The sequence below is a fragment of the Heloderma suspectum genome, chromosome 14 (genome assembly GCF_057233095.1).
Source record: "Heloderma suspectum isolate Gila_16-S chromosome 14, 16-S_ref, whole genome shotgun sequence".
NCBI lineage: Eukaryota > Metazoa > Chordata > Lepidosauria > Squamata > Helodermatidae > Heloderma > Heloderma suspectum.
In genome coordinates, this window is record NC_139471.1 from 24935707 (window position 1) to 25048593 (window position 112887).

The 112887-nt window shown below is 50.6% G+C and overlaps 6 protein-coding genes across 24 annotated transcripts; 2 read left to right on the forward strand and 4 right to left on the reverse strand.

Moving 5' to 3' along the window:
• Positions 1–1850: 1850 nt before the first annotated feature.
• Positions 1851–22329, reverse strand: LOC146335843 (uncharacterized). Of its 3 annotated transcripts, XM_084820572.1 has the most exons (13): positions 22089–22329; positions 12492–12661; positions 11528–11582; positions 10919–11066; positions 9889–9948; positions 8857–8931; positions 7654–7707; positions 6527–6574; positions 5158–5205; positions 4715–4768; positions 3538–3591; positions 2781–2819; positions 1851–2007 (listed from the first exon to the last, which is right to left on the reverse strand). In XM_084820572.1, exons 1-13 carry the CDS (start codon positions 22258–22260, stop codon positions 1974–1976), a joined length of 1011 nt encoding a protein of 336 aa, XP_084676698.1. In that variant the 5' UTR covers positions 22261–22329; the 3' UTR covers positions 1851–1973. The 3 variants fall into 3 exon arrangements, with proteins under 3 accessions (XP_084676698.1, XP_084676699.1, XP_084676700.1); XM_084820573.1 differs by lacking the exon at positions 3538–3591; XM_084820574.1 differs by lacking the exon at positions 22089–22329 and having other exon boundaries at positions 11528–11784; positions 12492–12584.
• Positions 22116–36632, reverse strand: ANAPC2 (anaphase promoting complex subunit 2). 3 transcript variants are annotated; one of them, XM_084820554.1, is made up of 15 exons: positions 36522–36632; positions 34171–34799; positions 32563–32695; positions 31258–31432; positions 30652–30771; positions 29712–29829; positions 29312–29493; positions 28070–28211; positions 27539–27614; positions 27113–27316; positions 26433–26562; positions 25473–25708; positions 23999–24148; positions 23661–23739; positions 22116–22199 (listed from the first exon to the last, which is right to left on the reverse strand). In XM_084820554.1, the coding sequence occupies exons 1-14, from the start codon at positions 36585–36587 to the stop codon at positions 23710–23712; spliced, it is 2391 nt and encodes a 796-aa protein (XP_084676680.1). In that variant the 5' UTR covers positions 36588–36632; the 3' UTR covers positions 22116–22199; positions 23661–23709. The 3 variants fall into 3 exon arrangements, with proteins under 3 accessions (XP_084676680.1, XP_084676679.1, XP_084676681.1); XM_084820553.1 differs by lacking the exon at positions 22116–22199 and having other exon boundaries at positions 23735–24148; XM_084820555.1 differs by lacking the exons at positions 22116–22199; positions 23661–23739; positions 25473–25708; positions 26433–26562 and having other exon boundaries at positions 23741–24148.
• Positions 36633–36660: 28 nt separating this feature from the next.
• On the forward strand, positions 36661–44053 carry SSNA1 (SS nuclear autoantigen 1). The gene is made up of 3 exons (XM_084820577.1): positions 36661–36798; positions 37473–37672; positions 43821–44053. The coding sequence occupies exons 1-3, from the start codon at positions 36747–36749 to the stop codon at positions 43920–43922; spliced, it is 354 nt and encodes a 117-aa protein (XP_084676703.1). The 5' UTR covers positions 36661–36746; the 3' UTR covers positions 43923–44053.
• A 1990-nt stretch (positions 44054–46043) lies between these two features.
• TPRN (taperin) lies at positions 46044–67002 on the reverse strand. Of its 3 annotated transcripts, none has more exons than XM_084820556.1 (4): positions 64832–67002; positions 57654–57837; positions 54421–54551; positions 46044–47758 (listed from the first exon to the last, which is right to left on the reverse strand). In XM_084820556.1, the coding sequence occupies exons 1-4, from the start codon at positions 66722–66724 to the stop codon at positions 47696–47698; spliced, it is 2271 nt and encodes a 756-aa protein (XP_084676682.1). In that variant the 5' UTR covers positions 66725–67002; the 3' UTR covers positions 46044–47695. The 3 variants fall into 3 exon arrangements, with proteins under 3 accessions (XP_084676682.1, XP_084676684.1, XP_084676685.1); XM_084820558.1 differs by having other exon boundaries at positions 54421–54548; positions 64832–66836; XM_084820559.1 differs by lacking the exons at positions 46044–47758; positions 54421–54551 and adding an exon at positions 56858–57037 and having other exon boundaries at positions 64832–66818.
• A 9793-nt stretch (positions 67003–76795) lies between these two features.
• On the reverse strand, positions 76796–77827 carry TMEM203 (transmembrane protein 203). The gene has a single exon (XM_084820575.1). It carries the CDS (start codon positions 77776–77778, stop codon positions 77341–77343), a length of 438 nt encoding a protein of 145 aa, XP_084676701.1. The 5' UTR covers positions 77779–77827; the 3' UTR covers positions 76796–77340.
• Positions 77828–77839: 12 nt separating this feature from the next.
• On the forward strand, positions 77840–112198 carry NDOR1 (NADPH dependent diflavin oxidoreductase 1). Of its 13 annotated transcripts, none has more exons than XR_014785845.1 (16): positions 77840–78671; positions 85498–85632; positions 85847–85924; positions 86658–86755; positions 87727–87825; positions 88891–88992; positions 91047–91247; positions 91676–91797; positions 95094–95314; positions 95785–95892; positions 97188–97302; positions 98305–98451; positions 104517–104635; positions 108168–108356; positions 109000–109091; positions 111947–112198. XR_014785845.1 is itself a non-coding variant. In XM_084820565.1 (15 exons), the coding sequence occupies exons 2-15, from the start codon at positions 85498–85500 to the stop codon at positions 112089–112091; spliced, it is 1782 nt and encodes a 593-aa protein (XP_084676691.1). In that variant the 5' UTR covers positions 77840–78671; the 3' UTR covers positions 112092–112198. The 13 variants fall into 13 exon arrangements, 10 of the variants coding, with proteins under 10 accessions (XP_084676691.1, XP_084676689.1, XP_084676690.1 ...); XR_014785846.1 differs by having other exon boundaries at positions 77840–78312; XR_014785844.1 differs by having other exon boundaries at positions 77840–77890.
• Positions 112199–112887: the final 689 nt, after the last annotated feature.

Consider the following 112887-nt stretch of genomic DNA (forward strand, 5'->3'; position numbering starts at 1 on the left):
TCACCATGTCTCAGTGCAAAGAACTGCTCCAAGCATCCGGGTTTAGGCCTGGGCCTGTCAGAACATGGACTTTGCCCTGCAACTCCAATAGCAACAGTGTGAAGTAGATGGCCAGTTAGCTGGAGCCGAAAAACACAAAGTGAGAATGCCTGCAAAGAACACAGGTTTCAGCAGCTGCCAGTGTGTGCGCGCATGTGTGTGGAAGTAACAGGACACAAAGCGATCTCGTACTCTTGTATATCATTAATTGCAACCACGGAATGCTCCTACTCCTGGACTTCAGATATTGGCTGTGCTGGGTTTTCAAAAAATGTTTTAGATGCATTTCACTTCGTGGATTTGATCGAATAGGTAAGCGACTCTCAAACATTATAAACAAATACATTTTAAGAAACGGTGCATTTCAAGAACACATTACAATTCTTTTACACCTTAACAATAATAATGTTAACACAGAACAGTCATCACCACACTGTTTTTCTTTGGGTGGTGAGGTTTAAAAATAACGTAGGCTTTTGGTATACAACTGTACACAAGCCCACCTAATAGACCATCAAGAAGGGTCACTGGATGTGGAGTACTACCAAGCTGGCTAGAGACAGAAGCACATCTGCCACATCACGACTTGGGGGCAGCCGTGGTTCAGACCTGAAGCCTTGGGATACAGGTCTGCTATTTGGATGAGGATGGGAGATGTTAGCCAAGGAAGGATCCCCTGCCCCCCCTGAAACCTCTACAAATGCAATCACAGGACCCACAATTTAGCATAAAAGGAGTTTCCTCATTCAGAATCACCAATAAAGAGAATTTTGCCTCTTAACATCAACCTACCTGTCAGGATGGGCAAAGAGAGCATATTTCACTCTTACTGTAGGAGTGGAATTCTAGTCCTTGGAAGTGATTGTGAATACAATAGCAGAGTACACATCCTGTCAAAGTCAGAGTTTGGTTTAAAGAAACCCCAAATTCCTACCTGGTTCCCTTCAGACACATTTAACCAGCAGTGTGAAGGGGTCCCTCCTGCCACAGACCCAAGACCAAAAGGATCAAAAATTAAGCATGTGAAGCTTACCCTATCACTTTATCTCCATGCCTGGAAAAGCTTCACCTGGTAAACACCTGCTTGCAGTGCAGGAGCAGGGCAAAACAAAAAGATGTTGGCAGCCCTACCAAATGCCCTGATACAAGGCGAGACAGTGGATTGGTCTTCACACACACCCCTGTCCTCTCCCCAGGCCTAGGTCCAGGCAGGAACCTGTCCCTAGAAGAGAGTTTCGATTTTGTTTCTTCTTTCAGGCTGCCCCACAAATTACTTACTCAATGATGCAACAGCAGGTGAATTAATAACAATATTTACGAGTAAGAAACTTTGGTGGGCTTGTTGGTAAAATGCTGTGATCAGCACCGTAGCCATTTGGCCCAACTGTGCTGGGATTCACATCAGAAGCCCAGATGGCACAGATTCTGCTGGTGAGCAAAAACAACACCCCACATACTCCGGTACTGGAAGAGAAAACTGGGACATTCACTCACACACATGCGCCATGCATAGCCCCAAAGCCCACACTATGGGCAGCCCTGTCCCACCTGCCACGCCCAGGGAGGACCGGGTGGACAAGAGCAGCCGTTTCCAGCATCTCGAGGCAATGTGGGATTCCTTGGAAATGTACGAGGTGAGCGTTATCAGGAAAGTCAATAATGGTGGACAAGCCAAGCTAGCACCCAGCATGAAGAGTGCATACCCTAGCACATCCCCCATAATTCTTTGCAGCGTGCAGGGGCAAACATGGGGGATGCTTGGAAAATGTGGAGATCCCTAAAAGGCAGAAAGTTTGAAAAATCACAGGACTACAGGGAGAACACGTGCTTTAATACGAAGAAGGTACAGACGTTTCCCAGGCAGTACCCAGTTCACTGGGACTGTTCCATCACAGCAGAAGGTCTCAGGATTGTCCATCTTGGCAGCACTTCTCTTATTCCACTTCTTCATAAATATGGGGCTCGTGTCTATTAAGGGGGTTGGGTGGAAACAGAAGCCATTTAGATTTGATGCCTGCTGATTTTCGGGAAACCCCAAAGAAAGAAATTGAACACCACTTGAAACTAAGGAGAGTTGCATCTGTTTGGACTGTATTCTGGAAAACATGCTAAAAGCACATTTGGATCAAGTTGCAGCACTATACAGTAATCTAGTCAGAGCATCCTTTGCTTTGCTTTCTGGCAACAGACCTGAGCTCTTGCAAGATCCAGCAAAGCCAGCTGTTGCCAACTAAAGCGGCACATGCCACGATTAACTAGCATGTCTTTTGCAGAACGGTCTTTTCTTTTTGTTGCTCCAGGATCCAGCTTAACAACCTAGGCTCAGCAATGCTTATCTTACTTCACTTGCAAAGGAACTGCAGTTTGGGGAGGAACTTGGCTTGGAGAAGGTCAGGTACTACAAGGCTGTACATCTTACAGAGGAGAATGCTTGGCGGTGGTCTAGCAAAGTGAGCTGTTGCTTAAAGGGGGCAGGAGGGCAGGGAAAGCTCCCCTCACATTGATTTCTGATACTGCCCACTTATTTTCAAAGGTTTTAATGCCACCATGAGGGCTAGAAGCTTGGGGAGGGGGGAAATTAAAGCTAGAATTCCCTGAATCACAGCCCAGATTCTGGGCTGCATTATACAGAAAAGCTGTTGGGACACAATCCTGCCTGCCTGTCAGCCAGACATGGCCCTACATGGCCAGGTTCACCCAAGATGCCCCATTTCCTACAGTCCCAGTATGTGGTAACTCACCCTTTTGGTGACATCCCAATGTCTGGAGAGCCTTCAGTTCTGTGGGGTGAACAGTAGAGGAGTATATGGTTGGAGCTGGGCTGCTGTGCTGGCCCTATCCAAGGTTTACAGGGACCTGTGTGTTCCCAGGGCTGCGTGTGCTGGGACTTATTTGCTGGTGGGCAGCAGGAATGGCTCCACAGAGGGACCACATAGAAGCGGTGGCTCTTTCAGGAAGAATGACCTTGGGGAGATGCTGGAGCTGCTGGCATGCGTTTGGGTGGGGAAGCTTGCATTTTTCTGGTCACTGAGCAAATGGGGAGGCAAGAGGCCTCCAGCTCCTGTGCTCTGGCTGGCGCTGGCAAAGCGAGGCCATTTTTCTGAAGCCCCATGAAGTGACAGGGCTCCCGTGGGGTAGCAGGTTTGCCACACCACATGGCGCTATGCATTCAGTGACTGGCCAAAAAGTTCTTGAAACAGCTATGAGCAAGGAGACAGAGAGAGTGCGTGCGCGCGCACACCGTGCCCAGCATGCCAGGCTGGCCTAGATCCCAGGAGCCCCCTCCCCACCTTGCCTGGTCCTCGATCGGCTTTAAAAACAGGATCGCTAGAGAGGGCTGCCAGTCCCGCTGATGTGTTCAGGAAGCTGGAAGGCACTTCCATGGGCACGCAGACCCCTATCACACTCCCACCCATCTCTTTTGTCAACTATTTCTGACCCAACAGGGCACGGAAGGGGGGTCCCTTGGGAGAGGGGACGCTTCTTTTCCACACTTACACAGGCTCAGGCTGCGGCTCATCAACATTTGAGTACTTGTTTGCCAAAGGGGGCCTGAAACGCAGATAGTGCATGAGGGGAGCCTTGCTGGCTCGGACCAAAGGTTCCATCTTGCCCACGGCCCTGTTTCCACGCTGTCCAGATGCCCCGGGAGGCCGCCAGCAGGGCATGAGGACAGCGGCCACAAGCCTCCCGCCCCCTCCCCCAGCAGCGGGACTTCAGTGCTGTGCTGCAGCTGAGTGTGGTGGCTCTGTCCTGCTTCAGCTTATCAGGAGCTGGGACCCGCCAGGAACCCCTAGCCTGCAACACGGGGCTGACACCTGGGAGCCCATGCCCAGGGAACGAGCCCGTGCAGCCAGGGGGGGCCGAGGAGCAAAGTGGGAGCCCATGGAGGCGCTCGGGGAAGGCGCCTCCTCTTCCGTGTGCAAACAAACCCCGAGCCCCCGGGCAGGACGCTGGCTCGGCCAGCAGAGACCCTCCTCCACAGGCCAGACTCCAGGGTGCCGCTGGCACCACGCGTGTGTGACGTGGCCAACTGGGTGCGGCGGCAGTTTGCACGGCCCAACACACTCAGGTGCAACGTATCGCGAAGGAGTTAGGCAGGAGGCAGCCTGGAAACAATTTGCCCATTTCACAGATGGGTGATCACAGAACCACAGAACAGTAGGGCAGGAAGGGGTCCACCTTTCCTGCTCAAGGCAGGAATCCAGGTCAGACCACCCCTGGCAGGTGGCTGCCCAGCCTCGTCCTGAACGCCCCCGGTGTGGGAGCGCCCCCCGCCTCCCAGGGGATGGGCTCCGTTGCCGTATGGCTGTAACAGTCAGGAGGTTTTTCCTGGTGTTCAGCCGGAATCTGGCTCCCTGTCACTAGAGCCCATGATTCCGTAACCCTAAGGCCAAGCGTTTCTACAGGTGCAAAGGACAAATCAAAGAAATCAAAGCTCACCCAAAGCACAACTCTGTAAAACCAAATGGCTTCCCCTACCCCAATCCCACTAACTTTTTCAGTGCTCATGGTAAAGCCCTGGAAAGGCTACGGGGTGAATCTGCTCCTGCCGAAATGGTGCACTCTCTGCCCCAGCCCTGGTTACAGCCTCAGGCCAGAAACTTTGGGAGGCTTATCTGCAGCGTTTCAGTTAACCAAGGTGAAGGCCCATCATCTTATTCTTCTCACTCACGTGGAAAAAGACTGCCCCATTTCTGGAGGGATGTACTCATTCTCTGGAGTGGACCTGGAAAGACAAGAAAGAGATCACAGTGCCGCAGCAGTAGCCAGGGAGGGAGGGAGGGCAGTCAGCCAGGGATGGGCAGGGAGAGGAAGCAGCCTTGCAGGCATATGCATGGCGGGCATAAGGTCGGGACTCCCAGGCTGGCCGCATATCCTAAGGAGGGAGTTCCTTATGCATGGAGTGAAAAAGTGCTTCCTTTTTTCTCTCCTGCCAATCAATTCCATTGCGTAACCCTACATGCTAGTATTATATGAGAGAAAGGAGGGAAGCTGCTCTACCCACTTTCTCCACCCCATGTGTGATTTTGTACGCCTCCACCATGTCTCTCCTCGCTCGACTTTCTTCTAAGCTGGGCATCTGGAGGCGCGCCCCCCTTCCATGTTCCCACTGACCTGGGTGCCGGCTCGGTAGCGTTCTGGTAACTTCGCTCCTGGTAGTTTCTGAAAGCACAGAAAACGGCAGTGGGCTACGGGAGCCGTCATCAGCAGGAACCCCAACGTGGCTTTGCGTTCTACCCCGAGGCCGGCGCCTGCCGTTCAAGTGAAGCCCGATGGAGAGGGAGCCTTTCTGAGCAGGGGCATTGAACCCACAGCTGCATCATGCCTGGATGCAGGAATCTGCTCTCCTGCTGAGCTGCGGACCCTCCTGATCTTCAAAATGGAACTCGCCCCCCCTTCTCCCCACCAAAATTGTTATGCAGCACATGCACCAGCCGCCTTCCTTTGGCAGAGAGGCGCGGCAATGCTGCGCCTGACCAGGGGATTCTCTCTGTGCCTCAGTGTTCTTGCCGGCTGCAGAGCAGCAGTGCCGAACCTCTCCCAGCCCGACGGCCGGGTTCTCTTTCACCGAGTTCCATTTCAGAGGAGCCCTGGGGGGTGGCGTGCCAGTGGGGGGTGGGGGCGCAAAGGAACAGCACAGGGCTGCATAAAGCTCTGACTGTCAGTCCCCAAGCCTCAGGAGAGGCAGTTCAAAACGCTGAGAGTAGGGAAAACACTGTGAAAGGCTGGAAAACCACCACCTAATTGGTGGTGGTGGAATGGGGAAGGGGTCTTCTGGGGAAGTGGGTTTGTCCTGAGGCTTGAGACCCCTACTGTTTACCAGGGACAATCTCAATCTTTTGCTCCCTGGCAAAAGCTGCACCCCATTTCCCCCCTCCTGTGGACACCATTTCAGAGCGTGGCTACTGCGACTTGCTTGCCTCGTTCTTCACGGGTGAGCTCCCACCCCCAAGGCCTTAAGCAGTGAGGTGTCAGTCGGGGAGCCCCACCTTGGGAAGGGACCCTCGTTGCAGGGGGTACAGAAGGGCCAGGCTCAGCCCCAGCAGCATCTCCCTTGGAAAGGACCAGGCAGCCAGTGATGGGAAGGGGGGACAAGCACAGGTGAGGGGACAGACAGGCCAGGCCTCCCCTGCTTCCTCTCAGCCCTGCCACACACACACGTCAGCACGCAGCAGGGGCAGCGTGGGCACTGCGGGGCCAGACCCTTCGCTCGGAGGTCTGTTTTGAACACATGGCAACAGGCAGCAGTGCACCTTTAACCGAGGGGCACCGTCACCCTCTTGGCTTGCGAGAGAGACAGCAGAGCAAATAAACATGGCATGGAGGTGGTAGCTGCCAGCCTTAAGAGGGAGGACAAGCGTGTCCCTGCGTCCATCCAGACCGTGCTGGGCAGCGTGTTCCCTCGACACCCACCCTCCCTGGCCTCATCTGCAGGCTGCACTGGGCACCTGGAGGCGCGCCCCCCTTCCGTGTTCCCACTGACCTGGGCGCCGGCTCACTTGCATTCTGGTAACTTCGCTCCTGGTAGTTTCTGAAAGCACAGAAGATGGCAACAGGCTACGGCAGCCGTACTGAGCAGGAACCCCAACGTGGCTTCGTGGCCGGCACCTGCCGTTCAAACTACGCCCAGTAGAGAGGGAGCCTTTCTGAGCAGGGGCTATGAACCCGCACCTGCATCACAACTGGATGCAGGAATTTGGTACTAAAGGTAGAATTGTGTGTGTGGGGCGGGGGTCCCAGGGTCGCCTGACTGGCTCTGTGCAGAGCCAGATGCTGGACTAGATGGACCTTTGGTCTGATCCAGCAAAGTTCTTCTTATGTTCTTAATTCAGTATCCTGAGAAACTCAGCTTCAATTGATTGTGAATGAGGCAAGTTTCTAGTCCTTATGGTTGTGAAAATAAGCGCTGAAGTGTGCAGGCCATGCCAAGTGCAATTTTGGAAGGTGCCGGCCGTGTTTCCCTTGGCTGGGGCACTTGGTCAGGGGCTTCAGTGCCTCGATCACACCATTTCTGGCCCCTCGCCATGACCAACACAGCCAGAACAAATTGCATTATTTGGCATATTTTTAAACAATTGCAGAATGTAATGCTGGTCACAGAATTTAGCTTCTCATGGTGTAGAAGAACATGTAAATAAAGCCAAACGGGGGGCCAGGACAGCCCAGCAGCAACATCGGCCTGAAAGGAAGAGGCCTGAGGCTGGCCTGGGCCACACCTGCATCACACCCGGCGCCCTGCCTCCCGCAGTGGCCCACCAGGCGCCTCCGGGAAGCCCCCAGCGGAGCTCGAGGCAATAGCCCCCTCCCTCCCTCGACCCCCCACAACTGGTGTCATGTGGCAGATGGCCTGGGACCCTGAGTTACAGACTCGTTCTCATCCATGGCTTTGCCTAATCCTTTTTATTACTATGATCAGAACTGTACTGGCTGCCTTTCTACAACTGTGCCCAAGGCAGCATATAATATTTAGAGAAACAGAAAAGCAGCCCTAAGGTCTGGACGAGTCCTGGAGTGTACAAGTCCTTGTTCAGGGATGCAGGCCCTAAAGGAATGGCTGGCCTCACCCCCGGCCTCCCTCCCTCCCTCCCCATCTCACCCCCGCAGACCCACCTGGGACCAGGGTTCAGCTCACTGGCACTCAGGTATGCACCCTCTTTGGCACGTCTAAACGGACGGGGAGAGAGAGAGCCACATTTCAGTGAAACAAATGACACGGCGTCTGGGCGCAGGGAAGGAGCTGTGCACCGTCTCCTTAAGCAAGCCCAGGCTCGACGGACATGTGGCTGAAGGACAGCCCAGCCGCTGGCTGTACTGGGGCGCCACAGCAAGCAAGCACTCTGGAGAACCCGGTTTGCTGTGTGCAGGTGCATATGGCCTGGTCGCTCCCGCTTGGCTCCTTGCACCAGCGGGAGCAGCTGAAGCTAACCAGGAATTGAGCGCGGAGTGTTGTTATGTCCAGAAGGGGGTGCCTGGCTCGTTGCTCCAAAACACGGGAGCAGAACCGCGTTCAGAGCCAAATTCCATCCTGGAGAAGCTCTTGGGGGCTGCATTCCAGTGGTGGGCGGGGCCAAAGGCAAAAGGGGGCGGGGCAGAACACAGAAGGCGCCGGCGGGTGCTAGCTTGAAGCTCTGATGACTGGGAAGAAGCAGTTCAGCCCTTTAGAATTCGGGGGGGGGGGGGCTGCACAAAAGCCAGGAAACCCCCAGGCGATTGTTGGTTGGGGGGAAGGGGTGGGGCCAGGGGAAGGGGGCGTGACGATGTGGGGATCTGCTCCCTGGGCCTGAGCTTCTGTACCTGTGCTCCAAAACAAGCTAGGAATGGTCCACCGCAGCTTGTGATTCTGGTTTGTGCGGGGAGTAAGAAGCCAGGAGCCCCGGGTCAGACTGAAGGCGAAGCTTTCCATTCCTAGCTCGTTTAGCCACTCCCGCTGGTGGGAGGAGCCAAGCAGGAGCGGCTGGGGCTCACGCATGAGCCTGTGCTTCGGAGGGATAAGCCAGGATGCTCTGGAATTGTGGCTCATCCTTGCACGCGAGCACAGACTCTCTTTTCTCTCGGCTTAGGAGAAACTCTGCTGCAGGCCTGTGTTGAGAGCCCAGCCAAGTTGCCAACCCCCATGCAGAGCCTATCAATAATCAAGGTTCAACAGGCAACACAATCATTAGAACTTCAGCCATCACAAGTTATTCCTTGATATTCCAGAATTCAGCTGTGCAATTTTGGCAATTTTGTTTTGGGTGCAGAACCCAGGAGGTCTGCTTAGAAAGTGGCTTCTCTGGAGCAAAAGCAGAGAGAGTAGGAAGATCTGCTACTCACGGGGAGACTGGATGGAGCCGTTCATATCCAGAACAAGCCTTCACGGTCATGTACGTGTGCTCCGGGCGGGGAGGCCTGCAGTCACAGAGAGAGAGTCTCACTGCCGCAGGCAGTACTGGAAGCGAGCACGTACGCTCTGTTACACATACCCACGTCCCCTCCCTCTGCTGGAGGCCTCCAGGTGAGAGGGCGCCGCAGGCCTCCCTGCTCCTGTTTTGCACCAGGCATTTGAAGGTAAGCAGACCATGCTCTGAGAGACGGTTGGGGCACTCGACCAGTCAAAAAACATCTGGTCAGGAATGGTCAATTATTTTTAAAGCATTCCCTGTATTAGAACAAAAAACATGTAATTTAAATAATCAACAGGCTTCGTTCTTCTGCTAATTACAAACACAGCTTCATTAAAGAAAGGCACTTCTTAAAAACCTAAACTATTTTTTATAGCTCAAAAGCTACAGCAATTTATAACTACGAAACTACAGCAATTATTCACACAGTCTGTTTTTAAAGGCAGTTGTGCAAAGTTGGCAGCTGGCCTTGCTTCAAACGACATCCAGAATTGTCTTTATTTATTTCTGGTATTTCACATCCCAACTCAATTGGCAATTCCTCCATGGAATATCTGACAACATTTGACTGTGGTCCAATTACCAGCATGCCAGTTCAGCTCCAGAGAACCTAAGAATGCTTTCCCTTGGCACTGTGGCCTCCCGGGACGAAGGGAGCTGGGTTCCAGGAAAGGGCAATATAGCCCAACCCTATTATTGGTTTTGAGTCTTCCCCAAGCCCCCACCAGGGTAGGAGGACAGACGGACAGGTTACGAAGGTGGGTGGACCCTAGCCCGCCCCCCACGGCGGGAGCTTTCAGGGGTGCAAAGGTTCAGATCTGGTCCACTCAGTCCACACTGACTTTGTCATTGCCCCCAAACCTAGCTTGAGCCATCAGAAAAGCGTTGGGGTGCATTGCAAAACTGGGGAGACGGACATCTCCCTGGGTGCTTGGGAAGCCCCTCTGGCACCCCTGCCACTTACGGGATGGGAGGGAGGCGCCTCTTGGTCGGAGGGGGAGCACTCACTTCCTTCCCCTTTTTCCTGGAGAGCGAGAGAGACAGAGAGATGAGCACACAAAGACCATTCACGCGGAACCGGGAGCAGCGGGACACAGAATCAGCCACGGATCCTGCTGCTTGAGGAGCCACGTGCCTCTGCACCAACCGGAACCCCCACCGTACATGAGCAGAACAAGTGGGCATCAGCCAACGTCACCTGCCCACAAGGTTTCCAGTGGTCCACCCCCCCCAGAACTGCCACCCCAGGAAAAAGGGCAGGAAGGAGGAAGGCTCAGCCTCTCATCCTGCACGCCCCAGCCCAGCCCTGGGCACCCAGGCATGACATGGTGAGAAGAGAGGGCGGCTGCAGGCACCATGAGCCACAGAGAATCCTGCAGGGCCTGCAGCTCAGTGGCAGAGCAGAGGCGATGCCCGCAGAAGTTCCCAGGTGGACTCCAGTTCCAGGGTCGCAGGGAGCAGATGCTGGCAAAAAGCCCTTTTCCTGGTGGCTGTGGCAACCAGCTGCCAGCCCAAGGAGACAGTCCTGGGCCCCACGCTCTGAAGTCCTGGCTCAGTCTCAGGCCAGATGTGCACAGATGACAGGGAGGAGCCGTGCCTGCTTGACATGCAGACGGTGCCGGGCTCGCTCCCCGACAGCATCTCCAGCTAAAGGGGTGGGAGGTCAGGGGGTTGGGAAAGACCCCTGGGGAGCTGCCGCCAAGCAGAGCAGCTAACGCTGCACTACCTGGGCTAAGGGCCGGACTCTCTCTCCAGCAGCTTCAGAGGTTCACAGAGCAGCGAGGGAGGGAGGGAGGGAGGGAAGGCGGCAGGTAGAGTCTAAACAGGTAGAGAGTCTCACCTCACCCATTTCCCATGGAAGAAAAGGCCACTCTGAAAGGCCCCAGAGAAGTGGTAGACTCTGAAAGGCCCCTGACACAGGTGAGCCCAGGGAAGAAACAGGAGCGGGGCGCTCACTCACTCGCTCTTCCGCATTCCTGGCCTGAGAGACTCACCTCTGCCTCTCCACCACCCGCAAGATGCAAATGGCCACCAGCAGCAGCACCGAAGTGGAGAAGAAGCCCAAGAAAGCCAAGGTGGCCACAATAGCAACCAGAGTCCCTTTGGGCAGCACCTCAGGGCAGCTGCACTCTGTTTCTGAGACTGCGACAAAAAGCGGGCGGGGGGGGGGGATCCGTGAGTACAAGAAATTGGGAAGCTACTGAGAACAAGAGCAGGGAAACTGAAGCCCTCGTCCCAGTTGCCCTGAAACACCAGTGTTCACTGACAATGCTGAAGCCTTGGAGGCCGTGGCTCAGTGGAAGAGCCCCCCTTTGTAGGCAGAAGGTCCCAGTTCCATCTCCAACATCTGCAGTTGAAAAGAACCAGGAAGCCCATGATGGAAAGACCCTGGAGGGACGATGCCAGGCTCAACCAAGACCCTGGCTTGGTTTTGGCACCTTCCCGCTTTCCCCCTGCCCATTCACAACCTCCTGTTATAACTCCCCGCCAAGGCTGAGCCCCCCCCCCTTAGCAACTGGTTCTCTCCTGTATCAGGAAAATGGAAACTCCCCTGGCCTTCCCCAGCCACAATACAGCAGCGGGGCACGGGGGACAAGCCTTACTTGGTATCGAGACTTGCCGGTGGCCGACTTCCAGGCGCTCAGACTCTTCTGGATACTGTTGACAAGAATCAGATGGTGAAATTGTGGCCCTTTTCTGGGCAACGGAGCCAGGCGAGGCTGGCGCTCTGGCTCGGAAAGGGCAGCTCCGCGTCTTCTCTTTCGCGGAGAAGCTCCTTGGATCAACACGGAGCCTGACCCTTAAAGTGGTGAACCAGCGGTGGCGCATCCCCAGCCTGTCTGAATGGGCTCTGGCCAGACTGGAAGAGGAGAAACAGCGGCATTGCTTGGGGCTTGCAGAGGATGTCCTTTTCTTTCCCACCCACACCTTGGAAGGGCTTTGCGTCCAGCTCAGCAGCCAGCCCCGACCCTGAGCTCTTCCTTGCTCCCCAGCTAGGGGCGGGGGTGAGGAGTGTGTGTGTGGGGTGGGGGGGGACAACTTTGACAATCTACTAGTTCATCCACACACACTCACACCAACCCTAATGCTCTTCTCCACATACTATAGCCATGTATTTATTTGTTCCATTTCTATCCTGCCTTTTTTCCTCTTACAAGTACATGGCCCTCCTCCTCTCCATTTTATCCTCACAACACCCCTGTGAGGTAGGCTAGGCTGAGTTAGTAATTGGCCCAGAGTCACCCAATGAGATTCATGGCTGAGTGGGTACTTGAACCCAGATCTCCCAAGTCCCAGTCCAACATTCTAACCACTGCACCACACTAGCTCTCTCCATATCCTGATAGGGGCTCAAGGGGGCCAAACGCCCTCCCCCCCTCCATTTTCGTCCCCCTGCCCCTTGCGCATTCTGCATTCCAGAGCTTAGTTGCCCACACTTGCTCAAAGACCCCTACGCAGGCTCAACTCCCCATGCCTGACACTGCGTCAGCTATTGTCCTCTTGAAACCCACCTCACAAGCAAACCGATGTTAGGGTGAATGCCTAAAGATGCTGTTTCATACTCACCCTCCTCACTGCTCGACGGACCATATTACCACTGTCATCCCCCTCGTCCCCTTCCTCGTAAACGGAGTCTTCTGGAGAAGCATCTATTTTGTCATCTTCCTCCTCCAAGTACACAGGGGGGTCAAAATCAGGGGGCTGAGCTCTAGATATCTCTGCCCCACTCATTTTCACTGGAAATCAAAGAGAGTAGAAGAGTTAACTTTGATTTAGAACTCACACAATGTCAGAGACTTCCCCTGATAAGCCATCCCACGGTAATCTTTCCCCCACATGAGTCTGACATATCACAAAATCCTCCTTTCCACATGGCAAAACAATAAGCTACCAAGCTGAGCACACCCTGGGGCAGTTGAATCACCCTACAGACTTGTCAACAGGAAATAGCTTCCCACTGCAGCCTTCCCCAGAGTGGGGCTCTTGAGCATGTTGGACTACAACTCCTAGCATGCACCATAGCGGGGAAGGCTGTCCTAATGTAACTTTACCACATATTGCTTCTGTTTGCTACGCACGCACAGCCTGTTCATCTTCTGTTATTTCCACTGTGTTGAGCTTTAGATTTTAAGCCCCGCAGGGCAGGGACCTATCCCCTTATACCAGGGGTAAGGAACCTGTAGTCCTCCAGATATTGGACTACAACTCCCACCAACTTTGACCAATGTTCATACTGGCTGGAGCTGATTGGAGTTGGAGCCCAACAACAATCACAGAAAAACACATTTTCTGTAATTGTTATGTTTTATTGCATTTTAATGTGTTATTTTAATCAGTTTTAATTGGTTCTGTAAGCTGCCTTGAGTGGCATTTTTTGGTAGAAATGCAGGGTACAAAGAAATCAAGAAACATCTGGAAGGCCACAATTTCCCCTGTCAACCACCATTCACTCAGATGGTGTTATATAAATAAGAAATGGAGTAGCACTCATAGTCAACAAAAGGGTGGGAAAAGCAGTACTGGGGTACAATCTCAAAAACGATAGAATGATCACAGTACGAATCCAAGGCAAACCATTCAACACCACAGTAATTCAAGTCTATGCCCCAACCACTGAGGCCGAAGAAGCTGAGGTTGACCTGTTCTATGAAGACCTGCAACACCTTCTAGAACAAACACCAAAAAAAGATGGCCTCTTCATCATGGGGGATTGGAATGCTAAAGTAGGAAGTCAAGAAATCACCGGGATAACAGGCAAGCATGGCCTTGGTGTACAAAATGAAGCAGGGCAAAGGCTAATAGAGTTTTGCCAAGAGAACACGCTGATCATAGCAAACACTCTTTTCCAACAGCACAAGAGGCGACTCTACACATGGACAGCACCAGAGGGTCAATATCGAAATCAGATTGATTATGTCCTTTGCAGCCAAAGAAGGAGAAGTTCTATACAGTCAGTAAAAACAAGACCTGGAGCTGACTGTGGCTCAGATCATGAGCTTCTTGTTGCAAAATTTCGGCTTAAATTGAAGAACGTAGGGAAAACCACTAAACCATTCAGGTATGACCTAAATCGTATCCCTTATGAATATACAGTGGAGGCGAGGAATAGATTGAAGGGATTAGACCTGATAATAGTGCCTGAGGAACTATGGATGGAGGTCCGTAACATTGTTCAGGAGGCAGCAACTCAATCCATCCCAAAGAAAAAGAAGTGCAAGAAAGCCAAGTGGCTGTCTGATGAGGCTTTACAAGTAGCTGAGGAAAGAAGGGAAGCAAAAAGCAAGGGAGAAAGGGGAAGCTATATCCAACTGAATGCAGAGTTCCAGAGAATAGCAAGGAGAGACAAGAAGGCCTTCTTCAATGAACAATGCAAAGAAATCGAGGAAAACAATAGAATGGGAGACTCCTTGCTGCATGGGATCGAGACCCAAGTATGTCGCGAAGACCTGTGGACTCGGCAGGTATGTTGACTCCTGGGAGGACGGATTAGAGACGTGACTGAAAGGTTGCCTGCACTCATAAAGCCCACTGACAGGTATCCCTTTCTTCTCATCAATGTGGGAACAAATGACACCGCCAAGCGGAGCTACGAAGAAATCACGTCAGACTTTGAAGCTTTGGGAAGGAAACTCCAGAACTTTGGGGCCCAGATAGTTTTCTTATCCATCCTTCCAGTAGTTAGAAGAGGGATAGAAAGGGAACGAAAAATACTCCGGTGAATGACTGGCTACGAAGGTGGTGCCGATGCGAGAGATTTGGATTCTGGGACCACGGGCTATACTTCCTGGAAGATGGGCTGTTGGCAAGGGACGGGTTGCACCTCACAATGGCTGGGAAGAATGTGTTTGGCCACAGCATGAAGAACTTCATCAGGAGGGCTTTAAACTGAATCCTACGGGGGAGGGAGATGTAAAGTTGGGGGTAACAATGGACGAAGGCTCATGCACTGCAACAGAGAGAGCAGCTCTGATAGCGCCCAATAATAGTATTCAGTCACATGTAGGAAGAAAGCCAGACTATGAAGCACATGGTCTTCGATGTCGACATACTAATGCCCAGAGTATGGGAAACAAACAGAACGAACTTGAACTCTTAATACAGGAGGGAAATTATGACTTGATAGGTATAACTGAGACTTGGTGGGTGACTCTCATGACTGGAATACAGCAATTGAAGGATATAACTTGTTCAAAAAGAACAGGAGAAACAGAAAGGGAGGTGGGGTTGCACTGTATGTGAAAAATACATATCTCTGCACAGAAATACAGGAGGAGGAGCTTGGTAGCCCCATCGAGAGCATCTGGATCAAAATAAATGGAGCAAAGAATAAAAGGAACCTGGTGGTCGGAGTCTACTACCGGCCACCCAACCAAGGAGAAGACGAGGATGAAACTTTTGAAAAGCAAATAGCCAATGTTTTAAGGAAGCATGATGTCGTACTAATGGGGGACTTCAATTTCCCCGATATTTGTTGGGAGACAAATGCTGCAAAACATGGCCCCTCCAGGAAATTCTTGACTTGTGTGGCGGATAACTTCCTCCTACAGAAAGTAGAGGAAGGAACTAGAGGATCAGCTATCCTTGACTTGATCCTGACCAACAGAGATGATTTAGTGGATAAAGTAGCAGTTACAGGAACTCTGGGGGAAAGCGACCATGTTATACTTGAGTTCTTGGTTCTAAGGGAAGCAAAAGCCGAGTGTAGTCAAATGCGTACCCTGGTTTTTAGGCAAGTTGATTTTCATAAACTCAGAACAATGATCAGTAAGGTCCCATGGCAAGCAACGCTAACGAGAAAAGGAGTCCAAGATGGGTGGGAGCTTTTAAAAAAGGAAATTCTCTAGTCGCAATTACAAACCATTCCAACAAGAAGGTGGAAGACAACAGAAGAAGCCAATATGGCTTCACAAAAAGCACAAATGAGCTGAAAACAAAAAAGGACACATATAGGAAATGGAAAGAAGGCCAAGTAACAAAGGAAGAGTACAGGCAGGTAGCACAGAATCACAGGGATGGCGACAGGAAGGCTAAAGCTGAGAACGAGCTGAGGTTAGCAAGGGATGCTAAAAACAACAAAAAGGCTTTCTTCAGTTACATGCATAGTAAAAGGCAGAGGAAAGAAATGGTTGTTCAGCTATTAAATAAGGATGGCAAAACGATAACAGATGACAAAGAAAAGGCAGAGGTGCTCAATTCCTACTTTGGCTCAGTCTTCTCCCAAAAGAGGGTCTATGACCTCCCTGGCAAAAGCAAAGTACAGGCTGAAGAGGCAGGATTGCAGCTTGAGATCGATAGGCATATGGTCAAGGAACACCTCATTACTTTGAATGAGTTCAAATCTCCAGGGCCATATGAACTGCATCCTAGAGTAATAAAGGAACAGGCAGAAGAACTCTCAGGACCGCTGTCTATTCTCTTTGAGAAATAATGGAGGACGGGAGAAGTGCCAGATGACTGGAGGAGGGCTAACGTTGTCCCTATCTTCAAAAAGGGTAAAAAGGAGGAACCTGGGAACTACAGGCCAGTCAGTCTGACATCAATCCCTGGGAAAAATTCTGGTTGTTGTTGTTCAGTCGTTCAGTCATGTCCGACTCTTCGTGACCCCATGGACCATAGCACGCCAGGCCTTCCTGTCCTGTGTTGTCTCCCGGAGTGTGCTCAAGTCCATATTCATTGCATCAGTGATGCTATCTAGCCATCTCATCCTCTGCCATCCCCTTCTCCTTTTGCCTTCAGTCTTTCCCAGCATCAGGGTCTTTTCCAGAGAGATTTCTCTTCGCATTAAGTGGCCAAAATATTTGAGCTTCAGCTTCAGTATCTATCCTTCCAATGAGCACTCAGGGTTGATTTCCTTTAGTATGGACTGGTTTGACCTCCTTGCAGTCCAGGGGACTCGTAAGAGTCTTCTCCAGCACCACAGTTCGAAAGCATCGATTCTTCGGCGCTCAGCCTTCCTTATAGTCCAGCTCTCACAGCCATACGTTACTACTGGGAAAACCATAGCTTTGATTAGACGGACCTTTGTCAGCAAGGTGATGTCTCTGCTTCTTACTATGCTGTCTAGGTTTGCCATAGCTTTCCTCCCAAGGAGCATGCGTCTTTTAATTTCATGGCTGCGGTCACCGTCTGTGGAGATCTTGGAGCCCAAGAAAATAAAATCTGTCACTGCTTCCATTTCTTCCCCTTCCATATGCCAGGAAGTGATGGGGCCAGATGCCATGATCTTCGTTTTTTTAATGTTGAGTTTCAGACCAGCTTTTGCACTCTCCTCTTTCACCCTCAACAAGAGGCTCTTTAGATCCTCTTCGCTTTCTGCCATGAGGGTGGTATCGTCTGCGTATCTGAGGTTGTTGATAATCCTCCCGGCAATCTTAATTCCGACCTGTGATTCATCCAACCCGGCGTTTCTCATGATGTACTCTGCATATAAGTTAAATAAGTAGGGCGACAATATGCAGCCTTGTCGTACTCCTTTCCCAATTTTGAACCAATCAGTTTTTCCATGTCTGGTTCTTACTGTTGCTTCTTGACCCTCGTACAGGTTTCTCAGGAAACAGGTAAGGTGGTCTGGTACCCCCATCTCTTTAAGAATTTGCCAGAGTTTGTTGTGATCCACACAATCAAAGGCTTTAGCGTAGTCAATGAAGCAGAAACAGACGTTTTCCTGGAATTCTCTTGCTTTCTCTATGATCCAGCGAAAGTTGGCGATTTGATCTCTAGTTCCTCTGCCTCTTCGAAACCCAGCTTGTACTTCCGGTAGTTCTCGGTTCGCATACTGCTGAAGCCTAGCTTGTAGGATTTTGAGCATAACCTTGAACACTCTTTGGCATTGCCCTTCTTTGGAATTGGAATGTAAACTGCCCTTTCCAGTCTTGTGGCCACTGTTGAGTGAAAAATTCTGGAGCAGATGATAAAGCAATCCATCTGGAAGCACCTTGAAAACAATGCAGTGATTACTCTAAGCCAACATGGATTTGTCAAGAGCAAGTCCTGCCAGACAAATCTGATCTCATTTTTTGATGAAGTCACCTCCCTTGTAGACCGTGGGAATGCTGTCGACATCATATCCCTCGACTTCAGCAAAGTTTTCGACAAAGTGCCCCATGATCTCCTGATGAGCAAACTAGCTCAAAGTGGGCTAGATGAAACAATGATCCGGTGGATCCACAGTTGGCTACAGAATTGGACTCAAAGAGTGCTTATCAATGGGACCTTCTCAAACTGGGGAGAGGTAACGAGTGGGGTACCGCAGGGCTCAGTCCTGGGCCCAGTGCTCTTCCACATTTTTATTAATGACTTGGAGGAGGAGGTGCAGGGAATGCTGATCAGATTTGCAGATGACACCAAATTGGGCAGGATAGCTAAGACTTTGGAAGACAGAAACAAAATTCAAAGTGATCTGGATAGACTGGAGCACTGGGCAGAAAACAACAGAATGACATTTAATAGGAAAAAATGCCAAGTTCTGCCCCTAGGAAAAAGAAACCAAATGCACAGTTACAAGATGGGGGATACGTGGCTCAACAACACAACAAGCGAGAAAGATCTTGGAATTGTTGTCGATCACAAGCTGAGTATGAGCCAACAATGTGATGTGGCTGCAAAAAAGGCAAATGCTCTTTTGGGCTGCATTCATAGAAGCATCGCTTCCAAAAGTAGATAGCATCACGGATGCAATGAATATGAACATGAGCACGCTCCGGGAGACAGCGCAGGACAGGAAGGCCTGGCGTGCTATGGTCCATGGGGTCACGAAGAGTCGGACACGACTGAACGACTGAACAACAACAACAACAACTAGTCCCCCTCTACTCAGCACTGGTTAGGCCTCACCTGGAGTACTGTGTCCAGTTCTGGGCACCACACTTTAAGAAGGATGCAGACAAACTGGAGAGGGTTCAGAGGAGGGCAACAGAGATGATCAGGGGACTGGACACAAAGCCCTATGAAGAGAGACTGAAAGAGCTGGGCATGTTTAGCCTTGAGAAGAGAAGACTGAGGGCAGATAGGATAGCGCTCTTCAAGTACTTGAAAGGTTGTCACAGAGAGGAAGGCCAGGATCTCTTCTCCATCATCCCAGAGTGCAGGACACAGAATCATGGGCTCAAGTTACAGGAAGCCAGATTCCGGCTGAACATCAGGAAAAACTTCCTGACTGTCAGAGCAATACAACAATGGAACCAGTTACCTAGGGAGGTGGTGGGCTCTCCCACACGGGAGGTGTTCAGGACGAGGCTGGACAGCCATCTGTCAGGGATGCTCTGACATGGATTCCTGCATTGAGCAGGGGGTTGGACTCGATGGCCTTGTAGGCCCCTTCCAACCCTACTATCCTATGATTCATTGGGAAAGACTAGAGATCTTTTCAAGAAAATCGGAGATCTCAAGGGAACGTTTTGTGCAAAGATAGGCATGATAAAGGATAAAGAAGGCAGGGACCTAACAGAAGCAGATGAGATTAAGAAGAGGTGGAAAGAATACACAGAAGAACTATACAGGAAAGAGCTGAATGTCCCTGATAGCCATGATAGTGCGGTCACTGAACCTGAGCCGGACATCCTAGAGAGTGAAGTCAAGTGGGCCTTAGGAAGCATTACTAACAACAAAGCTAGCGGAGAGGGCAGTATTCCAGCTGAGCTATTTAAAATCCTAAAAGATGATGCTGTTAAAGTGCTGCACTCAATATGCCAACAAATGTGGAACACTCAACAGTGGCCACAAGACTGGAAAAGTTCAGTTTACGTTCCAATTCCAAAGAAGGGCAATGCCAAAGAGTGTTCAAACTACCGTACAATTGCGCTCATTTCACATGCCAGCAAGGTTATGCTCAAAATCCTACAAGCTAGGCTTCAGCAGTATGCGAACCGAGAACTACCGGAAGTACAAGCTGGGTTTCGAAGAGGCTAGAGATCAAATCGCCAACATTGGCTGGATCATGGAGAAAGCAAGAGAATTCCAGAAAAACATCTATTTCTGCTTCATTGACTACGCTAAAGCCTTTGATTGTGTGGATCACAACAAACTCTGGCAAATTCTTAAAGAGATGGGGGTACCAGACCACCTTACCTGTCTCCTGAGAAACCTGTACCAGGGCCAAGAAGCAACAGTAAGAACCAGACATGGAACAACCGATTGGTTCAAAATTGGAGAGGAGTACGACAAGGCTGCATATTGTCGCCCTGCTTATTTAACTTATATGCAGAGTACATCATGAGAAACGCCGGGTTGGATGAATCACAGGTCGGAATTAAGATTGCCGGGAGAATTATCAACAACCTCAGATACGCAGATGATACCACCCTAATGGCAGAAAGCGAAGAGGATCTAAAGAGCCTCTTGTTGAGGGTGAAAGAGGAGAGTGCAAAAGCTGGTCTGAAACTCAACATTAAAAAAACGAAGATCATGGCATCTGGCCCCATCACTTCCTGGCATATGGAAGGGGAAGAAATGGAAGCAGTGACAGATTTTATTTTCTTGGGCTCCAAGATCACCACAGATGGTGACCGCAGCCATGAAATTAAAAGACGCTTGCTCCTTGGGAGGAAAGCTATGGCAAACCTAGACAGCATAGTAAGAAGCAGAGACATCACCTTGCCGACAAAGGTCCGTCTAATCAAAGCTATGGTTTTCCCAGTAGCAACGTATGGCTGTGAGAGCTGGACTATAAGGAAGGCTGAGCGCCGAAGAATTTATACTTTCGAACTGTGGTGCTGGAGAAGACTCTTCCAAGTCCCCTGGACTGCAAGGAGGTCAAATCAGTCAATCGTAAAGGAAATAAACCCTGACTGATCATTGGAAGGACAGATACTGAAGCTCAAATATTTTGGCCACTTAAAGCAAAAAGAAAACTCACTGGAAAAGACCCTGACGCTGGGAAAGATTGAAGGCAAAAGGAGAAGGGGACAGCAGAAGATGAGATGGCTAGATAGCATCACCGATGCAATGAATATGAACATGAGCACGCTCCGGGAGAGAGCGGAGGACAGGAAGGCCTGGCGTGCTATGGTCCATGGGGTCACGAAGAGTCGGACACGACTTATCGTCTGAACAACAACAACAATATAGAAGTCTGCAGCAACTGGATACCTCATCCCTACCGGACAAAAAGAGGGCGAGCCACACTACGGCTCCACTTTCTCCCGTACATTCCTCCTCCTTCCTTGAGATCAGCTCAAGAGGCCTTGCCAGTTAGCAGCAGAGCTTTCTCTGTTGCAGCACCCACCCTCTGGAACTCGCAGACCACAGAGATCCATCTGGTCACCTCCCTGTTTACTTATCTGCAACAGCTTGAGACCTTCCTTGGTCTGGAAGGCCTTCTCTCACAGTGGCGACAGGCGGCTGCGAGGGCAGATGGGCAAAAAGAAAATGCTTCTTTACGCAATGCAGAATTACGCAATGCGGAATGGAATTTGCTGCCAGATATGGAGGTGGCTACTAATGTGGTGGTGCCGTGGCTCAGTGGTGGAGCCCCTGCTTTGCATGCAGAAGGTTGTGGGCTGAACCCCTGGTGGCATTTCCACATAGCGGGGCTGGGAAAGGCCCTTCTCTGCCAGTGACCCAGGAGAGCCATTGCTGCCACACAGCATGGACAGGACTGAGCCAGGTGGAGTGAGAGCAGGGTGGGTTCCTACGTTCCATTTGCTGGGGGCAGGCATGGGAGAAGCATCCTTTCCAGCCACAGCCAGACAGGAGTCCCATGAGAAAGTCCAAGGCTCACCTGAAGAGGAGGCAATGAGGCTTATGGAGAATAGGCAAGCCAGTAGCATAATGGGGTCCTCAGCCCACTCCCTGACACCCTCCAAGGAGCTCTGGCTAAGGAAAGCTTGCCAGGCCGCCACGAGGCAGGGACCTGCAGAGGGTTCTGGGATGGACTGTGACGTCACAATGCCCCAGGAGGTTTCCCAGCCAATGGGCAGAACTCCTAGCCCCTTTCCCCAAGTCTCAGCAACATGATGGTATTGTGATCTGCACAGGGGCACAAGCAGCGCTGGGACCCCCCTGCATGCTTTAAAAAAATGGCTGCAGCTGCAGATGTACTGCTCACGTGCTTTGTAAAAATGTTAACTAGCCGAGGTAGAATCATAGGGTGGAAAGGAAATTGATGGGAGGAATTCCTCCCAAACCATGTTTGTTTGGACTTGGGGGGGGGGACATCCCACTCACCCTCCAGTGAGAGACCACGGCTGTAATGGCCTTTCAAAGCCACCTCGTCCTGATCTGCATCATCCTGAGCCGTGGGCAGCCGAAGTAATCTGGGGGCTGGGGGCACTTTTCCTATAACAAAAGGAATTTGGGGATTTTTAGTATGGAAAAAAAGTGATGTGGGGGACCACATACTAGAAGCCTCTGAAACTGAGCATGGTGTGGAGTAAGTGGGTTATTAGTTTCTCTCTCCCACAGTAGAATCCAGGGTGCGGGGAAGTGAATCCAACGAAATGGACTGGAAGTAGATTCAATTCAGACAAAATAGAAGACTTTTTTTACTCATGATGTCCTCTAAACATCTGCATCCCACCCAGCCTTGATTCCCTCTCCCACCCCTGCTCTAGGCAGATTCACTATCAGCCATCGCAAGTGTGCGCAGGTCGATTCCTTCTCTTCCCCAGCAAGCCATTCTCCTCTTCTGGTTTCTTCTGCTTCTGCGTCTTCAACAGACACACGGACATTCCATGTCAAACTGTTCTCAACAGAAACTTCACTGATAGGCTGTGTGAGTCTCTCTCCCGTCTGGTTTCTTTAGGCTTTCTCTCCAGACACGCACGCACGCCACCCTCAACTGCGCTCAGCCTTCTGCATGGTCTGCTGCTGACAGGAAGCTTTGGGAATTTTCAGTTGACCAACCGCTTCTCCAGATGCTGCCACTGAACAGCAGCTGCTGGAGGGAAGGACCAGCAATGGCCTCCAAACTCTGCTGGGGCCCCCCGGAGGCATCTTGCTGCCCACTGTGGGAGGCAGGACCAGGTGGCCCCACAGGGGACTGATCTAGCTGGCTCTGCTCGTGGATTCACCCTCTCAAATAGGACTAAGCTCTGCTGGGACTCAAGCCTGTGACCAAGAGAAGTCCACCGGCACACAGAAGGCCACGGAACAGGTCCCAAATTGGCCAGGTTGTACACACAGTACATCCATTTACCCGGAAGGGAACGGGACCAGGCCCTGGGGAGTGGTGGAGGCCCTGCTTTGCTGCGGAAGGTCCCTGGTGCAATCCCCAGGTAAGGCAGGACCCCCGCCCGAGACCCTGGAGAGCCGCTCCTGCCAGTTGGTGTCAGCAATACGGGCTAGATGCACCTGGGCCAGAGCAGGAGGGGGGCCTCCGGATGAGGCAGCTTCCTGTGTTCTTAATGGAAAGGGAACAGAACAGCCCCACGCGCTTCCCTCTTCCCTCCCCATTTCCCCTTTTGTATCCCGTCTGCTAGATTCTGAGCCTGTGGGCAGGGACCTCTCTTTTGATATCCGTACAATGCTTGGAAAACCACAGGTGCTGTAAAAAATGAAGAATAGCAGCAGCAGCCACAGGAAGCCTGGCCAATGTCTGCGAGGGGGCCGCCTCCACACTTCTGCCTCCTCTCTCCCCTTGGCCCTAACTACCGCGGGCTCATGCCCTCCTCTGCTGTTTGCCATGCTGACGGGTGGACCAGTCCTAGCTGCCAGATTTCCTCAGGTCTCCTGCACATGCATTGCAAGGAAATGCAGCAACAGCAACTGGAGTGGTGGCGGCCACCAGGAGCAACACACCTGGGTGTGGGGCAGCAAGCCGGGTGCTGGGCTGGCCCTCCAGCCGAGATCATGGAATGAAACTACGCTGCAGCCCGCGCTACAAGAAGAAAGCCGTTTTATTATCAACAAAGGTGACAGGCACACGCACACCCCGCCTGCTGAGCCCCACCGTCTCAGGTGCCTGGGCGGAGCCCTGCACCGGCCCAGATCTGTGTCCAGGAGCCTGGCTTCACGGCCACACAGGCACCAAGCAGGCCAGCACTGGAGGGGGAGCCACTGCCACGGAGCGCTGCTCAGCTGCAGCTCTTGGGCAGGCGGTAGACGCCACCGGAGAAGATGAGCCGCTGGTCCCGCACCTTCTTCTGGAGGAAGCCCTGCAGCTCCAGGAGGTCAATCTCCGCCACCATGGGGCCAGTCATCACGAAGATCTTGAGCATGCTGTGGATGCGCTCCAGGGCCAGGCACTCCAGGTTGGTCAGCATCGCCTGGATGTACGACCAGAAGAGCTGTGCAGAGGACAGATCAAAGCCGCGGTCAGAAACGGGGGCTTGTGTGCGCGCAACAGGGTCTGGCACAGAGAGCACAGCATGCCGGGGTGCAGCCCTCCCTGAGCCGCAAGGCTGGCCCCCGGCAGGCTGCTCATGCTCAACCAGCAGCGAGCCCTGGTTCATGCCAGGCAGCTCCTGCGGGTTGGCCTCTCTGCCCTCAGTCAGGCCCCAGTCGACTTGCAGCTTCTTCTGCTGCCTCCCCTCTGGAAGGAAGAGCCTGGAACCCAGGCTGCATCACCAGCTGCCGGACAAGACCATCCCCACCTCCACCAGACCCCAGTTATACTGTGCCTGTGTGTGGATTTTAACTGCAAGCCACTCTTTCCTGGAATGTGGGATATAACATAGAATCATATAATAGTAGGGCTGGAAGGGGCCAACAAGGCCATCGAGTCCAACCGCCTGCTCAGTGCAGGAATCCAGGTCAGAGCATCCCTGTCCAGCCTCGTCTTGAACGCCTCCAGTGTGGGAGAGCCCACCGCCTCCCTAGGTCATTGGTTCCATTGTCATATTGCTCTGACAGTCAGGAAGTTTCTCCTGATGTTCAGCCGGAATCTGGCTTCCTGTCACTTGAGCCCATTATTCCGTGTCCTGCACTCTGGGATGATCGAGATCCTGACCTTCCTCTCTATGACAGCCTTTCAAATACTTCAAGAGCGCTATCATATCTTCCCTCAGTCTTCTCTTCTCTTCTTATAACGTACAACTATATTGCATAAAATAATAAAAATTAAGTCCTAGCTTGAGGGAGAAGCAGGGGAAGCCCAGTTCTTTCACATAACCAGGCTTTGGACAGGGACCTCAGCATCAGTGCTGTAAAGGTCTGCAGTCGGAAGTCCGAAATGTTTACACGTAGAATAGATGACTCAGAATAAGCCATGCCAAACAGACACACCAGCGCAGGTCTAGCACTCTGTCTTTGGAGGGAGCAGGGCCAGGAGCTCAATGGCAATGTGGCCTCGCTTCTCGGGCAGAAGGTCCCAGGTTCAGCCCGCGGCATCTCCTCGGAAGAGGCCGGGAAAAGGGCTTGCCTCTGCCCAAGGCCCTGCAGGGCCACCCACAGTCACCGCTGCAGAGGCAACACTAGGTGAGGAGGACAAGCAGCCTGGCCCAGCAGAAGGCAGCTTCCGCAGTTTCCACCGCACTTGTGGAACGGGATTGTTTTAGGGTGGGACACCCAGCTTGGTGGCAACCAGGCCCAATCACCCGCCTGCCCCCAGTTCACCCCGAGGGGGAAATCCTCTCCCACCCCCAGCACAGGTGGGAGGCCCGAGGGCAGCACCTGCAGCTCCTCCTCCTTCTGGTCGGCCTGCGAGGCCATGGCTGAGTCCCCTTCCTCGTCACTGTCGATCAGCACCACTTTCTCCGCCCGGTCCTTCTGCTCCTCTTCAACCACCGTGAACGTGCCCAGGGGCTCCTCCCGCAGCACCCCCTGCTGCAGCCACAGGGCCATCTTGCGCCGGAGGGGGGCCACCGGCACCTTCAGCACCTCGCTCAGCTCCTCCAGAGTCCATGTGCCTGCAGAGCGGGAGGCGTCATAAGCCAGCACGGGGAGCCGCCTCGGGCACCAAGTGCATGGAGGGAACTCGCCGCGCTTGTGGGGGGCGGCTGGGCCAGGAGCTCCGGGGCTGCGGAGGGCTCCAGGTGGCACGGGCTGCTCGGAGCACCTCACGCAGCAGGGCGGGAAAAGACCCTCCAGCTGAGATTCTGCCACTCGGGGCGGCCGTGGTGGGCCAAGCGGACTCCCCTAGACTCTGCCTGCATCAGCTCCTCACCTCACAGAAGCTGGGCTCCCCCCCACCCTCCCCACTACGATTTACAAACAGAGCAAACGGCTGCTCAGAGAAAGCTGTTGCAGGTTCCTGCACCTCTGGACTTCAGGCCAAGGGTGCTGCGTGCCCTCCCGTCCTCAGCCCAACACCCTGCCTTGCTCTGCACTGCCTATGCGCCCAGTGCAGCTGGTGAAATGCCGCATTGCACAGATGATGCTGTGTGGACTTCTGGAAGAGTCTTTGCAAGACTTCTGCACAGGCAGCTGTCATTCACAGAGGAGAGAAGGCAGCCAGCTGATCCAGACACCCGGGGGGGGGGGCTTCTTGCTGGGCCTTCTTGGGTGACCCTGAGCCCTCGCCTGTGTCCTGCTGCCAGTCGATGCATTCCTCTGTGAGAGCGGCTGCAACCCTTCCCCTGGCAGAGGCATGCGGCGCACTGCTGCAGGCTCCCAAGGGGACCGGAGACTCACCCTGGCTCTGGAAGTGCAGGATGATGGCTGCGTGCACTGGTGACACAGAGAGCGAGAGGGTGCGATCTGCCAGCTCCACGTCCAGGTTCACCAGGCCCAAGTGGTGCTTCCAGTTCAAGGTCCTCATGGCCTACGAGGGACCGGGCAGACAGGGATGCTCAGCTGCCAAAGGCAGCAAAGGCCTTCGCAGTTACCTGACTCAGCAAAGGGGTGAGCGAAACAGCTCTCCCTGGAGGCCGCCTCTGTCCAGGGTGCTTATTATGGGAGGTGGCGCCGTGGGCCTTGTCATCACAGGCCTGCGTGATCTCGTGCTTCTCGCATGCGGGGACTCCTCATAAGAAAATGGGCTGTCTGGGAGCAGATGCCTGGAAGCGACCACACGTCGCTGAAGGGAGGTGCAGCCGGTGGGAAGCGAAGCAACGGCAGCCGGCTGGGAGGGCCAGTGGCAGAACTCAGGCGGCCACGCTAGGGCCTGAGAGCGGTCTGCTGAAGAACAGGGGCCTGAAGAAAAGCTGGGCCGGCGGGGTCTCCCGCAGGTCCTCAGCCAAGCTGAGAAGGGGTTTCCATGACTAAAGAACCCGTTCTGACCTTCCCGTGACACTTTCTGGAGGCCAACATCTGCCGCCCAACGGCTGCTCTCCCCGCCTGAGGCCGCTGCCCCTCTGGACAGGCACGCTTACCTTCAGCTTCTCATATTTCTTGGCGTAGGCCTCCATGGCCTCCTTGATTGGCTCAGGGAGCTCCAGCTTCTCCTCCTTCAGTGGCGGCCAGAACTCGCTGGAGAGGATGACAGCGACGAGACTGAATGGGGGCCGCTCCTCTTCGGGGAGCTTCTGCTCCTCATCGCGAATGTTGGTGTTAATGCGGCGAGAGTCTGCCATGTCCTGACGAGGGAGAACAGGGGCACATGGGAAGCAGCATCAACTGAATTGCCAAGTGAGAGAGAGCAAGGAACAGGGCTCATTCTCCTGGGCATTTCCAGTCATCTGGCTGTGCTCTGCCACCGAGCTACAGCTCCTCTGCTTTCTGTGAAGGTGGCTACGAGAGAGACGGGAAGGGGGCACCTTTCACTGCAAGCCAACATGGGCCCAAAACCAACAACCTACTTTTAACATGACCTCACAGTAATGCATCTGGGCTTCCCCGAATCGCAGCTTCAGCAGTTCCACATTTCGGATTTCCCTACAGCAGAGAGAAGCAAGGGATCTCACATAAGCCCCAAGGGAAACAGAGGCCAAGACCAGACTGTGTTTGGGGGAGAGAGGAGGAGGAGAGGTAGCAACACAAGGTAACAGCAGCACCTGGGATTAGAACCGCCACTGCCATCTTTGCAAGAAGGTGACCTGCCACCTGGTGCCAGCAAATTTGAACTAGGTTCTGGATGGCTCTTGGATGGCTGCAGTCTGTGGCCAAGGGTAGGCTCTATGATTCCCCCTCCCTCCCCAGGCCCAGGAGTGTTCTAGGGCACGCGTGAGCCAGGTGGCTGTCGCTTGTTGCCTTGGTCCTAAAAGATGCAGTTCTCACCACATCTCCTTGGGCTAAAGAGCGGGCTGGAGAGAAGACCAAGGAACCCAACACAGCAGGCCAAGGGAAAGGGCTTTCAGCCTGGCATCCGTAGGCCGCCAGCTGGTCCTCACCTCTCTGCGCTGTAGTTGAACTGGTGCAGCAGTCGGTCAGCCAGGAGCGTGCGGTACTCGTTGATGAACAGGTCTTTGCTGCCATAGATGCTCACCAGCAGGCTGATGATGTCTGAGGAGCGGCGCTTGGAGCTTGACTTTCCTGGTGGGAAAGGGAAGCAATGAAGAGTGGAGAAAGGGGCTCGCTTGCATCGAGAAAGGAGGAAGCCCAGGCTGCCACCAAGAGACTGAAACCATTAAATCCCTGGAAGAGCCATGTGTCATTAAGGCTTAACCCAGGACTGCACACACTTTTGGCCAACTCACACACAAAAAACCTATTCTGCTCTGATTAACTCAACTTCTGTGCCAAGGCAAAATGAAACTCTAAAACCCAAATCAATTATGGAAGTGTTCTTCCACTGCTTAATTTATCCTGCTTCTGGCAGTCACTGGGGAGGCATGAAGACCTCTACCACACACTAAAGCCCCACCACTAGAGCAGTGGGGCGGCCCCTGAGAGCTCATGAGCTTCCAAAGATCATTTGGAGTGAGGTCAGCATTTCAAAGAAATATTTTGACGTAGCCAAATCTCAGGTTTTCTCTATTTTTGAAGCAAGCTTCTAGCTCTTATGGATATGAAGGTTTATTCTATAAATAAAAAGACCTCTGTAGCCATAACAGCTAGGAGCTTTTTCAAACAAGGAAAACCTAGATTTTCCGATATGGTGACTCCTGCACTGGATATAAAAAGGAAACTTGCTGGAGCACAAAACACACACGTTCAAGGTTGCAACTGCTATCTTTGTCATTGTAAACCAGAAAATGGTCAACACATTTCAAAATAAAAGAAACCAAAAGCACATCTTCTGTCAGGTAAATGCATATTTCACTGACCTATTCACTGTCTTCAAATATATTCACAGTCTGGCGAATAAGGAAGTATCCTTTACCTAGATCTTTGCAAAGCAGCTCAACAGGGTCAGTCATTAGACTAGCCAAATTTTTGTAATGGCTCAAATCCCACCTTCTCCCATGGTGTAAAAAGGAAGAGAAACCAAAACAAAAGTACCAGGAGCGTACTGCTCCTGCATCATCTCCCGGGCCTGGCTGCCATGCCTCCCCAGGGTCTCAGGCAGAGGAAGAGGTCTTCCTGAAGGGCTGCCAGGGAGTGAACCCGGGGCCTTCTGCAGGCCAAGCAGGGGCTCTGCCCCGAGCTACAGTCCCTTCCCCAAGGATGCTCCTTCTGTGGCTCTGACTAACCTGGATCAGCATCGACCGGATCAGGTGCCCAGTCCTCTGGTTCAGAGACATCGTCATCGCTCTCCTGGCCGTTCTCCAGGGTCACCGGATCCGCTTTGGAGAGTTCATTGGCCAAGTCGCCAGATCCTTCAGCATCGCCCGTAAGACCGGCCACAATCTGCCGCACTGTATCCTCCCTGGTTCTGTTGGGAGGAGGCACCTGCTTGTCCGCATTATGCACCTAAGCTGGTGTTCCTAACAGCCTTGAGCTCACACACAGACCCACATGCTGCTCCCTTCCAAGGAACGGCAAAGGTTTATAGTTCTGGGAAGGACCTGTGCTGAATGCCCAGCGCTCCTTGAGGGCAAAGCCCAGCAGCTGCAAGGGCTTAAAAGGCCAGCCCGCCCACCCCTGTCTCACCTCAAGTACTTCCTGATGGGTTCGCAGGCCACCTCCAGGATCACCATGGAAGGGTCCAGTTCCCGCAGGGCCTTGATGGCAGAGATGTAGAGGGTGATGATGTCCGAGGTGTTCACTCCTAGGGCAAGGATGGATGGAGAGGGGTATGGGGAGACACAGAAACTTTAACCCTCCCTGCTGGAAGCACAGATGCCCAGGAGACCCCAAGGGACAGAAATGAGAGCTGAGATGATGGGAGGGAGAGCCCAGCATCTGTCCTGAGTTTCTGAGGTTGGTGTACCTCAGTGGAGGCCCACATCTACTTCTGAAAGGGGCAAAGGTAGATGCTGGCACTGGCTGCCGTGGCTGAGGGCATGGCCAGCACTAAGAGCCTCACAGGGCGCTCAGTCTAATCCGTTATACACACCAAGCCATCCGAATTCCGGGTTCAAAGTGGTATTCTTTTGCTGGGGCTCCCCAAGGAATCTGTGAGCTCTTCAACTACACTTCTAATGGGCTTTCTAAACTTTCAAGAGTACCCTGAGAGGTGGGACACTGTTGCTTCCTTTTTACACACAGGGAGCGGTGGCTAGAAGAGGGAGAGGCACACGGCCCAACCCATGGCAGGAGGGTGGCTGGGATCTGAGCCAGGTCTCCTCACACCAAGTCCAGCACTCAGTCCATATCCGTTGCTGCCTCATTGGCCAGTATCGCTCACAGCCAGCAGCAGAGCTCCCCTTCGTTCCTCCCAAAGCCACCACCTACGCTAGAGGCCCCCCCTCCACCTGGAGTTCCACAAGTGAACTCTGCGGTGGTGCCAAGAAGTTCCTGCCCTTTTCAGTCCGGAGCCTCCTGACAAGAAGTTTCACTGAATGATCCTGGCTTTGCCATTGTGAGAGGGAGAAAAACCCACTTCCTCCACACCTTTCAGGCCGGAGACAAGAAGGGTTCAAACGCTCACCAGGATGGAGAAGCCGCAGCTCCAGGGCACTTTTCAAGGAGCTCAAAAGCTGTTGCCGTTGATTAGTTCTTTCCAGACAGTACTTCAGGTCGTCCACCGCCGGCTTCGACTCTGGGAAGTCTGCAGGCCAAAATGCAGAGGAAGGCATGAGCAGGCCAGCCCCGCAACACTCTCGCCGCGGAGCATTTGGGAAGGAGAAGCACTGCCTGCTCGCGCCAAGCAGCACGTGTCTGTGGCACCAGGGGGCTGCAGGGAAACACACAGCATGGAGTGTTCGGGGGTGGGACCGATCGCCCCAAGCAGCGGCATCGAGGCTGTGCATTCTGCGTGCTGCCTGTGCGCTATTCTCTGTAATCCCAACAGCAGCCCTGTGAGTGCTGTGAATGTAAAATGTTTTTATCCTGACTTTTGATGTCAAGGTATCATAGGGGGCTTAACTACTCAAAACATTAAAAATAGTAATTAATAGAAATGTACCAAAAATGCACAATCAGTGCAGGGTCAGCAAAAGTAGTGCAAAATCAATCCAATGTGTCTGTGCTGGTGGTGGGGAACGCGGGGGAATGAGAGACAAAGGCGAGGCAAAAGCAACTCCCGCTGCCACACCTCTGATGATGCTGAAGAGCTCCTCAATGCGCATGGTGGCATACAGGCGGTAGAAGAACCTCTGGACATGGCACCGCCAACGCTTCAGGGTGCCGCTGGCCTCAGGGCCGGGATGGGCACGGGCATTGTCCTGCAGAAACACCCGGCTGAGCCAGCCAATCACTTTCTCGATCCACTGCCGGATGAGGACAAGGGAAGAGATGATCACTGATGCCGCCAGACACTGCTGCGCATCCAACACGCCAAGCGATTCACAGAGCTGCCTCTCCGCCATCCTCGCCCGTGTGAGGAAGCTGGATTTTATGCCCTTCGTACGACGGGGAATTTAAGTTGAGGCTGACTGGCCACCAGGGAGCCTGGTGGCTGAGCACCAAGGGGATCCGAAGGGAGACGGTCTCCATCGGCAGCCATTTCATGCGGCTGCACGCGAGGAGGCGGCGTGAGAGCGAGAGCGAGCCTCCCTCCCGCCACCTCCGCTGGGCTGTCTGCCACGCTCCCCGCCCCCAGCCGGTTGCAGCTGTTATCTGGGCATTGCTACCTGCGTCTGCTCACTGTCCTCTTCCCTCCCCATCCCTTTTTTACTTTTGTACCTCGTCTACTGAACTGCATGCCATTACTTTAAACTGTAAGTTGCTCTGAGTGCATTGGCAGAAAGGCAGCATATAGATGTAACAAACAAACTCAGCCCCCCATAACGAAACATCAGTAGCCTCCTTTTGCTCTCCCTTGGAACAGTCCTGGTTGCCACGGCTTTCTGCAAAGCCAGCCACCCGAGGAGAATGGCTGCCTCAGAAAGAAGCCTGGGCTTGTGCCTTCTGCCTTCTAGCACGCGCCGTAGGAAGCCAGCCAGTTGGGGATTCTAATCCCACACCAAAAGTACAGCTAAAGCTGGGTTTGAGGACACAGAAGTTCAAAGACTAGACGGGACGTGATTTGTCCACCTGCCAACACACATTTGAGACAAAGAGATAACCTGAAAGGAAGCCAAGGATCAATTCCTCTCCGGTTCAAAAATGTTTCTCAGAGAAGACCCCTGTTCCACCACTAGATTTCCCCCTGCAATGTCCTGGAGAAGGTTCCAATCCGCCCCAGATCCTGTGTGAACCAGTCGTCAGCCCTAGAGGCCTCAGCAATGGACAAGGCTCCACAGCAGACAGGCTGAAGTAGAATGAGGGTCACCCGGAGGACACCATGAACATCACAGCTTGAGAGTTCTGTTTCAGGAGCACCCCATCGCCCTGGAGCAGCCTCAGCACATGCCACAGGGAAGAAGGTGCCCTCCTTGGCCAAGGCCGCCCTGCTCACCTCTTGAAACTCAGTCAGGAAGGAGCGCTCGTATTCTCCCCGGCACCTCCACTCCATCCGCTCTTCAATCATCCTGTGCAGGATGCTGGTGACGGCGTCAGCACTCACCCGTTCCAGCAGGTTCAGCCTGTGACTGAAGGGACAAAGGAAGGGTCTTTGCTCTGAAGTCACAATGGGGAGGGCGAGGCGAGAGGAGGAGAATACACCCAGAAATCCCCTCCAGATATATTAAATAACCTAAACACCTTAGCTGGCTGAGAGGGTGCTGCCCTAACCATTTTCCTTTTCTAAAAATGTGAACAAACCTGCTCTCACTTTTACTGCTGTGTCCTATTAGCTCTTATCCCTTCCCTCCTGCTCAACTTGGAATATCACGTTTATGAGTTACAGATGTGCATGTGTGCAAATGGCACAATGGTCTTCTAGTGTAATTTCTATTGTTTTGCTTTGATAACAGCTACAGCTCAACCTGTAACTTGTTTGCTTCCTTGTTACACCTTGACATGTAAAGGGGAAAACATTCCCAGCACAAAGCCTTCATCCTTATCTTCAAAGTCTGTGGCTTTGCTCTCTCTTAACTCCTTTATATTCCAGTATATCTCTGCCTATGACCTTTGCCCCTCCAGCTCTGCCACCCCAGGTGCCTTTTCTCCCTTGCTGGCTCTTGCACCTGGAACTCCCTCCTGGAATAGCAGTGTGCTGCCTCCTCCTTGTCTCTCCCAGTAAATTGCTTATGTCACTGTAAAGCACCACGCACACTGATGGCCCTATCTACGGAATGGTACCAACAAGGTGGCCTTTGGCACAACACTCTTATCCTCAGCACCATTCTGCAATCCAGGGATAATGCTACTGGCTTCCCTTTCCAGGGTCACTGTAAGAACTACCTATTTTACATTGCTTTATTATTTTATTATTTATTATTGCATTTATATCCCGCCTTTTTTCCTCTTGCAAGGAACCCAAGGCGGCTTACATTATCCTCCTCCTCTCCGTTGTATCCTCACAACAACAACCCTGTGAGGTAGGTTGGGCTGAGAGTCTGTGACTGGCCCAAAGTCACCCAGTGAGCTTCCATGGCCAAGTGGGGACTAGAACCCGGATCTCCCGGCTCCCAGTCTGTCACTCTCACCACTACACTACACTGGCTTTTAGAAATCCTATGTCGTTGTTCAATATAAACATTCTTAAGGTGGCTTACACAACAAAAGATGAAACAAATATCCTAAGTATCAGCAAGAGAAGATTATAAAGCAGCAGACAAAACTGACTAGCAGCTGTCCTAAGGCCCACTAGGTCAGCCTTCCCCAACCAGGTACCCTCCAGATGTGTTGGACTACAACTCCCAGCATTCCCTAGCCAGCAGCTGGGGGATGCTGGGAGTTGTATTCCAGCACATCTGGAGGGCACCCGGTTAGGGAAGCTGCTGTCTTGAGATCACAGTGCAAGCAGCATTTGAACTCAGGCCTTCCCAGCCCACAGAACACCCACAGACCACTCCAAAGCACAACATATCCTTTCATGCCATGCTGGCTATTCAGTTAAGCAGGAGCAAGACTCTCCTGGTTTGTGTTTTATGCCATTCGATGGGCCACGAAAGCTACCCACAGGATCTCATTGAGCTGCTGGAACTGCTCCATGGCTGTGGGGCACCAACACCGGTCCTTCTTACAGCCACAGCCCACGCACTGCCGGCCCCCTCCTCCTGGCTCCCCCTCTTCCGCCTCGCTCTCCTGCTCATTTTCACTCATGCTGCTCTCTCCCTCGCTTGCTCGCTCCTCGCTTCTCTTCCACTGCCGCATGTAGATCTTGAAGCTGCGGCTGTAGAATTGTTGGATCATCTCCTGGAAGGTCTTTGTGGTGGAGAAGAAGAGGATGGCTCGGAACATGGTGTAGACTTTCTCCCGCAGTCCCTGGGAGCCCACCCCAAGGAGCAAGCCTCCTCTGGTCCATTTCTCCAGAAGGCCCAGGCTGTGCAGATAAGGGTCCAGGCGGCACTTCAACAGACAAAAGGCATCCAGGAGCAGGAGGGAGCACTGTGGCTCTTCGGCAGTGTTTTCATACTGCGCAATGCAGTTCCAGAACTCAGGAGCAATATTCCCCTGAAGGTCGGTCTGTAAAACTTCCAAGAACCATTCCTCCAGGACCGAGTGCAAGTCATGTCGCTGCAGAACTTCCACGGCCGCCTGCAGATCACTGTCCCTCAGTGGCCCTGCCAAGCCAGACCTGGGCGCCGCCTGGAGAGCAAGACAACTCATTTAGTATCAAAGCTCAGCCTCAAAGATCAAGATTTGATCTTCGAAGAAAACTGGCCACTATGTGGGAGACGGGCTGCATGCCACTCCCAGGATCCTGGGCACAAAACTTCCCCAGAGCTGCTACCCAATACTTGAGACGAACCAACACAAACGACCTGTGGCCAGGATATAGCTTGTCCCTTCCCATAATCCTCCTCAGCCCCATTAAGGCTGTGACCAAACAGTCCATATCCAGAACTGATCCTATTACAAAGCAGGCAGCCCATTTCAGGCAAGACAGCAAGTTATTATTTGAAGACAGCAAATTGTTTAGTCAATTGTTATATTCTATAACTGAGGGAGGGAGAGAGGTGCCATTAGGATTTTCTGCCTCCAGAACCAAATCTTTATGTCTCCGTCACCTGCCTCGCTACTCAGCATTAGCACATGCCTATTTCCTTAAGGAATATACCTTTTCAAACTACCACAGCTTTTCTTACATTTTAAATTTCACAGAGAGTAAGAATCCCCCCATTTGCTCAGCCCCTTCTCTCCTGTGCATGACAGGGCTCCCTCTCTGAGCACAATTTGTGCCAGATTGGGATCCCCCTCCCCACCTCATCCCTGCCACAAGGGCTTACCTTTGCTCTGCCAAATCAACCTGGTTGCACATTTGCACATGGGCCCACCCATCCCATCCCATCTGACAGGACAGCTCATATACTTTGCTTTCAAACGCCCCCCTGCCCCCCACCATGCCATGTCCTGCTTTTCTTGTCCTGGGCTCCTGGATCCCCCTCTCACTTGTGCTCGAGGGTTCTCACACACACTTCCCCCCATGTACTCTGTGCCTGCTGTGCCACCAGGCACCCCACTTTTACCCTGTTCCGAGGACAGTCCTCCATATAATTTTTACTTGGGTGTGTGTGTTTGTATCCTGTGTGCCAACTATACCTCTCACACAACTTGCACCAGGAGAAAACTTGTACCCTTTTGCCGCTGCACCCAATTTGTGATCAGAGATATCCCCCTCCCGTTTACTCCACTCCTCCAGCAATTTGTATCGAATGATCCACCAATTTCCTTGCCCTCCTCCTCCACCAATGGATCTCAACCTTGCACCCAGAACTGGGACCTGAGGAAAAAGTTAATATAGCCCCCAAATCCCTTCTAAATTCCACTGTGCCACCCTTTACGCTGTGGATAAGGACGTGTCCATTTTACTGCACCCCATATCTTCTGTGTAACTTCACTGTCACGTGCATTGTCCCAACGTGCCCCCTCCTTTGCCACACACCCTCCAGCCCGCATCCCCAGGCCATGGGGCATGTCCCAGTTTGCGCCCAGGGGGCCTGCTTTTATCCACACTCCAGAAATCCTATATGCCAATGCAATAAACAAAAATAAATAAACTGAAGCCCTCCCGTCCCAAACACAAATTGCGCCTAGGAACGCTCTGAATCTCCCCACCCGCACCACGGATTTGGCCCCTGGACGCCATTTCTGCCTCCTCGGACTGACCCCTCCCGATTCGCACTTTAGGTGGCCGCCTTTTACACCCCCGGACCTCCATGCCACTTGCTCCCCCCCCCCCACAGCTATGCCCAAGAACACCCCTTCCGCTCCCGATGCCCCCTCCCAGCCCGCCAAAATCCCCGCATGCCAATCGCGCCACAAAGAGATGGGGGCATAACGTGGGCCAGGACCCCCCTTCCCCCGTACCAGGCCGAGGGCGGCGGGCGGCACCAGACCGGTGCTGAGCGTGTGCCAGGCAGCCGAGAGCTCCATGGCCGGGCCGGGCCGGGCGCGCGGAGACGAGGCGGCCGTTGGAGCAGGAGGCGGAGCCGGGGCGGAGGGAGGAGCGGCCGGGAGAGAAAGGCCGAGGGCGCGGGAGGAAGCAGGCCGCGGCCGTTGTCGGTGTTGCCGCGGCCGCCGCCAGGCCCGGCGATGACCCAGCAAGGGGCCACCCTGCAAAGCTACAACAACGAGCTGGTCAAATGTGAGCGGGCGGCTGCGGGAAGAGTAGGCCGCGCGTTGCCATGGCGACAGGGCCTACCTGGGCAGGCGGAGCGGGGCAGGAGGGCGCTGTGGGGGGGAGGGGCGGAGGGTTGAGTTTAGGAAGCGGGCTGTTGAGCCCTCCCGCTCTCCACACCGGCGGGGGCGGCCCGTTGCCCTCCAGATGGCCTGGAATGCAATTCCCATAATCCCCACCACTGGCCGCGTTGGCCAGGGCTGAAGGAGTTGTAGCCCAAAACACCTGTGGGTTTTCTAGATCTAAAGGGCAAGTTTGTGGAGGGCCACAGGCAGCGTGCATAGGCCAGAAGTTGAGGGATACAGGTTGAAAGGGCACACGGTTAGACACGCACAGGATATGCGCCTTGGGGGTAGGAGGTGGTGATCCAAGAGCAGGTGTGCGTGCGCCTACACACACTCCCCACAGCAGTGAGGAAACATGGCGGCTGCAATGCCAACAACCACTTGTTGCAAAAAATGTCCCCGTGGACAGACCTGTCCCCCATTCCCTTGAGTCGTAATTGCTACCCTAGAGTGTCACATGGGATGAAACAGCCCATGGTGCAGACCATGTCTGGAGATGTGACCAGGGAGAGGGATCGAGGTGCAGCTGTCCAAAGCCCCCTGAGCAACACTGACTCTGCTCTCCTGCTTCCTTAGGTATTGAAGACCTCTGTGTCAAGAGGGATGAGCTGAACAAGCAGATCCGGCTGGAGGAAGAAGAGAAGACCAAACTGCAGAACGACATCCGTATCCTGACAGAGAGGTTGGCCCGCATTAATGAGAACCTGGCCCGCAAGATGGCCTCCAGGAACGAGTTTGATAAAACCATTGCTGAGACAGAGGCTGCTTACATGAAGGTATTGGCTGCGGGAGCTACCGTGTCTTGGCTTGCATTTTGTCTTGGCTTGCATTTCTCTAAGGTAGCTGGGGCAGTGCAACAAGCAAGCTACTTGCCCCTTGCCAAGGTGGCCTCATGCTAGGCTCGGGTTTCAAAAATGTGTATTCAAATCAACGCAACCAAAATCTATCACGGCCTTCTCAAAATTAAAGAACTTTAAAAAATAAAGGGCAGTAGCTTTAAGGCAAGGTTCTTGGAGGGGGGCAGGGGAATGGTGCCTCAAAGGATGCCACAGAAGTCCTCTTCAGGTAAACAGCCACTGTCATTTGAACTAACAGGTGATGGAAACAAAGTGCCTGATAAGAACTTCCCAGTGCCCATATTATTCTCACTCATTCTATGTGGACGAAATTGCATGCTCCTGGGAGCAATTTCTTCTAACCCACATCATTTGCTCCCATACACTTTATTTCTTTATGCATAGAGGGACTGTGTCTTGCCTGAGGTGCTAGGAGAAACACACTTTCCTTCCTGGTCCTCTTCATCCTTTGCTCATAATCTTTCTTAGCCAATCCAAGCACTCCTTCCGTTCTTAGAGCTTCCAGAGATCCTTATTCTCCTCTCTGGAGCCCATAAATGTTTCTCCTGTGCAGGAATTCCTAGGGTTCCTTTCCTAAGACACTATTTTGCACATTTTTCCATGGGGGCAAAAAGTCAAGTTTTTTCAACTAAGCTTCCCCTTGTCCGATCTGCCCCAAATTTTGCACGTAGATAGCTACATAATTTTCTGGCAGATTAGCTAGGTTTGGTGCATAACTAAGCTTATTATGGGACGTTATCAGGAAAAAGGATTCGCCCGTCGTGTAGAGCCTCATGGACGGAAGTTAGCATTGCCCTTTGAGATATAGGTCCGTGGGGCTCTCTTCTAGTGCATAGGCTATGGTAGAAAAACATTTTGACTGTGAAAATTTGAGAAAAAAAGTGAAAAGGTATGACTAACTGCCTGTCTCATTAAATATTAATGGAAAGCTGTCAAATTTGCTGGGCTGGGAAAGAATGGGTTAACTAGCAGTGAGGTCAAAATCCAGCAAGACTGGTCATGATTGGAGGACAGGGATTTAAAGGGGCCCTCTGGAGCCCAGGACAGAGCAGCTTGATCCAGGTCAATCAATCAAGGCAGGGAGAGGGGATTACAGGGGTTGTGCCCTGCCTCTGCAGGATGGTTAATTCGCATTTTTTGTGTCCACAGAATTATGACTGAATAAAAAGGGGCAAGGGAAATGCATTTAAATCTGTGCTGCCACATTGTGTAACAATGTATTTGGGCTCGGTGTGTGTGTGTGGCGGGGAGGGATTCGCAAACTGATAAATTCTTACGTGTGCAGGTGTGTATGTTAAAATTGACACATGAAAGCTGGTTAATCATTTTTCCAACCATAATGCCAGCCCCCTTTCAAACCATGATGCGCCTTGGGCAAAGGGGCCAGCACATGTGTGGCAAGCGACGAAGGGCAGGAGACCACTGGGATGCAGACGTGACTGTTGAACCACGGGGCTCTGGGACCTATCAGTCAACAGTCAGAGTGCTTGGGCCTGTGAGATATTATGCATGCCAAGTCAGTTGCCCCCTCATGCCTGAGTGAAATCAGCTGAGGGAAAGCCAGCAGTACAGGGGTTAACAGGTTGGCACCCATAGGCTCCACTTAATATCCCACTTCCCATTTGTTCCACCACCCCCTACCCAGTGCCACTGTCGGCAGTGAAGGGGATAACAGCTTGAGCACTGGTTGGCAGAGAGGAAAGCCAGTGCCCACAACAAAAAGTTAAGTTTGCCCCTCATTGGGCCGCAGCAGCATGGCAAGACAAAACAGTCGTGTGTCCCATCCCCGCCCCGCCCCCAATAGCCTCCACTCCATTTCTACATGCCTATAGGAGTGTAGGACCGAATTTTAGGCAGCTCCAGTCACTAGCTACAAATGGTATCACATTGTTGATGTTAATAGGGTATCAGTGGCTGAGGATACATTTGTAGTGGCTTGTATTTAACTGGGGATGCATTTTCAGCTACAATGTAGCAACTGATCATTGAAGCCTCTAAAGCCAGCAGTCTCCAAACTTTGTTGATCACACATCCCAATCAGTAAAAGATTTTTGAGCACGCACCCCCACTATATGTATTTATAAATGATATACATGTACTACTACGAATATGTTATGTATATTATAAAACATACACAAAAAATAGAAATTAAAAAGGATGAGATAAAGATGAAAAACAATATTTTTAAAATAATTTGTTTTATTTTTTAATGGTACAAAAACTTTCTGCTCTCACTAAAATAATTATTAATAACATTTCTTAGAGCAATGTGACTGAATATGCTTCATTATTTTTGAAAATCTTGGTTTAACACTTCGTGATATAGCGATTCGAAGGTCTGGTTCTAAGTGCAGTTTATTTTGATACTTGGTTTTAATGGCTGTCATAGCTGAAGAAGACACCTCACAAAGATACGTAGATCCAAATGGAAGAAGTGCGTCTTTGGCTGCGCTTACTACATCATGATACTCATTTTTCAGTCCCATCCACCAATTATGCAAACGTTTTTGTTGAAAGTCAGCTAGTAAACTTCCATCTTCCCAGATGTCAATCAGTTGTTCTTGCAAACTAATTGGAAGTTGTTGCATTTTAATATTTTTAACCAATGGGTTCAAAACCCACTGAAACTCTTCATCTGGAAGATTTTTAAACAGGTTAGACAATTCCATTTCCACATTTTTTAAGTGTGCAGATGTGAGCATTTGTATAGGCCACACACATCGTTTTCGGCAACAAAATCACGTACTGGTGGAAACATTTCCAAACATCCATTTTCAAAGTGCTCTCTCCATAGCACGAGTTTCTTTCGAAAAGCAGTTACTTTCTCACTCATTGTTAAAACGTCACCGTTACCTTGAAGGGACAGATTAAGTGTGCTTATTTTTTCAAAAATATCTGCTGGGTAGCATTCTACCGACAGCCGCTGGTCATCCCAGGAAAGGTCAGCAAATGTGTTCCAAATTTGCTCTCCTTTGGCAGGGTGGCAGCTGCTCCAGTGCCATGGCCGAGAAGCAACTGCGCCTTCCTCCGCCGTGCCTGGTGAATACCGGCACGGTTGCTTTCTGTGGCTGTGGCAGAGGCAGGATAGGGCTGGAACCGAGAGAGAAATGCCACAGAGCTTCCCTCTCAGCTCCTGTCCCATCCTGCCACAGCCATCATTGCACACCGGGGCAGTAGGAGGTTGTTCAGTTATCAGGCAACTGGCGCACCCCAAAGGATCATCTTTGGAGACCACTGCTCTAAGCCACTACAATGGGTATTGCCCCTGCAATACTATATGGTGCTAGCAGCTTCCGCTGATGGCACAAGATTGGGAGAGCTAGGAAAAACAGGGTGGTATAGGCTATAGGGGCCGTTACCCCTGTAGTGGTGATGCAGCCCATTGGGGGGGGACTGTTAACCCTTGTACTGCTGGTTGCTGGCTTCCTCTCTGTATCCCAACATCCTCTCTGCTAGCCAGCACTCAGGCTGATAACCCCTTCACTGCTATAGGACTATAAGCAGCCTGATCGTCAGGCAATTATTTATTTATTTCATTTCTATACCACCCAATAGCCGAAGCTCTCTGGGTGGTTCACAAAAATTAAAACCCCAGAGTGCAGCATAAAACAATATGAAAGCTTAAAACCACAATATAACAGTACAACCAGAATAAAACCTAGCAGCAGTGAAGTTTTAAAACACCAGAGCTAGAAGGTTAGGAAGCTAAAATGCTAAAATACTGGGAGAATAAAAAGGTCTTCACCTGGCACTGGAAGGAGAACAATGTAGGCTCCAGGCGAACCTCTCTAGGGAGCTCATTCCACAGCCTGGGGGGCCACAGCGGAAAAGGCCCTCTTCCTGGTAGCCATGCACCTCACTTCCTTTGGTGGGGGCTCCCTTAGAAGGACCCCTGAGGATGATCTTCGAGTCTGGGCAGACAAATATGGGAGGCAGCGATCCTTCAGATAACCTCACCCCAAGCCATTTAGGGCTTTGAATGTTAATACCAGCACTTTGAATCTGGCCCGGAAATGGACTGGCAGCTGGAAAAGTACTGGTGTAACATGATGCTCATTGTCCAGTCCCTGTTAACAATCTTGCTGCCCTATTTTGGAATAGCTGAAGTTTCCAGATGGTTTTCAAAGGCAGCCCCGTATATAACACATTGCAGTAATCCAGACGAGAGGTTATCAGAACATGGATAACTGTAACTAGGCTATCTATGTCCAGATAAGGGCGTAGTTGGTACATCAGCCTACGCTGATAAAAAGTGCTCTGTGCCACTCAGTCCAACTGTGCCCCAAGTGACAATTCTGGATCCAAAAGCACCCCCAAGCTACAAACCTAATCCTTTAGGGAGAGTGCAACCCCCTCCAGAACAAGTTGAACATTACCTAGCCGGGCAGATGAACCACCCACTAACAGTACCTGTCTTGTCTGGACTGAGTTTCAGTTTATTGGCCCTCATTCAGTCCATTACTGTGCTCAGGCACTGATTCAAAGCAGCCACTGCCTCACCTGAGTTTGATGAAAAGGAGAGGTAGAGCTGGGTGTCATCTGCATATTGATAGCTCCTCAGCCACACCTCTGGATAACATCCCCCAGTGGTTTCATGTAGGTGTGAAACAGCATAGGAGATAAAACAGAGCCCTATGGAACCCCATGGCATAATTGCCAAGGCACAGAGCAATAATCCCCCAGCACCACCTTCTGGAATCGGCCATCCAAGTAGGAGCGGAACTGCTGCAGCGTAGTGCCTCCAACTCCCAATCCAGAAGGTCGATGGTATCGAAAGCCACTGATAGGTCCAGGAGAATCAACAGGGTCGCACTCCTCCTGTCCCTCTCCCGGCAAAGGTCATCCACAGGGCGACCAAGGCAGTTTACATTCCAAAGCCAGGCCTGAAGCCCGACTGAAATGGATCTAGATAATCCATTTCATTCAAGAGTGCCTGGAGTTGTCTCGCAACCACCCGTCAAGCATCTTGCCCAGAAAGGGGGTGTTGGCCACCAGCCTATAGTTCTTAACGTCCTCTGGTTAGGCTTCTTCAGGAGTGGCCTGATTATCACCTCTTTTAAAGAGGCTGGTGCCACTCCCTCTCTCAAGGAGGAATTTACAACCTCCAGGTACAGAGAAGGCTACAGAAGCAGACACCCAGAAATGCTTAATCAATATGAAATGAGGGGGCAACTCTGACTTGGTATGCATAATATCTCACAGGTCCGAGCACTCAGGCTGTTGACTGCTAGGTTCCAGAGCCCTGTGGTTATACAAAAAAAAGTTATACAAAAATTATTTTCCCAACTTTTGTGGGTTCAGTTCAACGATAATTCACAAACCATCATAGGCTTTGTCACTGATATCATAGGTCTTGTTAGGAAGGGTGTGGAGACTCTGGTGTTTATCAACACTGCAGTTGTAAAAGATTTCCCCACATATAGAGCATGGGGATACACCAGCCCACCCCCACACAATCTTTCTCCTATGCAGGAGTTCCTAGGATTCCAGTCCTAAGACATGGCTTCTCTTATACAATACTGGGGTAGACAGATAATATACAATACTGGGCTAGATAGACAAATAAGTCTAATCTGGTACAAGGTAGATTCCTGTGTTCCTTTTGAAGTGCCAATCTTTAATATACTTTGGAGATTATTCTTGTTTTGGAAAGACTGGCTGGTGGTTGTTTAGCTAATGCAGCTGAGGTAGGGCATATCTGTGAGCTGCCTAGAGGACTTCTATTATGGGATAGCTATATAAATACAGGAAGGAAGGAAGGAAGGAAGGAAGGAAGGAAGGTAGGTTGGTTGGTTGGTTGGTTACTAATGAAACCTGGGGCATAACTAAATTACACAAGCATGTGTATAAAAATCTGTTTGGCTGCTTTTTTCTCTTAAAAAGCACATGCACCACTTTAGGAAGAAGCAACATGGAGCTGAGACGTGTGTGGAACTCAGTCAGCTCCCTACACAGGCATGCTTTACAATATACACACAAGAAACAAAGAACAAAAACTCAAGACCAAGCTGATATTCCAAAGTGATGTGTATGCAGATATCCACATATATTTTTTCCTACTTCCCAGATCTTGGAAAGCTCCCACACACTGCTCAATGTCCTGAGGAAGGAAGCAGGAAATCTCGCCAAAGCCACAGAGTCAAAAAACCCCACAACTAAAGATAGCTGAATCCTTTGGTTTGAGTTACCCCGCCATTGGTCTTTGAGGGGTTAACTCAACACTCGCCTGGGAGCTGCGCAGGCACTGCTCGATTTATAGGTAGAACAATGTGTAATAAAAGTGTTTCATTTTCTTAAGGCTTCGTTTTGTCGAACAGAATGTTTTTTGCTAGATTCCATTGAACGGATAAGCTTACGGGGCAATTATTCAGCAAGCGCTTCCCATCGTATGCTAGAAAAGGTTTCTGCTCTTAGGGCACAAAGAGCACATCCTTGGATGAGAAGACTCAAGCGGTGTGTGTGATGCAAGCTAGAAAGGAAAAGAAGATTAGCCTAACAGAGACAGAACTGCAGTCAGACCTCCTGTGCTTTTAACTAGTGCTGTGTCGAGAATTTTCCCAACATTTTTTTCGAACATTCTCATTCAATTTGCTAGAAAAGAAATTGCTTTCGAAAAGAAATTCAAAGGAGGAGAAACTTTGGGGAAATTCTCATGGGTTGGCTTTGGGGTTCTTGTCCTTCCTTTTCTTATGAGGTGGCTGAGGAGTGCGCATGAGTGTCCTATCTGTCATTGTATGATAATCTCTTTGGCAGCCTGTCGCCTCCTCGGCGTTCCACACTTCAGTTAAAGCCATCATGAGGCAATTCCTCCCACAGGGCTTTTTCAGATCAGAAAGTGCAGGTGGCCTGGGAGGCTGCAGAGCAATGGAAAGATGTGTAATAGAGAGAGAAAACACACCTCAACACAGTTGATGCTGTTGCCACCTACAGAAGCAGTGAGGTAAACCAAAAACCCTTAGGGAAAAAGCTGTGCTACAACCCCTGCCAGTAGTGAACCCTATCTGTGAGAAACTGTTGGGAGAATTTCTCCTCCCCTAGGAGAAATTCAGTGAAATTGTCCCCCCAGTGTCTCTGCCCACAAATAGGCTGGAGAATTTCAAAGGGCCTTCTGTGAACAGCTCTACTTTTAATACCTGTAAAGCAGGCAGGAGCTGAAGAGACCTGGCTTCCCATATTCTGTTACTGTCATCCTTCCCCATTTACTAGGGAATGGAATTCCTGGCAGTGACGGTGTTGACTGAATAGCCTCTAGCACATTACGTACATAGCCAAACCTAGGATACTACAGACAGAAGGGAAGATGTTGTTCTAGTACCAGGAGGGGAGAGATGGCTAAGGTGGTGCTTCTGTTGCACGGCATGGTCAAGAACCTGGTTGCTTGTTTAAGGTACAGGTGTTATAAACTGAAGGAGGTGGCGATGTTAGGAGACATCCTCACCTGCAGCAGGCAGACAGATTTGTAGACAGGATGGTAAATAGATTTCTCTGGGAGAAAGCTGGAGTTATCCAAAGAGCTTCTAATGGGAGGAGAGTAGGGTCAGAAGGATTGTGAACTGGTGGATGCACCAGAGCGAGTGTATTTGATTGGGCAGCAATGGGAACCCCAGTGTGAAGTCCAAACTTTGCCATAAAGTCAGTCAGGGTGTTTCATTTCCATATCTGTCAACAAGGAGTACAGTTACTCGTGCTATAGGCATAGAAAAGAAAGGGGTAACTGACTTCATGTATGCCATGCAACCCTGCAATTGCGTTTGCATTTGTTTCATTTGACAACAGTAACAAATGAGTAGTATGACAACCCTCCCCCACTCCCTTTTCTAGAGAAGCGTCTGCCAATTACATACATGTGTCCAAACCTATTGGGAAACATAGGATTCCAGTGGAAATACCAACAGCAAGGTAGCAGTGGGGGTGGATGAGCTGCCTGACTGCTTCCCTCTGGGAGCTCCTAGGTGTTGCTCTCACCTTCAATCCCCAGTTATATTGTAAGTCAGTGAACTTTTCCCAGTTCAGAGCAAGCGTAGGATTTGAGCGTTTGAAATAGCACAGCCTCATAAAGGGGTGATAAATAGCTCAACTTGTCACCAGCAGTATCCAAGCCAGCTATTACAAAGGGACTTAACAGTAGGGGCCAAGCTTCCCCCCCCCCCCCCCGTTTTTCACTCCTGCGTTCTTGCAGAGTACTTGCAGAAAGGGTTTCAAGCCAGTCAGCATCCTGAATCCTGTTGACCTGCGAAGGTGGTGCTTCTGTTGCATGGCATGGTCAAGAAAAACTACCGGAAGACAATAGTGAAGAAATCACTTGTGTAGTTTAATGAGCTTTGGAAGCACAAAGTGATACCATTCAAGAGGGATGGGGGAATAACAAGTACAGTAGTTTGGCCCCTCCAGCCAGACCCAGCAACAGTGGTCAGCTGAGCATGTGATCTAGAATCCCCACTCCCTCTATTAATAAATGGTTGCCAAGTGCAAAGTACAGAACATTTTATAATCCACCATAGTAAATTAGCTCACTTTGATTTGACATACAAAAACAAAATACATGAGTAGGCTTCAGAGCAGAAGTCTTGGTCCTTTAGGAATAGGCTGAACATGAAGATGAGTCACTTACATACACAACATGAATGTCAACCCTATTTCTGCCCCCAAACCAATATTCTGTTCTTGCAGGGAGTGCCATGTGGATGCTAAGGCTACGGTACTTAACCTTGCTTCCATAACCTGAATGTAAGAAATTACTTAGCTGGGCCAGTAGAACAGTTATTGCAACAGCAAACCAGGAGTAGCATAATCCTCTTTCGGGGACCAGATCAGCTATTGTTAGAGAATATGGTAGCAAGAGGTCATTACTGGAACTTGGAGTGGAAGGACCTGAGAGCCATGCGGTTCCCTGCACCCTACCAGGAGCTGGGCTGACTCGACAGCTGTTCTACATGCTAGGAAATCTTGGTTCTAGGAGCTGTGACTTAGGAAAATTGTTGCAGCCCTTTTGCTTTCCAGCCACGGACGTTGTACTTAGTACTTACTCAGGAGCCACAGTGTGGCAAGTTTATGTGGAATGCTGGCCAGCTGGAGCTCCAGCCATATACAGTGAAGAACCTTACAAATCTGGCAAAGGATGTGTGTGCAGCAATGCTCAGCTCAACACATAACTGAAGGTCACCAACATCTGGATCTCCCCATGTTCAAGTTGCCACAAGGCACATGCAAATAACTGCTGCATGGCCAAGCATCCTTTAAAGCTACCCTGAGTCACAGTGATGCCAGAATCTGCATAAGAGCACCCATCCATGGTCAGTCCTGGGCGTGCTGGGAACTCTTCCTAGTTTTGATTTCTTTGAAGTAAGCTAGAACAATTTCTTCCATTCTCTTTCCACCGTTTTCATCAGCTCACCAGAACAGGCAACATCATTCATCATTATTTGCACAGTGAAAGAATCCAAATACAAGTCTCATAAGGACTTTCGGAGCATTAGTTCCCCAAGGTGAATTCTAAGACCATGTTTTTAATTAGGTCACCGCTGTCAAATTGCAGCTTATTTGCAGGGACTCAGCACCAAGCTAATTGCTGAGCCAGTTCAAACATGCCTGGCTGATGAGAGCACCACAGCCCAGCGAAAAGAGCAGCAGCAGCAGCAGTCAGGCTTTTGGCAGCCCTTTCAGAATCTAGTCTCCTCATGAGTCACTCTCTAGACAAGGGGATTTGCATTCAAAGCCAGGTCTTGAGAAAGAACCATTAAGGCCACAGGTAGAAAAAAGCAAGCTGCCTCAAAACAAGGAATGCCCCAGAATCCAGTGTAAATTCAAGGCCCCTCCATGGTGTCCCAGTACCTGATAAGGGAAGACGGGCTTGGCTTCAAGGGGAGCTCAGTCTCCCACAAAGTGCTTCTGCAGACCAGGAACGTTGTGGTGGTCTCTGTTCAGCACCAACTCAGGACAAGATCAGAAGTACAGAGCAGGTTCACTACTGAAGTCAGAGAGGCTGCTCTTGTCTGCTGGGGTGAGCTGTGAGGAAACAGACAAAAGGGATAGAAGCTACACTGCTCTCCTTCTGGGGAAGAGGGACACAGGGAAGGACCAGAGTGGGGGTGGAGAGTATAAGCATGGGATCACGTCTCACTTTCCAGTGAAGCATGGTCATTCAGAAGATGATAAAGCTAACAGAAACTGTTCTCCAAAGGAATTTAGACAGGTTGCTTACCTGTAACTGTAGTTCTTCGAGTGGTCATCTGTGTGTTCACACATATGGGCTCTGCGCCTGCGTGGAGACTTGTTCGGGAAACTTCCAAGCTGAACAAGTTTTTGGTGGGAACCCTTCCCCCACTGTCCATGGTATATATAGCCTTCCCCTCAGTTCCTTTAAGACTTGAGCCAGAGAAGAAAAAACACCTCGGTACCAATAAGCAATAACATTGACACAGAAGTGGGGATGGTGGGAGGTTGTGTGAATGCCCAGATGACCACTCAAAGAACTACAGTTACAGGTAAGCAACCTGTCTTTCTTCTTCATGGTCTCTGTGCATCACACACATGGGCGAATAACACACTGACTTACCGGAGATGGGTCAGTGTCTCACCGCAGTACCGATGAGAGCACAGCCCTACCAAAGGCACAGGCTGCTCAGGCCCAAACATCTAGTCTATAGTGCCTTATAAAAGTAGAAGACTTAGACCAGGTAGCCGCCTTACACAAGTCCACCAGAGGCACACCTCTTGTAAAGGCCGTGGAAGTCGATACTCCCCTTGTAGAATGTGCTTGGATTCGAGGTGGTAACTCCTTCCTCAAGAGGTCGTATGTTAACGTGATAGTCTGTACTATCCAGGAAGCTAGTCTCTGTGAAGAAACTGGTAAGCCTTTATTATGTCCTCCGTAGCACAGGAATAATCGTTGTGACTTTTGGAAAGACTCAGTCTGTGATTTATAGAAGGCCAGGGCTCTTTGGACATCTACAGTGTACAATCTCTTCTCGAAATTGGAGAGAGAAAGAAAGCAGGGAGGTCAACTGGCTGATTTACATGGAAGTCCGTCAGCACTTTAGGGAGGAAAGCGAGGTCCGGCCTGAGTACCACCTTTTCCCTATGAAAAATGGTATAAGGCGAGTCTATTTGTAAAGCAGAGAGCTCAGTCACCCTTCTCGAGGTTGTAATCACTACCAAGAAGGCGACCTTCCAAGAAAGCAGCCTCAAGTCCACGGTAGCAAGAGGTTCAAATGGCGTGGACATCAGGCTGTTGAGTACTAGCAACAAGTCCCATTGAGGGATGAGGTCTCTCATGGGGGGAGCCAAGTTTCTAAGTCCTCATAAGAATTGTTTGCATAAGGGGTGGCTGAAGATGGAGCACCCATCTACGGTGCCCCTCATCGTGGTTATCACTGAGGTATATACTCTTATAGAAGAATATTTCAGTCCTCTACTATATAAATGTTAGAGAAAACATAAAATATCCGTAAGCGAACAGTCATTAGGATTATAATTGCTGTCAGTCGCAAACTTTACAAATGAAGCCTATTTAGCTGAGTAAGAGCAGCGCGTCAATGGCTTTCTTGCCGCATCTAGTATTGCCTGTACAGTTGCCAGGATCAGTGGTGAGCGGTCTCCAGGCACTGGATCCTCCACGCTGTGAGCTTCAAGGTATGGAGATTGGGGTGGAGAATTCAACCTCGATCTCGAGAAATGAAGTCGTTTATTCACAGGAACGGTAGGCAATGTCCCTGTGCCAGATCTCTCAGTATTTTGAACCAAGGTTGTCTCAGCCACCATGGGGTGATTAAGATGCAATTTGTGGTGTCCTGTCTGATTTTCGAGATCACCCTCATGAGGAGTGGAAACAGAGGAAAGAGGTAGAACAGTTGTTCCTTCCATTCCAGGAATAAGGCATCATCTAGTGATCCCTCACCAACTCCCGCTCTGAAGCAAAATTTTCTGCAGGCTGTGTTCACTGGAGTTGCGAAGAGATCTATCTTGGGTCAACCCCATTTTCTGAAAATCATCTGTAGGGTTGGCTTGGCCAGCTGCCATTCATGGAAGCACCGGTGAAGGCAACTGAGAGAGTCCGCTAAGACAGTGTCTTACCCCGCGATATGGAGAGCCATCAGACAAATGTCCCTTGTAACAACCCAGTTGTAAATGTCCAGAATGAGAGAAAGGAGACATGAGGAGTGTGTTCCCCCTTGTTTGTTAAGGTACCATAGAACTGTGGTGTTGTCTGTGAGAATCTGGATGTGCCGGTGCCGAAGGTATGGTTCGAAGGCTAGGAGGGCTTTCCAGACTGCCATCAGCTCCAGGAAATTTATGTGGTAGATTGTTTCTATGGATGACCAAAAACCCTGTGTTTGTAGAAGTCTGCAATGGGCTCCCCAACCTAGTAAGAAAGCGTCTGTGGTCAGGACCCTGGACGGAGGAGCAGGAAGAAATGCCATCCCTTGGGTCAGATGTTTGGAATTCTTCCACCACATCAAGCTGAAAGCAACCTCCTCTGGTACTGTAAAGCTGACGAGGAAGGGGTTGCTGGTTAAGTCGAAAGTTTGAATGAACCAATTTTGCAGGGGCCTCATCCGCAGTTGGGCCCATTCTATAACTGATACTGTTGCTGCCATATGACCGAGTAGGCATTGAATGTGGTGCGCTTTGGTATGGCGATTGAAAAATATCTAAGTGGCATGTTTGACCAGATCTTTGACACCATTTCTGGGAAGATATGCCCCCCAAGTCCTGGAATCAAGGATAGCCCCTATGAATTGTACTGTTTGTGTGGGGGTCAAGTGGGATTTCTCCCTGTTGATCCTTAGTCCCAGTGCCTGAAAGAGATTCAGAACGACTATAAGAGCGCACGATAGTGGATACCTCCTGGAAAGCCCTAACAGCCAATCATCAAGATTCGGGTAGATCTCTACACCCTCGAGGCAGAGGTAAGCGCAAACCACAGCCATACACTTCGTGAATACACGTAGGGCTGTTGAGAGACCGAATGACAGAACGTTGAACTGGAAGAGTTCTGCGCTGATTGCAAAGCGGAGAAATTTTCTGTTTGAGTGTTCTATTGCTATGTGGAAATACGCATCCTTGAGATGGACCGTGGCGAACCATGAACCCTTTTGGAGGAGTGGGAGAATCGTGGCTAAGGTTGTCATTCTGAATCTCTTGGGAGTGACAAATTTGTTCAGTTCCCGAAGATCTAAAATGGGTCGATGGCGTCCGTCCCGTTTTGATACGGTGAAGTACCTGGAGAAAAAACTCTCCGTACTAAGGTTTGGATGAATGCTCTGGATAGCTCCTTTCCTTAGGAGAGATTGTGTTTCCTCCTGGAGGACCTTCGAGAATGGGGGTCCGTACCGAACCCAGCGGTGAAAGTGTGTTGAATTCTATTTTGTATCCTCAATGGGCAATAGTTAGCACCCAGTTGTCTGATGTCACTCTCGTCCAAGTCGAATAAAATTTGCTCAGGAGATTTCCAAAATGTAGTTTGTAATGGTTGGTACGGAAGGGAAAAAGACTGGAGTCAAAGACAACGCTTAGAGAATCCATCACCCTTCGCCTTTTGTTGAAACTTGGGAAAGGGATAACTTTTCCTTTGTTGCTGACATTGGTATCTAGGTGCTTGATCCCCAGGTTGTCGAGGGGCGTAGGACTGGTGTTGTTGGTACCAGTGGCACTGACGATAAGGGATGTGGTGGTGTTGTTGTTGGACTTGGCCGATACCCATTTTACGAGCAGTTGTTCTGGCTTTCTGCACAGAGTCCATTTGCTTGTCTATTTTCACATTAAATAAACCCTCACCGTCAAAGCATAAATCCTCTATTCTAGATCGAGCTTCAGGAGATAGACCCGCAGAACAGAGCCAAGCATGTCTCCTTAAGGCAACAGAACCCATCATCACCTTAGCATTGCAGTCCATATGATGACGGGCGGTATTGATCTGCTAATCGGATAGGTTGGACGCTTCCACGTGAAACATTCTTGCTAAGTCACGTTGATCCTCAGGAAGGTAAGCGATAAGGGAATCCATTTTTTCCAAAAGGAACAATTGCTATCTGGCCATCATTGCCTGGTAATTTGAAATCGGAAGTCCCAATGCTGCTGAAGAGTAGAAGCGGCGTCCCACGAGATCAAGCTTATGGCCCTCCTTATCCACAGGTGAGGCATGAGGTTTTTGAGAGCGGCCCTGAGCAGACTCTACAATTATTGAGTTCGGTTTGGGATGTGCAAAGAGGAAAGAAGCGTCTGTCTCTTGAAGCCGGTACATAGATTCTAGCCTCTTGGACATCGGGGTCAAGGATGAAGGCGCTTTCCATGTCTGTTTCACAGTACTCAGCAGAGCTGGGAGAAAGGGGATGGCCACCAGGGATAGCCACCGGGGGTGGACATGGCTGTCGTGACAGCATCAAACACCGGATCATGGAGTTGTTGTGGAGGTTATTGCACCTCAATGCCCAATGCTTGTGCCATTCTAAGCACTTGTTCAGAAAAGTGTCCCATCATCTCGGAAGGCAAGGCTCTATCTCGTGTCCCAACGACATCATCTGGAGATGAGATCAAAGGGAGCACTGAGGTATAGGAGGAAGAGTCCAAGTGATAGTCCTCACTGGATTCCGGTGAAGGTGTAGGTTGTTGTGCCACTTCTCTCGTACGTGAGGTAGAATTGGAGGAGGCAGAGCTTGATGGTCCCAACAGGGTTGCTGTAGCATCATAGATGTAGTACGTCTCGGTACCGTAGGAGGAGGACAGAAAATGTCCTGTATTTCGGACCGTGGCTGTTGTTCAGGTTGAAACAGAGTACATGACGGGGAGGATGCTCCTAAATAACGAGAGCGATCCAGGAAAAGGTCCCAATCCCTCCTAAGTCTCCAGTCCACATCTCGCTGCAGTCCATGGGGAGGAGACGACCAAGTAGAAAAACGATCCCAATCACGGGATGGAGAGTGAGAGCAATCACGGTCTTATTGTCCACGCCAGTGATCCATACAGTATCGATCCGGAGATCGGAATCAAGGAAACTGCCAAAGAGAGGGTGCTGGTCGATACCGAGGTGACTGTATATCATAATGGCGTGGTGTTGGAGACCTAGATTTCCGGCCCCGAGCTGTCTGAGTCGGGCAGGATGGTGGGGTTGGCATGTCCCTCAACTCACCCTCTGAGACCATGGAGGCCGGATCCAAAGCCACAGCTTGTGCGGAAGGGGCCACAACACGAATGGGAGAATCAAGCAGAGGAAGGGGAGGCGGAATGTCCCATTCTTTCTCCTGCTGTTTAGAGACTTTTTTTCTCTTCTTTTTCTCCAGTGCGTCCACAGCCGGTTTAGGGCATTTTGCCTTTTTTTAAAGTTTCTTGGCCGCCGAAATAGTTAGGTTCCTTCCCAGCATAAGTGGGTCTACTCGAACCGGCTCTGTGGTTAACAGAGGGGAAGACTGAGCCGTGGAAGCTGCTCCTTTTGCACTTGTTGAAGGAGCAACAGTGGGCTGTTCTTGAGGTGTTTGGGCCTTAGGCATAACAACCGCCTGAAGGGCCTGTTGCCAAAGGATCGCCTTTCGTCAGTCTGCGAGCCTGCTTCACGAACGATTGGCAGTGGTGGCAAGATTTGACTTTATGGGATTCTCCCAAACAAATTAGGCATAAAGAGTGACCGTCCGAAGAAGGCGTCTTACTGCCACAAGCCATGCACTTTCTGAATGGAGCCTTTTGGACCATAAACCGTAAGACACGTTGCTGCTGAGGTGAACAACACTCTCCTAAATATGATCAGGGGACTGGAAACAAAGCCCTATGAAGACAGACTGAAGAATTGGGCATGTTTAGCCTTGAGAAGAGAAGACTGAGGGGAGATACGATAGCACTCTTCAAGTACTTGAAAGGTTGTCACAGAGAAGAAGGCCAGGATCTCTTCTGGATCATCCCAGAGTGCAGGACACGGAATCATGGGCTCAAGTGACAGGAAGCCAGATTCCGGCTGAACATCAGGAAAAACTTCCTGACTGTAAGAGCAATACGACAATGGAACCAATTACCTGGGGAGGTGGTGGGCTCTCCCACACTGGAGGCCTTCAAGACGAGGCTGGACAGCCATTTGTCAGGGATGCTCTGACTTGGATTCCTGCACTGAGCAGGGGGTTGGACTCGATGGCCTTGTAGGCCCCTTCCAACCCTACTATTCTATGATTCTATGATCCTCCACTGCTCTCCTTTTCGCTTGTTTTAGATAAAGAAAAAAGATAATGGAAGGAAAAAAAGGAAGTAAGACAAGATAAAGATAGAATAACAGCTTGACAAAAATGTCAAGAAAGTTCCCCATGAGTTAATGCTAAGACAGTCGAAAAGGAACTGAGGTGAAGGCGGGAACCCACACTATTTATACCATGAACGGTGGGGGAGGGGTTCCCGCCAAAAACTTGTTCAGCTTGGAAGTTTCCTGAACAAGTCTCCGCGCAGGCGCAGAGCCCATATGTGTGATGCACAGAGACCATGAAGAACTGTAGGATCCCCATCTTCCTCCTTACCATTGGCAAGCTCAGAAACTTAAGTGTTGCCTCTGATCTCTGCTCCTTTAAAGAGGCAATGTGAGGATCATCTCTTTGCACGTTTAGAATTTGCAAGTGTGCTTATGCCCCCCTCTCAGGGAAAGACAAAAGTGAGAGAAAAGAAGCAATGCACTCTCACACACACACAAGTCTTACCATGACCTGGTTGCCTGGCAAGTCGGCATCCTGTGGAAAGGCTCCTGTGCTTGAAGGCATCTCCTCATATTGCTGCTCCTGCCACTTGCTGAATTCTACAGAGTGCTTTGGAGTGTAACTTGATAAACCTACTAAGAGAGCATGAAAATCTCAAATTTGAACAGGAATCACTAGAAGCTGTAAACAGAAGTGAGAGGTGGTGCTGGGACCATCAGAGGGGCTGATCCTCTTGTCTTAATCTGGGGTCCTGATCTTGTCAAGATCCTTATCAAAATAGATTTGGGGTAAGCCAATGTGAGATAAAGTCAAAAAAGATCAGTTTAACAGTTTATTGACTACACACGTGATAGTAAATGGATGCAGAAATAAAGCAAGGCAAAGAACTCACATGTCCCTCGGGCTGACCAGAGCTGCCGACTCCCCTGTACAGCCACATGTGTATCGGGTCCCAATCAAGATACACTAGACATCTCTCCATGGACTGATAATCAGTTCTCTAAGTTGGTATGTGCACAGATGTCCCTTGGAGCAAGACCAACTTGGTATGATTTAAACAATGCTTATATACAGTCAGGGCCAGAAATATTGGAACAAGGATAACTGTTTTGGCAGTTGGCCTCTGTACACCACTACACTGAAGTTGAAAGGAAACACACCCAGATGGGAGTGAAGTCAGGACTTTCAGCTGTAATGCAAGGGGTTTGACAAAAGCGGGGCACTAACCATTCAGGAAGGACAGCCAATGGCATACACACACACCCATCGTTGCTGGCTCATAAGTAATGGAACGAATGGCTGACAAGCAGCTGCATGGCCAGGTGTGGCCTGTTTCCTGGGTACCCCATGACCCATCAAGCAGATAAAAGGCCTGGAGGTGGTTCTGAGTGTTATATTTGCAATTGGTAGCTGTTCACTGGAACTCCCAACATGAGGTCCAAAGAAGTGTCCATGCGAGTGAAGGAGGCCATCATTAGGCTGAGGAAACAACATAAACACATCAGAGAGATAGCAAAAACATTGGGAGTGGCCAACACAACAGTTTGGAACATCCTGAAAAAGAAGGAATTGACTGGCACGCTCAGCAACAGCAAAAGGCCTGGAAGACCACGGAAGACAACTAAAGTGGATGACTGCAAATGCTGCTCATGGTGAAGAGGAACCCTTTCACAACATCTAGCCAGGTCAAGAACGCTCTTGCGGAGGTAGGCATGTCATTGTCAACATCTACAGTCAAGAGACGGCTTCATGAATGTAAATACAGAGGCTTCACAACAAGGTGCAAACCACTGGTAACACTCAAGAACAGACAGGCCAGATTAGCCTTTGCCAGCAAACACCTAAAAAAGCCTGCCCAGTTCTGGAATAAGATTCTTTGGACTGATGAAACCAAGATTAACTTGTACCAGAATGATGGGAAAAGAAAAGTATGGAGAAGGAAAGGAACAGCTCATGATCCAAAACATACCACATCATCTGTCAAACATGGTGGAGGCAGTGTTATGGCATGGGCATGTATGGCTGCCAATGGAACCGGGTCACTGGTGTTTATTGATGACCTGACTGCTGATAAAAGCAGCAGGATGAATTCTGAAGTGTATAGGGCTACACTTTCTGCTCAGATTCAGCCGAATGCTGCCAAACTGATAGGACACTGCTTCATATTGCAGATGGATAATGACCCAAAATATACAGCAAAAGGTACCCAAGAGTTTCTCCAGGCAAAGAAGTGGGATGTTCTTCAATGGCCAAGTCAGTCACCTGATCTCCACCCAATAGAGCATGCTTTTCACTTACTGAAGACAAGACTGAAGGCAGAAAGACCCCCAAACAAGCAGCAGCTGAAGGCAGCTGCAGTAAAGACCTGGCAAAGCATCTCGAGGGAGGAAACTCAGCATTGGGTCATGTCCATGGGTTCCAGACTTCAGGCAGTCATTGACTGCAAAGGATTTTCATCCAGGTATTAAAGGCGATTCTTAAGTTTGAAATGATGTTGGTTTGTTCCAGTACTTATAAGCCACCAACGATTTGGGGGGGGGGGTGTATGCCACTGACTGTCCTTCCTGAATGGTTAGTGCCCCGCTTTTGTCAAACCCCTTGCATTACAGCTGAAAGTCCTGACTTCACTCCCATCTGGGTGTGTTTCCTTTCAACTTAATGTGGTGGTGTTCAGAGGCCAACTGCCAAAACAGTTATCCTTGTTCCAATATTTCTGGCCCTCACTGTACCTTTCCTTCCATGCCCTAGTGGGTGCATAAGGCATCACAGTCAAGGCAATAAATTTTCCTTCCTAAACAGAATGAGGAAGGAAAATTCCAGTCTAAGACTTTCAGCTCATCAGGGAGACATAACACTGCGCTCTTATCTGAAGGTCTAGAGCGACCTGGCAAGAATCAAACAGCTTCATGTTTGTTGACATATAGAACTGGCCTTGTCTGGCATCAGCACTGTCATGTAAGACAGCCTACTTAATCACCCAGAAGCCACCTTCTATACTATGTTAATACAGGTCTCTATACATTTAACAAACTGTGTAGAATGTGACTGTGGAAACTCACTATACTCCTCGCCATCTTCTGCTGTAACTCTCTACATTCTCCTATACCTTGCTCTCTGAAGACTGGAACAAAGAGATACAGCTTGATGAATCAAATCACTTAACATGGCAAGCACTTCACCTCACCATCCAACTGACAACCCAGAATGGAGAGCACCCCAAACTGGAGTACCTAGACTCCCCATATTACACCCAAACATTGCTGTATGGTCAATATCATGAACAGACACTCAGGGCCTGGGATAGGGGCCATTTTGCAACTACTGAAAAAAACTGCCAGTGTATTCGCAGAACCACAAACAGTCAGAATTAAAGCTGGAACTAGCTACTATCTTCTGGTTGCATCCTCATAATCACAACCCTGTTCTAACAAGCATTGGAAGGGGTCAACTCCCACGTTTCTCCTACTCCTTGAGTGCATGACTGGAAAGCAGTTGATAGCAAAAGAAAAGAGGGAGCACTATTAAGGACAAGAGGAAGAGCAAATCTCTGTCCTATCCTATTTTTAGGCCTTGCCCTGGCTACCGAAAACACGTAAAGCCCATTCGCTGAACTGAAACCAGCAACTGGTGGTGTGCCAATAGCTTCACCAACCACAGAGCAGGAGAATGAGTCGTGACCAAGGATGGAATACCAGATGATCTCCCTTGGTGTAACCTGATTACACTACATGGCTTACTTGAGTTGGTTCCGTTTGAGTGCATGGTGCTGCTTGGGCGAGGAATGAACAGGGCAGGTGTCTCATCCACTTCTGTGGCATACTCTTCCTCCTCCTCCTCCTCCTGTTCCTCCTCCTCCAAGGAGCTCTCTGATGGGTATTCAAACATTGTCTGCAGGCTGGTCTCATTGAAAGAAATCTTCATCTGGAACAAGATAGAAGAGCAATGGGAAGTTGCCTTGGGACTGTACCTGAACTTTGATCGAGCTGAACTTCTACTAGCTCACTTCACCTGAAGGTCACCCGTTAAAAGAAAAATAATTCAATTGCAAATTTTAATAAGACCAGTGCTACAGCCCCACCTTTTCCCTTGGTAGCACAAAGAGAGACTTTACCACATTTTGGAATGGCTTTGGAGATAGCCTGATAGGGAACAAGGACCACAAATGCCCTTGAAGCACCTCTGCTGCAGACTTTATATAGGGATGGTGAACCACACAAAATGGGCGACTGGCAATTGGAATAACCTCTGTCATGAACCTTTTGCCAATGCAATAAAGATCTACAGAATTTAAAAACTGGCATAATACTGCAGCTCAAGTAAGAGATGTTTATTGACTTACTAAATATTTTTGAATCACCTTTCTGCTCAAAGGAGCCCACAAAGAGACATGAGAACTATCTCATATCAAAATAATCAAATTAAAAATGGAGTAATCCGTTTTTAAAACACCCAGAGTATGAAATAAAACAATTAAAAGCCAGCCTAAACAACAGTAAAGCTAGGTAAAGATAGGGCCAGTCTGACTACCTTAGGGAGGGACTTCCATAATCTGGGTGCTGCCACAGAAGAGGCCCTGTACCACGTTTCCCCTCCAAGCCTAACCATACATGCTTGGTTTAAGACAGCCCTCCAGGTTTCTGCACAGAGATGCCAGAAGTAAAAGTAAAACCTATTATGGTATTTTCATCCTAGCCTTCCTCAAGTTATTCATGGCAATATATGTGATTATTCTCTCTCTGCCACCACCAATTTATCCTCAGAGCCCCACAAAGTGGGTCAAGCTAAGAGATGGCAACTGGACCTGAGATCACCCAATGAACTTCATAGTTCAATGGGGGAGTTGAACCCAGGCCTCCTCAGTCGTAGTCAGACATTCTAGCTCCTACACCACAACTGCTCCTACACCCTGCACTGGGTTGCCTCCAAAGTGTAGTTGCAGAGGTGCTCAAATCAAGCCACCAAACTAAGATTGCTTCCCACTCACTCTGACTCCATCAGGGTGTGGGACAAGAACTCTCAACCTCAAGAGCTATCTTGCCAGCAAACACTGGGCAGCCCAGAATGGGAGCATGGGCTCCTCCCTATTTAGCTTCTTTTTCACACACATTTCTTCCCTTTCTGCTTCATCTAGATCACCTCGTTTCCAGATCAAAACAACTATCAAGTTGAGGATGATTCTGGACATATTGGGTCAGGGAATAAAGAAAAGGGCTGCTGAGCCAAAGTCTTTAGTCTTCTAATTAGCAAGTGCAGTTTCCCCAAATCAAGTGCCAACAAGTCTCGCTCCAGCTAGACTAAAGCTACATTCCTCACATTTGTTCACGCTTTAAATCTTTAAACAGTTTCAGGCCGTGACAAGACAGAACTGCCACCTAAGACTTAAGCAGAGCCCAGCACTCTTCTTCTCACAGGCGCTACCCTAGGGGTTCAGCAGTGCTTGCAGCCTGCCACAGCAACGGCAATTAGTGTGGACTGTGAATTTTTAAATCCTCCTGAATATACGTTACCACCATTGTAGCAGCCTCTGACATCCAGGCCACACAACCACCAAGCTGGAATAGACATCCAATTATTAGGATTGCTGCTCCGCACCGTTAGCTTGTTGCAAACAGCAGCAAAGATGTATCACTTATTCTCTACACTGCTCATTAAACCCAGAGGTTTCTACCAGTGATGCTCCAAGGGTGCTGTCGTCTGCCTCAATTCAGGGCTTTGCTGAATTTGCCCTTGGAGTTTGCCCATCTCCTTCATGCACTCCAAGAATCCCTCATCTCCTTCACAATGCTGTGAATACTGGCCTTCATTCTTCCTACAACCCCCTCTAACCTCATATCGTGATTTAAGAGCCCTGCATGCTTCCCTCCCCTGGGGTGCTTTGAAAATGCCACAGAGCTGCCTAAGCGGCTGACCTAGTCAGAGATGGCTTCTCTCACTCAAGAGACATTCAATAGTAGCAGTCAGGATGTGAGGGGGTCACCTGCTCTGAAGCTGGAGCGGCTGACTGAAATTCCACTCTCAAGGCATGCACTGATTTCTGCTTCGTGTTTAATTCAGCCAATTGCTTTACTCTGGATTATCTCAGAAATTGCTTGGCAAGCCAAGCAGCATGCCTGGGCATTAGCAGGCCCTGCTGAACAGTGAAAAGCACATTACCAAGTTGCACTCCACCTCAGGCTTCATGACAGGTTTTGTAGCTACAGCTCTGTAAATGCTATGTGGGGCAACACAGCACTAAGACCCCAGCTAAGAGGGGCCAACCAGCTACAGGCTCAGCTTATAGGTGGTAAAACCAACACATGGGCAAGGTACACCTGGATTATTCATGAAAAGTTATTTCATAATAAAAAGCGCAGAAGCCAGAGTTCCCTGGATTCTTGTCACTGCCTCCAGGACACCACTTATTTATCATTCTGATTCTTGATTTTGCAACCAGGATGTGCAAATTAAGTATGCTTATCAAAATCATGACTTGCAAAAAAAATTCTCATGCAATTCCCTCCCCTCCATGTAACATATGCCCAGATCTACAGATTTTCTCAGACAGCACTGAACAGGTGAGCATGCGATATGTAGGTATCACAGCAGAACAACTGTGGAAACCCCAGCTTTAAAGGTGCAACACCAGTGTTTTTCCAGTCCAGGTTTTGGAATGTTAGTCATGTAGCTCTCTGCCAGTGGGGAAGGATACCTGAAGCATTACCCCATACTCTCAAGCCCTGTTCCAAAGAGCCACAATCTCCCCTTACAGAAGAGAAAGCTCATACTGCGACCAGCTCTCTGTAATCAATACGCTGAAGCACAAGCCATATACCAGGCTCAAAGTACGACATGTCATTTACCAGACCAGAGGAGTTTCAAATTGCTCAGGAAAGGTGTGGAGGGAGTAGGCTTTGGATGCTGCCTCTGATCATAACTGGCTGAATGCAAAGGGAAGCAACCTCTGTTTCCTTATGAATCAGCTTGGTGAGATATGGAGCCACCTGGCAGCATACTTTAAAAAAATAATAAGCAATAAATACTACATACAGTTCACACAACCTGTCAGATGCATGTCAGCAGAACCAAGTGTCTGCAATCAAAGATTACTGCGTTGTTTGCATACTTATTGTCTTCATAAAAAGAAAGCTTTATGTTAATTTGCACTATGGTGCTTGCTTTTCATCTATACAGTGCACACTACTGGTTTGTTTAACAGGCCTCTAAGGAAAGGCCACACCTTTAGAAAATAAAAGATGCACAGGTGAATGATCAGAAGTCTTCATACCAAGTGGTGAATCATGGAAGCAGATTAAAGCTCTCTCCAAGAATCTAAGCCAACTTGACCCATTGCACGTCACTGCTACCCACCCTGGGTAAATGTGAACAAGAAACCATGCTGGCTCCCAGCCCCCCAGCCAGTCCCACTGCGCTCCATTCCTGAGTTTGGATATCACACTAAACGCCCAGGAACAAGCCCAAGAACAAACCCAGAAGTGGACACTTGCTCTGGCTCCCTGCCATGATGTCCAAACCGGATCATTCTCTGCTTCCAAGCTCCATGGAAACCAAGCTCTTGTCTATACCATTCAAAACTTTTCCCAAGCTGGTCCTCTTTGGAGTCGGCAGCCTGTATTTTCCTGCTAATACCCATTTTGCCAACAAAAGTACTTGGACAGAAATAGATCATGAACGTCTGGAAATATTTAACTCCTACTGAGATGGAAGTAATCCTTTACTTGGGGGTTCTCCAATGTCCACGCCTCTTTTCCCTGGCCCCACCCCTTCCCCCAACCACCAATAGTTTGGTGGTTTCCTGGTTTTTGTGCTGTTTTTTCCCCTCATTCTAAAGGTTGAAGTGTCTCTCCTAAGGCTTAGCTACTGGCAGTAAGAGCTTGAAATTACAATATGCTGGTATTTTTATATTTTTTAAATGCCCTCCTTTTGCCTTAGTCCCCCGCCCCCCGCAGCCACCAAGCTTCTCCAATACTGAATTCATCCCTCAAGGTGAAAGAGGTTCCCCACCCCTTTTCTAGTAGAAGCAAGCCAGATATGGATCAGTCAACTGTTTTTTTCTTTTCCTTATTCACAGCCACCTGAACTCTCAGGCCAAGAGCCAGGAATCCACAGCTTTCATGCAACCTGAACATAACAGCAGCACAATGGCTATTCAGTCCTAGGTTTCCCTCCTCCTTTCAACAGCAGGAGATATAAATAGCAACATCAGCCAGAACAAGAGGGAAACCTTTCAGCAGCAGCAGCAAGGGGGGGGGGGGGGCTGTGCACGCACCTGACTACAATTAGTATCATAAAGATTAGGTAACATCATAGAAGCAGTTAGTCACACCCTTGCAATCCACTGGACCAAGTCCTCAAGACACTCATACTAGGAATGCAAGTCAGCACAAAAAATGGGTGTTGCCAGCAGAGCATGGGAACGCCAATGTTTGAAACAAAACTTTAGCCATAAGGAACATGCACACCAAAAGAGTTAGTTCATATTCCTTCTCCTCTAGCCCAAACTACAGCATTCCATAACCTTTGATCACTTAATATATTCACTTTCTCATCATTATTTCTGCTACACTACTCTGCAGTCAGATACAGCATTACAGACTCATCCAGCAAGGGCATAACAATTAAATGGATTTGGAGAAAACATGTTCTGCTAGGTTTTTTAAAAAAGCACACACCTTAATATCACTGCAAAGCACACCTACTGCTTGGCACTGTAGCTCCTTACTGGATAAGAATAAAGCTATCAGACTGCATCTGGGTCAGCTTCTAAGCAGCTGTAATGTTGCAGAACTAAGGCAAGCGTGAGAGAAAGGACTAATTTTTGCCTGCACAGTCATTTTTGCCTGCAAAGTCTTAGCAGATATGCTTATGTCTTTCAGCCACAAGGCCTGAAGGTCATTTCCTTGCTGGTCCTGTCAGGAAACATGGAGAACACAATCTAAAATCTACTCATAGTTGTTTACACTCAAATCTGAAAGCCAAACACTAGGATGAAGGGGAAATCATGTTCTCTCTCCCCCCACCCACTCTCGGAAATCCCAACCAAAGATTCAAGCGTTCTAGATCAGCACACAAGAGACCATAAAAGGCCGTCCCCATGGGATATGACTGGGCCAGTCAGCAGTCTAAAGACCCTTCTCCTTCCAAACAATGTCACTTATGTAGCTGCAAATATTTTTGTTGTAATCACTTCTCTTAAGAGGTCATAGCCTAGGTCCATATGCCTTTGCTAGGTGCTCACCCTTATCCTTTTCTTCCAGGAAAAAAGGAAGAGCAAACAGTTTGATTTTTTCCCTCATCTTGTAGAGATTTCAACAGTAGAGATTCAAGACTGTTCTAGGATAGAATTTGGGTGTCCTAGGGCTACAAGAGATACAGCCTGTCAGCCTGACTTGCTTAGGCTACATTTTTAAACAAGATCCACCAACTGCTGGCAGTTCTTCAAGTAATTATTTGCACAGTCCAGTGGAAACCAGTCCTTTCTTCCTTGCTTTGGATTAGGGCACATTCCCTGGTGACTTGCAACACATTTCAAAACCCAGATGGCATAGTAGCTCACAAGCCCTGCAATGATCTATAGTCTAGCATTGTCTTGGACCAAAACATATCCCTGTCCAGCTCAGCAATAGCTCTTTATGTCAAAATGACTCTGCCACAGTCAGCCTCCCCTCACCCCATTTCTGGCATGCTGTCAAAGCTGCAGCCTCATACCTGTTGCCTCAAGGAGTGATGTTAACCCCTGCACAAGCTTGGCAGACTCTGAGAAAGTCTCTTAAAACCACTTAGCAGCAGACCAACAGCAGATTAGACAAGTGCCACTCTGACGATCACAGGCCTTCTATAGACACCCTGAACACCTGCACATCTTACCATCTTGGGAATTCTGAGTTTGGTGCGGAGCTCCTAGTGCGCCACGAAAGACAACACCAAGAATGAACTCTGTAGTCTCGTGATTAACGGTTAGGAGTGAAGAGCCATGCCCCAGTGCAAGTATGCAATAATTTCCAGTAGCTAACTGGAGTTTGCTGAAGTCCCCAGATTCCTGCCAGCTTGTTGGATACCATGCAACAACACTGCAGGATTAATGGACTTCAGGGGAAAAACTCTGGCTCAGCACAGCTCATCTGCTATGCCAGCAGTTCCTGAAAGGGGCATGTTGGAGCTGGTTAGTACAAGAGAAAATTCTCTTTGTTCAGACACCACCTACTGAGCTCAACATCCACTACACAGACTTCCACTGATTCCCACTATGCCTCCCTTCCTGGCCAGGCAAACATTCACAGTGGTCATATTGAACAAGTTTGCTTTTCAGAGCAAACCTCTGAAGAAAGCAGCAATAACTGCACCATCACAAACTCTGATTGTACAAGCACCCATTTGAGCCAGGTCACAAGCTGGCTGAATGTTGCAGCACAATGCTAAAATGTAGGAAGTGTCCTGGGACAAGGAAGCCTCCTGCTCCTGCAGGACACTCCTGAGATCAATGAAGTCAGCTATGCTGAACTTTCACCATCTCCTGTTAATGACAGGGCCAGTGTGGGCTGGGGAAAACCTACAAGGAGAGGAGGCACTGGAACACAGTGCCCTGTTCCGTAATTTCACACAGGCCAGCCAAATCTTAACCCGCTTTAAGTATACTTTGGTACATTCATGCCAAGAAGTTACCCAGTGGGCCTACAAGTGGTACGCTATGTTCACTGAACACTTCTGCACAGGTTAATCTGTTAGCATGAAATGTTCTGGCAAGAACAGAGATTGGGAAGACTTGAAGTAGATCATTTACAGAGAACACAGCTGTTCTTTTGGATTTATCAGTCTTGATCATGCGCCAGGACTGGTGAGAAGGGTGTGTTCTTTACATTGTATCAGAAAAATGGTTGATCACCACTATTGCCTGGCAAAACAGAAGCCAGCTGGTTACCTTTTTGCGCCGGGAACCCGATTTGCTCATGCAGGACTTATGCAGAGAGAGGTAGCCCCCGATCACCTCAATCTCATTCACAGTGGGGTAGCGCTTTTTGAGAAGTTGACCTAGATCCTGGTGGGGTGCATCAATCCTGGCTCTGGCTTGGCTTTCTTCCTCCTCCTCTTCTTCCTCCTGCAGCCAAGCTCTGCTGAAGGTCTCTAGTCCAGCACTGGGGGGTTTCCTTTTGGGCACAATGGTAAAGGTGTTGCTACCTTTCTGAGACAAGGTGGCAAAGCCAGCAGGGTGGGGCCTGTATGTGAGAACAGCAGAGTCTTCCATATCAAGAGGCAAGTTACTTTCTTGGGGCACATCAAAGCCCTCCAGCCTTGGGCTCAGTACTTTCAAGGGGGGCAAGTGGCCAGGCTGCAGCTCTACCAAATCCTCATCAATGTAAGTCACAGGCACCAAAGTATCTGCTGGCTTCTCAGGGCCAGCTGGCAAGGTCCCTCCTGGCAATGTTGGGAGGGATTCTTTAGGTTCAGGTGGGCCAGGAGCTTCCCCTCTCTGACGGGGCACAAAGAGAAAGGAGTTGCGGGAGGTGAGCCGCAGGCTAGCCAAGGCCTGTGCTTGGACATCATTGGCAGGGATGGCTGCCAGGTCCGGCTTGGGGGCCGGGTGGATCTCAAATGAGCAGCTAGAGCTGAAGAGCGGTGACGGCGGAGTGAACTGGGGCGAGCCGGCGGTGGCACTGCTGTCCGGTCTGGCACTGGATGGTGGGGGCAGCAGTGGCAGGGTCTCAACAGCTCCTTCGAACTTTGGCTTCCACAAGTTGGCTCGAGTTGGAGATAAAGCTGCAGCGGTGCTTGGCGATGGCACTGGCTTGAGGATGGTGGCTGCCATGCGCTGACTTCTCCCCTTGGTCAGAGCTGGCAGGGCAGCCTCCTCCTTGAAGCCCACGGGCCCATTGCGAAGCACAGGGCCAGCGGCATGTCCAGAAACTGCAGGGTCGGTGGGGCGGCAGCCCCGTGGGTTCACCATGAATGAGTTAGAGCCAATCTTCTGCACAAAATGGTTGGTGCTGGGCTGAAGGCCGTGCAGAGAACTGGGGCGGACAGCAGTGGCTGCAGCAGAAGGTACATGAGCCACCCCATCCTCTGGGCAAGCATTTGGCACCGCCGGCTCTGGGCGGGGGGCCTCTCCGCCCCGCCACTTCCCTCTGGTCATGGTACCCCCCCGGGGCCGCCAGTCAAACTTCTGCAGCAGCCGGCTGACCCTGCCATGCTCCGATTCAGGCTCCAGGCCAGCGCTGGCCCCTGGGGCAACGTGCGCCTGCAGCCTGGGCGGGGCGGGCTCATAGATGACGACTTCGGCGGCCCGGATCTCGGTGACAGCGGAGCCGCCCCGGGAGAGCAGGTCGTGGAAGGGGTCCCTGCCCCGGGGGGAGAGCGGCGCTGGTGACGTCACAGGCGCCCCCGCGCGCGCTGGTCCCGGGGCTCTGGAGGCGGCCTCGGCCTCGCGGGACTCGATGATCAGGATGTTGTCGGCGCGGATGGTGCGGATGCCGGGCATGGAGCTGTAGAGCTCGAGCAGCTGCGCCAAGGCGGGGGGCTCCGGCGGGGAAGCGGCGGCCTCGTGAGGTGGGATGCGCCGCCGCCGCCACCTGCGCTCGCTCTCCAGCCGCATGAAGGGGTTCTCCCGCAAGGGGCCCAGGCTCTCGGCCACCACCAGCCGCTCGCCCGGCCCCGGCGCCGCCTCCTCCTTCGGCCTCGCCGCCTCCGCCGCCGGCGGTCCCCGACCGAGCTCCACGCCGGCCGCCAGCTTGGCCCGCTTGCGCTCCAGGATGGCCCGCTTCCAGGCCGGCAGTCGAGCCGCCGCCGCCGCCCCAGGGTCCCGAGGTGGGCTGCTCATGGCGACGGCGGAAGAGACGCGGCCGCCGGCACCGACCGACCGGGCCGGCCGCCGCGCAGGAGTGAGTCGCTGGCTTCGCCTCGAAACCCCGGCGAGCGGCAGCACCGCCCATTGGGCTGGACGCCCATTGGTCGAAGGCAGAGAGCATGTCCTGAGGTAGCGGCGAAGTTCATTGGTTAGGAGGTTGAGCGCCCGGCTCTGGGTCCGAGAGGCATTTCAATTGGCCGTCATCGAGGTCTCGGGATGCCGTCATTAGGCACGGGGTTCGGCTTTCGCCCGAGGTTTCCGCTCAGCTGATTGGGTACGAGATGAACGACCCCTCCCACGCGCGTAGGGAAATTTCTCATTGGACACGAATACCGTTCGAAACGCGCCCATTGGGCGAGATGTTTGGCGGTGGCTTGATGAAGCGGCGAAGCTTATTGGCCGTCTCAAATGCAGAGGAAATCTTTTAGAAAGGCAACCTCTGGGGGAAGCAGCCTCCTGTAACGAGGCGGCGCCAAGAGAGTGAACCATAAACATTCCTAGCGGTTCTCCTGACGCTATCGTATCGGGTGGCGGCGCTGCTCACAGGGCATGCTCATTGGATAAGGTACTATCTCCCGCCCTTGCACCGGAGAAGCGGGGCAGCTCATTGGATAAGTGGCTAATAAGCTCGCGCCTGCACTCCTGCCCCCCCCCGGAGCAGTCGCCTATTGGCCAGGAACCTGTCTGTTCGCGTACGCCATCGCCTATTGGCCAGACGTATAATGGTGGCAGATTCTCCCTGACTGGCATCTCAGCTCGCTATTCTATTTTAAAGACTGAGTCGTCTCGTAACTAGAAAGGCAGCATCTCGGGGCCGTCCGTATTTTCTGAAACCCGAGGGTGCCTCTTGCCATGTGCAGAGTGCCGCTCCCCACACCAGCCCCGCCCACAGGATTCAGCCCAGGAGCAACGTGTAGGGAGGGCTAAAGAAGGGGGCGTCCTTGGGGATGTGCAGAGCGCCATTCCCCTCAAGCAGATACCGCTTAAGAACAGACGGGACCGCCCGGCAGCCCGGCCAGGGCCCCACGGGAGCCCCGAGCAGGGCAGGAGAGCGACAGACCTTCCTCGCCTGGCTGTTGCCATTTTATTTCGCTTCTTCGTATTCTGCCCGTTCCCCCGCTTTGGCAAGGAGCCCAAGGCAGCTGCACGATCCTCCTCCTTTCCACTTTATCCTCACAACAACCCTGCGAGGTAGGCTAGCCCGCGAGTCAGAGACTAGCCCAAAGTCACCCAGGGAGCCTCATGGGCAAGTGGGAACTTGACCCAGGCCTCCCCAGTCCCAGTTCAACGCTACACCACACTGGCTGCCCCGTATCTGCCACTCGGAGCTAGACTGCCTCTGAATGAGGAGGTTCCACTTAGTTACCAGGACTGTGGACAGACATAGTTCCAGCCATTATTTTATCAGTATTACGTTTCCCTTCTGTTTTTGCTCCAAGGAGGTCAGAGCAGGGCACAGCTTCCTTTCCCACACAACCTCCCCTGCTCCAGTTTATCTTCACAACAATCCTGCGAGGTAGGGCTAGGCTGAGAGTGACTGAGTCTCCCCATGACCTTCATAGCTAGTAAGGCAGTGACGCTGGGTCTTCCCAACCTAGTCAAACTCAGCAGGGTAGGCAACTTGTGGCTCTCAAGAGGTTGCTGGACTGCAACTCCCATCAGCACATCCAGTGGTGAGGGATGATAGGAATTGCAGCCCAGCAACAGCTGGAGGGCCACCAGCTGCCCAGCCCTGTTCTAACTGCTACTGAACTTTAAATCTATAAATATGCTGGAGCCTTCTGTTCTTTAGTTGTACTTCCTATGTTCCTGGTTTTGAAAATGTATTCCAGGGCTCAGTCCCAGTTCAGGTAAAACCCCGCATCAGTCAAGGGGAGATGCGCAAGACATTTCCCCACAGAGCAGCTGATCTTTGGGCCTTCTCCTTCCCCGAGAGAGCCGCTCCCAGGCACAGCCCGTGTTCAAACACAGCAGTTTCACTTGAGAAGTGGCTCCGATTAAACCCAACAAATAAACAGCCTTCTGCGGCTGCGCTTTCCCCTGGACGCTCTTCCTGCTCTTGCGAAGCCTTTCAAGTGGGGAACCATCCTCCCCATTCCAGTGCTTTCTAGCCCAAGCTTGTGGACTTCACCTCAGGGCATCCAGCCAGCTACCGTGAAGACAGACTGTCAGTCTTGACAGGCCTTTCGTGTATTCTAGCCAGGCTCTTCTTACATCTTTAATTTTAACCCAGAGCTAATGCCTGGAACTTCCCCACAATGACAGGGCTCTGCCATGGAACACAGGAAATAAAAACACCAAAGAGTGCCTGTGAGCATGTGTATTTCCCTCTTCAGCTAAGTAACCACAGCCTGCATCCATTTCAGACGAGCCCTGGCAGAAGCTCCCATGCAGGCTGTTTTTGAAGAGCTATGGGAGATTTCACCTGAGTAAAAGGTTTTTGGGGTAGCTCCTGCCAACTCACATGCAGGGCCTACTGAAAGGATTAATAGTTAATCTTATCTGCAACACTTTGAATGTACAAAGTTTCATAGACTCAACCTGTGGTTTTGACTGCACCTATTTCACAGATGGAAAACTGAAACTGAGGAAGCACAAGTCACCCCAAGGATGCAGCCGGATTCCCTGAGGCAACTTGTGCTACAGATGGCAAAACGTGGGTGAACTGGGGAAGCCTCAGCATTGCTCAGAGCTCACAGCCCCATCCCTGAGTGAGGCAGGAAAGGGGAGGTGGGAACACGGAGCGGCCATGGAAACAGTGCTGCCACACAGGGCCATGGCCTGCCCATTGTTCTGGGAACTGACGGAGAAAACAGGGATGCATGCTTGTGAGTGTAAGAGCACCAGGCCTCCCAATTTCAATTGAGAAAAATGTGCCCCAGGTGTTACACGTTTGAGACATACTCTGTAGAGCCACGTCCATTCTACAACATCCATATGAACATAAGACTGGTGTGACCCAGCAGGCCTAAACATCCATCTAGTCCAGCACTGTACATAAGTAGGGATGTGAAATTTCTGGACATTTTGAGGCCATGGAAAAAAACCCATTTTTTCCTGGGATATTTCAGGGGAAAACGGAAATTTGGGGGAAACTGAAAAATAAGCAATATTGGTTTTTAGCACTCTTTACAGATCTGAAGTCACTTTGTTGGTTTAAGAGAGCCTTCCTAAACCTGATGCCCTCCAGATATTTGGGACTTCAGCTCCCATCAGCCCCAGGCAGCATGGCCAATGGTCAGGAATGCTGGGTAGTGTAGTCCAAAACATCTGGAGGACACCTATTATGTATGACTTAGTTTGCTCATAAAATTATTATAGTTTAAAATTCTTAAAAGTAAACTCAGTAAATTTGTAATAATTGTCTCAATAGATTGGAACTACATTAAATGACTGCTACAGCATCAGAAACACAGGACTCTATGGAACAAAACCAAAACTGTCAAGAATGCACATTTACCGTCAAGAATGCACAATGGCAACTCTACTCACATGTTGGGAAACTGAACATGAATGCCTATCAGTAAAATATACTTTAGATCAATAATGCTAGCAATCTGACAGAGAGGAATGAAAAAAAATCCTGATGGCTTCATTATTTCCAGACATTTTACATCTCTAGTCTTTCTATAAAAGTTTTCTTATTACATAGTTTATACAAATCATTTTGAGGGGAGTAAAGGCTGGGTAACAATATATACTTTGTCTTAATCATGCGATATACATGATTTGTCTTAATCATGTGAATCATGTTTCCCGCCTCCCAGCAGAGCAGAGCAGAGCAGAGCAAGCTGCTCCAGCTGGTCCAGGGACTACAGAAGCAAGCAAGCGACCACAGAGAGCGGACAGGGGGAGCAAACAGGAGTTAGCCAGGGGAGGTCAAGGGGGAGGCCCCTAACATTTTTGTTTCTTTTTTAACAAAAATTTTTTTCCATTTATTTGTCTTGTAACACACACTTTCACACAAGTGGGACTGTGCTTTTAACCTCTACTGAGTAGAAGAGCAGGTACAGGCTAGTCTAGAACAATCACAGAGCTAGACACAAAAAGGGAACAGAGGCTATGGAAGGACAAGACTCTCCAGTGGTGGTGACCTGCAAGGTGTGTGCAATGTTTTGTTTTCTTGCCTGAGAACAACATGGCCTGCAGCTGCAACAAGTGCAAGCTGATCACGCTGCTGGAGGAAAAAGTAAGTGGACTGAAGCGGTGACTGTCGACCCTCCGGGGAATAAGAGAACACGAAGAGTTCTTGGACAGAATGGGGGAACTATAGCAGCAAAGTGAAGTACAGGAGCTAGAAGAGCAACAGCAAGCTGAGGCAGAAGAGGGAAATGCTGAGGTGAGGAAAAGTGCAGTACAGGATACTCCTTGGAAAACAGTGACAGGAGCAGAACTAGAAGACACTCTGCAACAGTGGAAGCAGTGGAGCTGTAGAACCGATTCCAGGTACTTGAGGATGAGACTGGAGGACAGCTTGCAGAGGAAGAATCACAGGGGAACCTGCATGAGAGCAAGCAAGAGGCTGAAGGTCAGTCAAGCAGAGGTGATGAAACCCAGGCTTACAAGAAGAAGAAGAGAAGAGTGGTAGTAGTGGGAGAGCCCTTGCTGTGTGGGATCGAGACCCAAGTATGTTGCGAAGACCCATGGACTCGCCAGGTATGTTATCTCCCAGGAGGACGGATTAGAGACGTGACTGAAGGGTTGCCTGCACTCATAAAGCCCACTGACAGGTATCCCTTTCTTCTCATCCATGTGGAAACAAATGATACCACCAAGCGGAGCTACAACGAAATCATGTCAGACTTTGGAGCTTTGGGAAGGAAACTCCAGAATTTTGGGGCCCAGATAGTTTTCTCATCCATCCTTCCAGTAGTTAGAAGAGGGATAGAAAGGGAAAGAAAAATACTCTGGGTGAATGACTGGCTATGGAGGTGGTGCCGACGCGAGAGATTTGGATTCTGGAACCATGGGCTATACTTCCTGGAAGATGGGCTGTTGGCAAGGGATGGGTTGCACCTCACAAAGGATGGGAAGAATGTGTTTGGCCCCAGCATGAAGAACTTCATCAGGAGGGCTTTAAACTGAATCCTACGGGAAAGGGAGATGTAAAGTTGGGGCTAACAGTGGACGTAGGCTCATGCACCGCAACGGAGAGAACAGCTCTAATAGCGCCCAATAATAGTCTTCAGACACATGTAGGAAGAAAGCCAGACTATGAAGCACATGGTCTTCGATGTCTATATACTAATGCCCAGAGTATGGGAAACAAACAGAACGAACTTGAACTCTTAATATAGGAGGGAAATTATGACTTGATAGGTATAACTGAGACTTGGTGGGATGACTCTCGTGACTGGAATACAGTAATTGAAGGATATAACTTGTTCAAAAAGAACAGGAGAAACAGAAAGGGAGGTGGGGTTGCACTGTATGTGAAAAATACATATCTCTGCACAGAAATCCAGGAGGATGAGCTTGGTAGCCCCATCGAGAGCATCTGGATCAAAATAAATGGAGCAAAGAATAAAAGGAACCTGGTGGTCGGACTCTACTACCGGCCACCCAATCAAGGAGAAGACAAGAATGAAACTTTTGAAAAGCAAATAGCCAATGTTTCAAGGAAGCATGATGTAGTAGTAATGGGGGACTTCAATTTCCCTGATATTTTTTGGGAGACAAATTCTGCAAAACATGGCCCCTCCAGGAAATTCCTGACTTGCGTGGCTGATAACTTCCTCCCAGAGAAAGTGGAGGAAGGAACTAGAGGATTGGCTGATTCTAACCAATAGAGATGACTTAGTGGATAAAGTAGCAGTCACAGGAACTCTGGGGGAAAGCGACCATGTTGTACTTGAGTTCTTGATTCTAAGGGAAGCAAAAGCCGAGTGTAGCCAAACGCATACCCTGGATTTTAGGAAAGCTGATTTTAATAAACTCAGAACAATGATCAGTAAGGTCCCATGGCAAGAGACTCTAATGAGAAAAGGAGTCCAAAATGGGTGGGAGCTTTTAAAAAAGGAAATACTCAAGACACAATTACAAACAATTCCAACAAGAAGAAAAGGTGGAAGACAACAGAAGAAGCCAATGTGGCTTCACAAAAAACTTAGAGATGACCTGAAAACAAAAAAGCACACATATAGGAAGTGGAAAGAAGGCCAAGCAACAATGGAAGAGTACAGGCAGGTAGCACAGAATTGCAGGGATGGCGTCAGGAAGGCTAAAGCTGAGAACAAGCGGAGGTTAGCAAGGGATGCTAAAAGCAACAAAAAGGCTTTCTTCAGGTACATGCATGACACAGAATCATGGGCTCAAGTTACAGGAAGCCAGATTCCAGCTGAACATCAGGAAAAACTTCCTGACTGTAAGAGCACTACGACAATGGAACCAATTCCCTAGGGAGGTAGTGGGCTCTCCCACACTGGAGGTGTTCAAGACAAGGCTGGACTGCCATCTGTTTGGGATGCTCTGACCTGGATTCCTGCATTGAGCAGGGGGTTGGGCTCGATGGTCTTGTAGGCCCCTTCCAACCCTACTATTCTATGATTCTATGCAGGCAGTGCAGTGTGCATGATAGAGGACTCCAAAAGTACAACAGAAACCACCAGTACCAGATGCACCAGTAGCGCATCCAGTTTATAAATTTTTATGTACTTTGTCTTAGAGACCGATCCTATGCCCCCTAGTATCCGATTCTTGGGCTACGAGGTCAGAGCCATGGACAGGGCTCCACCCTTGTAGCCAGGAAACTGTGCTCCCCTCCCGGTAGCTAGCGCAGAGAGAACCGCACCAGCTACCTCTCCAAGTTCGGTAAATGGAGGAAAGGGGGCATTCCTGGGGGTGGGGAGAGGAGGAGACTAGGGCAGCTGGCTTACTCCTTTCCCTATCGCCCCCCGCAGCCTCCGTCCCTCCCCTCCCTGGAGCCTCCTGTTGAAATCGCCCAGCTAGCTTCAATGCATAGGATACTTGCAAGCCTCTGAGTTCATGGGCTTACAAGTACCCAGGGCACAACCCATAGGATGGTGCCCTTAAATTCTAAAAGAAAATATTTCATAATCCAAACTGTTTAATTTTTTTCAATTTTTTGAAAAAAACAAAATCAGTCTTCAGAAAAAAATGGTGTGGGGGGGACTTTTTTGGTATCAAATTTTTCTGTTGTTTTTTTTCCCAGGCCTTCACATCTCTATATATACGCCCACAAAAGTTACTAGCCTGCACTTCTTTTGTACTAGCCTGCGATGAGGCTAGTAGCCTATGTATCGATGCTGGCTATAGAGGAGAAGCCTCCTTCTCCACAGCCAGCATGGAAACAGAGGATCCTGTCTTTAGCAGGCTAGTAAAAAAATACTAATGGCAAGCTATCAAATAGGAGTGTTAGCCAGCTGCTTAGTGGTAGGGTAGGCACTCTAGGTTTCTGTAATATTTGGCAACCACTGGTATGGTCACTTTAAGAAGTCACTTTAAAAGTGAATAAACTGGCAGCTCAAACAAATCAAAACTATGCATAATTAGAAGCCTTGGGTTGGGCAAGTGATCACTGAGTTACTGAGCATACAAGCATATTCCCACCCTAGAGTGATTTCTCCCAGGTATGATTTAATCACAGGTCCAGTTCGGGGCCCAAGAATTCCCCCACTTTTTTTGGGGGGGGGGAATCATGGTTTTGATTAGCTCAGCACTCCCTTGAATGGTTTTCCCCATTTGAGGTCACCCTTTTGACATTCAGAATGGTTGTTGTAAAGAATTGTCCCCAAGCTCTTGTTTACAGTCCAGGCTAGTGACCCTACCTGAGAATCTTCCCATGGCCCCTTTGTGTCTTTTGTCATGTTGGACCCGGCACCCATTGCCTTTGTTAAAATGGTATAAGAATCCAGAGCTCCAAGCCTTCAGGGTGCTGGTTTCTCCAGTCAGTTCCACACATGGTTGTTGGTTCTAGTGACACATAGCAGTACCACACTACTGAAACCACTTAGTTCCGTGTCCCTAAAGCAAGGTTCCGCAGGCAACTCTTGCTGAAATCCCTGTTTCCTGGCCTCCCTACTCCTCGTAGGATTCCACCTTGCTCCCCGGAGTTTGGCAAATATCCAAGTTCCAAAGGTTCTCAAAGCCTGGTATCTCCTTCGGTTGCAGACAAGCCCAGTTAGTCCCAGTGGCTTGTGTTAGGCCAGACAGAAATCGCTAAGCTATGTTCTTCCACCTTTCTGCACAGACCCCCGGAGTCTGACCACTAGCATCTCTGCCCAACCAGAGCCGAGATCCGCTGCAAACCCTTTTTTAAAAAGAGACGTATTTTCCCACTGAGACCTCAGGAGTTTCAACACATCCCAGTCTTCAACTTCAAGTTTATCACACCCAAGGAAAGGTATTTTTCACAGCCCTGTTTTATCTTCTAGAGGACCTTCACTGACAAATTTTGGCCTCGTACTCTGTGCCCTTTCCTATTACATGAGTGTGTTATAATTCAGCTTCTCTTTTACTTTTTTTACAATATTTGGGTGGGAGCCAGCCACTTTGTATACCCTTCCCGTGGTCGCCTAGTAGGAAGAATGGCAGCCACTCCCCTTGATTTGGAAGTCAACACTCCTGCCTCATTTATTTATTTATTATTAAATTTATTAATTGCCCATCTGGCTGGTCACCCATTATCATTATAGTTCGCAGTTGTGACTGAGTCAAACTCTCCAAAGTCTGCCTTAGTGTGCAACTTTTTCTCGGCAATATAGTTCTTGATAATGAGACAGGAGAGACAGCCCACAGGGTGCTGGAAATTGGAGTGTGAGAAATAGATGTAAATTATCTCTCCCCTAACTTCCTCTTTTGTCACAGAGACTGCACATTAAGTCCCATCTTGGCACACACCCCACTGTGCAACAGGGCCCCGGCCTGATTAATCTCTTCTCCCCACCCTTAAAAGCTCACCCACAAACTTTCCCCTGCCCACCAGTAGCATTAGGGCCTCCTACTGGCCTAGCCCTATCCTCTGCACCCTCCCTTTTGGACCATAAGCCCTAGCCAGTCCAACCCAGACACATCACACACATCTACGGTACAGTCTGTGTACCAGAGCCCTGGTTTAACCACCAAAGAACTATTAAACTAATCCCCACACTTCGAGCCCCACCATTCAACTTGCACATTGGCCATTCCTTGATTGTACCTAGTGGCTTGCTATGTATATTCCATTTGTAATCTATAACTGCCAGTATCTATCAGCTAATTTCCCCAAGTAATGATGGTACTTTTGTAATTCTTGTGTGCTCAATAAACTCCCCTGTTGAAGAAACCAGTGTGTGTGTGTGTGTGTGTGTGTATGTGTATCACACCCCGTCCTGCCAAAGTTAAAAGATCCCTTAATGGATGCATGTCTTGGAACATGAACAAGTTTGTACCCGTGCCTGGAGAGGGATTTAGTAACAGGAGGGGCTAAGGGACAGACTTCCCTTCCGCTACAGCCACTATGGAAATCAAGCAAACTGGCAAGGGGAATCATAGAATATTAGGGTTGGAAGGGGCCTACAAGACCATCGAGTCCAACCTCCTACTCAATGCAGGAATCCAAGTCAGAGCATCCCTGACAGATGGCTGTCCAGCTTCATCTTGAATGTAGAGGTCCAACCCGCCACTTGCAGCCTACTCACTTGCCTGCATCTTTTTAAAAGTATTTTTACCTTGCCCTTCAGCTGAAAAGGCTCCCAGAGTGGCTTATAGCTTACTCTGTGGCTACCAGTACCAGTCAAGTTGTTAAATACAAGGCTCACCTGTCCAGCATTCTGTTCTCACAGTTGCCAACCAGATGCCTCTGGGAACCCCACAAGCAAGACATGTTGCCTCCCAACCTCCAACCCACCAACTGGCATTCAGTAGTATGCTCTTTCTGAACATGCAAGTTCCATATAGTCACCATTGTTAATCGCTCCTAGAAGGCTGCTCCTTCCCTGTGCATACATCTAATGCCCTTCCAAAGTCATCTCTAAGCTACTGACCATCACCCATCTTGTGGCAGTGAGTCCCGGAAGTCATATTCTGGATTGTGTGACACAGTACTTACAAGCTAAATTTTTTTTATTCTTAAGTAAGTCTTCACCAGACCATGCTCAGGTCTGATGGCATCCCAGAGATGGGAGACAGGTTTCAATGACAACAACAGCCTAAGGAGCTGGTTTTGGCCCAGTATTATGGATACCACAAATGCAAGAGGGTTTTGCCAGACTAGACATGGAGATTCCCACCCCCCATCCTCCATGTTTCTTCCTCCCAATCTTCACAGCCAGGATGAAAATCAGACGGCTCCTTGAGCAAGTGCCTAATCCTGAAACACTTGAGGCAAGCTACACCACGCAGCCAGCCCAACAGTGGGTAAGTGCCTTGTGGCCAAAATCACCCAGGAAGAGCTGTACGGACGCAACGGATAGGCAAGATTGTTGCCTGTGCAGTGGAGCAAAGCCATCTCTCCCTTAGAATTGTAGCCTGATCCTTGAAACAGCCTGGCGCTTTGTGGACCTTTGCCAAGCACCGCGTGGACATGGCAGCCGCCCGATCCTCTGTCTGCGGTGGAGCGCCGGGTGCCACAGGGCAGCCAGCTGGCTGGCCTAGTTGACCCGGCAGGCACGGATCATGAGCAGCTGGAGCAGGATGAAGACGGGGGACATGATCAGGCCGTACCACAGCTCGTCGCTCTGCTGGCCCAGCTTCTGGCACAGCAGCATCTCGAAGACGAACTTGAGGCTGAGCAAGGTGAGGATCCAGAAGAGGCGCAGCACGGCCAGGCGTTTCTCGCCGTCCTGGAAGAGGCGCACCGAGACGATGGCGGTGAAGTAGGTGCTCAGCCCGTCGGCGACGAAGAAGGGCCCGAAGACCCCCCACCAGCTCAGCCCGGGCGCCCCGCCGTCCGCCTTCAGCGCCAGCAGCACCGAGGCGGCCAGCAGCGCCGCCGCCTGCAGCAGCAGCTCGAAGGGCGCGAAGCCCAGCCACTGCACCAGCTCCCGCAGCGAGAACAGCATCGCGGCCGCCAGCGCGCCCCTGCGCATGCGCCGCTGCCACCGCCCACGGGCCGCTTCCGCTTCCGGCGCCTTCTGCCGCCCGCCTTCCGGCGCGCTCCGGCGACTTTCCGGAAGCGGCGGGATGCCGGGCTTGGCGCAGGTGGGTTTGGCGTAATCGTGGGCCGCCGCGGGGCTGGGCTCCGGGAAGAGGCGCCGGGGCGGGGGCGCGCGCGCGCCCCTTGCAGCCGCAGAGCGAGGGCGTCAGGCCGGGGGAGGGGGCGTCCTTCGGGGACGGGCCACGTGAGGGAGGCGGAGGGGCGCCCCGCTTGCGCGGAGGCGGCGCCGAAAGCGTCCTCCGCAGAGCAGCGAGGCCCCCGCCGACGCGGCCCCCAGGCCGGTCAGAAGCAGGACGCCTGCCGGGGAGGCCGCTGGACGGCAAGGGAGCCACAGGCGCCCGGAGGAGCGCAGGGAGGCTGCGGAGCGGCTGAATGAATTCCTGTCATCCGTCTTCGCTGCAGAAGATAGGGGACGGAGACCTGTGCCTGAACTGATGTTTTCAGGAAGGGAGTCTGAGGACGTGAGGCAGGTAGTGGTGGCAAAGGCTGAAGTTCTCAACCGTATTGATAACTTGAAAGCAAATAAATAACCTGGCCCGGATGGAAGCCATCCTAGAGTTCTCAAAGGGCTCAAATATGAAATTGCTGATATTCTAACCAAAATATGCAACATGTCCCTAAGATCAGGCTCCGTACCAGAGGACTGGAAGATGGCCAATGTAGCACCACTTTTCAAAAAGGATCCGGGGGATCTGGGAAATTACAGGTCCGTTAGCTTAACGCCTGTTCTGGGTAAATTGGTTGAAGGCGTTATTAAAGATAAAATTAGTTAGCATATAGGAGGACAAGCCCTGCTGAAGAAGAATCAGCACGGCGTCCACAAGGGTAAGTCCTGTCTCACTAACCTTTTAGAGTTCTTTGAGAGTGTCAATAAACATGTAGACAGGGGTGATCCAGTAGACATTGTTTACTTGGACTTCCAAAAGGCTTTTGACAAAATCCCTCACCAGAGACTCCTGAGCAAACTCACCAGTCATGGAATAAGAGGAGAGGCCCTCTTATGGATCAGTAACTGGTTAAAGAACAGAAAGCAGGGAGTAGGAATAAATGGTACATTCCCCCAATGGGGGGAAGTAAACAGTGAGATCCCAGAGGGATCTGTATTAGGACCAATGCTTTTCAACCTGTTCGTAAATGATCTGGAATTAGGATTGAGTAGTGAAGTGCCCAAGTTTGTAAATGGCACCAAATTATTTAGGGTGGTTAAAACAAAAAGGGACTGTGAAGGGCTCCAAAAGGATCTCTCCAGACTGGGAGAATGGGCATCTAAATGGCAAATGCGGTTCAGTGTAAGCAAGTGTAAAGTGATGCACACTGGGGCAAAAAATCCCACCTGCAAGTATAGCCTGATGGGATCTGAGCTGGCGGTGACCAACCAGGAAAGAGATCTTGGGGTTGTGGTGGACAGCTCAATGAAGATGCCAACCCAGTGTGCAGCTGCTGTAAAAAAGGCGAACTCCTTGTTAGGCATAATTAGGAAAGGGATTGAGATAAAACTGCCAACATCATACTGCCCTTATACAAATCTGTGGTGCAGCTACACATGGAATACTTTGTACAGTTCTGGTCACCACACCTAAAAAAAGATATTGTAGAGCTGGAAAAGGTGCAGAAAAGGGCAACTAAAATGATCAAGGGGCTGGAGCATCTCCCATATGAGGGAAGGTTACAACAGCTGGGATTGCTTGTTGTTGTTGTTCAGTCGTTCAGTCGTGTCCTACTCTTCGTGACCCCATGGACCATAGCACGCCAGGCCTTCCTGTCCTGCGCTCTCTCCCGGAGTGTGCTCAAGTTCATATTCATTGCATCCGTGATGCTATCTAGACATCTCATCCTCTGCTGTCCCCTTCTCCTTTTGCCTTCAGTCTTTCCCAGCATCAGGGTCTTTTCCAGAGAGTTTTCTCTTCGCATTAGGTGGCCAAAATATTTGAGCTTCAGCTTCAGGATCTGTCCTTCCAATGAGCACTCAGGGTTGATTTCCTTTAGTATGGACTGATTTGACCTCCTTGCAGTCCAGGGGACTCGTAAGAGTCTTCTCCAGCACCACAGTTCGAAAGCATCAATTCTTCGGCGCTCAGCCTTCCTTATAGTCCAGCTCTCACAGCCATACATTACTACTGGGAAAACCATAGCTTTGATTAGACGGACCTTTGTTGGCAAGGTGATGTCTCTGCTTCTTACTATGCTGTCTAGGTTTGCCATAGCTTTCCTCCCAAGGAGCAAGCGTCTTTTAATTTCATGGCTACAGTCACCGTCTGCGGTGATCTTGGAGCCCAAGAAAGTAAAATCTGTCACTGCTTCCATTTCTTCCCCTTCTATATGCCAGGAAATGATGGGCCAGATGCCATGATCTTCGTTTTTTTAATGTTGAGTTTCAAACCAGCTTTTGCACTCTCCTCTTTCACCCTCAACAAGAGGCTCTTGAGATCCTCTTCGCTTTCTGCCATTAGGGTGGTATCGTCTGCATATCGGAGGTTGTTGATAATTCTCCCAGCAGTCTTAATTCCGACCTGTGATTCATCCAACCCGGCGTTTCTCATAATGAACTCTGCATATAAGTTAAATAAGCAGGGTGACAGTATCCAGCCTTGTCGTACTTTTTTCCCAATTTTGAACCACTCGGTTTTTCCATGTCTGGTTCTTACTGTTGCTTCTTGACCCTCGTACAGGTTTCTCAGGAGACAGGTAAAGTGGTCTGGTACTCCCATCACTTTAAGAATTTGCCACAGTTTGTTGTGATCCACACAATCAAAGGCTTTAGCGTAGTCAGTGAAGCAGAAATAGACACTTTTCTGGAATTCTCTTGCTTTCTCCATGATGCAGCGAATGTTGGCGATTTGATCTCTAGTTCCTCTGCCTCTTCGAAACCCAGCTTGTACTTCCGGTAGTTCTCGGTTCGCATACTGCTGAAGCCTAGCTTGTAGGATTTTGAGCATCACCCTGCTGGCATGTGAAATGAGCGCAATTGTGCGGTAGTTTGAACACTCTTTGGCATTGCCCTTCTTTGGAATTGGAATGTAAACTGACCTTTTCCAGTCTTGCGGCCATTGTTGAGTGTTCCAAATTTGTTGGCATATTGAATGCAGCACTTTAACAGCATCATCTTTTAGGATTTTAAATAGCTCAGCTGGAATACTGTCATCTCCGCTAGCTTTGTTGTTACTAATGCTTCCTAAGGCCCACTTGACTTCACTCTCGAGGATGTCTGGCTCAAGTTCAGTGACCGCACTCTCATGGCTATCAGGGACATTCAGATCTTTCCTGTATAGTTCTTCTGTGTATTCTTGCCACCTCTTCTTAATCTCATCTGCTTCTGTGAGGTCCCTGCCTTCTTTGTCCTTTATCATGCCCGTCTTTGCACAAAACGTTCCCTTGAGATCTCCGATTTTCTTGAAGAGATCTCTAGTCTTTCCCATTCTATTGTTTTCCTCAATTTCTTTTCATTCTTCATTTAAGAAGGCCTTCTTGTCTCTCCTTGCTATTCTCTGGAACTCTGCATTCAGTTGGATATATCTTCCCCTTTCTCCCTTGCTTTTCGCTTCCCTTCTTTCCTCAGCGACTTGTAAAGCCTCCTCAGACAGCCACTTTGCTTTCTTGCATTTCTTTTTCTTTGGGATGGATTGAGTTGCTGCCTCCTGAACAATGTTACGGACCTCCGTCCATAGTTCCTCAGGCACTCTGTCTATCAGGTCTAATCCCTGAAATCTATTCCTCACCTCCACTGTATAAGGGATATGATTTAGGTCATACCTGAATGGTTTAGTGGTTTTCCCTACATTCTTCAATTTAAGCTGAAATTTTGCAACAAAAACCTCATGATCTGAGCCACAGTCAGCTCTAGGTCTTGTTTTTACTGACTGTATGGAGCTTCTCCATCTTTGGCTGCAAAGTACATAATCAATCTGATTTCGATATTGACCATCTGGTGATGTCCATGTGTAGAGTCGTCTCTTGTGCTGTTGGAAAAGAGTGTTAGCTATGATCAGCGTGTTCTCTTGGCAAAACTCTATTAGCTTTTGTCCTGCTTCATTTTGTACACCAAGGCCATGCTTGCCTGTTATCCCAGTGATTTCTTGACTTCCTACTTTAGCATTCCAATCCCCTATGATGAAGAGGACATCTTTTTTTGGTGTTAGTTCTAGAAGGTGTTGTAGGGCTTCATAGAACCAATCAACCTCAGCTTCTTCGGCATCAGTGGTTGGGGCATAGACTTGAAATACTGTGATGTTGAATGGTTTGCCTTGGATTCGTACTGAGATCATTCTATCTTTTTTAAGATTGTACCCCAGTACTGCTTTTCCCACCCTTTTGTTGACTATGAGCGCTACTCCATTTCTTCTATGGGATTCTTGCCCACAGTAGTAGATATGATGGTCACCTGAATTAAATTTGCCCATGCCTGTCCATTTTAGTTCGCTGATTCCCAAGATGTCGATGTTCAATCTTGCCATCTCATGTTTGACCACCTCCAACTTACCTTGATTCATTGATCTGACATTCCAGGTTTCTAAACAATATTGTTCTTTACAGCATCGGATTTTCTTTTCACCACCAGACACATCCACAGCTGAGTGTCCTTTCAGCTTTGGCCCAGCCGCTTCACTCTTTCTGGCGCTACTTGGAAATACCCTCTGCTCTTCCCCAGTAGTATACTGGACACCTTCCGATCTGAGGGGCTCATCTTCCGGCATCATCTCTTTTAGCCTTGTGATACGTTCCATGGGGTTTTCTTGGCAAGAATACTGGAGTGGGTTGCCATTTCCTTCTCCAGTGGACCACATTTTGTCAGAACTCTCTGCCATGACCTGTCCGTCTTGGGTGGCCCCGCACGGCACAGCTTATGCTTCACTGAGTTACGCAAGCCCCTTCGCCACAACAAGGCAGTCATCCATGAAGGGATTGTTTAGCTTGGAAAAAAAAGGATTGTTTAGCTTGGGGAAAAAAAGGAGGGTGAGTGGAGACATGATAGAGGTGTACAAATTTATGCCTGGTGTGGAGAATGTGGATAGGGAGACATTTTTCTCCCTCTCTCAAAATACTAGAACCCGGGGTTATCCCATGAAGCTGATTGGTGGGAGATTCTGGACAGATCAAAGGAAGTACTTCACACAGTGCATAGTTAAACTATGGAATTTGCTACCACAGGAAGTAGTGATGGCCACCACTTTGGATGGCTTTAAAAGGGAGTTAGACAAATTCCTGGAGGAGAAGGTTACCAGTAGCTACTAGTCCTGATGGCTATATGCTACCTCCAGTACCAGAGGCAGTGAGCCTATGTACACTGGTTACTGGGGAACATGGGTGGGAGGGAGCTGTTGCACTCATGCCCCATTTGTGGGTTTCTGGTCGACAGCTGGTTGGCCACTGTGTGAACAGAATGCTGGACTGATGGACCCTTGGTCTGATCCAGCATGGCTCTTCTTATGTTCTTATGTGCCTCTGGGCATGTGTGGAGTACACAGCTCCCACTCCCCCATCCTGTAGGTGCAGTTATTTGCTTGGATTTGGTGCAGCCTGCTTCAACCTGGGACTCTCCAGAAGGGTTGAACTATAACTCCCAGAATCCCCTAAGCAGCAGAGCTGGCTGGAGGTTTCTGGGAGTTGTAGTCCAACCCCTCTGGAGGGCCCCAGGTTGGGGGCAGGCTGGTTTAGAGTATGGCAAGAAGTCTTTGTCTAGGCCTAGGAAAGGACTTTGCAGACTGTGGGGGTGGGAGAGCAAGGCAGTTGGGTGGGAAGATCCTGAGCCTGGATCCTGCCTCTTCCACAGGCTCATTGTAGAGCTTCAGGGGAAGCCACTGAATCTGAGCTTCAGTTCTCCCACTCTCCATGAAGTTGAGATCAAAGTAACCTGCCTTCCAGGATGTTGTGAGGGCCAGCTCAGGGAGTGTATAGCGCCATCAGCCTTGCATGGCACCCAAATCCCCTGGATGAGGAACAGAATACAAATGGGGAAATCAGCTGGGAAGAGCCTGGTTCTGATCCCAGGATCTTGGCAGGTAGCCATAGGCAAGGTCTCCCCCCACCCCAAGTCCTCACATCTGCAATACAGGGAAACTAGTAATAACCCCTGGCCTACCTTAGAGGCTTGTTGTACAAATCTGCTGAGATTACACCTGCAAAGTGGTTTCAGTACTGGAAACCTGGTATGACAGAGTGAAGGGATCTTCCTATGTCCGGTCTTATGTACATTCTTAGAGCGGGACAGGAAGGCAGTGCTAACAGGCAGTTCTGGCATTCACAGTAAGGCTGTTTGCCTCAGCGCCGCTTCTTTGTGCAGAAAGCAACAGAATGTGGACTCCTACTCCTTGGCCCCCTCCCTTTGGACCTTCGAGAGCTGTGGCTCTGTGCCAGGCAGGGCTGCCAGCGCCATCTGCACAGAAAGGGTAGATTCCACCACAAAGGGGCCTTGGCAGCCATGACAGGAGGATGTTCCAGCTGACAGGCCAGAAATAGCATCTTGTGCTGCGCTTGCAATGATGGGAGTTGCAATCCAACACATCTGGAGGGCACCAGGTTGCAGGGGGCTGTGCGAGGCAACAATGGATATTTTTTTCCATTAAGGAAACTTGCTGGAGAGGTTCTGTTCATGCTTAGGGCTTCTTCTGGCTTTGTTTTTTGGATGGATGAGGGCGTTCACCCCAAGATCCCTAGGTGATACTATTATTATTACTATTATTAAGATCCAGCGTCAGTTTTTTGAGGTATGATTCCTCTGTAGTGATGGGAGAGAGAACCATGATTCTTAGGTGCTAGCGCTCAGTGTTTAAATGCCTGGAGATGTTTCAAGTCCTGCTCACACCTAACAGTTTCTTCAAGCACTCGTGGGAAGTGCCTCTGTGCTACCTTAGATGACTTTCATGAAATTTGTTCAGTCAGCAGTTATCCGCCATGACAGAGCCTCCATGGTTAGAGGCAGTATAACTTTGAATATCAGGTGTTGAGAATCCACAGCAGAGGCCTGTTGCCTTCAGGTCCTGCTTGTGGACTTCTTGGAGGCATTTGGCCAGCCACTGTTGGAAACAGGGTACTAGACTAGAAGGCCTTTGGTCTCATCTGGCAGTTCAGGTCTTTTCGGAGTCCATAGGAGGCTGAATTTGCCCCTGGGGCCTCCAGTTGCCGATCCCTGCTATATTACAGCGATGTAGAAAAGGGGTGCCTGGATTCTCCAGTCTGCAGTTATGTTTCATGGTGCCGCTCCAAAGCAGTGTAGCGAGTCTGGGCTCTCCCAGAAGGCATTGTTGAATCCACCCAGATCAGGCCTTTGGTGCCACCTTGGAAAGAGAAGCCACATAAGACCATGTGGGACTGCTTCAGGCTCGCAAAGACTCCCTGCCATCAGCATGCAAAGAAAGGCAGCCTGTGCTAGCAGAGAGCAGTTCTTGGGATCTTTGGTCTCTGCCTCTCCAGACTGAGTCACACTTCAAGCTGCAGAATCCTGTTTTGCAGCAAGTCCCATTGGAGGCACAAGAGAGCCTGGTTCTTTTCTCTCTTTTGCCACTGACGTCTGCTTCTTCTCTTCTCTCTCCTATCCCCTCCCACTTGAATTGTTGTCTGAAGTTGGAGAAACTCTGGCAATAAACAAGTGGCCAAGGAGAAAGCCTTTGCTGTGTTTGTTGGATTGATTTCTCTCTTCCCACCCCACTTCCTTCAGATGGCATTGCAGAAGATCCTCATTCTTTTTGGCAGCCAGACAGGGACTGCCGAAGACACTGCCGAGAGGATTGGCCGAGAAGCCAAGCGGCACCATTTCCAGTGCAGAGTCGAGGCCCTGGACAGCTACAATGTGGTGAGTGCTTCCACAGTGGTCCCAGCTGTTATTTCGGCCTCAGCACACACACACCCGCACTACAGAGAAGATAACCCTAGCCTGCATGCACGGCTGGAAGGGACTTCTGTGAGCTTTCTCCCCGGAGAAAAGGGAGCACGGGGGGGAGGGTGTCTGCGGGGAAGGCAATGCTTGCCTCTGCATCAAAGCTAACCTGCACGGCTTTTCTCCCCAGGCAACCCTGATCCAGGAGCCACTGGTAATCTTTGTCTGTGCAACCACAGGACAAGGGGACCCTCCAGATAACATGAAGGTCAGATGCACCTCCTGATTTTTGCCGTCTGGGGTGTCTTGATGGGGAGCAGGGGAAGGGTCTGCTTGACCCCCAAGAGTGCCGTGGTGCCAGGCTTGGGTCAGGAGCAAAGCTGAGTTCTCCCTCCACCCCCAGGAAACTTCCTGTTCTCTCTGCGGGGTGGGGGACTCAGACCCTTGCTCCATCTCAGTCTTGTCGACACCAGAGGTGAGCAGTCCAGTGCCCTCCAGATGTTTTGGACGACAACTCCCATCAGCCTCAGCCTGCATAACAACTGGTCAGGGATAATGGGAATTAGTCCAGAACGTCTGACAAGCGCCAGACTGCCCTCCTGGCCCCTGGTCTGCAGTGGCTGGCAACGGCTGTCTTAGCCTTCCCTGGAGATGGTGCCAGGGGTGGGACCTAGCAACTTCCGCAGGCAAATTGGGGCTCTGCCACCAAGCCAGACCCGGGTCCACCTAGCCCAGTATTGTTGACACTGACTGGCAGTAGCGGCTGTCCAGGGTTTGGGGCAGGATTGTTTCCCAGCAATACTTGGTGCTGCCAGGGATCAAACCTGAACGTAGGTTCTGCAACTGAGCTGTGCCCCTTCTACCTGCATGAAGCCCTAGTCACCTGGGAATAGGTGAGGCAGCAGGGAGGGGAGGGAATCACACCAGGGGCACAGCCCAGAGCATTTTTCCTGGGCGTGACCCCAGCCTAGCACCTCCCTTCTCGGCTGGTTTATCTCCAGAATTTCTGGCGGTTCATATTCCGGAGGAACCTGCCTCCCACCTCCTTGTGCCAGATGGACTACGCTGTTCTGGGGCTTGGAGATTCTTCGTATCCCAAGTAAGTGATGCATCTGGATTGTCGCACCTACGCACTGCTTTTTTGTCCTTGAGCTCCGGCCCTGCTGACTTACCCCAGGAACTGGTTTTCTTGCCCAGCCCTGGGATGGCCTCTGGATCAAGAAGGGCATAGGGACTGCTGTGCAGGATTGGTCCGAAGGCCCCTCGGGGTGCTGTTCTCAACAGCCAGCCCAGTGGCTTGCTTCTGGGGAGCTTGGGGCCATAGTGTGTTGTTGTGACAGCTCTGTCCTTTTTTCTCCCCGGCATCAGATGCTGCCTCTGAACAATGCAGCCCCGTAAAACTGTAACGACTGAGAGTCCTTCATCTCATTTAGGCATTTATTTCTGTGTCAAAGATTGGTATCCTTCGTTCTTGGCAAAAGCCTCCCAAGGTGCCCAGACATGGTAGAGTCACCCTCCTCCATTGCTTTTTCTAATCCCCTTCTTAAAAAGCCACATCAGCTCCATGGACGTGGTCACCTCTTGCAGCAGTGACTCCACCACCTTAATTGTGGGCTGTGTGAAGATCAGTTTTGCAGTGTGTGGCCAAAATTCCTGCCAAGGGCGACCTGCAGGGTTTGATCCCCTCCCCGCCCCCCCTTGGGCTTAAGCTGGTGGCGCAAGAAGCGGCCTTCGGTGCTTGGGCATCAAGCCTGGTGGTTAGTGCATTGCCAACCCAACACCCACTGTGCTGATGGGGAGACCAGCACAGGGCCATGCCTGCACACAGCAGGGCCCCAGGCTTTAGGGGCTGGGGCTGTCCACCCCGCCCTCCACCTGAAGAGCCTGCCGAATTTCCCTAGTAAGAGCAGAGCTGCCTTGGATCTGAGCTCCTGGGACACCTGCTAAGGGAAGTCGCTGGGGCCTTCCTTGGGGCTCGCAAGGAGCTGCTGCTGCTACGGGCTCTGAGCTTCTGGGAGGTCTTGGGAAGCCCTCTCCTGACCTCTCTGCCTTGGCTGCTCCTCTGCTCAGGTTCAACTTCGTTGCCAAGAAACTGCACAAGAGGCTGCTGCAACTAGGGGGCAGCCCGATGGTGCCGGTGGCCCTGGGAGACGACCGGCACGACCTGGGGTAAGAAGGCCCTTCCTTGTGTGGAGGATGGGGGTTTCATCCTGCCCGGGCTGCAGGTTTTGCTGGCAACTGTTAGGCCCGGCCTTTGAGGCGCCCACGAGGGCTCCCTGCCTTCTCTGGTGAATTTGCATCCCATGGCAATCCTCTTTTTCTCTGGGTTTTTGTCAAAAGCTTGACATCTTGGAAACTTGGCAGCATCTCCACAGTGACACAGGAAGCTGCTCTATACCTAGTCAGGCCCTTGGTCCATGTGCCACAGGACCATCAGCCTGACTGGCACTCAGGGTTCCAGGCAGAGAAGAGTATCTCCCTGATCTGCCTGGAGATGCTGTCGGGGATTGAACTAGGGACGTTTGCACCCAAAGTAGGGGCTCTACCACTGCGCTACGGCCCTTTCAAGCTATGCAGCCTCCTCTTTTGAGGGAAATCAAGTAAGAAATTGTCCCCACTTTGAGGGAAGAGCGACAACGGGGCTTCTTTTGCCTGTAGTGAGGAGGAGATATGCCATTTATTCATCTATTTATTTTAAATTATTTTTAGGCCTCCTTTAAGAGTTGAACCCTCTCAATGCAGCATACAGGATAAAAACAGTACAAAGCAAATGCAATAGAGAGCCAGTGTAGTGTAGTGGTGAGAGTGACGGACTGGGAGCCGGGAGATCCGGGTTCTAGTCCCCACTTGGCCATGGAAGCTCACTGGGTGACTTTGGGCCAGTCACAGACTCTCAGCCCAACCTGCCTCACAGGGTTGTTGTGAGGATACAACGGTGAGGAGGAGGAGGATAATGTAAGCCGCCTTGAGTTCCTTGCAAGAGGGAGAAAGGCGGGGTATAAATGCAATAAATAAATAAAAATAAATAAAAAATCTATAAAAACATATCTGGGGGCTTTTGGATCTTAGAGGGAGAGACATGCCAATTCTGCCTTCATGTAGCCTACAGGTATGGAGAGAAATAGGAGGTCTCTGTGTTTTGAAACAGGATGTAGGGTCACAGTTTAGGGTTTGGAATGAGCTGAAATGGACTCAGTCTGAAATGGCCTCCTTTCTCCTGCTTACCTTCTGCAGCCCGGACGCAGTTATTGACCCATGGCTTTTGGACTTGTGGGGAAAGATCTTAGCTATGTATCCTCTTCCTTCTGGCCTCTGCATCATCAGCCCAGATATCATGTAAGTACAAAGAGAAACTAACAATTGGTCCAGAATTTGGGTTGCCTTAATGCAGAATTTAGGGGTGTTTTTTAGCAGGAACTCCGCCCTCTAATGTGCTTAGGCCAACAGCTGATAATCTGAGCTGGCTGTTTAATTTTTTTTCCATGCTCCTATTATTCTATTTAAGGGAGTTGTACTTGGCCTTTTGGTTGAAAGAAAAGCCCTCAAGGCGGCTTATGAACAAATACGTTACAAGATAGTCCCATTAATAGAATGATGCAAAAAGTGTGGCCCGCCAAGCTGTTTCTGGCAGCTCACCAGACCCCCTCCCCCCACATCTACTGCCACCACAGACATCGGGGTGGCACTGCCTGGAGTTTCCCATGCTACTGCTGGTGAGGGGAACCCTTCCCTGATCTCCAATCCCTGACAAGGGAAGGGATCCCCTTCCTAGCGCCTGCTGTGGAAAGCCTGGGGCTTCTCTTGCTGGCCTGGGGCTTCTCTGATAAGAGGCTGCAGCAAAGGGAAGGGTTTCTTTTGCCAGCACTAGCAAGAGAAACCCCAGGCGGGTGTGTGGGCATGTACCCCATGGCACCGCCCAAAGCAGCCCTTGGGGCCAAGAAGGTTGTGCTATACACATTTGCCTGGGAGAAAGTCCCATTGAATTCAGTGGGGCTTACTTCTGAGTAGACCTGTATAGGATGGCACTGGAAATAGTTCAAAATAAAAAGCAGCATAGACACAGCAAGGTAAACTGTTGTAGCCTACTGCTACGAATCCGAGAGATCTCATTTGGATTCTTGCCTCTGCCATGAACGCATTTGAACTCCTTCGGCAGCCTCCACACACTCTCAGCCTCAGTCCCCCCCCCCCCCTCTGCAACGGGGATTGTCAAGGAAAAGGGGAGGATCCCAGCCGCCGGGACTGGCCCCAACCTCCCTGCAAGGGAGGACTGGTCAGGACTCGATCCCGGGATCCCCTTCCCCAAAACAGGACTGGCCAAATCTGGCCTTTCAGTCCCCCCAAATACCCAGTAGCCACCCTTGTTAGCCAAAAGGCACTGAAATTAGCACTGAGGTTATGCAGAGAGATCACACCAACTAAAGTTTGGATAAAGGTTTATTAAGATCAACATAGAGGGGTAGAGGGGAAGGAAAGAATGGAAGTAACAAGTTGCACAAGAGGGTATAAAGCCAAATCACTTAACTATAAACCAGAGAGCTTCATGAATGCACACCCAAGCCAAAATAATAAATCTGCCTGGCCTATCCTCACATATCTAAGCACGAATCTCTCTGGATAGCAACCAGCCTTCTGCAGGTCCAGAACCACCAGGATGAAGGGAGACCCCATGCCTTGACCTCAGCTCTCTTGTAAAGCCCAGCCCTGGCCACCCAGGGCAGATTTTGCTTCAGCCAGTCACTGGTTCAGCCCCTGGGTGGACTGCCCTGGCCTCCGAGGGGCTGGGACTCCCTGCAAGCTCCAGCTGTTGGCACTGTCTAGTTAGCAGGGGCTGCGCCTGGCCTTGGGCAAAGGGCCGAGGCGCCTCTAGATTACAAACAAGTCCAGGTGGTTACATCCAACGTGACAGCCTGACCTGACCTGATCTTATGGCAGGAAGCAGGCCATCATCCTTGACAGGGATCATCCACCGACTTGCCTTATAGGGTGGTTGCAAGAGATGCGCACGAATAGCTTTGAACCTTTGAAAGCACTACGCCAACCATCCCCAACCTGGTGCCCTTCATATGGGTTGGGCTGCAACTCCCATCATCCCCAGCTAGCCTGGCCATTGGAGGGCACCAGGCAGGGCTGGGGGTGGGGTTGCGCTATACTGAGGTTTATCCCGGCGGTGATGTTTAAACAGCCAAGTAGAACACAGCCGTTCTAAACCAGATTAAAGCCACGAGGGAACCGGATTGCCCTGTGGGGTCTTCTACTGTTGAGCAACTGGAGCAGAGGGATGTTTCCTGCAGCTACCCAGAATTCCAGCCCCCTTCCAGGTGTTCAGAAGAGAGAATTCACACCAGCGTACGACACCGACCGCTGCCATGTTACTTTCTTTCCTGCAGTTTACCGCCAAAGTTTACTTTCCAGTTTCTGGATGAGGCCTCTAGTGAGGTCCCCCTTCAACAGGACGAAGCCTGCAGGGGCATCCCCTCGGAGCTGCGCCCTTTCCCTGCCCGGATGAAGTCCAATCAGAGGTTGACGTCAGAGTCGCATTTCCAGGATGTCCGCCTGGTTGAGTTCGATGTCGCTGGCTCCGGAATCGAGTGAGCTCCCTCGGCTTGCCTTGTCCAGGCTTCTGAGCAGAGCACTCTGGGAAAGAGTCGGATAGGGTCTTTAGATCAGAGGAGCCCTAGTGCAGCAGAGGCTTTGCGTGCAGAAGGTGCTGGGCTCAGTCCCTGGAGGCGTCTCCAGGGAACAAGTGGTGGGAAGCCCCCCCACCCCGCCACCGCCGCCTGGTAGAGAACCCTGGGCTAGATGGACCAGTGGGCTGGCTGCTCTGAAGCAGCTTTCTGTGTTCCTGACAAGCTCTCCAGGAGCAGAGGAACCTGCTCCTCTCTGGAGGGGGACTGCCTGCCTCCTGGTTTCCCACCTCTCTCAGTGAGAACAGAACGAGCGTTGAAGGGCGGTCTGGGCCTTCTTGAACTGGCCTTGGGCAAGATGGGCCATGCTCAGGGCCCCCTGTTCTTTGCAGGCACGCTGCTGGCGACGTGGTGATGATTCAGCCGCGCAACCCTCCTGAGGAGGTGCAGCTCTTCTGCGATCTTCTGCGCCTGGATCCTGATGCGCGTTTCGTGGTGAGGCCCACTGAGCCAGGTACATGCCGCTTCCTCGTGCAGCCTCCCCAGCCGTGTTGCCAGGTGGCTGTTTAATTCCGGGAGTCGCTTTGCCCTCCTGGCTTGTTGGGTGATGGCAGAGCTCTCCTTCCCTCCCCGAGCGACTCTTGGGTGAGGCTCCAGAGCTGTCCTGGCCAGTCGGTGCCCTGGCAAGGCAGGACCAACCTGTCAACGATGCCTGGACAGAGCCAGATGCAGGCAGATGTGAGTGGAAGGCTGCCCAGAAGGGCACTCACCTCTGGAAGCCAAGGCTCCCCGCTGGAGTCCTGCTGCTTTGATTGCCTCCCTTTTTGCAGGGCTGTTGCTCGATTAGAGAAATCTTAGTTTATTAACCAACAAAGCTTTTGTCAGTTAATTCATAGAATCATAGAATAGTAGGGTTGGAAGTGGCCTACAAGGCCACCAAGTCCAACCCCCTGCTCAATGCAGGAATCCAAGTCAGAGCATCCCTGACAGATGGCTGTCCAGCCTCGTCTTGAGTGCCCCCAGTGTGGGAGAGCCCACCGCCTCCCCAGGGAATGGGTTCCATTGTCGCATTGCTCTAACAGTTGGGAATTTTCTCCTGATCTTCAGCCGGAATCTGGCTACCCATAACTTGAGCCCATTATTCCGTGTCCTGCGCTCTGGGATGATCAAGAAGAGATCCTGGCCTTCCTCTCTGTGACAACCTTCCAAGTACCTGAAGAGCGCAATCCTATCTCCCCTCAGGCTTCCCTTCTCAAGGCTAAACATGCCAAGTTCTTTCAGTCTCTCCTCATCGGGCTCTGTTTCCAGTCCCCTGATCATCTCTGTTGCCCTCCCCTGAACCCTCTCCAGCTTGTCTGCATCCTTCTTAAAGTGCGGAGCCCAGAACTGGACACAGTACTCCAGATGAGGCCTAACCAGTGCTGAGTAGAGGGGAACTAGTAGTTCCCGGGATTTGGAAGCTATGCTTCTCTTAATGCAGCCCAAAAGAGCATTTGCCTTTTTTGCAGCTGCATCCCATTGTTGGCTCATCTTCAGCTTGTGATCGACAACAATTCCAAGATCCTTCTCGCTTGTAGTGTTGTTAATTCATCCATTAAATCTGCGCAAATATGCACAGAACTGAAGCATTTTGAAGAAAGAAGCACCCTTCCTTTCTTTTGAGTTTTTTAAACTTTATTTTTGAATTTAAAATATAAATATTACTATCCAAATGCCCTTCCTTTATTTTAACATGGTGTCTGTATATGTAGGAGCCAGGCCACATCAGAAAAGGCGCTCCCCGCTGGGCCTCTTGCCATCAGCAGTTTTTATGAAGTATGTGTATTTTAGAGAATGAAATGAACATTGCTTTTAAAAACGTGTTGCCCGATTTAACCAGAGGTGCTTATTTATTTATTTATTTATTTATTACATTTTTATTCCACCTTTCTTTCATCTTGCAAAGAACCCCAGGCAGCTTACATGGTCCTGTTCCCCATTTTTATCCTTACAACAGCCCTGTGAGGTAGGTCAGGCTGAGAGCAGGGATTAGCCCAAAGTCACCCAATGAGTTTCATGGCCAAGTGGAGAGATGAACCCAGATTCTCCCAAGTCCCAGTCCAACAGTCCAACCACTACAACACATTGGCTCTTTTTAGTTGACGAGAAAAGAGCTTTAGGGTGCAATCCAATGTGTGTTTAGATAGAAAACAGTCCTACAACTCCCAGCATTCCCCAGCCAGAATGATTGGCTGGGGAATGCTGGGAGTTGTAGGACTTATTTCTGTCTAAGCACCCATAGGATTGTGCCCTTGATCTATTAATGATTAATCAATTAAAGGGTGCAGCCTTATTCATTTATGTATTTATCAGTTGGTTACTTGCGAACACAGAAAAATCAGATCTAAGGAAAGATCTAACTGCGTTTATTGAGACATTCAAAGTGTTAATTCCTGTATCTTTACAAAACTTCCTTAAATACAATGTTTCTGGTATAAACTCCAGGGCGGCCACTGTAACGTCCTTGTTCTGGTCCATCAGCCACTTGAATATTGAGGCTTTCCAATGAGCGCGGGCAACTCCTGGCAACACTGAGTGTCCATTGGCGGAAGACAGGTGCGGGCACATAGTTGCCAACTTGGTCCCCAGTCTGTCCCTGGCTCTTGTTGATGCTAATGGCAAAGGCCAGACAAAGGGGGACCTGGCAGCGCTTGAATGGAGGGGGAGAGGGGAGTCGGAAGGGGCTGGGCTGATCCTCAGCAGGACGCTCTGCTGGCCCTTGGCCTGTCCGGTGAGGGTTCAGACATTGGTTGTGCATGGCAGGCACGAGGACACTCGTGCCAGTGTTAAGGCCCTGAGTCATGTCCAGGTTCCTCAGCAGGATGACCACAGCACCCTTCTTCAGAGTCAGTTGCTTGGCAGCAAACCACTAGGGTTGAGAGGGTTTGGGAGCTCCGAAGGGTATTGCACACAGAGCCTGGCCTCATCGCCAGTGACTTCGTCTGCGCTCAGATAGGCTCCTCCCTCGCCTTCCATTCTGTCTTGGGACTCAGAACGATCTGGCCTGCGGTAGCGCTGCCGCTGCCTCGCAGGAGTCTGTCCCAAAGACAGCAGTGACAATGTCCTCATTAGCAACGCGTGAGTCTGGGATCTTGATCACGGCTTCTCCAGTGGCTGGGAACTCTTCCGCTGCGCCATTGCAACAGTCAGAAGGTGGGCAGCAAATCCAGAGTCACTCTCCAGGGTGCGCATGTCGTGTGGAAGCTGGAATTTGGCGACACTGTTCCAGGCGCTGGATTTCTTGATTGACCGGCCAATGATGGCTGCACAGGCGCTGTGTGGGACGACAGGCAAGGTCTGGCTAAACTCACCACCAAACGCAACAGCCTTGCCACTGCATGGGGCGCCGTTGGTCATGAGCTCCTCCCGCAGCCTGTCCACGCAGCCCGTAGCAAAGCATTTAGACATGGACGCGTCGTCCCAGATGGCAGTGTCATAAAGGTGCACAGAGACATTTTTTGTGTTCATACTTCATTTTGCTCCAGTTTGCAATTAATTATGTTCGTTTATTTATACTTGCCATTGTTTTATATTAAAATAAAACATTATAGTACATTGTTATCAAAGATAGCCTAATTCTTTTTTTAAAAAGCTATATGGACAAAACTAAACTCTGGACTTTGAATTCTAGAGAAAACTGTGTTAAGAGTTTTCCAATGAAGCATGTTTTATGAGAACTGCTCAACAGGAAGGCAGTCAGAAAAGGATGACCAACTCACTCCCAACTTTGAATTATATGTATAAGATAAGATTGGTCTCTGGTCCTTGCAGGCACTCCTCTTCCTGCCCTCCTTCCCCAGCCGTGCACTGTCCATCACCTGGTCAGCCAGTACCTGGACATCACCTGTGTCCCCCGCCGCTCCTTCTTTGAGCTTCTGTCCCATTTCTCTCTGAGCAACCTGGAGCGAGAGAAGCTGCAGGAATTCAGCTCCGCCCAAGGCCAGGAAGACCTCTACACTTACTGCAACCGGCCACGCAGGACCACACTCGAGGTAACGCAGGGCCAGGCCTCATTCTGGTTGGTGTCCCCCTCACCTGGCTACTTGCTGGTTGGGCTGATGTCAGCAGGACTGATATTGATGCCAATAAATAAATACCATTCTACATCCAGAAAAGCCAAATTCTGTGATTTGCATCAATCATGCCAATGAAACTGATTTGCCTATTTTTCTTATTTTGCCTCTGGTTTAGTGGCAAACGTTTGCAGGCTTCTCAGCAGACAAGTCTGTGTTGAGAATGTTCCTAAGAACAGAACGTTTGAAAACTTGGTGGTTTTAAAACTTTCGCCAAGCCCTCTCCCCACAAACCTGATAAACTGCTTTTCTTTATGTTTTGGAAACGTTCTCTGGACCGACCCCAGCCAGCATAGGGAATTATGGGAGTTGTAGTCCAGCACATCTGGAGGGCTCCGGGATGGAGAAGGCTGCTCTGGGCCAACCTGTCCTCCTCCTCTCTCTCCAAGGTCCTCTGCGATTTCCCTCATACGACATACGCCATCCCATGTGATTATCTGTTAGACCTCATTCCACGGATCAGGCCTCGTGCTTTCTCCATCGCATCCTCGATGCAGGTAAAGGTGGGAAGGTGTTCTGGCAGTGCATGAGAGTGGGACCTTAGCCGCCCTTGGCCAAATTTGTGTGTGGCAAGGCTGACGCCTCTCCTGGAGCCGCCCTGCACTCCTGCCAGATGCCTTTGCCCCAGCCGGGCCGGGTGAGGGCTTGTTTCAGGGCTCAGCATCTTGTGCCACACTAAGATTCCCCCGTGAGTCTTCCTGGCTCCCTCCCCACCCCCTTGTAACGTGATTGCGGGTGCAGAAGACAAGCAGCACAAGCAGGCCGCAGGTGTATCTGGCTCGTGCTGAAGGAGGAGATGAGGTCCTGCGAGGGCACTGGGTCTGATGAGTTGCCTTGCAACTCAGGTTGAGCAAACTTCATCTTCTCTAGCTTGCCAAGGAACAACCCCTCCCCAATTTCTACAGCTGGAATTATGCAAATAATTGCTGCATGATTAGCCTGTTTCTGCCAGCTGTAGGCAGGGCTGTGACGCTCTGAGCCGTTGGATGTGGGCGGGGGGCTGCCAGCACTCTCGTTCTGTTCAGAAGCTGATGCAGCCTTCCATCCTGAAGCTCTCCAGATGCTGGGGGACAATGGGAGTTGCAGTCCAGCACATCTGGAGGACACCAGGTTGGGGAAGGCTGGATGACTAAATTAGCAGCAATTAACTATCTGGGATGGGAAACCTGCCCCCATCACTGGCGTTGGCTGTGCTTCCTGACCTGTCCTGCAGGCGGTGCTAGCCCAGCACCACTCCAAGTCCGTGGAGCCGAGAGCTGGGTGGCGTGAGGCCCTCGCTGCTGGCACTGCTGTGGGAAAGCCACGTGTGGGCAGTGGGGCTGCGATGCGGCGGGGGTGCTGCTCCACCCGCTTGTAGACCAATGGCGCAAGCCCCCTGTGCCTGGCAAAGGCTGATGGGTGGCACCTTGAGGGGTGGCTTCATGGCATTTGGTGGGAGCCCCTCCGTCCCCCTCTGCCTGGGGGCTGGTTTCAGGAGGGGGTCACATCTCCGTGGCAGAGCCCCTGCTTGGCATGCAGAAGGCCCCCGGACTGGCCCCCGGCAGCAGCTGCAGGCAGCGCTGGAAAAATTCCTGCCTGGAACCCCGCAGAGCCAGTCAGTGTTGACAGTGCTCTGACCCAGGACAAAGCAGCTTCTGGTGTTCTGAGGGCAGCTGCTGCTGCCCCTTCCCAGATGCCTCCCTGCCTGCTGGCTCACTGGGAGCCCCTGCTCGAGGCCTCCCAGCCTGCATCCATAAACTGTGTGTGCGTGCGTGCACGCGCACTCACATCTTCTCTCTCTCCCACCCCCCAGACACACCCCGACCACATTGAAATCCTCCTGGCCGTGGTGCGTTACAAGACCAGCCTTAGCAAGCCTCGGCGTGGTCTCTGTTCCATGTGGCTGGCCTCCCTTGATCCACAGAACGGTAAACTGGGGGTGCTCGATGGAAGGGGAAGGGGCAACTCTTCTGGAGCTGGTTTTGTTGCTTTGCAGACTGGGGCTGGAGGGACAGAATAATCCAGCCCCCTTGCTGTCGTTGTCCTCAGTTCTGTCCCTCATCATTCCAGAGCTGCTGTTTAATATTTACTATTTATTATTTGTTATTTAATTACAGCATTTTAACATCACTGTTCAGCCAAAAATGGCTCCCATTATGCTTTACAAAGATCAGTAATAAGTCCATCCCTCCCTTTTTGCTTACAGTCTAAAAGAAACCACACAGAAGGAAAAGGGATTGGGAGGGAGGAGTAAAAAAAACAAAACTCGGGCACCAGTTGTTCCATTTCAAAGTGCTTATAGGGGTTGCTTCTGCCAGGGAAGGGTGAAACAAGCTCCCTGCAGCTGTTCCTTCTCTGGCCAGTGTCTGGGGCCAGGTTGGTCTCCCCCTTGCCATGATTTTCTTCCTGGGGGGCAGGGGATGCAGCTCTCTGCCTCTCTGTGTGTGTGGTGCATCACACCCTTTCAGCCTGACCTACCCATCAGGGATGTTGTAATGATAATATCCAGGGAGGAAGGGAGAGAGCCATGGACGTTGCCTTGAGCTCCTTGGAGGAGAGGCCAAGTATAAATGTCATGAAGAAAGGACTGTGAGCAAGAGCCTGGGGGGGCGGTGGGAGCAAATGTGGCATAAGCCCCCCCACCCCCAGAGAGACATGCAAGAACAGGTCTCCGTTGAGCGGAGAGGATGACTGGAGCAGGGGACCCTCTTAGACTTTGTCAAGCAGTCACAGGAAGGTTTGGACCTCTTTAACTCAAAAACCCACCCAGATTTGGAGCACTAAAAACTGTCCCATTATGAGACACAGCGTGGGCATGTTGCTTCCTCCCACGAAGACCAGTAGCTGATGACGGAGAAACAAAACGACTGTGTCCCTCCCAGCTGCTTGGCACTTCTGCCGTTCACGCGAGCCCTTTTTTTCTTTCCCAGAGGCCGTGAGGGTGCCTCTCTGGGTGAGGAGCGGAGGGATGAAATTCCCAGCCGAACCACACACACCTGTGATCCTGATTGGCCCAGGCACGGGCGTGGCACCTTTCCGAGCAGCGATACAGGAGCGAGTTGCCCAGGGCAAAAAAGGTGATGCTCTTATTTGGGGAAAGGTGCCCTTCTCAAGGTCTGGCGGGGGCAGGGGAGAGCTGGTGATGTGGGCTTAATTCAAAAGTAGATTAGAGTTAACTGAATGGCATTGAAGTGTGTTGTGTGACCTCCCCTTTAGTTTTCAGTAGGTGGTGCTGTTGATGAATTTTGGGCTCATTGGAACACTCTTTGAAAAATGGGAACACAAACTTAGCAAGAAAAGTGTGGTGTGGTGTGGGTGAGCTGCGTTTATCAGTGTCTACTTGCACGCCTAGTCCGATGTCGGGGGACTTGGATCTCAGCTTCCCAGCTAGCAAGGCACTGCCATAAAATCTTGCTGTTTGGGTTGTTGACTGATCACAGGATTTTTAGCTGATTTTAGTCAAATCTTCTGCCAATTGAAGAAGAAATACATCACATTGAAATACATTTCCGTATTGTCAAAATGTCAATATACATGACTTTTTGAGCTGTAAGATCATATAAGGGGGTAGGATTTTTTTTATTCTAGTAAAAATAGACTTCATATTTTTATTTATATTTAACCAACAAAACTATTGCAACCCCCACCCAAATTTTACTGCTTCAGCATTGTCAGAACATAATAAAAGGAACACCATGTTACCAGATGTCCTCTCGGGTCATGTGTACAAATCTGCATGCGTTCTGAGATCTTTTGACTTTGGCAATAGTTAAGCACACACAAACCAAAGTATACAATACTTTGGGAATTAGCTGGTTGGAAAAAGGCATTTAGACAAGTTCTAAAATAGATTCAGTTCCTAGATTATAAACAGACATGGCAGATTAATCAAGTGTAAACAAATGCAAAACACGCTGGTTCAGCTGTTGGGGAAGTTGACTTAAAAGTCTGCTCGATGGGTAAGCCAAGTCTGCGCTGCAAGGGGGCCGGGGCCACGCACCTACGTAGGTCACCTTGGGCTGGGCTGGGCTGGGCTGGGCAGCTCTGAGGATGTTGCGGAGGGTTGTTGTTGTTGTTCAGTCGTTCAGTCGTGTCCGACTCTTCGTGACCCCATGGACCATAGCACGCCAGGCCTTCCTGTCCTCCGCTCTCTCCCGGAGCATGCTCAAGTTCATATTCATTGCATCCATGATGCTATCTAGCCATCTCATCCTCTGCCGTCCCCTTCTCCTTTTGCCTTCAGTCTTTCCCAGCATCAGGGTCTTTTCCAGGGAGTTTTCTCTTCGCATTAGGTGGCCAAAATATTGGAGCTTCAGCTTCATTATCTGTCCTTCCAATGAGCACTCAGGGTTGATTTCCTTTAGGATGGACTGATTTGACCTCCTTGCAGTCCAGGGGACTCGTAAGAGTCTTCTCCAGCACCACAGTTCGAAAGCATCAATTCTTCGGCGCTCAGCCTTCCTTATAGTCCAGCTCTCACAGCCATACATTACTACTGGGAAAACCATAGCTTTGATTAGACGGACCTTTGTCAGCAAGGTGATGTCTCTGCTTCTTACTATGCTGTCTAGGTTTGCCATAGCTTTCCTCCCAAGGAGCAAGCGTCTTTTAATTTCATGGCTACAGTCACCGTCTGCGGTGATCTTGGAGCCCAAGAAAGTAAAATCTGTCACTGCTTCCATTTCTTCCCCTTCTATATGCCAGGAAGTGATGGGGCCAGATGCCATGATCTTCGTTTTTTTAATGTTGAGTTTCAAACCAGCTTTTGCACTCTCCTCTTTCACCCTCAACAAGAGGCTCTTTAGATCCTCTTCGCTTTCTGCCATTAGGATGGTTGGTATCGTCTGCATATCGGAGGTTGTTGATAATTCTCCCAGCAATCTTAATTCCGACCTCTGATTCATCCAACCCGGCATTTCTCATGATGTACTCTGCATATAAGTTAAATAAGCAGGGTGACAATATGCAGCCTTGTCGTACTCCTTTCCCAATTTTGAACCACTCGGTTTTTCCATGTCTGGTTCTTACTGTTGCTTCTTGACCCTCGTACAGGTTTCTCCGGAGACAGGTAAGGTGGTCTGGTACTCCCATCACTTTAAGAATTTGCCACAGTTTGTTGTGATCCACACAATCAAAGGCTTTAGCGTAGTCAATGAAGCAGAAATAGACGTTTTTCTGGAATTCTCTTGCTTTCTCCATGATGCAGCGAATGTTGGCGATTTAATCTCTAGTTCCTCTGCCTCTTCTAAACCCAGCTTGTACTTCCAGTAGTTCTCGGTTCGCATACTGCTGAAGCCTAGCTTGTAGGATTTTGAGCATCACCTTGCTGGCATGTGAAATGAGCGCAATTGTGCGGTAGTTTGAACACTCTTTGGCACTGCCCTTCTTTGGAATTGGAATGTAAACTGACCTTTTCCAGTCTTGTGGCCACTGTTGAGTGTTCCAGAATTGGGGCTCTGATGTTGCAGGGTGTGGGGAGGCTCAAGGGTGGACTTGCTGAAGCAAGGAGGAGGAAGGAAGCAGCGGAGGCTTGTCTGAGGCATCGGTCTCTGGGCCACCGCTAGTCCTTGCACACAGTCACCATGGCCGAAGGGGAGTGCAGGGGGAGGGTTAACGATAACTAATGTCGCCCCCCACCCCAGCCAGGCCTGGAGCGCAGTCCCTGCTCCTTCAGGACGTCTGTGCCGCACACCTGGTGCCATGGTGACTCCCGCTCACGTTGTGTGTCAAGCCAGCTTCTTCAAAGAAGAGAAGGAGCAAGGAGCTCTGAAATTAGGACGCCTGGCCTGATTCCTCCCCCTGGACAACAAGCAGTGAAAACGGTTGGGCTTCCATCCAAAACTGGTTCAAAAACAGATGGGCTTGTTCCACACTCATGCAAGCACAGGATAGGAAAGTGGGTGCAGAGCAGGAGGCTACGATTTGTCACTGGAAGTCCTCCAGAAGAGAGGGGAGGGCTTTGAAAGATACCTGTCCTGGGATGGCATGAGATCCATCCTGTCAATGAATTGGGCACCGTGAAGCTACTGAGGTTTCAGCGAGGAAAGGGGGTCCTTGGAAGGGGTTTCAGGCAGGGCACTGCCTTAGCGAAAGTGGGGGCGTAGGCGGACGGACTCAAGTGTGCTGGGGTACATGAGTGGCTCAGCTCAGTGGTGACACCCTGCCCTTCCATGACGTAAGGTGATTTCAGCAGCGCGAGGGGGAGCCAACGGAGGTGGCCAGGGGGAACTGGGCTTGTCACATGACCAGAGAGCAGGAGCATCAGACTCTTGGAAGGCCGTCTGCCAGGAGCGTGTGCGGTCTCCTTGCTGCATGGGAAGGCCAGGAAGCCAAGAGAGTTCAGTGGAGCGGAACTTCTGTGGGATCCTGGGGCCGTGTAAGTTACACAGCCAAGTGGGACCAGCCAGTGAAACTGAGGACTTGAAGCCCAGGTTTCTTTTAGGGATCAAGCAAAGACTTTTGTTGTTGTTCAGTCGTTCAGTCGTGTCCGACTCTTCATGACCCCATGAACCGTAGCACACCAGGCCTTCCTGTCCTGCGCTGTCTCCCGGAGCGTGCTCAAGTCCATATTCATTGCATCAGTGATGCTATCTAGCCATCTCATCCTCTGCCGTCCCCTTCTCCTTTTGCCTTCAGTCTTTCCCAGCATCAGGGTCTTTTCCAGGGAGTTTTCTCTTCGCATTAGGTGGCCAAAATACTTGAGCTTCAGCTTCAGTATCTGTCCATCCAATGAGCACTCAGGGTTGATTTCCTTAAGCAAAGACTAGGAAGGGACAATACAGTCTGAAAATGACAGTTTAAAAAAAGCACAGGGGAGGACTCTCAGGGAGAGCCAATTCTGGTTTCAGACCACCAGCAAAAGACCGCGATGGCTTGTTACTTGAGCCATCGAAGGGCCCAAAAGGCTAGCTTGGATGGGCCCAATCCAGTTAAGGCAATGCTGTGCCATAGAAGTGTGAGGCTCAAACATTGGGAAATTTCCTATTGATGATTGAGTCACACATGGGAGGAAATCACTCAGTGCCTGAAATATGCATACATATCTGCAACCTAATGATTGTGTCGAGTCAGTCATGGGACGCTTAATCAAGTGCTGTTTTGATCATGCAGCTCTGCTAATTTTAGACCTACGTCTGTGACTTAATACTGCTTCCTTCCTGGTGAGACCACTTGGCTAATCATCCTGTTGTGACTTCAGACCCCAGACCTGCTCTGTTCTCTTAAAGTGAAAGTGCCGACCGTTGCCAAGTGCTCATGGGAGTGGCCCATCATACTCAAGTGCCAAGCAGGTTGTCAGCAGCCATTTCTTCTGAAAAGAGTGTCCTCACTGTACATTTGCATACCTTGGGACACTATGCAATGCAGAATGCTGGGAGTTGTCGGACTTTTTTCTGTCTAAACATGCATAGAGTTGCGCCCTTAATTTCATGTAACTTGTTACTGTCTTCCTTACTGCAGCCTCCTGTAGTTTCCTCATCTACATGCTTGGTAAATTTGGGTCTTTCCACCATCCAGTTCTATGGAGTTTTGCTGCCACAATCATAAATTGGACTACATCTTGATGGTCTTGATTTATACCATGCCCTGAATATTACCAAATATCCGATCATGTACAATTTAATCAACGCAACCCCCCACTCTTTGTTCATAGGAAAGGGCCCGTTTTTTCTTTTCCTTCCCTAGGGGCTGTTTCACGAATTACGTGGGTTTTTTGTGTGCACACGCAATGTGAGTGTGGCAAGCGGGAGGATGTTTCCACTTGCTCTGACTGCGTCTTGAGGCCGTTAGGGTTACATGATGTTGTGGCCATCTAGCAGCCATCCCCGAGCTGATCAGGGAAAACCCGGATTTCCTGAGACTGCTCAAGGTCCGATTCTTTTCCTCAAGCCGGGTTCTCCCTGGTATAGTTGCTGTGTGCCCCAACCCCCTCATTGACCTCGGGTATGCTGGCCCTGCCCAGGGCTGTGCCTTTCACCGTGTTTCCTGTGTGTTTCCCGATTGATTGATTGATTGCATTTATACCCCACCTTTTTTCCTCTTACAAGGAACCCAAGGCGGCTTACATTATCCTTCTCCTCTCCATTTTATCCTCACAACAACAACCCTGTGAGGTGGGTTGGGCTGAGAGTCTGTGACTGGCCCAAAGTCACCCAGTGAGCTTCCATGGCCGAGTGGGGACTAGAACCCGGATCTCCCAGCTCCTAGTCCAACACTCTTGCCACTACACCACACTGGCTCTCCCCATCCCTGCACAAACCCATTAGTGTCTCCTCAGAAGTAACTCCCCTTGTGCTGAATGAGGCTTGTCATCTGAGTGCCCTCATCAGAACTTACAGAGATCCCCTTCAATCGGCATCGCACAGTTTAAAGCCCAGTTCCTTAAGTGCGGTGAGGCTCCGATTCTCCTTTGTTTGGTTTATTGCCTTAGGAAGTAACTACTTCAGCTCATCATTATAGAGATCCTGCGGGTTAAAATGGGGCTGGTTTCCCGTCATTGTGTTCTCTCCCCCCACCTCTCTTTCCCAGCACAAGCATATGTGTGTCTACTCACAAGTAACTCCCATTGTGGTCAGTGAGGCTTTCTCCTGAAATGCAGGTGCATCTGGACTTTCAAGGGAAAGGAGGGGGGCGGGGGGCCTCTCTTATTTGTTGAGCAGCCGTTGCCAGTCAGATGACGTTCACTCCAACCCCCACCAGGAAGCATGTTCTGTGAAGTGATTTTTACTAGTGCGGAGCACTTGATTGTGGAGCCCTGCATGGACCAAAGCGCAGCAAAGCTGATTCCTTTTAAAAAAATCCGGTACTCCTCCATTCGCTTCTTCTGTTGTTGGGGAAACATGGCCCAAATGTCTAGCACAGGTGCCATCATCGGAAAGCTGGGGTTAGCTGTACTTTCCCGTTGAGCATAACACTCAATTTGAGCCCCGTGTTCGCTTTACATAATGTGGGAAATAGCTCCATACAGTAGCACACCAGACTCAAAATCGCTTTAAAGAAATAAACTGGTATGCCCTTAAATTGCAGCCCTGCCATTGAATGGCAACTACAGCTGGAGCTGTAGTTGACTTGACGTGCCTGAAAAAGATCGTCACTCTAATTGTTAAAACAGTCCCTATTGTCACCATGTCCCACCTCTTTGCAGGAAACTGTCTCTTCTTCGGCTGCCGACAGAAAGCCAAAGATTTTTACTTCCAGGCAGAATGGGAGGAACTTGTTAAAAGGGGATTCCTAACGCTCTTCGTAGCCTTTTCCCGGGATCAGGTGAGTTCAGGGGTCCAGAGTTTTGGGGGGCTGTGGGCTGCCATGTGTTCTTCAACCCAGGATTCCCGAGGTCAGTTGCTAGAGTGCCAACAGGCAGTGCTGTGGGCAGATGGAGCCTGCCGTTCTGCAAACAGGCCAGGGGCAAAGGTCCAAGCTGCTGATACTTAAGCCAGGCCTGGCTTTATCAGGAGAACCGACTAATTTAATCAGTCCACTGTGTGCCAGCAAAGGGCAGACGCCACAGAGCCCCCCGCTGAGACATTTGAACAAGGAGCGGTTCCAGCTTTGGTCACTCTGGCACCAGCTACAGGCCTTCCCAGCCCGCCCCCTCCCAAGCGTAACTAGGCGGGAGCTGGATCTGAACAGGCACCACGATCCCTCGGTCCAAAGGAGGCAGCCAGAAGTTCATAATCGGGAGCCATGGTGGCCCTGGGGCTTGGCTGCATCTGCAGTGGCCCCACCTTGCTCTCCCAGTGCTTCTCTCTCACTTGCACAGCCGGGCCCGCCTGTTTGCCTGGGACAATCCGGTGCTTTGCCTGACCTTGGGAGTGTGAGCATGTTTGGCCAAACTGGTTATGGTTTCCTGCTGGAGGAGACCAGGCTCCACCCCCTGCCCTTTCCCTGGCTCGGGGCCCTCCAGTTCTCGCTTTGAGAGGTCTGTTCGGAGCTGTGCTGTATGCTGTGTTTGCACGGGAGGACAGAAAAGCTACAGAAAGTGGTGCTGGCTGTGGAATCCAGCTTCCCTGAAAACATCTTGCTTTCTTTTTCGGAAGCAAGTTTCTAGTCCTCGTGGATATGAAGATGGGCTTGGAAACATGTGGGCGAAATCTCAGTGTCATTCAGAGGAGTTGTGGTTTCTACTGATCACCATTTCTACTGATTGTCACCCTGCATAGCTCCTGTCCTTTGGCTAGCAAACGGATGAGGCAAAATGGGGGGGGGGGAATGCCACCCAATCAATTATGCGATCTAAGAAAAGTTAGAGAAATCTGCATAATTTATTCAAAATCCAGAACTGAACTGTTCTTGGTGCAGAATGTGGATTAACTTAACACAGTTTTCACATTTTACTTTTATTTTAGCACCAAGTAAATACGGGCCTGGTTATTCCAGCAAAGATGCCCAGTTTGGGTCCCTGGCTGGGTCAGGCGCTGCCCATCATGATACATAGGGACTGTAGCTCAGGTGCAGAGCCCCTGCTTTGCATGCAGAAGGCCCCTGGTTCAATCCCTGGAAGCAGCATCTCCGATTAAAAGATCCCCATTGGCAGGTGACAGGGGAGACGCCCCACCCTCTCTCTTTCTCTGCCCAAGCCCCTGGGGAGCCAGGAGAACCAGTCTGGCCTGGTCCATGGCAGTTGCCTGCGCCAGCCTCTCCCTGTCTGCGGCTCTTGGGGCCGGTCAGAAGTGTCTCCTGGCGTGCTCGTCTTGGGACTGCCCTACTTCAGAAAGCAGGTGGGGGGACTGCACAGCTCGAATGATTCCTCCAGCTGTATAAATTCTCTTGGTGTGGAAAGTTAGAACCTGTTGGAGAAAGGCTCCTAGCCCATCTCCCTCCCTGACCTGCTAGTTTTCTATCTGCGGGAAGTCTCTCAAAACTTGGAGGAGCATTCAAGCATGTGATTTCCCCAGCACCTGTATTTTGACGTGGTGCACTCCCAGGAAGGGGCTGTACCACATGCTTCTTCTGAATGAGCAGTTCAGCTCTGACAAACAGGCAGGAAGATGCATCAGAGGAAGAGCACGAGGAAGAAAGCAATGGGAGCACGGCCTCAAGTTCACCCCCGCCTTCCGGCTGGCTTGGCTGCCTCAGGAGCGCACAGCTGCTGTGAGCGTGCACTGGGCTCACCTGAGTAATCATCCTTACTCTGTGAATCCTTCAGATTCCTTTCTCCTCCCTTCCCTGACTTCTGGGGAGCACGTCTGTGTGCATGTGCAGCTGGAGCTATGTCTCCCTGGAAAAATAAGGTGTGTTCCAACTACCCCTCTCATCAACACTTTGGATGTATCCTCCTTGTTTTTTTTCAACCTTTCAGTGCTCCTAGCATGTGTATGTTTTGCAAAGCAGAAAAAGAAATTAAAACGTCACAGCCAGGCATATCTATATTTCTGTGCAAAGAAAGATCAGTGTATGCTGAACGTCTCCTGCAGAGTTTCATTCTACAGTAGTTGCTTCTGGTTTTGCAATTCATGGGGAGGGCCACGATCCCTTCCTTGCCACTGGAGATCTTTGTTAGGCAGATTCCCTACCCCCCACCAAACGTATCTTCTCAGTAACAGGGGCTAGGAACTTGTGTGTGGGTGTTTATGAAATATGTGATTCTTAGAAACCTTAACTCTGCCTCCCCTACCACAATCTGTGCTTCTCCTGAAAGGCTGATTATGGGTCAGGGACCATAATCATGAAATTAAACCTTATTGAAATATATCATGCTTGCAGGCTTCCAAAGAAGATTGTGCTTAATAAAGTGCAGAGCGAGCACCGCTTTCATCTGTCACGCAGATAGACCAGGGACCCACCTAGCACTCGGATTGGGGGTGTTTCCACCCTCAGGAGCTGGGTCCACCCTCTGTTCCCAGTGTGTCACACTTAGGCTCTGTATGCCCCTGGGTCTGTGATTACAGTATGTAAGCAAGGGATTTGGGTCTTGTGTAGAATTCAGCCACTATCTGAGAATCTGCTTCCATTTAAAAATGCAAGTTCCTAGTCCTCATCACAAAAATATGCTTGAAAGTGTGTAGGAAATGCTTGGTGAAGCTTCAAAGCCAACAGTGTGCCCCACTCCCCATCGCTGCAGGTGTAGAATAAAGTATGCAGATATGCGCATCATAATATGTTATTGATTTATTTATTACGATTATATCCCGCCTTTTTTCCCCTCTTGCAAGGAACCCAAGGCAGCTCACATGATCCTCCTCTCCTCTCCCTTTCTATTCTCACAACAACCCTGTGAGGTCAGTTAGGCTGAGAGTCAGAGAGTCACCCAGGGAGCTTCATGGCTGAGTGGGGACTAGAACCCGGGTCTCCCCAACCCCAGTCCAACGCTCCAGCCACAGGCTCTTCTCTTTAACATATCTGAATAGCCAGCTTGTTTTCCGAGTGCTTGTCCTTTATGTAGTCAAGTTCCACCCACACACCAGAGGGGAGGTGGCAGCAGGCTCAGGAGACCTGCAGGATGGGTTGCAAATGTGTATGGAAACCTTAGAATAATCCGGGGGGAGGGACAAAAGATGGGGTGGTGGTGGAATGGAGTGGCTTGAGGGAGGGTGTGACCGCAGCCCCGGGTTTCCAAGTTCCAATTCTAGCCACATAGCTGCATCGTTTGTGCCTGTGGTGCGACGTAGCGTTTCTTGGTGCCAATTTTGAATTTCTTCCGTAAAGAAGGGTGGGATATATACACCTGGTCGTCAGCTCATGGATGGGGCGGGGAGGAGCTGATTGGATGTGAGGCAAAGGGGCGAGGGCCAGCCCCCTCATGGAGTGACTCAGTGCCCCAGACATCACCCTTCTGCTCGCCCCTTTTGTCCCCCAGGGGGCAAGCGGATGGGGAGGATCCTTCTACGGGGCAGAACCGGGCAGGCAAACTCCAGTCACTGTCCCTGCCTGCCTGCCTGCCTGCCTCCGCCCGCATACATGGCCCTGGCCAGCAACGTGCCAGTCTTCTCGTGGCCTTACGCAGATCTGTGACCAAAGGGCATCTGGAAGATCGTGAGTGGTTCAGGTGGGGAAAGGTGCAGAAAACAGCAACTCAAATGGGGGAGGGGGCACAGCAACCCCCCTTGGAAAGGCTGAAGCATTTGGGGTTTAGAAAAACCATAACAGGGTGAGATTTAATGGAGGTTTACAAAATGATGCATGGTGTGGAGAGAAATTGATGGGCAGGAGATTGAGGGCAAACCAAAGGAAAGCCTTCTCCATGGAGCTCCCTGCCACAGGATGGGTGATGGCCACTGGCTGAGAGAGGTGGCTTTTCAAAGGGGACTAGACATGTTACTGGAGGAGAGGAAAGGGAGCAGCCTCTTCACCAACAATGGCTGCTAGCTCCCTGGGAGCGCCATGTTCCATGGCAGTCTACCGCTGGGTAGCAGGAGCTGGTTGGCTGGACAGCAACATCCAGGCAGGGCGATGTTGGCCACTGTGAGCAACAGGGTGGTGCTGGGCGAGATGGGCGGACTTTGGTCCAGCTGCAGGGCTCCTCTTCTGAAGCTGCGGGCCTGGGCTGCATGGTTTCTGGCATATGGGGGTGGGGTGCTGGCAGCCCTCTCGGTGTCCTCGGTGTGGCCACAGTCCTGCTGTCAAACCCAGGACCAGATTAAGCAAGGGTATGTGAACTTCCAGGAACTCCTTGGTGGTGTCTCCCACAGGAGGAGAAGGTTTATGTCCAGCACCGGATGAGAGAGCAGCAGCAGCTTGTCTGGGACCTGTTGAGACGGGGTGCCCACATCTACCTGGCCGGGTGAGTGCCGAGACGCAAGACCTTCCCCTGTCTCCGCAAGTGGAGCGGGTCTCCCAGCCTGCCCTGGGCCTTGGCAGCTGACCGGATTGAGGCCCCCAGGCCAAGCAGGCTTGGGGGCATCTGCTCCCCTACAGTCCACCACGTTGGCTGTGCCTGGGTGAAAACCCTCTGGGATTCTCTGGGGCCTGAGACAGCTGCTTCCCGCCCAGGGTTTCCCCAGGGCTGCCCTGTCTCCCTGGCTCACTGCATGGACCATAGCAGAGTCAAGCAGCCCCTCCTGCTCCGGAGGCCGCTCTCAGTTGGCGCATTACCATTTCGGTCCCGCATACTTTCCAGGGGCAGGGGGACCCAGCAAGTCCTCAACATCTCATGACGCTGGAAGGCAACAATTCTGGAGCAGCTGGCATGGGCCACACCGGGCGCGTTCTTGTGTGCTTCAGCATAGTACATCTGCGTGTCTGGCCAGGGCTAGGGCTAGGCAACATCTTGTGGCCCTCCATATGTTTCGGCCTACAACTCCCATCAACCCTCGCTGGCTAGGCCTGATGGGAGTTGTAGGCCAAAACCTCTGGAGGCCACAGCTGTTGCTCGGCCCTGCCCCAGACCCTTTGTTTCTTTGTCTGTCCTGGCCTCAGACCCTTCGCCTGTGGCTCCTTGTTTCGGAATGGCGCCCGTGGCGGGGCTCCCCTCGGAGAGACGCCTGTGCTTCCTGGGCCCTGGAGCATGTGGCCTCCTCCAAGGCAGCAGGCGTGTCCTATCCAGCCTTTCTGACCCTTGGGAGAAGTCTCGATTCATCTTCCTGCCTCATTCATCTTCCTGCCTCGGGTGGGGACCATGGTGTGAGGCCGGTTCTCTGGGTAAAACCAGTTCATCCACATTCCTGGAAGCACCAGCAAGGCTCCAGGAAGCAAGTGGGTGTTGTCAGCCCAGATGGCAGCTCTGCAAAGGCCTCCAAGGAATTAAAAAATTGCTTTTAAAAAGAACAGAACAATATAAGCAACTTCAACAATCATGCCAAAATAGAGGTGGAGCTGAGGTCAAAATAAAAAAGGGACATGTTCAAGACATTTCCCTGAATTTATTTTTCTTTCTCCTTTTTTTAAAAGTAAGTTTCTAGCCCCTTTTAGTTACAGAGATAGAAGTGAAGGGAGTTCAGGACAATGGGACATTCTCAAACTGGGGAGAGGTAACGAGCGGGGTACCGCAGGGCTCAGTCCTGGGCCCAGTGCTCTTCAACATTTTTATTAATTACTTGGAGGAGGAGGTGCAGGGGATGCTGATCAGATTTGCAGATGACACAGAATTGGGCAGAATAGCTAATACTTTGGAAGACAGAAACAAAATTCAAAGTGATCTGGATAGACTGGAGCGCTGGGCAGAAAACAGCAGAATGACATTTAATAGGGATACATGCCAAGTTCTGCACCTAGGAAAAAGAAACCAAAGGTATAGTTACAAGATGGGGGATACATGGCTCAACAACACTACAAGCGAGAAGGATCTTGGCATTGTTGTTGATCACAAGCTGAATATGAGCCAACAATGGGATGTGGCTGCAAAAAAGGCAAATGCTCTTTTGGGCTGCATTAAAAGAAGCATAGCTTCCAAATCCTGGGAAGTACTAGTTCCCCTCTACTCAGCACTGGTTAGGCCTCATCTGGAGTACTGTGTCCAGTTCTGGGCACCGCACTTTAAGAAGGATGCAGACAAACTGGAGAGGGTTCAGAGGAGGTTAACAAGGATGATCAGGGGGCTGGAAACAAAGCCCTATGAAGAGAGACAGAAAGAACTGGGCATGTTTAGCCTGGAGAAGACTTAGGGGAGATAGGATAGCACTCTTGAAAGATTGTCACACAGAGGAAGGCCAGGATCTCTTCTCGATCATCCCAGAGTGCAGAACACGGAATCATGGGCTCAAGTTACAGGAAGCCAGATTCCGGCTGAACATCAGGAGAAACATCCTGTTAGAGCAATACGACAATGGAACCCATTACCCAGGGCAGTGGTGGGCTCTCCCACACTGGAGGCGTTCGAGACGAGGCTGGACAGCCATCTGCCAGAGATGCTCTGTCTTGGATTCCTGCACTGAGCAGGGGTTGGACTCGATGGCCTTGTAGGCCCCTTCCAACCCTACTGTTCTATGATTCCCACCTTTCACATGTGCTGGCCAATGAGCACAAAGGCACTGGGATGATTGGCAAGCACTTCACACATAGCTTTTTCATATTTTCAGTTGAGTCAAAGTTATAATTACATGCCTTAAATTTCCATCCCACTCACAGAGACATGTATATCTTTTATAGTTTTAATCTGCCCTTCCTCGAAGGGGTTCTCCCCTTTGGCATTTCATCCTCACAGCAGCCCTGTTAGGTTAATCTGTGTGTGTGTGTGTGAGAGAGAGAGAGAGAAGCGTAAAGAGGGAACGGCACCAATTATGTCCAAAACAACAGAAGAGAAAATCTCAAGTGCCAGAAAAAACTTTACTAAGCCTGATGTCTAAATGTCCCCACCCCACCCCCTTCCTTCCCTCACTCCCTTCAACACCCTCTACTGCTGCCTCGGCCTAGTCAGGCACAGCAAGACCCCGATAATAGCCGGATGGTTCAGTTTCAGTCCCGTCCCCCTGCGCTCGCTTAGCCTCCTCTATTCCGTAGCTCCGTGGTGGAGCCCCTGCTTTGCACACAGAAGGCCCCTGGTTCGATCCTCAGCAGCATCTCCAGATAGGGCTAGAAAAATTCCTGCCTGAAACCCCAGAGAGCCATTGCTGCCAGTTGGTGTAGAATAGATCGTACTGGGCTACATGGAGCAAAGATCTAACTTGGTATAAGCCAGCTGCAGATGTTTCTGTGTTCCAGAAACTCCAAGCAAATGCCGGAGGCAGTGACAGAGGCCCTGAAGTTTGTGTTCCAGTCAGAAGGAGGCCTCTCCGCTCTGCAAGCTGAGGAGTATCTGGCCAGCTTAGAACGCGCTCACCGCTTCCAGGCTGAGACCTGGTCTTGAGCTGCCACGCCTGGATGGAGGATGCTTCTGACACAGAGCTAAGTGGATGTAGCAAACATGGGGCGTTATGCCCACGTGGTGACCAATAAACCTGGGCTGGGACCGTCTCTCTGAGCCCTCGGCAACTTGGCTCCTGGGTTTTGGGGTGTGCGGGACAGGGGAGTGGGGAAGGCTACTTCAGTGTAGCCATGGGCCCTGTGGGAGACTCTCCACTTCATTTTCCAAGGCTCAGGACCATGGTGGGTGTGCTGGCCATGGAGAGAGAGCTCCAGCCAGTCCTGCTGGGATCTTCCCTTTAAGAGCGCAAGCAGAGCTTTGCTGGATCTGGCCAAGATCTGCATGCTCCAGATGCTCTGCTTCCATCAGCAGCCAGTTCCCGTTGCCCCAGGATGCCTACTTGGGCGTCTTCAGGGCCCCATCTGTTCTCCTCAGACTTCACCTCTTCTGCTGTGAGAAGCTTTGCCTTCTAAGGGTGGGAGGCGGCAGAGTTCATAAAAAGTTCTCACGTGGCGAAAGGCAGAGAAACGTCTCTCTCGCTGCTTCCTTGCAGTACCAGCACTCGAATTTGTGCGTGGTGTGGAGGAAGTGGACGGAGTGCTTTCTCCCTCTCTTGATGCTGGAATTTGGGGTCACCCTGTGAAATGGGCGGACCAGAGGTTGAGGGCAGACGTGAGGAAAACGCCCACTGGCTTAGGCGGCTTTTGAAGAGTCATGGGGGAAGCAGGGAGGAGATCCACTCAAAGCTGTTGGCCTGAGCTGGGGGACCTGCCTGAATCCTCCCTCTGTTCCGTGTGCA

What these genes read in the sequence shown, in the direction of transcription:
- ANAPC2 (XM_084820553.1), bottom strand. Translation starts at nt 36,587, where the DNA reads ATGGAGCTCTCGGCTGCCTGGCACACGCTCAGCACCGGTCTGGTGCCG. An exon ending in TTCAACTACAGCGCAGAGAG is followed by an intron (nt 27,615 to 28,069) that starts GTGAGGACCAGC and finishes TCTCTGCTGTAG; the next exon opens with GGAAATCCGAAATGTGGAAC. An exon ending in ACTGTGAGGTCATGTTAAAA is followed by an intron (nt 27,317 to 27,538) that starts GTAGGTTGTTGG and finishes CTCCCTCGTCAG; the next exon opens with GACATGGCAGACTCTCGCCG.
- TPRN (XM_084820556.1), bottom strand. Translation starts at nt 66,724, where the DNA reads ATGAGCAGCCCACCTCGGGACCCTGGGGCGGCGGCGGCGGCTCGACTG. An exon ending in CGGGTTCCCGGCGCAAAAAG is followed by an intron (nt 57,838 to 64,831) that starts GTAACCAGCTGG and finishes ATCTTGTTCCAG; the next exon opens with ATGAAGATTTCTTTCAATGA. An exon ending in CTCAAACGGAACCAACTCAA is followed by an intron (nt 54,552 to 57,653) that starts GTAAGCCATGTA and finishes ATGCTCTCTTAG; the next exon opens with TAGGTTTATCAAGTTACACT.
- LOC146335843 (XM_084820572.1), bottom strand. Translation starts at nt 22,260, where the DNA reads ATGTGGTCCCCCACATCACTTTTTTTCCATACTAAAAATCCCCAAATT. An exon ending in TCCGTCGAGCAGTGAGGAGG is followed by an intron (nt 11,583 to 12,491) that starts GTGAGTATGAAA and finishes TCTTGTCAACAG; the next exon opens with TATCCAGAAGAGTCTGAGCG. An exon ending in ATGGGGCAGTCTTTTTCCAC is followed by an intron (nt 3,592 to 4,714) that starts GTGAGTGAGAAG and finishes TCTGCGTTTCAG; the next exon opens with GCCCCCTTTGGCAAACAAGT.
- NDOR1 (XM_084820560.1), top strand. An exon ending in ACCCTCCAGATAACATGAAG is followed by an intron (nt 85,925 to 86,657) that starts GTCAGATGCACC and finishes GTTTATCTCCAG; the next exon opens with AATTTCTGGCGGTTCATATT. An exon ending in GACGACCGGCACGACCTGGG is followed by an intron (nt 87,826 to 88,890) that starts GTAAGAAGGCCC and finishes TACCTTCTGCAG; the next exon opens with CCCGGACGCAGTTATTGACC.
- SSNA1 (XM_084820577.1), top strand. Translation starts at nt 36,747, where the DNA reads ATGACCCAGCAAGGGGCCACCCTGCAAAGCTACAACAACGAGCTGGTC. An exon ending in CAACAACGAGCTGGTCAAAT is followed by an intron (nt 36,799 to 37,472) that starts GTGAGCGGGCGG and finishes CTGCTTCCTTAG; the next exon opens with GTATTGAAGACCTCTGTGTC. An exon ending in CAGAGGCTGCTTACATGAAG is followed by an intron (nt 37,673 to 43,820) that starts GTATTGGCTGCG and finishes CCTACTTCCCAG; the next exon opens with ATCTTGGAAAGCTCCCACAC.
- TMEM203 (XM_084820575.1), bottom strand. Translation starts at nt 77,778, where the DNA reads ATGCGCAGGGGCGCGCTGGCGGCCGCGATGCTGTTCTCGCTGCGGGAG.